The 138718-nt window shown below is 37.3% G+C and overlaps 15 protein-coding genes, 1 long non-coding RNA gene, 3 other non-coding genes and 4 pseudogenes across 39 annotated transcripts; 13 read left to right on the top strand and 10 right to left on the bottom strand.

Moving 5' to 3' along the window:
* The first annotated feature begins 5703 nt into the window (after window positions 1-5703).
* LOC137741790 (uncharacterized) lies at window positions 5704-8901 on the top strand. Its single transcript, XM_088680616.1, has 3 exons — window positions 5704-5920; window positions 6403-6799; window positions 7534-8901. The coding sequence occupies exons 1-3, from the start codon at window positions 5704-5706 to the stop codon at window positions 8723-8725; spliced, it is 1806 nt and encodes a 601-aa protein (XP_088536742.1). The 3' UTR covers window positions 8726-8901.
* Window positions 8902-9923: 1022 nt separating this feature from the next.
* Window positions 9924-10020, top strand: LOC137743961 (small nucleolar RNA R41). The gene has a single exon (XR_011069566.1). It is a non-coding gene; the product is annotated as a small nucleolar RNA R41 (small nucleolar RNA).
* Window positions 10021-10105: 85 nt separating this feature from the next.
* Window positions 10106-10180, top strand: LOC137743963 (small nucleolar RNA Z155). Its single transcript, XR_011069568.2, has one exon. It is a non-coding gene; the product is annotated as a small nucleolar RNA Z155 (small nucleolar RNA).
* A 1368-nt stretch (window positions 10181-11548) lies between these two features.
* LOC137742756 (homeobox protein LUMINIDEPENDENS) lies at window positions 11549-18594 on the bottom strand. 8 transcript variants are annotated; one of them, XM_068482697.2, is made up of 13 exons: window positions 18224-18594; window positions 18074-18101; window positions 17746-17891; window positions 17154-17503; window positions 16976-17069; window positions 16791-16884; window positions 16298-16430; window positions 16164-16215; window positions 16034-16077; window positions 15865-15953; window positions 15173-15613; window positions 13303-13877; window positions 11549-12644 (listed from the first exon to the last, which is right to left on the bottom strand). In XM_068482697.2, the coding sequence occupies exons 1-13, from the start codon at window positions 18386-18388 to the stop codon at window positions 11892-11894; spliced, it is 2964 nt and encodes a 987-aa protein (XP_068338798.2). In that variant the 5' UTR covers window positions 18389-18594; the 3' UTR covers window positions 11549-11891. The 8 variants fall into 8 exon arrangements, with proteins under 8 accessions (XP_068338798.2, XP_068338799.2, XP_088535895.1 ...); XM_068482698.2 differs by having other exon boundaries at window positions 17746-17876; window positions 18224-18566; XM_088679769.1 differs by having other exon boundaries at window positions 17998-18101; window positions 18224-18555.
* A 2465-nt stretch (window positions 18595-21059) lies between these two features.
* Window positions 21060-28490, top strand: LOC137742142 (cullin-1). 4 transcript variants are annotated; one of them, XM_088679683.1, is made up of 21 exons: window positions 21120-21311; window positions 21817-21945; window positions 22140-22304; window positions 22406-22505; window positions 22638-22823; window positions 22951-22998; window positions 23086-23289; window positions 23368-23445; window positions 24239-24328; window positions 24416-24496; window positions 24583-24642; window positions 25419-25448; window positions 25530-25616; window positions 25698-25847; window positions 25972-26027; window positions 26345-26465; window positions 26980-27141; window positions 27257-27400; window positions 27511-27729; window positions 27815-27982; window positions 28141-28490. In XM_088679683.1, the coding sequence occupies exons 3-21, from the start codon at window positions 22174-22176 to the stop codon at window positions 28240-28242; spliced, it is 2217 nt and encodes a 738-aa protein (XP_088535809.1). In that variant the 5' UTR covers window positions 21120-21311; window positions 21817-21945; window positions 22140-22173; the 3' UTR covers window positions 28243-28490. The 4 variants fall into 4 exon arrangements, with proteins under 4 accessions (XP_088535808.1, XP_088535809.1, XP_088535807.1 ...); XM_088679681.1 differs by lacking the exon at window positions 21817-21945 and having other exon boundaries at window positions 21156-21258; window positions 21299-21311; window positions 23086-23293; window positions 23372-23445; XM_088679682.1 differs by lacking the exon at window positions 21817-21945 and having other exon boundaries at window positions 21060-21311.
* Window positions 28491-29586: 1096 nt separating this feature from the next.
* LOC137742143 (cysteine-tryptophan domain-containing zinc finger protein 3) lies at window positions 29587-39015 on the bottom strand. Of its 7 annotated transcripts, none has more exons than XM_088679679.1 (15): window positions 38453-39015; window positions 37464-37536; window positions 37227-37357; window positions 36705-37103; window positions 35378-36612; window positions 34731-35188; window positions 32869-34640; window positions 32637-32788; window positions 31913-32073; window positions 31633-31793; window positions 31212-31411; window positions 30649-31046; window positions 30382-30541; window positions 30169-30290; window positions 29587-29796 (listed from the first exon to the last, which is right to left on the bottom strand). In XM_088679679.1, the coding sequence occupies exons 1-11, from the start codon at window positions 38612-38614 to the stop codon at window positions 31217-31219; spliced, it is 4899 nt and encodes a 1632-aa protein (XP_088535805.1). In that variant the 5' UTR covers window positions 38615-39015; the 3' UTR covers window positions 29587-29796; window positions 30169-30290; window positions 30382-30541; window positions 30649-31046; window positions 31212-31216. The 7 variants fall into 7 exon arrangements, with proteins under 7 accessions (XP_088535805.1, XP_088535806.1, XP_088535802.1 ...); XM_088679680.1 differs by having other exon boundaries at window positions 32869-34628; XM_088679676.1 differs by having other exon boundaries at window positions 30649-31411; window positions 31892-32073.
* Window positions 39016-47526: 8511 nt separating this feature from the next.
* PEX6 (peroxin 6) lies at window positions 47527-54875 on the bottom strand. 3 transcript variants are annotated; one of them, XM_068481600.2, is made up of 16 exons: window positions 54433-54875; window positions 53417-54049; window positions 53056-53299; window positions 52684-52825; window positions 52218-52401; window positions 51837-52019; window positions 51326-51610; window positions 51080-51151; window positions 50882-50968; window positions 50670-50792; window positions 50421-50531; window positions 49090-49128; window positions 48894-49015; window positions 48641-48785; window positions 48192-48272; window positions 47527-48065 (listed from the first exon to the last, which is right to left on the bottom strand). In XM_068481600.2, the coding sequence occupies exons 1-16, from the start codon at window positions 54697-54699 to the stop codon at window positions 47976-47978; spliced, it is 2808 nt and encodes a 935-aa protein (XP_068337701.2). In that variant the 5' UTR covers window positions 54700-54875; the 3' UTR covers window positions 47527-47975. The 3 variants fall into 3 exon arrangements, with proteins under 3 accessions (XP_068337701.2, XP_088535074.1, XP_088535075.1); XM_088678949.1 differs by lacking the exons at window positions 47527-48065; window positions 48192-48272; window positions 48641-48785; window positions 48894-49015; window positions 49090-49128 and adding exons at window positions 49897-49979; window positions 50015-50079; XM_088678948.1 differs by lacking the exons at window positions 47527-48065; window positions 48192-48272; window positions 48641-48785; window positions 48894-49015; window positions 49090-49128 and adding an exon at window positions 49534-50079.
* Window positions 54876-55989: 1114 nt separating this feature from the next.
* LOC137747823 (uncharacterized) lies at window positions 55990-57223 on the bottom strand. Its single transcript, XM_068487965.2, has one exon. It carries the CDS (start codon window positions 57176-57178, stop codon window positions 56045-56047), a length of 1134 nt encoding a protein of 377 aa, XP_068344066.2. The 5' UTR covers window positions 57179-57223; the 3' UTR covers window positions 55990-56044.
* A 3028-nt stretch (window positions 57224-60251) lies between these two features.
* LOC148693288 (uncharacterized) lies at window positions 60252-60824 on the bottom strand. The gene is made up of 3 exons (XR_015953711.1): window positions 60555-60824; window positions 60390-60462; window positions 60252-60276 (listed from the first exon to the last, which is right to left on the bottom strand). It is a non-coding gene; the product is annotated as an uncharacterized LOC148693288 (long non-coding RNA).
* Window positions 60825-62365: 1541 nt separating this feature from the next.
* On the bottom strand, window positions 62366-66705 carry LOC137743277 (peptide chain release factor APG3, chloroplastic). Its single transcript, XM_068483147.2, has 15 exons — window positions 66460-66705; window positions 66221-66277; window positions 65660-65740; window positions 65524-65581; window positions 65326-65429; window positions 65141-65192; window positions 64905-64954; window positions 64548-64613; window positions 64308-64472; window positions 64133-64205; window positions 63762-63894; window positions 63493-63550; window positions 63270-63317; window positions 62988-63071; window positions 62366-62852 (listed from the first exon to the last, which is right to left on the bottom strand). The coding sequence occupies exons 1-15, from the start codon at window positions 66607-66609 to the stop codon at window positions 62781-62783; spliced, it is 1251 nt and encodes a 416-aa protein (XP_068339248.2). The 5' UTR covers window positions 66610-66705; the 3' UTR covers window positions 62366-62780.
* Window positions 66706-71727: 5022 nt separating this feature from the next.
* On the top strand, window positions 71728-75102 carry LOC137742604 (Zinc finger C-x8-C-x5-C-x3-H type family protein). Its single transcript, XM_068482513.2, has 7 exons — window positions 71728-72190; window positions 72344-72486; window positions 72942-73004; window positions 73166-73285; window positions 73410-73700; window positions 73776-74093; window positions 74443-75102. The coding sequence occupies exons 1-7, from the start codon at window positions 72109-72111 to the stop codon at window positions 74842-74844; spliced, it is 1419 nt and encodes a 472-aa protein (XP_068338614.2). The 5' UTR covers window positions 71728-72108; the 3' UTR covers window positions 74845-75102.
* A 2601-nt stretch (window positions 75103-77703) lies between these two features.
* LOC137742109 (BTB/POZ domain-containing protein At1g03010) lies at window positions 77704-81384 on the top strand. Of its 2 annotated transcripts, none has more exons than XM_068481860.2 (4): window positions 77704-77997; window positions 79111-79177; window positions 79350-80549; window positions 80706-81384. In XM_068481860.2, the coding sequence occupies exons 1-4, from the start codon at window positions 77906-77908 to the stop codon at window positions 81246-81248; spliced, it is 1902 nt and encodes a 633-aa protein (XP_068337961.2). In that variant the 5' UTR covers window positions 77704-77905; the 3' UTR covers window positions 81249-81384. The 2 variants fall into 2 exon arrangements, with proteins under 2 accessions (XP_068337961.2, XP_068337962.2); XM_068481861.2 differs by lacking the exon at window positions 77704-77997 and adding an exon at window positions 78612-79021.
* Window positions 81385-81869: 485 nt separating this feature from the next.
* On the top strand, window positions 81870-81942 carry TRNAR-ACG (transfer RNA arginine (anticodon ACG)). The gene has a single exon. It is a non-coding gene; the product is annotated as a tRNA-Arg (tRNA).
* Window positions 81943-82019: 77 nt separating this feature from the next.
* LOC137743887 (uncharacterized) lies at window positions 82020-83926 on the top strand. Its single transcript, XM_068483818.2, has 2 exons — window positions 82020-82181; window positions 83369-83926. The coding sequence occupies exons 1-2, from the start codon at window positions 82144-82146 to the stop codon at window positions 83559-83561; spliced, it is 231 nt and encodes a 76-aa protein (XP_068339919.2). The 5' UTR covers window positions 82020-82143; the 3' UTR covers window positions 83562-83926.
* A 479-nt stretch (window positions 83927-84405) lies between these two features.
* On the bottom strand, window positions 84406-85058 carry LOC137743906 (monothiol glutaredoxin-S6 pseudogene; annotated as a pseudogene).
* Window positions 85059-90188: 5130 nt separating this feature from the next.
* On the bottom strand, window positions 90189-90917 carry LOC137741362 (monothiol glutaredoxin-S6 pseudogene; annotated as a pseudogene).
* A 5199-nt stretch (window positions 90918-96116) lies between these two features.
* On the bottom strand, window positions 96117-96637 carry LOC137741402 (monothiol glutaredoxin-S6 pseudogene; annotated as a pseudogene).
* Window positions 96638-101249: 4612 nt separating this feature from the next.
* On the bottom strand, window positions 101250-103240 carry LOC137742670 (OVARIAN TUMOR DOMAIN-containing deubiquitinating enzyme 5). Of its 2 annotated transcripts, none has more exons than XM_068482595.2 (3): window positions 103104-103240; window positions 102612-102713; window positions 101250-102259 (listed from the first exon to the last, which is right to left on the bottom strand). In XM_068482595.2, exons 2-3 carry the CDS (start codon window positions 102701-102703, stop codon window positions 101392-101394), a joined length of 960 nt encoding a protein of 319 aa, XP_068338696.2. In that variant the 5' UTR covers window positions 102704-102713; window positions 103104-103240; the 3' UTR covers window positions 101250-101391. The 2 variants fall into 2 exon arrangements, with proteins under 2 accessions (XP_068338696.2, XP_068338697.2); XM_068482596.2 differs by having other exon boundaries at window positions 102612-102723; window positions 103104-103238.
* Window positions 103241-114586: 11346 nt separating this feature from the next.
* On the top strand, window positions 114587-115372 carry LOC137743896 (glutaredoxin-C11). Its single transcript, XM_068483827.2, has one exon. The coding sequence runs from the start codon at window positions 114838-114840 to the stop codon at window positions 115144-115146; it is 309 nt and encodes a 102-aa protein (XP_068339928.2). The 5' UTR covers window positions 114587-114837; the 3' UTR covers window positions 115147-115372.
* Window positions 115373-118463: 3091 nt separating this feature from the next.
* On the top strand, window positions 118464-119109 carry LOC137741319 (glutaredoxin-C11 pseudogene; annotated as a pseudogene).
* A 2761-nt stretch (window positions 119110-121870) lies between these two features.
* Window positions 121871-122762, top strand: LOC137743381 (monothiol glutaredoxin-S9-like). The gene has a single exon (XM_068483266.2). It carries the CDS (start codon window positions 122210-122212, stop codon window positions 122513-122515), a length of 306 nt encoding a protein of 101 aa, XP_068339367.2. The 5' UTR covers window positions 121871-122209; the 3' UTR covers window positions 122516-122762.
* A 2830-nt stretch (window positions 122763-125592) lies between these two features.
* On the top strand, window positions 125593-127854 carry LOC137743380 (membrane-anchored ubiquitin-fold protein 3). The gene is made up of 5 exons (XM_088679127.1): window positions 125593-125689; window positions 126002-126148; window positions 126677-126903; window positions 127303-127476; window positions 127680-127854. Exons 2-5 carry the CDS (start codon window positions 126042-126044, stop codon window positions 127733-127735), a joined length of 564 nt encoding a protein of 187 aa, XP_088535253.1. The 5' UTR covers window positions 125593-125689; window positions 126002-126041; the 3' UTR covers window positions 127736-127854.
* Window positions 127855-132081: 4227 nt separating this feature from the next.
* Window positions 132082-135155, top strand: LOC137743330 (zinc finger protein CONSTANS-LIKE 13). Its single transcript, XM_068483202.2, has 4 exons — window positions 132082-133137; window positions 133408-133611; window positions 133686-133948; window positions 134690-135155. Exons 1-4 carry the CDS (start codon window positions 132523-132525, stop codon window positions 134778-134780), a joined length of 1173 nt encoding a protein of 390 aa, XP_068339303.2. The 5' UTR covers window positions 132082-132522; the 3' UTR covers window positions 134781-135155.
* Window positions 135156-138718: the final 3563 nt, after the last annotated feature.

Genomic DNA, 138718 nt, shown 5'->3' with positions numbered 1-138718 from the left:
CTTATGTCAATTAGCAACTCATGAGTCACTAATCTTATATTTTTATGAAATTCAATTAGCACCCTAATGCTGCTTTGGTCGTCGAAAATTCGGTTTTTATCATAAGATAATCGAGGAAAACATGGAAGAATGGGTGGTGATATTGGGATCCCGTTGTCATTACGTTGTTGTGTTGATGTTAGCTTCCTCTGTTGCATCGACCTTCCTCGATGATTACTAAGCAATCTCTTTGTTACCATTTGGAATGATTAGTGATTTGTGATAAAAGAAATGGAATCTGGACTCTTAAGAGTTTTGAAATTATTGACCACGTATTTAGACGCTAATTTGAACCATGTTTGATATTCTAGCTTCTGTCTTCTTGTTGTTTTCCATGTTATAGCCTACATGCTTGTTTTTTTTCCCATTAAGCTTCTGAAAAGCTTAAGGATAAACTGCATGCCCACATTTATTTAATTTATGTGCATATATATGAACTCGTTTGGAAGTACTTTAAAATGGCTGAAAACATTTTAGGTGAAAATATTTTTAGAACCAATTCTTGGTAAAAACGCAAGTGATGCTTCTTTCATGAAGCACTTCAAGTGCTTTTGGCCCCAAAACATTTTCACTAAAAGCGTTGTCATTTTTAAAAGCACTTCCAAACAAACCTTATATTATAATTTGGGTCATAAATTAAGATTTTATTTTAATTTATTCCTTTTCAACAGACAACTTATATATAGTGAAGATATAGATTAATTAGATCGATTCTCATGTAAGTTATGGGTAATTGGGATATTTACATAAACCAAGCTATAGTAAAATCAATTGTTCGCATGCACGAATCGTTCAGAATCACTGATTTGATGTGGTAACGAGTAATCAACTAACACTAGAAGTTCTCTATCATGCACTATAAAACTTTCAGATATATATATATATATATATATATATATTAATCAATAATATTTGCTAACCAACAATAATCACATCAAGATTGCTGATATTAATAAATTATTGGTAGGAAATTAAAATTTTACTTGTATTTTTACAAATGATTGGTTTTAAAAATATTTTCTCTAAAAATTCTTTCGATCATTTTAAAGTACTTCTGAACAAGCTCGAAAATTAAAAGTCAGACGTCACCTCTACGCACATGTAGGTCATATTTAATTAGCTTTGATGTAGATTAATTTGGCTGGACATAATAGAATGGAATGAATATAATTGTGCCTAGTGCTCTTCTTCATGACTAATTATCTTAAGCTCTTAGCTAATGTCGTTGCTCATTCACTTTGAACTTGACCTTGAAAACAAAGCAGCAACATCTATTATATATATCATGAATTAATTTGTCAATAAATCCTTTAAATACAACAAATATGGACTTGTTTGGTTCTCTTCGATCGTTTGGAAGTAATAAGGACAAATCGGGTTCGGCAGCTCTCAACTAGTTAATGTGACTAAGCTTAAATTATTTGTGAAATTTTTGTTTAAACTACTTTAGGGTTTATAATTACTTACGTAGGTTTGAATTAAACTAATTCATTTCAACAGGATGCATGGTAAAATACAAGGGCATCTAGTCAGGAAGGTTTGTTATGGAAGAACGATAGATAGAGATATAAAAGTTGAATTATATAGCTTGGAAAAGTATGCATTTTTACTTTGAACTTAAGAAAAACTTAAGAAATGAAACGATGCTTTCAGTAGCCATATTTCTTCCTATCTAAACTATACTACATATGTGGACCCTAAAGCTACAGAGAATGGCCATTAGGTAATTAAGTAAGTTTGATTAGGACATTGCCTAGATCATTAATGAAAATAAAATATATATCAATTCCTAAGTTAAATTCAGTGAATGATAATCATATCTTTTTAATATACTTAAAATAAGCAATTAATATGATTACTCAAAGCTACATATTAGGAAGAGAGGAAGTAGGATTCTCTCCCCTCTTTTTTTCTCTCCCCTTCCCTCTCCTCCAATCACGGTTAAACCACGTCAACATCTTATATTAATTTTTTATAAAAAGAGAAAGACAAAATAGAGAATGTGAGAGGAGGGGATGGAAGGGGATTGAAAAAGGAGGGGAGAGAATCCTAGTCCGGAAGAGGTGAAAGAGGAGGGGATGGAAGGGGATGAGAAGAGGAGGGGAAAGAATCATAGTCCGGAAGAGAGATGATGGTTTGAATCCGAAATGTACTTTGGAGAAATTTTTTTGTACATGAAACACTATTACGTGGTATTATTGTTCCACTCAAATTATGACACATGTATTTATTTTATTAATATACCCTAGAAGTGAAACATCAACCTTCCCCATGCATAACATAACACAAAATAATACACCACGAACAAGTGTTCCTGGTACCTGTAACCCTTTTATGCGTCAAGTTTAAGTAAGCTTCTACACTTCTGTTCACCAACCAAAATCCAATTATTATTTCTCTCTTAAAATAATGATTTGTTTATAAATTTAGGCCCTATGTTGAATTTTTTTTTCTTGACTTTAAGCGACTTTAATTTGTTTATAAATTTGTTCTAGAAGTGAGCATACCTCGATAACTATACAAGAAAGTGATGAGAATGTGTTTGTGTATATATAAATAAATAAATATATATAGTTAGGGAAATATTTTCTTTAATGGTTTTTTTTCTTTAACAAATGATTATTTACACTAATTCATCTAAATTATAAAAAAGGGAATTCGAACTTAAGTGCAAATGTGAAAGCACTCTGCTCTAACTAAGAGTTCGTTTGGATGTGTTTTTAAAATGACTGAAAGCACTTTTGGTGAAAATGTTTTTAGAACCAATCTTTATTAAAGATGCAAGTTGACACACCCCGATCAAGATCAGGGCGTGCTGGCCGTCACACGGAGGTGACGTAACCATGTGCACGTGCGGAAGCTAATAAAATATTAATATAAAAAGTACGAATAATTAAAAACTAGCATACAAAGTACTAAGATCAAGTGCTAGCGTAAGTGAGACGCTAAGTTCAGAGCGATAAGTCTACAGCAGTCCAAAAGAAAATAATGCGACCACAGTACACCCGACGGTGACCCTACAATGGTGAGTGTCTGTCAGAAATGCCGGAAAAGCCCTCTGGGAAACCACCGAATCTGCTAGACCACTAGAACCTGGAGGGGCGCAAAACAAAAGCGTGAGTGGGCAAAAACAAAGCTTTTCGAAAACCATTTAGTAAAATACATTCTAACCCCTCGCCGTAAAACCTATATACTTCCCAGAAAATAAATATATGTATAGTATATATGCCAAACATGCTCAATAATATGCCATGTCGAAACCTCATAATGATATGCAAGTGCTCAGGTATAATCATATCAATATCATGTAATCTGGCAGCCGGAGTCACCTAACGTGACCTGTACGGCTGCATCTAGAGCTCAAATCTCAAACTCAATAACTGAACCTGCCCACGAGTCGGAACCACCTAAAGTGGTCTGTACGACAGGCCTGGGTGTAACATATATATACGCTCTAGTGCTACGATCACGTGAAGGCTGGGCGAATAATCGCGGGTCACCTACGAGTCGGAACCACCTAAAGTGGTATGTACGACAAGACTGTGCACCTAACTTGGATCCAAGCTGAGCGTGTGGTGCGGGAGGTGAACATCACGTGAAGGACTGTGCCCTACTCTGGGCGGGAGCACTAACACCGGGGGTGCAGGTTATGAGATCTCTAAGTATCTCAAACCACTACTGAAACATAAACGCGAATAACACTTACCTGTGCGTCCACAGCACCCAATATGCATATGTATATATATGCAACTAATAATGTACTCACAATGCACAACCAACGATAATGTAATGCATGGCATATAACTAATAAACATTTAAATCAATTCTGGGAAAATATAGTATATAGGTATATACGGAAAACCAAAAGCCCACTCACTGGTATGTGGAAGGGTCGTAGCCCCCCTGCCTCGAGTGACCATGCTCATCCTCGGGATACGTATCACCTATATGCGAAATAACTATAGAAACTTAATTTTAAAGCACATAGCCAACTTCTCGTAATAACTTCTCATACATTGCTCAAATTGGACAAATGAATATACCAACTTGACCTACTCAACCTTAGGAACATCCCCATATTTTTAGAAAAATTTTCCACCGCCGTACGCGCCCCCACGCGCCGGCCACGTGCAGGCACGTGCCTGGCATGCTGACGGCGTCAACTGACGCCGTTAGGAATATTCCATCAGTTTTGACAGATTCCGTTAACGGCGTCAGGAATATTCCGTCAGACTTGACGGAATATTCCGTCTCCTTCTCCGGCGAACCTCCGGCGCCGTCGCCGGCGCCGGAAAATCGCGAAACCTGCAAACCGTGTTTTTTCTCTTGTTTTTCAACCATTTTTCACGATTCTTGCACCAAAATGAAGCCCTAGACTAGTAGAACACGTCCACACAATTTTTAAGGGCTAAAAACTACTAGATCATACCTGTCACCAAGCTTCAAATCCGGCCAACTTCAAAAACTACGATTCCGACGTCAAAACTCTTCCAACGAAGCACTCCGAGGCTCCTTGGGACCTCACCAAGTCACCTAAGACCTTCAAAATCCCAAAAACGTGCTAAATTATTTTTGCATGAATAGTACTCAAATCGGACCTTGTGAAATCGACGTGAAAACGTCGGAGTTCTTACCTGAAAATGGTACGATCGTGCTCCTCTCAACCTCACGAGCTCGAATATGGGTTTAGTTCCCTCGATCTGCAAAGATTTGATGGGTTCTTGGTGTGTCCGTACGTATGTGTTTGAAAGGGAAAGGAAAGGGAGCACGGGAGAGAGACAGGGAAAGGAACAGAGAGAAGTGGAGTCTGTGGGAGTGTGTGTATGGTTCCAAACATGCCAACAAGGCTCACAACGACGATTAAACGTAAAAGAAACGGACTAGGGGTAAAAGTGTCATTTCACACGCACGTTTTATATAATTTCGGGACGGGATGTCACACAAGTAATTCCTGAAAAAACACTTAAAATGCTTTTTGGAATAAACACATAACTGGTGCTTCTTGCATAAAGCACTTTAAGTGCTTTTGCAACTCAAAAACATTTTCTCTAAAAACGCTTTTAGTTATTTTAAAAGTACAACCAAACGAGCCCTAATTTAGCTAAACCGAGCATAACTAATTGGAGTTTTTCTTTTCATTGAATAAGAGGGGATAAAAGAAAGATATTAATTCACGATAATAAATTAACTTTTTTGTTTTTGGGACAAAAAATAATAAATTAACTATCTAATTAATTCATTGGTCACATGTGAACTATAAAAAGAAAAACAAAAGGAATACAAGGTATATATAGCTAGCAAGGTTAGGGTTGTATTTACCCAACAAGTCAAGGGTATTTGGTAATTAAATTAAGTATTTCAATAATGTTTCTTGTGAGCACTATATATAATTATGTAAGGCCAAAGAAGACCAGGTTCCAAGATTAAGTCTAATTGCACAAAAGTTGCTTCTCCTCCTCTGACCAGTGTCACCAGAAAAGAAGGAGCTGAGTTCCCTGCTTTTGTCTTCCTCTACCAAAAGCAAACTCCTGGATTTCTGTTCACCAAAAACAAGTCTCTAGTACTCTAGTCCTTCTGGCAACATAGAAAATCTGAGCTGAGTGTAGAAAAAGGACAGGCTAATTATAACTGTATAATTATCTCAACCTTTATTGTCTGTCAAAAATGTCAAATATTACAGGTGATGTTGAAGAAGGAAGCTTCTCCTCAGGGAATAATACTGGAGAATTAGAAGTTCGTCAAGACCAAAAGCAGCAAGAAAACCACTTGCATCGCTCCAGCTCTGGCGGTGCTTCCGGTGCCCAAAGCAACAGTAATGGCTCTGTCACTCATCAGCAGCCGCCACCACTTAAGAAGAAAAGAAATCTTCCAGGAACTCCAGGCAAATAATCTTTAATTAATATCAAGTAGTTTCTTGATTTGATTGGCATGTTTCACTATATATATATGTATATAACATACAACACAAGGCGCGGGGATTTGATTCATTTCAGAAGAACAAAACAAAAGGGCTTCTTTCCGGATCATGTCAGCTTATGTTGAGATTGATTCACTCGAGAATATTTACCAATATTTGGCGTCATGCCTGAGTCTTGTAATATTTCATTTCAACGATGTATATTGCTTTTTCTTCAAAAAAAAAAAAAAAAAAAAAAAAAAAGAAGTTCTAATTTGGGTTATCTTGCGAAAGAATCTAAACCTTATGAAGAATTGTTGACAATAATATATAACTGTTTGCTTGATTTCAATTTTTTGTTGGCCACAAGTGTATATGCTGACATAATTAACCAGTGTTGCTAATTATACTTATATTTATGCTACTTAGTTAATTATGTTCTAAAAGTTTTGTATTTGTGTGATCAGATCCTAGCGCAGAAGTTATTGCACTATCACCAACAACCCTAATGGCAACGAACCGATTTGTGTGTGAGATCTGCAACAAAGGGTTTCAAAGGGATCAAAACCTTCAGCTGCATCGTCGAGGCCATAACCTTCCATGGAAGCTCCGGCAAAGAACCACCACTGAGGTTAGGAAAAGGGTCTACATATGTCCCGAGCCGACGTGTGTTCACCACAACCCAGCTCGGGCGCTAGGAGATCTCACCGGCATTAAGAAGCACTTCAGCCGGAAACATGGGGAGAAAAAATGGAAATGTGACAAGTGCTCCAAGAAATATGCAGTGCAGTCGGATTGGAAGGCGCATCAGAAGACCTGCGGCACTAGGGAATACAAATGTGACTGTGGAACCATCTTTTCCAGGTTCGTTAATTAACTTATGATCATGAATAGTTTAATTTTGTTAATTGAATATTGCATCATACATATTATCGATCAAGATTGGGATCACCAAAAACTACTTCATGTATAGATGGTTGTTTAATCTATTAAGAATTAGCTCCCATATGTGTATTTTTATACTAACTTACCAAGCAATAATCTTCACTAAATTAATCTATATTACAAGTAGAATTCAGACTTGCGCGCAGAGTATGAAGTACACAACTCTAACCAATTAACTACATTATTATTATTCCACGAGCTAGTTATAATTTCTACAACATTTTTCTTACAAGCATTAATTGTCACAAAATTATATGTAAAATGACTTTTAAATTTTTAATGTACCATAACTGTTGTGCTTGAGCCCTCCAAATGCAAAAATATACATTTAGGAAAGAAATGGCCGACCAATTGAAATAATAGTTACATTTGTCGATCTCTTTTTGGAACCTTTCTATTTTATGTCACAAAATGATCTCGCCCTTCCAACATTGTTTAGAAGCAATAACATTAACACACTTGTTGACACGATTTTTAATATAAATGAAGTACACGCAATAATAGAATCTATTTATATTAACTTATGCCTATTTTGTATGTCCAAATAATTTATTGCAATTTAAATAAGATAACTACATGCACATTCTTCCACAGAATTTTATGTAATCAACAATATCAATACAAATTTTGTACTTTTGCATGTAAACGTGCAGGAGGGATAGCTTCATCACCCACAGAGCTTTTTGTGACGCATTGGCAGAAGAAAACAATAAAGTAAACCAAATGCCTATGCCACTTGATCAGCTCATACCATCAATGGCCATGAACACCAGCACCTCCACCATTGGAGGAGGAGTCGTCTCCGAATTCCTCAATTACGATATTAACCCCAACAAAAACAAGCTTCCTGAAGATCTGGTCCCAATGCCATTCAAATCCATGAACATGAACATGAACATTCCAGGTGGTGGTGGAGGACCAGGCATGTTCTCAAGCACCACCGGTTCGCTCTTTGGCGGGCCAAGAAGCGTGTCTTCCACCTCGGCCTCCAGCCTTCAGCTAAGTTCCAACAACAACAACAGCTCATCAGGGTTCAATTACCTTCACAACCAAGAAATCAAAAACGGAGGCAGCAGCCTAAGTAGTATTACTGGGGCTGCTCAAATGTCAGCCACCGCCTTGCTTCAAAAAGCCGCCCAAATGGGAGCCTCGGCAAGCAACTCTACGATCAACTCGCCGATGATGCAGAAGAGCTTTGTTAGCAGCATGGCAGGTCCTGATCACGGACACCTCTCTAGCCCGAATTCCCTTCTAAACAATAATATTCGACCCCCACCATCGTATGATCATCAGCCTCACCACTTCCAACAACAACCTCAAGCGTCTGATCCTCTATCATATAATTCACACAACATGATAGGAGGATTCACTAACCAGCTCATGCAAAAGGGCCCACAAGAAATGTCACAGCTTTTTGATCATCACTCCAACAACTCAGCCGCTAGCTCGGCAATGACAGACATGGGACTCTTCAGCCAAGTCTTTATGGGGATCGATGACAATCCCCACCAGCACCATCAGAGCCACCAGGCATTGTTGAAGAATTTCGAACAAGACCATCAGGACATAAATAGCCCTAACAACAATTCTAGTAGTAGTATTTCTATGCATCGAATGAACAGCGCGCTGGGGCCTTCAACGACGCTCGATCTCCTGGGTATCGGAGGGTCGAGGCCACCACCAAACTTGCATGAGCAGCAGCACCATCACCACAACCAGCAACAAAGGTTGGACTTGGAGGCAATGAGTCAGCACAGATTGCCGGCAATGATGAACACTTTTCAGCAGCAGCAACAACGCTTGCATGGAGATTCGGCTATGGAAAAACAGATTTGGGATGTTTGAGAAAAGATACTCATGTTCCTTGTAATATCTACATGTACGATGTATCCATTACTTGCAGAAGAAGGAGAAGAAGAGGCAGCGAGAAGAAGCAAACTAGGGTTTGTTTTGTTCGCTGACACGTTTGAGATTTGGGCCATTTTGGGCCCTGATTTCAGGTCCACCTTCTTTATGTATAGTCAAATTTGGGACTTTTTTCTTTCTGCCCAAGTCACTTTTTATATACTGACCCAATGAGATGATAGAAGCTCTGGGTATATTTGCCGAAGGATAATGCCATTCACACTTATTTTTACTTTTTACACATCTTTTTCACTTTCGACTGTCAAAACAGATGAGTTGAACAAGATATATGGCTAAATTAACAAAGGTGTACGGAAAATAAAAATGGGTGTGAAAATAGTACTATCCTTGCTCAATTCAGAAAATCCCATGGGTATTTTTCCTTTCATGAATCAATAAAAAACTTGAATGTGACTTTGCTTGCCCTTTGGAATGAACGTTCAATGTTTACATCAATGCCTTCAACCAAGAAAAGGGAGGAAATATTTCAAAGGTAGTTAAAAATCATCACGCATTATATCAGTGTTATAATATGAATGAACGTTATTTTTTAGGAAAACTAATGAAAATGGTTTGAAAACTTTGAGTTTTAATTAAAATGACAAAAATGTGTTGTAAGTGAATCACATGAGTGACTTTTTAGAGTAAAAATATCACTTTCGTTAAAAGTGAACAGTACCAAAAGTGTTTCGTTAAAACTTCATTTTTAAAGTATAATATGAATGATTCAAGATTAGAAACAAATTGCGTTGTCCAACTGGAATATGAGTGAATTGGTTTGTCAATCATAAATCATTGTGTAGGCCTCTTAACTACAATTGGACTTGGAAACAAATGAATAGTAGCCCATTTCTACTTTTAGATCGGTAACGTACATTGCTCAATGGGCCTTATTGGGCTGAAAGTATTGGGGGTAATTTCATAATTCAGTAGAGAAAGCTGCTCGGCCCATAAGACGGCTAGACACTTGAACCCTAATCGGAATCGCGCTTCTATATATTCAGAGCTCAGAGCCTCCCTCGTCACAGCAATCTCTGTCTCGCCGTCTCTCTCTCATCGCTCTCTCTTTCTCTCTCTAGAATTAGGGTTTGCTCGCTCTTTCTCTCTCTAGAATTAGGGTTTTGCTTTGTGCGATTTGTTTGAGGCAGTGATGATGAAAATCTACCTATTTTCTGAGGGATTAAATTCCCAAGTGTGATTACAAAAATTACCAATGGATCCTTCTGAGCCTCCCAACTCTCTTCTTCATCATTAATTTTTTCTTCTTCTTTTTTTTTTTCATTTTTATTTTGTTTTTATTTTCTCTGTTTAATTAAGAACCGTTGATGTGATGATATGTTTCTCGGAATTTCCACCGTGTCGACTAAAGTACAGACTACAATTATCTGATCAACGGTTCTCACTTTTCTGTCCATTTTTTATTTGGTTTATAATTCTTTTTCCTAATTTTCAACCTTAACCCAGAAAAAAAAAATTTCAAAAAAACCCAAATTTCTTTGGCCTAATTGTTTAATTGTCTTGAATTTATGACAAAATTCAGTTCTTGTGATTGGAAAAGGATCCTCGCTGGATCCTTTTTGTGGGGATTCGGAGAACAAGCAATCACGGTTATTCATTATATATTGTGCGTTTAGAAATTATTTTAAATTTAAAATTTAAAATTGAATATAAATAGTTTCTGATGAAAATTCACCGCACACAATATACATTAAATGATCGTAATTGCTTGATCCTTTGGATTCTCACAAAAAAGATCCGGCGAAGATCATTTTCCCTTGTAGTTTTATGTAATCAATTTTAGCCATCCAATTTTTAGTGGGAATCCAACTTGTTTGTGACAGAAATTTAAACCGTGGACAAATTTAAGGATGATATAATCAATTTTAGCCAAATAACAAATATTAATGGAGCATCAAAATAATTACAATTTTCAATGTGCCACTGTAATGAATTCGTTTGCCTTGAACGGTTGAATTTTTTCCGAACAAATTGAATGGTTGAATTTGTATGGCTAGATTTTGATAGTCTGTAATTCAAAGACCGGGGCATTTCATATATTGGTTGAAAAATATTAAAAGTAAACCATCACAAAACAAATTGTAAAAATAAATAAAATTAGCACTTGTTAAATCACTAATATAATTTAACAACACATTTGTGATGTACATACACAAATTTTAATGTCACCATGAAGTTAAATGGATTGGTAACGATATATTTGTGAGATACGTATACACAAGCAGAAGAAATTTTTATTTTTTAAAGTGTTTGGAACATAGAATGGTATTTTTTTTTTTTACGTGTTCTTCTAATTGTATAATAACATGTGTTATACGATCCGTGTTCTTGAGACACTAAAAAATCTCTCCATAAGCTGAATGCCGTTGTGAATGAGAAGACAAAAGAGTTAAAGAGAAGGAAAAGGATCCTCGACGAATCCTTTTCTTGGGGATCCGACGAATCTCACGATTATAATTGTTCATCGTACATCATGTGGTCAGTATTCATTAGGTACTCTTTATATTTAATTTTAAACTTTAAATTTCAAATGATTTCTAACCGTACGATCTACGATGAACGAATATAATCAACAGATCCTCCGAATCAAAACAAAAAAAAGAATCCGGCAAGAATCCTTTTTCCAAAGTGAAAGACCCTAACCACACTAGAACAATCTATTGAAAAGAAATCAAGATTTACAGTTTATTTTTCTCTGGACAAGAAAGCCAATGCCTTGGGCCCAAAACCACAATTCAATTCAGATGGTCAACAAATCCAATCGTCAAATTAATAAATAAATAGGCCCAAGAATTTTTATGTTTGTTTTTAGAAAGTGAAAATTACAGAGAAAAAGGTTTGCCCAAATTTTAGAATATTTTTTCACCCTAATAAAATTGAAATTAATGATCAGTAGAGTGTTCTTATGAGCTTCTCAAATCTACGGTCAGTCACAATGGCTTTTACAAGCTCTCACTCGTTTCCAAAACTGAGACTCGAGAGCAGGGACTTTCGTGTCACATTATTCATCCATCGCGACGCTTAATCCACGAAAGGGCAAGAGAGAACAAGTCCGTTCTTAGACATATCCACTCTGGATTATAGGAACTCAGTCTCCTCCGCGGTTAGGCCATCTGTTCCCCTGCTGCCTAGTCTGACCGCGGTATCCTGCAGGATTCCTTCCCATTGACCTGTAATCCCGTCCCGGATTTGGTCTAGGTTCTGTTCCGTACATGAACCCGGGATTTCTACTCGGACTATCATCATCCGGACTCCGTGAATGGAAATCTTGGTTGCTGCCAACACGTTCATATCCTTCCCAAGAAGGACCTGACAAGTGAGGCTGCAAATGTCCCCCATGCGATGCGTTATACTGGTTTTGGTTCTCTAAGTAATGGTAATTTGAAGTCAAATCCTGCCTGGCTCTCCACGACTCGGACGGAGGGACCGCTTTTCCCATCGGCGGTTTAGGCGAGTACGTAGGAGTAGAAAAACGACGTTGTTGTTGTTGTTGTTGCAATGGCTGCGGCTGTCTTTGTTGCCTTGCCATAGTCGAAAACAAGGGCTGCTGCATTTCTGCTAGATTATATGAGTTAGACAGAGGTGCTCGTTCGACATTGCTCGTGCTCTCACCCCAAACTGAAGGCACAGCTGTGTTGGATAAGTTGTGAAAGTGCGTGTTCTTCGTCATAGAAGTCATCTCCGAGGCCGGTGTTTGCATAGGATAATAATCCGGTGAGTATGAAGGTACCGCTGGCTGCGGAGTTGATAGCCGTTGGGGCGGAATAATGCGATGAGCAGATGAAACCTGTGGCATCTGTTGGGGAAATGCATTCCTTCCAGCATCTCCTTTCCATCCACTCTGCGAAAACCGCAGAGAAACAATCAGTTTAACTTGCAGATAATTATACTGAACATGTATGATTACATCAAGAAATTAAAGTTTCAATATTTAAATTCACAGAATTTTCTCAAATTTTCCTTTTTCTGTAATATTACACAATATGTGGCCCTAACAAGGTTTATAGCCAGGCCACCATCTATGGCCCATGCAGAGAATTCCCATCCCATCCATCTAAGGTGAACGGGGACGCCCCTGTGATGATATGTCAAGCCAATAATGCATTGCCATGTGGGAAAGTTATAAAACGTTTAGCCTGTCGTTGATTTGCAATACCGCTCACAATGACATCCCGAAGTATAGGTAAATTTATCTCCGTCCACAGGAATATCAACCACCATTCACTATTTGCCACTTGTTTCATCGATGGTGACTCCTAACCAGATTCGAGATAACAAGACCTACAGTTCAATACCACCAATGGAGGTTCAACTTTTACCAAAAACTCATATGGGCCTCCTAAATTATCAATTGTGCTTCTATTTGCTTGGCTTTCAGGATTCTAGAGCGGGAGAGGCTAGAGTGCAGTGCATGGTAAATTTTTTCTACTAGTAGTCTAAAACTGCAACAGTGAATACAATCTCTGGCAAAAGTTGCAAAATGAGCCCGAGTAACGCACCGTTCCAGGGTTGCTCGAAGGTGTCGGAGATGGAAGAGAAACCTCGACCCTCTCCTCCATTTTTCTACCTAAACCATTTACACTACCGGCAACACCAGCCCCACCAGACTTAATCATATCCAGCAGTTTTACTGTATCCTTGCTCGACAAGTTAGCAGCCTGGCCGGAAGTCAAAGCAAACACCAGTTCTGGATTTTTTAGCAGTACTGCAAGCAGTTCTAGATCCGGTTCAGCTGCGCTTGCTTTGTTAATTTGAGATAAGGCCGTTGGCAAGGAAGCGACACTGTTTGCTCCCTGAGAAGGAACGACCATTGTTTCTGGATAATATTCTTCTCTAGGGAAAGTTTGTGTTTCAGTGGAATCGGCAACATCAGGCGGCTGTTCTATTGGTATTTCTGGTGTTAAAGAATCATCGTAGTCCATTTCAATGTCCCATGGTTCCTTCGGGTTAGACGGTGTCTCCTGAACTGTCCGGTAAATAGTTTCCTTCTCACGGCGGTTTCTGTTTCTCTGGACTTCAATTTCTTTGCCATTCTCACCACCACCAACACTCCACGAAGGATCGAGTTTTATTTCTGCAGAAAGGAAAGGAAACGGCATGAAAAAGTATCCAACTGCAGAAAATGTTTATTTCAGCACTTACAGAAGCCATCAACCAATCAAAAACTAAATAAAATAATAATGGGCGAATATAACAGTGTCCAGAATCTCTGTTTTTGCTTCCTCTGAACGATCAACGTCCATGTATCCGTTAATGCCTTCACGGCCAAGTTCATCAGTTATTTAGCCCGGTATCATGGGATATAACGCGCCTTATGCCTATCTCATTCCACACGTGATAGGTAGAAGACGGGTATATCCCCGTGCCAGGTAAGTCCCTCTCGTCCTTCTCAAGATGCATTTCATAGTGAAGCATGCAACCAGAGTTTCAATGCGAGCTCACGGAACTGTCAATTACCGGGTGCTGGCCATATGGGGGTGGTTCGTAATCAGTCATTCATTTGTTTTATCTTTTCAAGCTAATGAATTCAAAATTAATGATATTTCCATTCACTCGGCCTGCTTGGTAGAATTCCCACTTAAGTCACAGCACACATGTCGAGCGGACCTCATTCACATAGGAACCCATAAAATAATCATGACAAAACTAAACTTCATTAAAATTTCTTACAAGAAACAAAATGTCGTCAAATAAATCTTGTAGCACATTATTTTGGTAACGTGTGACAAAACGGCCCTCAGAATTATCAGTCCATAACAATAGAGGAGAAAGTAAGGAAAGGGAAATGAGGTATAATTCATTTCTGTCAACAAAACAAGCATTGACATTAATATACTCAGAAACCTTAACCGAGCGAGCCCACTTTTATCCGGCAAGGAACACCCACATGGGCACCAGTACACCCAGCTACTGTCACATGGAAGAAATGACATCCTCCATTCGTTTTCTCTATGCGGCAGGTATAATCTACCATATAATTGTGATGCCTGGACAGTAACATTCCCTACCAAAATGCAAAACATAAATGGTAACAGGACAAAGTCCAAGTGTCCAAGGGATTTTAAGAGCAACACTCAACTGCTATAAGGTTGAGTTAGAGCACCAATTTAGTAAGCGGGAGGTCTTGAGTTCAACTCTTATCAGTGAACAAAAAAGATATAAAAATAAATAAAGTTGAGCAAGGAAATTATTGGTCAATGAGAAGCTATTAACTCAAAAAATTAACTCTGTCTCTCCATGATATATGTTGGAAATACTGAAGGCACTCTCCCAACAAACTCTAAAAAACGAAGGCCTACTGCTTTCATACTTAACATTCCGAACAGAGAGTCAAAGGAACAAGAAAAGAGCCACTAAAAGCATATGTACCTGGAGGCATCTTCCATGGGATCTGGATTCTCCTGCACTTCTCTAATATGGGCTCCTTCAAATCCATAGACCGCTTTGGGGCAAGAGTAGTTTCGGGCATACTAGGAGTTTCCCTCTCTTTCAAAGGATATGTCGCAGGTATCTTGGGTTCCTCAATGTTATACCGAATTGGAACTTTGGGTACCACAGGCAAAATGCTTGCCTGAGAAGTTTTAAGTTTTTTCACACCTTCAGTCTTCAATTCTTTATTTTCATGGGATAAACCAGATTTCCCATACTTGCTCTGCATAAATTGTGCTCGCATTTTTGCTTTTTGGATATCATCAGCAGACATTGGGCGAGCTTGACTCACAGGTATTGTCCTTGTGGCCTGAACACTTCTCCCAGCAGATTTTTGGCCAGGTTGTTCCACCAACTGAACTTTTCTGCGCTCTCGAAATTCTGCCACTAGCTAAGGAAATAGGCTCCTTCACTCTCATATGTTTAAAAAATAAAGTTTTACACACTCTAATCATAAAACACTTTTTTAGGCCATCCACATAGAAACATAACAACGTAGAAATAAAACCTTTCATCGAAAAAAAGCCTACTTTTCTTAACTAATGATATAATTTTGTTCAAATAAGTAAATGTTACTCAAAAGTTCAATATACCACTTGGGAGAAAATTGTAAAAACCTATATTAAGGATACGAGATGAAGATACACCGAGGATGTTCTTCTTATTTGACTCATCTGATGATGCTGTCAATAACTTCAAGGGTTCTGAAGCATTTACTTTACTGAAAAAAAATGCATTCAAGATTAACACCACAAACACTATCTTACGAAAATGTATGTCAAAAGAAAGAAACATTCTTACCTGAAATTCTCTGCACTTTCAAATGGTATTCCAAGTAAGTCTTCCTGTAAAACATAAAATAAAATCTGTAAAAACCACGCACCTTAAATCAACTTGAACGAATTTTTAATTAAATCTACGAAGCACTTACAGAAATATCCATATTTGACTTCCACGATTCATCACCCATAACTTCATCGATACTGCAAGAAAATTATAGATTAGTAAAAACCGATTACCCAATTTTTCAGCGCATTGGCAGTGAGAATTGAGAAATGTACTTGCCTCTGCTTCAGAATTACTAACTCTTGTCCTGAATCACTAGATGTTTTAATGCCATTTGGTTTCTCCAAAGCTTGGTTTTTTGCTAATAACTTGCTCCACCTTGATAGCAAAACCCTTGCCCTATTTGATATGTCTGATCTTCAAATCAGATAAATGAGATTAAAAAATTTCATGGTTTATAAAAAATGACAGATACAACATATATAGATCACTTATTATACAAAAGAATTTTCCCCTAGAAATAAAACTAAGATGAATGAGAAGAAAAATGCTATTGTGTATGGTAAAGTATGGCTGAAGAACATATAGAGTTGCTTACTTACTACTAACCATAGTTTAGAGATATCAAAGCAATACGCATATTGAGAACCTTGTTTTGTTGAGTCAAGAACAAGTTTAACCACACAGAGATGAGCACGAAAGAACTTGAGAGAGACGGGGCAAGGTAGAGAGGTGATAAAGCACCAAAGAACTATCTGTAACAAATACACACCTGCTGTCCTGTAAAACCGCAGTCGATTAACACTTTGCAGTACGGCTGACATATGCAAAGGAAGTGCTTTATGTAGAGGCAAATGACAAAGAACCTGTGCAGCAGGTAATGTTAGAATTTTAAACAAGAATCATTAAATGCGGAAGATAGACTATTGACAAGATGGATTCCAATTCAATAAGTACCTTTAAGATAACAAGTAAAACATTTGTTTGTTCTTCGACAGCAGCTTGACTCAACCATGTTACTAAAATCATTACACCACCTTTAGTTAAAAACCTGCACGTATACAAGTGGACGTTTGGAACATGAAAAGAGACAAATTGTGTTGTACTATGAAACCTATAAAGTGATTTGTATTACCAACATAATACTGAAGAATTTTGTATCCGCAATATCCACTCCATCAGTTTCACTTGCCCAGAAAATGTTTCTTCCTTCCGCATCAGGTTGAAAATATCTTCAACAAAGCATTTATCTAAGTCGTCTAATCCAGAAGGAGCATCATCCTGTGTTGAGCATGATGGTGCGTCTTCAACATTCGAGGGACCAACAGAGTTCAAGGGAACTGGATCACTTGGTGTCAAAGAATCAGGGCCTGTTGAGACCCCATCCTGCAAATCTTTATGTTCACCGGATTTCAAGGCCTTTTCCCTTGACAACTGTACTAGTTTTCTAACTCTCGACCGTTGACTGTTAAAGAAATCACGAACCTGTCAATTAATGGAACATATGTAAGACACAATTAAAAAAATCACCATAAAAGGACCACACTGGGGAGAAAACGTGGATCAACCCAAAAATAGCCAGTTGTAAAGTGTAAGGCGGTATATCATTATCAGTTTAAACCACAATGGCGCGCATGGTAGGGATCATATGATGGCATAAACTAAATGCATTACAATAACATCTAAGGGAACAAGTAATTAAGAAGGAAAGCTGAATGAAAGGTAACCTGTGTGACTGTAATGCCGAATAGAGCATTGAGCTCCCGAGATTCCTTCTTACTAATTGCATCTTTAATCGAAAAAACAGATTGCATATACTTTATAGCCTTCGGATTTAGCAAATCCCTAGGTCTTTTTCCTGCAATTGGACCATCTAGTTAATATATAACAGATGATGGCCACAATGAACAAACACAAGAAAAGTATAAATATTTGTGAACAGTAAACTATAGCATCCAGATGGGTATATAGCATCTCACATAATGAAGCTGAATATGCAAATTAAACAAGATTAATCCCACAATTAGCAATAACAATCCCACTTCCAACATTTACCAATCTTAATTGAAAGAGCACCAGCCGCCTGCATATCACAAAACGAAAGACAAAATCATTAGAATTAGGGATAGTAATTTTCTTTAAATTTTCCTCCAATTTCGGAAACCAAACACGCAGAACGCAAATTCGAATACGAAGAAAACGCACCATCTCTTGGGAGAGAGGATTGACGCCGGTGAGTTTGCATTGGGTGCCGACGATTCTCTGGAGCTGATCGATCTGGCTGTGGAAAAGCTCCCTCTGCGAGTCCAAGAACTTCCCGAACGACTCCTGGGAGGTCCCAATCTCCATCTCTGCCGAGGGATCCTCCATTGCCGACCTCCAAGCTCGAGTTTCTGAAGCTAAATGCAGCCCATGAAGAATTCGAATTCAGCTATTAATCACTGGGAAGTTTGGGATAGAATTAGGGTTAGGCTTCGACAAGAGAAGAGGGGGGAGAGAGAGAGAGAGAGAGAGAGAGAGAGAGAGAGAAACAGGGTAGAAGCAGAGCAGGAAAGTAAACCCAAAACAATTGGCGCGTGTATCTTTCGGATCCGGTTCGTGGGTTTGGGCTTACTCTCCCGATTCGGTTTGCTTCTCGGCTCATTGTTATGTTTGTTTAATTGTTAGACTTGTAAGAGGAATTGAAATGTCTCTGTGAGTTTTTCGAATCTCGAAAAAGGTAGATAACCGTAACTTATCATCAGCTGTCCTTTTTTTTTTTTTTAAATGTAAAATGTTACATGTGCTAATTCGGGACACGACACGATTATACAATAAATTTGTCATCATTGTGACTTTTTAACACATTTGATTGCTTGGATTAAGATTTATTGTGGATTTCTGTGTCTGAAGTCCGCTTATTAAGAAATTCGGACAACTCACTTTCAATCTTATGCCCAATCAATCCCACTCACCCACTTCTAACAACCCAAAAGCTTGAACAATCTGAGTCGTTTTCTTTATCTTGAATGGTTTGTAAGCTCTGGACACAGAGATCCAAGTAGATCTGATTCCTAAATCTTATGTAAGCGAAAATCATCTTATCCATATCCGACCCATAAAATATGAAGTTGAATTTGACATGTTTGTGTGGTCCATACTGCTTTGCAACTTGGATTTGTATTATATTTGGTTTTCTCACATAAAATTAGGGTGGATCCAAGGATCAAACACATGAAAAAGAATCATATTATTAAATGGGTTAATCGTTATAATTTTCAAGTGTATGTTCATGATGAGAAACAATGACAAGTTTAGTAATAGTGTCTAAGTTAAGGTTTGTCATCAACGCGTGTGTCATATCCAGATTGATCCAAACCTGACACGTTTAGATAATAGATTCATCCATATATCATATATTTTACGTGGAGAGGTTTCTATTACACCCAATGCACAATTATAATGGTGTCATTGATTCAATGATTGCTTATCACGAGTTCGAAAACTAAACCAATTGATTGATTGATGCTTACCATGTGTTGTGTTTAGTTGTACAAGAGTATCTCTCATTCTCGTGCGGTCTAATTCCTTAGGTGATGATCAGTCAGTCAGCTCGAAAGTGAGTGCGTAGGCAGACGAATTTGGATCCTCTCCTCAGCCTAAGGAAATGATCCTCCTAACTAAGCAGTGTGGGCTGTTAGATTTTTATCCAACAACTATAATTAATATAACTTTAAAGGGATCCTCCTGCTCCTGTTTGTAGCCGTTGGATTTTTATCCAACGGCTTATACTGCTTAATCAGGAGGATCCTCTCCTTGGGCTTAGGAGAGGATCCAAATCCTAGGTGGACCAACCAATGGTGACCATGTGTTAGGGTGATCCCCATGGCGGGCTGCTATTGTAATTCATGGGCTGTATGTCCTGGAGCTTTTGGGCTTATATTGGTCCATGGGGCTTATTCAATGACCTATATTTTTCGGGCTTAACGTATTGTTGGGTTACGAGAGTCCTATGGTACAAGACAATTCTTTTTATTTTTTAATTTTGTAAAACTACCTAGTTTTTATTTATTTTTTTAATGAAAGAAGATTAATTAGTTTTTTCAATATTTTTTATTGACAAAGAAAATCCTATTAATGTGTAGTTTAAATTTAGAAGTAAATATATTTCTTTGAGTTGAAAATAACTTAATTTTATTCATAGCACGACTCTCTAATTTTAACAATAAAATAAATATAAATATCAATTTAACGTAATGAAATATCAAAAAATTATTTTCCCACAATCATTTTGGACATCTGGCACGTTTCAAAATGCTTTTACAATGATTTAAAGCGTTTTTGATTAAGATAATATGAGGACCAATTCTTAATAAAAACACAAATGAATATTGAAAAAGCATTTCAAGTGATTTTCTTCACAAGTATCCGTTAATGTTTTTTTTTTTTTTAACAAAGATATTAGATGGGAGGAGATGAACTTAGCCTTACAATGGGCTAGTAATAATACAGTTCAAATTCAACTTTAACGAGAATCGAACTTAAGACCTCTCACTTACAAGTGACAAACATCAATTTCACTCATTAGTCACTTAGTACTATTGTCTAGCAGTATTCTTCTTCATCTGTATGTCAGAGATTTTAGGTTCGATTATTCCGAAAAATAAATTTGAACCACATTAACATTATTGTTTGTAAAAAAAACATTTCATCCATTAACACTATCGTTTGTAAATTAAAAAAAAAGGCCCATAAATAATTAGACTATCTCCAAATGAGATGTTAAATGTGGAATTCCATGTAATCAAATTTGAATGTAGGAATGAGCTACATGAGTTTTCATATGAGAAAAGATGATGTCAATTTTTTTTAATTATTTTATTATGTGGATCCTATTAATGCACCAATTGATTTCTTTCTAAAATGGATTATACAAATAACATTTATAACAAAGAAACATATCGGTTAGAAAAAGAAAAAAAATATGACATTGCGACATCAGCCATTAAATTAACATTTGACATTTATCTCTTAACAATTTTATAATAATAAAATTCCTACTATTTTCCGCAGAGTAATGCTGACTAATATTTTGTTAAATATTTTCGTCCTGGCATTTTTCTATATAAAAAAGGAGAAAAACCTGACCTCCAATTGGTCTCTCTCTCTCTTTCGTCCTCCCACTAATTTTCCTCTCCGCGATTTCCAGGGATTGGAATTTGGGGATTTTCCCTAACTCTATCGATTTTCCACACGATCGACCCCTCTCTCTCTGCAATTAGGGTTTCCTCTTCCTTTCGAATTCTTCGCGAAGGTAGAGTCTCTCTTCCTCTGCAACTCCTTCTTCCCATTGTTTATAAATATTCTAAGCCCGTACGCAGCGGCAGCCCTCTTGTTCGTCTGCTTCGATTCTAGGGTTTCCTTGTTCTTCGCTGTGTAATATTGCTTTCGTGCTTTTATTTTTTTAATTTTTTAATTTTAATTTTTTTGTTTTTATTTTTTGTTATGGATGATTGTGGGTTTTGTTTCTTTTTTGTTTGGGCTTTTGTTTATTCAGCGATCTGTGTGTTAGGTTTGTTAGGTTTTTTTGTTAGCAATGTTTACGTGTTCTGTGCAGAATATATGATTTTCAATTTTTGTTTATCTATGATCTATCTAGGGTTTTCCTCATTTTATTGGCTTTTATTTTGGAGTATTTTCCATGTCATCATTTGTTCATCATCTATTTAGTGTTGTTTGTTCTGGATTAATCTAGGTTTTTATCCATGATTTTAATGGCATTGCTATTACTTCTTTGATTACCATGGTTTGCTCCGAAGAAAGTTGGGTTCCACCAAGTAGCCCAACTACTTATAAGCACATGCAAGGTCCCTCCTCTCAACACACCCCCTCACGTGTGACGGAATTTTCAAGCCTAACACGTGGGATGATGTGGAGCACATGTGGCTGTATATTTTCTGTTGGTGTTATGGAATATATGATTGTTATATATTTGCCACTCATTTGGTATGACTATTGGTTGCTAATCTATAATCGTTTCCAAATTATTACACGACTATACTTGCACACAACAGTATGTGTGCTCGAATTTACAAGTAGGCAATATGGTTAACATTTTGTTGGTTTTTTTCTATGTTGATAGAGTTATAGTGGGAGGGTAGCAAATCTTTTGTTAAATGGAGCGCAAAGTTATTGAGTTGGATCAAGGATGGGACTATATGCAGAAGGGGATCACGAAGCTGAAGAGGATCCTAGAGGGTTTACAGGAGCCTCAGTTCAACTCAGAAGAATATATGATGCTTTACACGTATCCTTGGTTATTTTATATGTACTTTTTAAATACTGTGTTTCTTTTATTTTCTCCTTATTGGTGCATTCTCCGAGGTGAACCTCTCCTTAACTTTACAGAACCATCTATAACATGTGTACTCAAAAGCCCCCCAATGATTACTCTCAACAGCTATATGACAAATACCGGGAAGCATTTGAGGAATACATTACTTCAACAGTGAGGATCAAGGAACATTCTGAAATATTTGCTTATGGTTTCTTTGTTTTGATCATTTACTTAAGTGACATTCTTTCATCATTTTCTGAAGTTGCATAGAATCATAGTTGTATTTGGCTGTTTATGTATTAGGTGCTGCCCGCACTTAGAGAGAAGCATGACGAGTTTATGCTGCGGGAGCTTGTAAAAAGATGGGCAAATCATAAACTTATGGTTAGGTGGCTATCACGCTTTTTTTACTATCTTGATCGCTACTTCATTGCAAGAAGGTCACTTCCTGCACTAAATGAAGTTGGACTAACCTGCTTTCGTGATTTGGTTAGTTATTGGACTCTTTTATATCTTCTACGTACTTTATGCAAAAATACCTACTCTCTTTTATATGCTTTGTTGTTTGTCGAAAGGGGCTTTAGTGATCTCAAATGTATTGAATATACAACCTCAGGTTTATCGGGAGGTCAATGCGAATGCCAGAATTGCTGTTATTGATCTTGTAAGTTTATTGCTTCGTGATTAAGTCTATGTTTTATGCACAAATATCCTGGCCATGATGAATGTTGTACCAATACTTTTTCTCCAGATTGATAAAGAACGTGAGGGAGAGCAGATTGATAGAGCACTGTTGAAGAATGTGGTAGATATATTTGTTGAAATTGGAATGGGTCAAATGGGGTCTTATGAACAGGACTTCGAAGCACAGTTGCTAGTAGATAGTGGTGAATACTATTCTCGTAAAGCAGCTAATTGGATTTTGACAGATACTTGTCCGGAGTACATGTCGAAGGCAAGTTTTCATGTGCTTAAGAGTGTGTGTGGCTTTTCAGTGTAGTTTTTGTCTAACACCTCTTGTGGAATTATACAGGCAGAGGAATGCTTGAAAAGGGAGAAAGAGAGAGTTAACAACTACCTTCATTCAAGCAGCGAACAGAAGCTTGTGGAGGTTAGTTAATGTGTAACATTATATTTTGAGAATTCAGATAGTAAAATATGTGTATATATATCAGTAGTTGTATATATATCAGTAGTTGTGTGGTAGCTGTAATTTGAGAAACTGTTTGGATATAATATATGTATTTACGTATGCACATAAATGTATGAAGGGAGTCCGTAGTATGTGCTAGTGGGATCGTTGGTGCTTGTGTATAATAATATATTTTGAGAATCCAGATGGTAGATAGTACATGTATATTTATTAGTGGCTGTATGGTATCTGCAATTTGATAAAGTTTTTCCACCAAATACATATAGACTGTTATGTACATAAATATGTCTGTAGTTTGTTCATAATTATTGTACTAGTGAGGTTGTTGGTGCCCGTGTATATTATAGTAGGATCCTGCGTGAATATTAGCAATAAATTAATTGTTCACAGAGGAATCTTATAAAAACCGTGGGCCAATTGTTGATATTTGAAGCATTCAGAGGTGTGTTAGCACTAATGTTTCAGGAATCTATGGGATGTACCATTCTAGAAAATCCATCAATATCGTGCAACATGGAATGTGGTACGGAACGTACTGATCCATTAGGCATGCATAACAGGTTTAAAAACACCTGTTACATTGAACATGGTGTAATTTGCCTAATGTGTGACCCTGCTTCTATAACTGAAAAGGCAGTGTAAACAGTTCTGGTTTGATATTGTTGTATTATTTTTAATCTCATTTATGTTGTATCATGATATTATTTACTTTCAAGTTCATCTGAATTATACTTGCATTCTTGACCTGTAGAAAGTGCAACATGAGTTGTTGATCGTTTATTCAACTCAACTGCTTGAGAAGGAGGGTTCTGGATGTCGTGCTATGCTGAGATTGGACAAGGTATCTTATTGCCATGCAGTTTATGATCCTGTTTGTAATCAGTCTTCTATTGTATTTCTAAGACTATGCCTGCTTGTTTGTGTCTAGGTGGATGATCTTTCTAGGATATTTAGACTTTACAACAAAATACCTAAAGGCTTGGATCCTGTTAGTCTTGTATTTAAACAGGTTTGTTTGTTTTTTGTTCATGTTCTTCCGACCTCTTTCAGATGCTCCTTTATTACAACAGTACTAAAATATGTAATGGTTTGCAGCATATTACTGCTGAAGGTACGGCCTTGGTTCAACAGGCTGAAGATGCTGCAAGTAGCCAGGTTCAGTATCTTGTTCTGTTTATGCTGAAAGTGACATATTAACAAGTGTCTTGGTGTAATTGCTGCCATATATTTATCCTATATGAACTCAAGTATAGGGGTAATTGCTGCATATGTTTTATATTCTGTTATGGATCTATTTAAATTTATTCTGCTGACCATTCTATGTATGTATGCATGCTGGAGTGTAGTTGCTAATCACTAAAATTCCTGGGTGTTGCCTCTCTATTTGATGTATCTCGTGGATGTCTTTGAAGTCATTGGTCCCATGTTCTGGCTACTTCAAAAAGTTAGATGCAAGCGTGATGTATGAATATTAACTCGGTGTTTGCATAGTGTGTATATGTATTATATATATGAAACATGCTTTTGTACTATCATGTTTTTTCATTATATAATTATAACTTACAATCAGTGTAAGTGATGCCCGAGTTGAGGTTATTGCACGGTTGCTTGATGCACATTTAATTACTCTACTTGGAGTTTTGACTCAAATGCTTATTAAGTTCAAAAGGATCATGGCATTATATGTGCTAATCTAATGAGAAAGAAGAGAAAAAAGTGATAAGAGGAATGAGGTTATAGTAAGCTGTCCTTCCTTGAACGCTTGTTGACTAAGTTGTGCCAAGGCCCAAGGGTTCTTGATCAGTAGTATTATTTGATTTTGTATTGTGTGTGCCTGGTGAATCCTATTAAGCATTCAGGAGTGAACTAAATATGTGTTCATCTTGCTTTTTATATTATGGTGTTAATTTGTATCAAAATTGCTTCTGCAGGCTCGAGGTGGAGGTGGCACACAGGAACAGGTAACTACGTTAATCCTTATTATTTGATAATTTTGGCAGTGATTGGAGGTCCGTAGTTGACGTATCTTTTGTGGTTTTCAGGTCCTTATCAAAAACATAATTGAGCTGCATGACAAGTATATGAAATATGTTGATGATAGCTTTCAGAACCACACACTCTTTCACAAGGTTAGTGTTACACAATTCTTGTCATTTACATTTGTCTTGTTACTTTCTCTAAGAGGCCCTTTTCTGTTGGGTCTTTAATAGGCATTGAAAGAGGCTTTTGAGGTATTTTGCAATAAATCCGTTTCTGGGAGTTCAAGTGCGGAATTACTTGCGGGATTCTGTGATAATATCCTCAAGAAGGGTGGGAGTGATAGGTTGAGCGATGAGGCCATAGAAGAAACGCTTGAGAAGGTATTATTTTATTGAGTGTTTTTCTTATTATGAATTTTCATTTATTGTTGGTTATGTGTTTGGTAATTCTTGTTGAACTTGATCTTTTGGATTAATTTTAAGATTGTCATCTAACTGTTTTCAGGTTGTTAAGCTGCTTGCTTATATCAGTGACAAAGACCTTTATGCAGAATTCTACAGGTAAATCCATGTTTTCTATCAATATGTAGCGTATGTGGTTTCGTGTCACTTACCAGTTAAGTTCTTGTCAGAAAGTTGCTGGTTAGTGTTTTAACAATGCACTTACCAGTAACTATGTGAAATTCCAACGGTTAATAGTACAAAGTCTTGGGGTCAAATAAGTGATACGAATCCTATTAACCATTGGGTTTTCATCCAATGGCTTATGACATGGTAAATGATCATTAACAGCTAACAGTGTCTTTGTACTCCAACATATATATGTGCGTGTGTGTGTGCAGCTCAGTAGACAATAAGTAATTGTTTTCTATGCACAGGAAAAAACTAGCCCGTCGGTTACTTTTTGATCGGAGTGCCAATGAGGACCACGAAAGAAGTATTCTGACGAAGCTCAAGCAGCAATGTGGTGGACAGTTTACGTCAAAAATGGAGGGAATGGTGAGTCAACCTGTTTTTCCCTGAGCGTCTTTCTGACTGTTACTTCGCTGTTAATAGAGATATTTTCCTTCTTTTTTTTTTCCGTCAAACGATGGTCAATTATCAAGTTCGTATAGAAATGTTTACATCTCGAGCAAGAGAGTTAAAAACCCAATCGGGAACAACAACCCCATCTTTGACTACCACCCTTTCCAGTGTCTACAAAGTAAGCTACTGGGTCACACCATTACAATCATGTGAAGCGAAAAAAAAAAAAAGATATACTCCAACTATCTAGCCATCTGATGCACATCCTGCAAAGTACTTTCAATATCTTCATCCCTTTGCGGGTATTTGTCTTTGTGGTCACCAAGTATTTTTAATACTAGGATTGGGTCAATTAAGAGAAATTTTAGCAAGTGGTATTGACTTAAGGTGGAGAGGAAAATTATTGTTATTGACCTAAGATGAAGTAGGAAATTGTTTCATGAACTTATTTATTGACCTAGATTGAATTTCTTAAATTATCTTTCAGGTCACTGATTTGACAATAGCTCGGGACCACCAGAAAGGGTTTGAGGAGTATCTTCACCATAACCCTGCCGTGAATCCTGGGATGGACTTGACAGTCACTGTGCTTACGACTGGTTACTGGCCGAGTTATAAATCGTTTGATCTTAACCTTCCTGAAGAGATGGTAATATTAAGTTTGTGGAAGATTTCCACTGCAAATATGGATTGTGCTTGGAAATACACGTTCCCAAATATGGTATACCTGATGAATAGATATTTGGCGTATATATCTATTTCAGGTGAAATGTGTTGAAGTTTTCAAGGGATTCTATGAAACAAAAACGAAACACCGGAAACTTACATGGATTTACTCATTGGGCACGTGCAATGTTACTGGCAAGTTTGACACCAGACCCATTGAATTGATCGTGTCAACCTATCAGGTTATTCCACAATATTTTGCTTGATTTATTTTGGCCATTGGCAGAATGTCACTTTTTCAAGAGTATTCGAGTACGGGGACTATAAGTTGTGTTGCTTGTATTTTTCACAGGCTGCTCTCTTGCTCCTCTTCAACAGCGCTGATAAATTGAGCTATTCAGAAATATTGACTCAGTTGAACCTTACTCATGACGACTTGGTTAGATTGCTTCATTCGCTCTCATGTGCCAAGTACAAGATTCTCATCAAGGAGCCAAATTCAAAGACCATCTCAACGAACGACAGCTTTGAATTCAACTACAAGTTCACGGATAAAATGAGAAGAATCAAGGTCTGAGATCCCTGTACTTGTTTCCACTTCATTCTTTTTCTGAGAGCTGAAGATTCATTAACTATGGCTGTTTTGTTATCCTTAGATTCCTCTCCCACCCGTAGATGAAAGGAAGAAAGTGATTGAAGATGTTGACAAAGACCGGAGATATGCTATCGATGCTGCAATTGTTAGGATTATGAAGAGTCGGAAAGTTTTGGGTCATCAACAATTAGTCTTGGAGTGCGTTGAGCAGCTAGGAAAAATGTTCAAGGTACTACATTATGTTTGTCATTGGATGCACTTTTCAGTTTACGTTGGTGTTCGCATATAGACATTTTGCCTCCCGTATCTGTATCTATATATTCTGTGCTCTTTTGTTCCCATTTAATCCGTTCCGGCAACGGTTATGGGCGGACTTGAAATGTGCAGCCCGACATCAAAGCAATTAAGAAGCGAATTGAAGACCTCATCACTCGCGACTACCTGGAGAGGGACAAGGAAAACCCCAACATGTTCAGGTATCTTGCCTGATTCGATTGCTTGGGTGTAGGAGGGACTGGTTGAACACCCTCATCAGAAAGCTCGAGCCATAGTTTCTTCTTCTTCTTCGTCTTCGGATTTGAGACCCGAGAGATCTGCTGTATATTGTGTGCAGCTCTTTTAGAAATGCTAGGATTTTTCAGACGACTTTTTGTGCAATTGATCCATTATCTAAGTTTTTCTAACTTAGGGGGGGGAATATTATTATTGGCAATAATATTAAGATTTTTGTACTGCTATTTAGTGTTTTCGTGGTTGCTTAACGACCTTTAGAAGGCCTTTAGAAGGCTAAGAGCTCGTTTGATAGTGTTTTTAAAATGCTGGAAGTGCTTTTGATGAAATTTTTTTTAGAAACGATCCTTAATAAAATTGCAAGTAAATTCTAGAAAAGCACATAAGGTGTTTTCTGGAAAAAATATATAACTGATGTTTCTTGCAAAAAATACTTTGTGTTTTTGGAATTCAAAAATATTTTCTTTAAAAGGGTTTTTAATCAATTTAAAAGCACAAGCCCAAAACCAGTGTTAACCTTTTCTCTTTCGGTTTATGCTTCTTCACTATAAAAGTTTCCTTTTTAACACAAGTGGGTTTGGAGAGGTTCGATTGATGTATGGGAAAGGGAATATAGATATGTTTCGTGAGTTCCGTTCTCTTTGTTACCTAACGACTAAGGATACATGGTCGCTCAGATTGATTTGATGTCATATTAAGAGTTGGGTTTAAAACATTAAAAACTCATTCGTTCATTCTTTGTTTGATATCAAATTCAACAGTTGAGTTTGAAACATTAAAAGCATTCGTTGGTCGCCAAGTGACCATGTAATTTAGGGGTGAGTTGTTGGTCTCAAAACCATTAACTATAACTCACTACATTCCGCATGATATTCGCCTTCCCATGGCCCGAGCCCCGACTAATATTTTCTTTACCGTGCACACAAAATGTCTTGCAAAAACTCAACAATTTCCATTTTCACTAAATTACGAGTTTTTATTTTTTCTAAACAAACGATATTATTATCTACATTAAGAGAGGATTAGCAATAATATGATTCAAATTCACATTTTGTGGAAATCGAACCTGAGACTTCTCGCTTGTAGTGAAGAAAAATATCACCAGACCGTAGTACTCGGTAGCCAAGAATTACTGAGTTATAGTCACAATTTTTCACCATAAAATTCATGGAAGAAATTCTAGATATGTTGCGGCCTATAAAAACCTACAAAATGTATTTTTCCGTCTTAGAGCATAAAATACTGAACAGAAAAGAGAGCACTCAAAATCTCCCGTTGACATTTCCGGCTTTTTTCCATGAATAATTTATAAAACCCGGATAATAACCATCGCTAACTGAACTGATTTTAAACATTATTGTGTAAACCTAAACAAATGTTATTTCTCTCACTAAACAATCGTTTAATCACTAACTGTTGGGAAACTATACTATCCACATCACATCAGGCAAAATTCAAAACGAGAATATCACACCGAATTCATACGTCTACTCGCTAGAGCTGCAGAAATCGCAACTATCCCCGCTGCTCAACCTGCAAGCAGAGACCCAGTTTGGTTAGCAAAACATTATACGCTCCTCAAATTCAATCTACAAGACTTGCACTAACAATAGCGATCAGTCACACGTCTCTGGATTTGTTGCATTCTTACTTAAAACCCTAGAACATCTCTCGTACATGCCACATAAACGGGAAAGTGATTTTCTACTTCCCGACACTCCTCTCTCTTTCTCTAGCCCTTGGATTGAATTAAATCAAAGGAGAATCAAGAGTAAAGACGAAAGGGAAGGGTACAGAAGAAGAGTAATTCGGCTCAATCCTGCCCTCCTCTCATGTATGCAAATATATCTTTAATTATCTGAAGTCGACAAAAAAGATTACGTTGCTAAATCATTAGAACCTTACCTGTTAGATCTGAAGGACCGAGTTAATAATATCCAACCGATCCCCTTCTCTTTACAGACGGAAACACGTGCAGATTCTTCAATAATCCCGATTCAATGAATAGTATATATACATTGTCGCCACTGGCAAGATAAAGTGAAAATAGACAGAGTTAGAGATGAATGCACTTAGAATGAAGCATCAAACTTCCACCAACAGTTACGGCTAACAAACCTTTGAGGAAAGAAACTCAGGCAAGCGCAGCAGGTTCGAGCTAACATGCATAACAGTGATAATAATTCGCTGATAATGTTTTTTTCTTTTCCTTTTTCATCTGATTTCGTCTCTATTAACGCAAAGAAGATATCCTAACTACAACAAAAGTGAAGACAACCTGCACATGTAACACGTATCAAAATCAAATTCAGACAAAAAAGTGCAAATGGTAACTGAAAGGTTTGACAGGGAAATACAGATTATCTATTAGAAAAAACAGCATACCTACGATTTCCATCTTTTCCACCCTTTTCTACAGTGTCGGTGTGGTCCCAACTGTTGAATCAAGATCAGATAGTATGCGCACACACTGGCAGCTGCCAGTCTTCTCCACAAAGTTCAATATAACGAATTATCAAGATAAGTTAACAGTCTCAACAATAAAGAATCTCCAAAGCTGTAAGTTCTGGTTTTGGGACTCAAAACAAACCCCCTATTGATTTTAGAACTCGGTTCTCCCGTCCTTATATACAACTATTATATCACCCCTCACATTCTTGATGAAGTAAATCCACTTTCAGAAGCTGCTCCAGAATCTTTTCATCAGAGCCGTACTTAACGATGACTTGTCAGTGCTAGAAAGCAGATTCGAGACCACATAAAATAAAATGACTAGGCGTTCGCTGTATTTGAAACATGAAGAGAAACAATCAGTCGCTCAACAGATGTTCCGAGCAGTTCAGCAGAAGTATCAAGACCAGACTCGTTTTCCGCCTTCCTTAAGGCATGAGACCAAGGATTCACCAATAGACCTTTTGCTAGGGTTGAATCATCCCACAACTACTTGCCTTTTTTAACGGCTGATAGCATCCATCGCGAGCCGTACCAAACGTAGTAATCCCTCCACGTCTTGGAAGTGAAAGTCAAGAGCCCTTTTAATGGCAGATATACCCTCTGCACGCTTAGCATCTCCCGTGTTTGTATTAGCAGCTGCAAATGCAAGCATAGATTTCCTCGACGCTTCCATTGCAAAATTTACATCCTGAGCCTGCAAGAAATCATATTTACAAAATGTTCATCATCGTCCACACTTCTCTACTGTGAAAAGAGAATACCCATTCCTAAATAAATTGACAGTCAATTCTTGTTCATGCCCTTCTCTGACCACGTTATACGTACTAAAGATTTAGAAAAATAATTCTGATGAAAATGTGCAACAGTACAAGGGAAACAAATTAAAGTTTCAGAATAGGATCTACATAAACTTACAAAATTGAGCATCCGGAGAAAATTGGGACGGTTTCGGGCAGCAATAACATGATTTCCAGCAACTTGGGGAGAGCTAACGCCCTTGGGTAAGGCAACCTTGTCTAACGTTGAGGGGTTGTTTAGGTTATCAACATCAGAGGCAGAGGAAGAAGGAGATTCACCTGATAGAAAAGCAACAAGACGGATATCAAATTAGCAGCAACTCAGAACAAGGCTACCAAGAGCCTTGCAGCTCCTCTAGCACCAAATAACAGCTCACTTAGGACGCTGGTCAATTTACCAGGAGGACCCAATTGTAAAGCTGTTTGCAACTCAAGACGATCTCTGCTTGCACTGGCATGCGAGGAGTATATCACCCTCATATAAGCCACTTCCATGCATTTGTAGGCCAAAGCCGCAGCAGCCATATCCTTGGCTTTCTCGTATTCATGTGCACAAAACCTATAAGATAATTTTTAATTAACAAGGAAAAGCATAAAAGGCATGAAAGCTCCAGAACCCATTAGAATATAAAAGCCTGCAAAGAACACACTTAAAAAATAGGAATGGCTCCTATACGTGCCACTACAGTACATGCCAATAACTATTCTAATGACCAAAGACGACACAATCAATACCTAGCACGGCCCAAAAGCACATCCCACATGCAAAAGACAGATGACAGCTTCAACAGTATAAGAAGATCACTCCCTACATCCTAAGAGCTAATGCTATGCGTACCCCCAAAAGTACACTTTCTCTGTCACCCCTCCCAACCAATCCAAAAGGGCTTTCGATGCAAGTCCAAATACATGATGGTAAAAACCACAAAAATATAGTTGAAAGTACCACCTAAAATTGCGGACAACCATATTATGGATCCCAATGCACATGCAGGGTTCCACAAAGGGTAGAGGAGGACTCACAGCAAGGTTGCACAAGTCAACAGATATGATCACTAAGACCCAAAACCAGTGCATGTGCCACGAGAAAATAAGTATTAACACGGCTCAAATTTGACTTACTCGCATAGTTTCGCGGTGCTACTATACACTTGCATGCACTGAGTCATGTCAATATGCTTGGCACTATCAATGTTCTCCAACAAAGATGCAGCATGAAGAAATTTGACAGCCGCTTGGAAATAAAGCCCTGTACTTTCGGAAGACCCGGCGTTCTGCAAGGATTAGTATTACACGTGATTATCACAGAAAGGAGAAAAGCAACATCTAATCATAAAAATACGATGGTTAAAACCTTGACGCGATCAGCAAGATGTTTTAGATCTTTAGCCTCTTTCAGAGCATTAGTACCAGCCTGGCTGCCGGAATCCCTTCTAACTGGACTAGGGGCATCAATATCCCTGGCCCTGTGCCCATTCTGTGCAAGATGCCTTGAACTGATATACTGAGCTCCATTCTGATTATCAACCCTTCTGGTTTGTATTTGCTTCAGAGCATCATTACCTTCAGAGGCATCAACTTGTGAGCTATCTGCACCATTACCTTTTTGAGAACCCACAGCTGGTCGGGGACAACGACCCGTAATCTCATTTTGAAATCCACCAGAGGGTGGCAAGGGTAGTGACCTCCCCCTAACTGAGCCTGCATCCACTCGTTCAGTTTTTTCAGAAGGAATCTTTGATGACTTTTCACCATCACAATCTTGCAGTGAATTCTGCTTGGGAGTAGAAATTGCATCTTTTTTGCAAATGGTTTCTGGCTTAACATCTGGGCCATCATGCCCCCCAAAATTCGACTGACCTTCCCCTTTACTGCTCTCAATGGAAGATTTTCCAGTAACATCTTTCTTGCTGACATATTTGTTCTCAGTTTCACCAGATTTAGACCCAAATTTCTCCTGCAACTTGTTTTTACCATCCCCGGGTTTTATTCCATGGGAGGGTGAATGATCTTTCTGTTCACTGAGAACATTAGAATTCTTGGCCTCACCAATGTCCAAATCAGATTCAAAGCTCCTGTTCTTGTCCTTTGACAGTGAAGAAGAGTATCCCTTCCCTGACTTTCTTGGGTGCGATCCATTAGAGTGATAATGCTTTCCATTCTCTCTGTCCTGGAAATCAAGCACAGAAGACTCACGGGCCCCATGATAAGCCGCAGTGGAGACTTTGTCCTTCCTTGCTGTTGCAGATCGATCACTCCCACCATCATCTTCGCCATCTGAGCACCTTCTTGGGCTACCTATGGCAAAATGACCAGCATTTTGTGATTCATCCTTTCCCATGAGGTCCCTGCGTACTGATGTAAGCTTATCAGGATTCAATATTCTCATAGGTGAAGATGAGACAGATTCTACAGGTGAACCTTTAACTTCCTGAAAGCTGGATTTGGTTTTCTGGGAGCCAGAGATTTTGGAGGAGCTTGAAGTTGCAGCCATAGGAACCTGTACAGATCCCAAATCTTTTTTCAAGGAATCCACATCATTCCTACTCCGGTGAGTTAAGCTGCTAACGATATCTTTTCTATGTTGTTGGTTCTTTGCATGGCTGCTTTTTTTGTCTGTTCTACCACTTCCTTTGCTTGCACTAGACTCTTTCCCATCGGATTTAGAAGACCTTGCCTTCTTTTCTTTCCTGCGGTAGTTCTCACTAAACTCCTCCTTCACGGCGACTGAATGATCCTCAACATAATGCCCTGTAGCTGGAATGGAACCCATATGAATTTGAGAATCGGAGGATTCCTTCAGTTTTCTCTTTTTTGATCTACCTTTAGAATCAATGTTTCCCACATCTAAGGATCGACTATTTAAGAAAGCTTCATCTTTTGCTTTTGTAATAGAAGCGGCATGTGACCTGTTCTTAATTTGATCTTTCCCTGCAGCAGCAGTCAGAAAACCACCACTTGAGCTAGGACCTACCTCCCCAACTGCCCCACTGTAGTCTGATGCCCATCCTTCATCATTGATATGTTTAACTTCAGTCTTGATTTTCTTGGAAGCTCTAGAAGAATCTGGATCAGAGTCTCTTCTATTCTTTATCTTTAAATTCTTGAAGTCACCTGTTTGACATGCTGTATTAGTACGTAAATAGCATTCACATTAATTAAGGAAGTCTTAAAAGCACCCAAAAAAAAAAAAAAAAATGCTGTTTCATACAGTACCTCCCCCAGTAGAGCGCTCTAAATCTCTATGCTTCTCCCTGTACTTGTGTTTTCGTTTCTCCACTGCCATGTCACTGGACTTGCTTAGCTGCTGCAAATCAGGTTCACTTGGCAGTGGAGACTGATTCACATCATTCAAGCTTCTACTCTTCACCGATGCCTGCATGGTTTTCTTCATAGAGTTTGGAAACTGAATGGAACCATCTTTATTAGTTGCATTTGGCAATTCTTTTGCTCCAATTTTTTTCTTTCCACCACTAGGCATGGCAGGCAAACCAAAATTTTCAAGGTTTTGGTCAGGGTTTCGAGGCTTAGGCAATGCCACTCCCTCCATTAAACCAGGATTTCTGGGCAGATTATTTTGATTCTCAGGGGCAGGAACTTGGTACTGTGCAATTAGAGCTTTCGTCTTTTCTGTTGTTTCCTCCTCGTTTACATTACACCGATTCATCCCAGGCCTACATTTGAATCAAGAGATGAGCTTCAGAGATATCGAAAGCGAGAGAGATTGGAATGAACAGTCACAAATTATAAAATGGCATACATCAGTATACCACTACAGGTTTTGTAGATGCAGCGATATACTATGTACTGTAATGAACATAGTGATAGATAGGCTAGAAAATGCCTATGATAAAGGAACTTACAGCCAATTAAGCATGCTACATAGCCACTTCTCAGGTAGGCTCTCCGGGTTTGTACCATATGGAAGAAGCCGCCATTTCTGACACTTGTCACAACACACCCAATTATCTTTTATCAGTGCAGGAGCCCCCGTAGCAGGAGGCACAGCAGACACAGGCCCATTTCCAGAGCGTGGGGCTATATTTGAAGCCATCATAGGATATGAGTCTGCAATTGATGGTTTATCAAATTTATTGCCACTTTGTCTCTCCCTTGATGCACTGTTAACTGCAGATGTGCTTTTTGCAACAGCATCAGATTCCTTAAGCTTATCTTCAAACAGCAGTTCAGATAAATTCATTTGGTTCTTTTCGTCTATATCCCCAAACAAATCTCTATATGTATCCCTGCTTTGATCAATATTAGAACTATTTGCAAGAGTGCCCTTCATTTTGGGCGCTGAAGAAGAACCAACCCTTGAGCTTTCTTTTGGAAACTCAGCAACTGGGTTCCTGTGACTTTCCTTCTGTTTGTTTTTCTCCCCAGGTACTGGATACTCCTTCCCAGAAAATAGTCTTCTATCATCTACCTCATGTGATGTAGCCTTCTGATTGACTTTCTGCTTTGAATGGTCCATGACTTCAGTATTTAGAGCTTTCCTCCCTTTGGAAACATTTAAGTCACCTTTTACCGATTCATAAGTCTTCTCTACTCTGCAATGGCCCTCTTTCTTTGGATGAACCAAAACATCCACACTCACATTCACTTTTCTATCTTCCTGAACCTTTCCAGCCAAATTGGCTTTTCGCTTTTCAACCCAGCCATCCTCTTGGGTGGAAATTGGCTCCATTGGTTCATCTTCTGCTTGACCAGGGAAGACCTTATCCCTCACTAAAGTTTTCTTATCCATTTCTTTGCTCTTTATCACATCATTGACAGTAGAAAATGAACTAGATAGAAGTGGGAGCTTCAAGGTTTTAGAAACAAGCTCCTCACAAGCAAACATGTCAATGTCATGTTCCTTCTTTGACAGAAGCCCAGTTCCATCCTTATTTTTCCCACTCTTTGATTCTGCTGACAAATCATTTCTTTCAACCGATTTTGTTTTCCTCGATCCTGACACTTTCCCACCTCCCTCCATGGTATGATTTCCATTCACTCTACCCTCTTTTAGGAGCTTTTCCTTTTCAATTAAGTAAATGAGGTCATCGTGAAGAGGTGACATCATATCCTCATGCATGGGAAAGGAAGTCATAATCTGCTCCAGAGCACCGCCAAAAGAAATGTTTTAGATTAAGCACACTATTTCAGAAACAGAAAACATCTGAATATTACAGGGAGATGATTCACCTGAAGAATACTGGTGGGAGATTCAAATGGGGCATCTTGAGGCTCATGAGATATCCCTTCACTCTCGGAAGGGCTATCATCTACTGAGGAAGACGATGTGGCATCAAGACCAAGCCCACTGTAGATAGCATTTTTTCGTGTTGACAAGTTATCCGATCCCACTTTAAGTCGCACCTTCAGTGTTTTCTGGTCTGATGAATTAATATCTTTCTTGTTTGCAGATTCATGCCGAGGAGCGTACTGGTCAGCTTGAATTAATGACACACTTCCTTCTTGTTTGACTGGATCATTTGCTGAGGGTGCCTTTGGTGCAACAAGCGAAGTGGAACCTGTAGAAGCAGGTCCAACTCCCACTGACTGAGGTGTATTATAACAAACTGCGTTGTTACGTTGACCAGCCTGTGTAGAAAAATAATGAAGGATGCTCAAGTACACTGATAATTGTCAAATAAACCACTACAAGACAAAGGTTTGTCTACAGAACTAGATATAAGTAGGAAATGATATGCTGAGAGTTGATACCTCAAGTTTCAAATTGTTGGGAGATTTGAGTAAGCTGCAGTTCTGAACTTTTTGCGGAGTCTTTGGATGAGACGACACTGGAGACCTCTGATAGGAAGGTAAAAATGAGCCATACCCACCCCACTTTGCCCCTGTTGCAATGTATTGATTGCCAACTCGTTACTTAAAGAGAAGGAACTTAAAATTAATGAATCTCTCAAGCATAAGAGATAATGTAATCCTCTTAAATTGACTTACCCAAATTCTCCGCAGAAACTCCACCTTCAAATTCTTTCTGGAAGTGTCCCAAAACATCCTGAATTTTATCATCCTAATACCAGAGAGAGCAGTATCTGTCATTAAAATGCAAAGCTCGTCTAAAGAGACGCAAAGTAATAAGAGCTAGAAACAAGACGGTTATACTTCAATAACGCTTTTCATAAGATTAGGCATCTTTATGATTTAAGATTTGAAATTGTCGAGCTACCAAATATTAACTACCTAAAGCAATCACACTTCATGACCCTACAACAACACTTAAACAAGTATCAGAATCTCAAAACCCCAGTTTCAAATTCCAAAAGGTCACCCATCGCATTTGAAGCTAACGTAGATAAATTCTACAAAACTTGATTCTAACATTCAGATTTTACAATCCCATATAACTCATAAATACACAGTACATCAATATGGATTCCAAAACTGAATCGTTTTCATGGCACATTATATGGCACGTTAAACAGTTATAATAACCAGTAAGTTCAGCGCAAAAACCAATTACTCGCATGATCCAACCCCTCAAAACAGCATTTTCATGCCAGACCATAAGTCAAAGAGGGATACATCCTTACATTACAAAGTGGACGAATACGATATGTTAACACTGCAAGTACATTACAACAACCATGAGCTAAGTAACAAAGTCCTAAACTTCAGCTCCACTCCCTGAAAGCAAATATCAAGTCTTCAAGCATCTTAAGCTCAAGTAAGAGATTTCTACTCAAATTTAATTCAATAAAAAGTTCTCGTTCCATTACGTGCCCTTAAATTCTTAACATAATCAAAGTAAAATTCAATTTCAATCAAACTCCATTAGCTCGGATCTACACACCATACAAGTCAACCCAAAAAAAATTCGAGCAATTCAAAACCGATATTCATGTAAGGATCAAACTTTTAAGCAGCATAAACAGATGTATATCCAAATCTACATGTATAAATACATATATGTGTTTCTATATGCTTACGATGTAAGAGAGAGCAACATCGACATCGATGTTGGAATCGTATTCATTGATGTGGGAAGAGCAAGCTTCGCCTTCTTCAAGCTCAGTATCCTCCATCTCTATCCTACCTGCAAACCCTAATTCTATCCCCTTCCTTGCATCCCTAGTCCCCACAGAAATCATCCACAAATCTCTCTCTCTCAAATTCTTCAACTACTAATCAAACCACGACCCATTCAACAAAATCCAAAATCCCTATCAATCAAATTCCCACCCGATCACACAAACACCCTCAAAAATCAATAACCCCAAATCCCAAAATTCAAATCTTCCAAAATTTCCCGAATTAAAAAACGAATTTATAAAATTAAACAAACCCAATTGGGTTTCTAAAAGCTCCGATTTCGCCAACAGCGTCAATCTTATGCTTTTCCGAGACGCTTTCTGCGTGTAAATTCTTTTGAGCTGAAAATTTAATTCAGCAGGGCTCTCTCTCTCTCTCCTCTTTCTCTCTCTCTCTCTCTCTCTCTCTGGTTTTTGGTGTTTACAGCAGCCGGTTTCTTAATTTCTGATTATTTTTATTTTCTTTCGCTCGAAGCAAAAATTAATTAATTAATCATATTTTTCTGGCAATAATATTAATTTTTGTAATTTATGTGTCCACGTAGAATTAGGAAAGAACCAGGATCTAACCAGCATACACCGTTTACATATTTCCTTTTATTTCGTTTTGGCCCCTATATTTCCTCTTTTTTATGTAATGGCCCTGTTGTGAAAGACTGAGAATTTATAGTTTGAGACGCAAGAATACGCGCGTGGTTGCACGCTTCTCCCTTTTTCGGCCCTGAGAAAAAAAATGTAGTTTCCATAGGTGAAGTGTTCTAATTGTGAAGTACAGGTGATTTTTGTAGTAGTGTGATAGCAAGAATATTCTACAATAGATTACAAGTTTGTTAATTAGTTAAAACGTACGAGCAAAATGTCGTTATGAAATCTATTTCATATAAGTCAACGATAGTTGGTTGAGTTAGTAAGGATCGTTTTTTATTATAAATTAAAATCTAGGTTCGAGTACCGTTGTTGGCAATTCCTCTTGGTTGGCGACCTGCAAAAACTAAAAAATGGGCTAGGACTCTTACGTAAGTCCTCAAAGAGACTTGTGGTATGTCCTGTAATAGAATAGTCTCCCTTATCTCTAAACTTTTGATTACCAAAAATATGTGTTTTCATATAATATATGTTTATATGGATTATTTTTCATGCTGGATTTTATATCGAGTTTCTATAATTACTTGAACGTAGGTTGTAATGAAATTAAAAACTAACGTTGGAATAAATAATCAATAAAAGCATTACTGAGTTACTTTAAAAATATATTTACAATTTCTTAAATGGTACCTTGTATAGATTGTTATACTTGGAATAATATGTAGATAGCGTTTCGAGAAGAGTAATTTCGTTTTTGAATTAGAGGAAAACATACTATAAATGTGGATTATTTTATTAGTCAAATCTTGCATGAAGTACCTGATATTTTGTGTTGTCAGACTGTAAACAAGGATCATTTATTTAACATAATCTCGTATGGACTCTCGAAATGCTAAGTTTCTAGACTCTCAATTTGAATCATAAGATCAAGATAATCATATTTTAACAATCTGACGTGTCATGTTGCCAAACTATAAATTTGAATTATTGGTTCAACAATCTTGTTTGAACTATTTGGCACATCATGGTGCCAGACTGTAAATTTAGTCATTTATCAGTTAAAATCTAGTAATTGGGACTAGATGTGAACATTTGGCATGCAATGTTGAATAGTAGAATATTACTCTGAACTAGTTGGCATGTTAAGTTGAGAAATTGTAACCTGAGCAATTGATTTGTTAGGATCTTGTTTTGAACTATCTGGTATGTTAGATTGTAACATCGTGACTTGCTATTAATTGTCTCATTTAAAAAAAAAAATTTATTTTGTATGCAGCAACTTTGTCTTTTTTTTTTGGTCAAATCGGATAGTTTATTAATCAATTCAGATAACAATATTTACATCCTCAACAAAAATATCGAATAAAAATTTAGGAAACAATAATCTCGATCTACGGTAACCTTCATTACGGTTTAACATACAAAGCCACCGAACAAGCCGCCCTATTGCAAGCTCGAGGCACAAAAGCAAACTCGATAGAATCCAAGCGCGTGGGGGAGAAAAAACACTCTACCATTTATCCACTTGTCAGCTGGCGAATCAAGCATGTTCTTTTATACCTATCCCCCCAAACAGGACTTTTCCGTACTGCAAAAAACGACTTAAATAGGTGGAAAAAAAAAAGTAAAAAAAAAAAAGAAAAATTAGAGCAGAGCAACACTGGAAAATCAAAAACGAAAAATATAAATTCGAAATTAATTAAAAAAAGGAATTATTTAGTATTTACCACAGTGTTTCACAGAAGAAAATAATTAAAATAATAATAATAATATTGAAAGAGAAAGAAGCACGCACCAAGTGGGTTTGGTGGATACTGGAGACAGCAAACCTCAACTGGTTGACCGGTCTATGCTTACGGAAAGGGATGCTCTTCGGTTCTTTTCCATAAAATACACCCAATCAATTTAATTCGGATCTTTAAAATTTGATATAATAGCTAAAATTATTATAATTTTTAAAAGATTCCCTGTTTATAGTCGTTTGATCAAATTTCAAATATCTAAATTGATTGATTGGGTGAATTTGATGAAAGGGATCCGGAAATGACTCATTTCCCATGCTTACATATATTTTAAGACAAAAATGTCCCTATCTTTATGTGGTTGTCATGTCTGGAGTTTATTTATTTATTTATTTTTAATTTCAATTTAGTTATCGGAAGCAATAATTCACTGTAACTCATGTGTGACAAATTGTTAGTTATTTCAATGTTGTTTTTTGAGCTTTGTATAATAACCGTTGGTTGAAATCAATACAAGATTATTGAATTCTCAAGGACAAATTGGAAAATTTGAGTTTTGTGATACAATATATACTAAAATTTGTTCATCAGATAATATGTTAGTCGGTCATTCATTTTAATATGAACTTAATTTAAAATTTATTTATTTGCCGGTGAACATAGAAGAAGTGTTTGTGAACACGAAAAATTCCTGAAACAAGAAACAAGAATACGTGTACAAAAATAATATTTTTGTGTTTAATGATTTTGGGGTTACGATCTCTCTCAAATTTGGTCATCTGATTCTATCTTCGTAGGGTGTAGGTTTGTGGATGAGTTGTTGATCCAAATGGCCGTCGGGGCTTGATCTAAGGATGAACAGTTGATGAACGGATCTTCAAGGGGCGTTGGGCTTGATCTTGAAGAATGGGTGTATGGGTTTGTTGAGGTTGTTGATCCAAAGGGCCGTTGGGGCTTGATCTTAGGATAAACAGTTGATGAACGGATCTTCAAGGGGCGTTGGGCTTGATCTTGAAAAATGGGTGTATGGATTTCTTCAAGGACTTTTGGGCTTGATCTTGAAGGTTGATGGATGAGCAGATCTTCAAGGGCTTTTGGGCTTAGTCTTGAAGAACGATTGGATGTGTGGATTTGTTGAGGTTGTTGATCCAAAGGGCCGTTGGGGCTTGATCTTAGGATGAACGGATGATGAATGATAAACACTTTCTTCAAGGGGCCGTCGGGGCTTGATCTTGAGTTGGTGGGAGTTCTTCAAGGGCCGTTGGGGCTTGATCTTGAAGGAGGATTTGACGAAGAACGAAGAGTGTTTTCTTGATCCTTCGGGATTTTCTTGAGAGCTTTAGAACTTTAAGGCTTCAAGGTTTTGGTCCCCTGATTCTATCTTCGTAGGGTGTAGGTTTGTGGACGAGTTGTTGATCCAAACGGCCGTCGGGGCTTGATCTAAGGATGAACAGTTGATGAATGAATCTTCAAGGGGCGTTGGGCTTGATCTTGAAGAATGGGTGTATGGGTTTGTTAAGGTTGTTGATCCAAAGGGCCGTTGGGGCTTGATCTTAGGATGAACGGATGATGAATGATGAACACTTTCTTCAAGGGGCCGTCGGGGCTTGATCTTGAGTTGGTGGGAGTTCTTCAAGGGCCGTTGGGGCTTGATCTTGAAGGAGGATTTGACGAAGAACGAAGAGTGCTTTCTTGATCCTTCGGGATTTTCTTGAGAGCTTTAGAACTTTAAGGCTTCCAGGTTTTGGTCCCCCCTCTGGGGCGTATTCTCTTCCATTTTGGGAGTAGAGAAATGTATTTGTGAATTGGTTTTTCCTTCCTCTTGATGGAGAAGCCTATTTATAGGCTTTGAGAGTGAATCACCACCATTCATTTTTTTGGTGAAGTGAGTGGAGGTTGTAGGTGAAGTGAGTGGAGGTTGTAGGTGAAGTAAGTAGAGGTTGTAGGTGAAGTAAGTGTGTGAGGTTGGTGAAGTAAATAAATGTTGTAATTTTAATACATTGGTTAACATTTATTTTACTGAAATTTCGATGTCTACAGTGTTCAAACACGTACTTTGAAATAGTTAAAATATATTTTCAAATCATTGCCTTCCTTTTTACATTCATTGTAACTGCAAAATGTTAAAATAGCTAACATATGTTTACTTACTTGAAATGATAGTCTGAATTATTCCTAACTCGTGCTCATCAACTTACGAGTATTTTTTTTATTGTTTTACTCTTTTGTTTTAATTTTACTTATTTTAAATTTTATTATTTTTATTAAAATATATTTTAAAAAACAATTAACTTACTAAGTACCCTACATGTTTTTTTTAACAAACAATAGTATACACTAAGGGGTAGGAAAGTGAGTCAATGAGCTTGCCATAATAATGTGATTCAAATTTACTTTTGGCGAGAATTGAATTGAACGTAAGGTCTATCCGTCAAAGGGGAATTTGAACTACATTATTACTAACCTACTATGAAGTTGAGCCTGTCTACCTACCTATCATTTGTCAAAAAAAATCTCCATTAAAGAAGGGCAATTTAAATATTATGAAAACTTTACTCTTTTTGCCGTCTATATAAACAGATAAAACTATGCCACAATTATGAAGGGACCCACATAATGGGTTGTGAGCATTTACATAGATTATCCACAAAATACCATCTTATGCTCTTGCTGTCAATTTCAGTTGTTTTATTTTCCAATTCCGTTCTTGTGCACAATGCTTGCTTTTAAAGTGAAGTTTTATTTTTTAATGCCATTATTTTAATTCCCTTTAAAAAGTCATTATTTTATTATATATATTTTTCAAAAAGAGACCAGCTGCTAATGGCAGGTGAGACTAACCATCGTGTGATTTACACGGTAATATAAAATAATGTGTAATTTTACTTTTGTAAAGCTTTATATTAATGACTCGAAACACTGTAGTAAATAATCTCGTTTCGTAAAAATCTCTCTCAATCGACAAACATTATTTTGTTATTGTTATTGGAAGAACATTATTTTGTTATTGTTATTGGAAGAATATCTAAAACCAAAGTAGGAAACCCCATCGTGAAGAATTATTCCTAACTCGTGCTTATCAACTTAGGAGTATTTTTTTATTATTTAACTTTTTTGTTTTAATTTAATTTATTTTAAATTTTATTTTTTTTATTAAAATATATTTTAAAAAATAATTAACTTACTAAGTACCCTACATGTTTTTTTTTTTCTTTTTTTTTTTCCTTTTTTTTTTAACAAACAATAGTATACATTAAGGGGGTGGGGGAGTGGTAAGCTTTACAATGGGCTTGACTATAATAATGTGGTTCAAATTCACATTTGTCGAGAATTGAACATAACACCTCTCGCTAAAGGCGAATTTGAACCACATTATTGCTAGCCTACTGTAAAACTAAGCTCATTTCCTTCCCCTCGATGTAGGTAATATATTTTGTTCAAAAAAATCTTCATTAGCGACTGACAATTTAAATATTGTAAAAACTTCACTCTTTTTGTCATCTATATAGAAAATGGATCATCTCCGGATCCCTTCCACCTGAGCACAAAATCCGGGCTCTTGAAATTTGATCCAACGACTAAAAACAAAAGGCTCTATTAAAAATTATAATAACTTTAGTCGTTGAATCAAATTTAAAAGACCTAAATTTTATACTAAGTGGGCTCAGATGGAAGGGATTTGGAGAAGAGCCATTTCCGTCTATACAGACAGACATAACCACGCCACAAATATGAAGGGACCCACATAATGGGTTGGGAGCATTTACATAGATTATCCACAAAATACCATCCGATGCTCTTGCTGTCAATTTCGTTATCACATATGCAGTTTTTCCTTTTCCAATTCCGTTCTTGTGCACAATGCTTGCTTTTAAAGTGAGGTTTTATTTTTTAATGCCATTATTTTAATTCCCTTTAAAAAGTCATTATTTTATTAAATATATTTTTCAAGAAAAGATCAGCTGCTCATTATCGTATGATTCGCATAGTAATATAAAATAATGTGTATTTTTTTTTTTTTTGTAAGATTTCATATTAGTGACTCGGAACACTGCAGTAAGTAATCTCGTTTTGTAATCTCTCTCAATCGACAAACATTATTTTGTTAAACCAAACTAGGAAACGCCACTGTGAAGAATGAAAGTCACGAAATACACGAGGCATGTGACATGAGAGGCCCATCCTAAAGCAGCATGTGTTTTGTTTTTCTTTTCCAAAGTACATTTGCATTTTTTTTTTTTTTAATAAACGATATTTTTTATATTAAGGGAGTAAGTAAATAAGTTAAACTTCACAATGGGCTAGTAATAATGTAGTTCAAATTTGCATTTTGTGAGAATTGAACCTAAAACTCGTCATTTATAAGTGAAGAGAAATACCACTAAACTGTAATACTAAATGACAAATACATTTGCACTTGAGAATTGAGACAAAAATATGCGGGTGCTTTTTGTCCCATAAGTTAACAATGTACGTAACCAAAGTTCTTTGATCTTTTTGTGCACGATCAGCGGTACTATGTCTACTTAATTAGAGAACACCTTATGTTTGACTTACACGAGTGCATGTATAACACATTTTTACGATGAGTTTGATATCAAATGATGTCCCATTACAACTTCATGCGGGCGAGTAAATGGGGTTGATTTGTTTGCATAAAACTTTTCATGTGCTCTTAGAGTCTGTAAGATATAAATTACTTTTCTTTTTTATGATTTTATTGGGTTCGTTATGGAGATGTATTTATGATTAAAAAAAAAGAAGAATTGTTATTAGCATTCCAAAAATCTTATTCTACACTCTAAATTTTTTATATTAAAAAAAATACACTTGTGAGGAACGTAGAATGAAATTTTTGGAATGCTCGTAATACTTCCTCAAAAAATAATCTATGTAGTTGTATTGAATTGTGATTTGCAAATACTAATAAATGACTCATTGCATATAAAAAGTCGAATAATATTCGTGACGTAAATCATGGAGACTAATGATAATGATTTTTATTTTTTATTTTTTTGGAAACTGACTAATGATAATGATTAGCAATAAATATCAGAAAATCAAAATGAAATCAGTAAGTAGTAAAGGCAGATGTTTTTGTATATAAATGGACGGTCAGAAGGCATCAAGTAATTAGTAAGCTTATAAATAGCAATAATTATTGCAACTTAGTGCTACAGTATAATGATATTCATCTTTATTTGTAAGTAAGATAATTTAAGTTCGAATTTTGCTAAAGACAAATTTAAACTCTATTTTTGCTAACTCATTGTGAGGTTTAACCCACCTCCTCCCTTAGCTAGATAATATCGTTTGTTAAAAAAAAAAAATAGTAACAATTATTTTTTATTTTTTTAAACAAACGATATTATTTATACTAAGGGAAGAAGGTAGAATTAATCTCACAATGGGTTAGCAATAATGTGGTTCAAGTTGCCTTTTGGAGAGAATCGAACCTAAAACCTCACATTTACAAATGAAGAGAAATACCACTAGACCGTGATACTAAGTAACAACAATTATTTTTTATTAAAAGTACAAGGCAATAATTGGGTCCTACAAATGGGAAGCATGTCTTTCAATGTATATTAGGACAAGGTTTTTGGAATATACTCCTCGCTAATTATGAAAGAATGTGCTTGGATTTGTGCTCTTTAATTTGACCATCCAAAGATTCCAAACGCCAAATTGAAGCATAAATAGCATTCTTTTAGTATTTCCAATTGACAAAAAACAAAAAACAGAAGCATTTTAGTATCAGAAATGGAATTTAAACGATGTTTGTACACGCCACTTAATACTACGGTTTCTTAATATTTCTCTTCATTTGTAAGTAAGAGGTCTTAATTCGATTCTCACTAAAGACGAATTTGAACCACATTATTGTCTAGCACAATGTGAGGCTTAGCCCCACCAACCCCCCACTTATTTTATTTTTTTTTATTTTTTATTTCTCCTCTCTTTAATGCAGATAATATCGTTTATTAAAAGACAAAAAAAAAAAAATTAATGTTTGTACACATCTTCGAAAAGTTATGATATGGTATAGTCACATGATATAATAGCAACTAATCATGTGTTATAATACAAATGTAAGGCTGGATGACCTATGGCCTTAAGAATAAAATTGGATTGGCAGGGATTGGTTAGGCTGGATAGGATTGGGTTGGTAGGGATTGGTCAGACATGACTTGAAACCGGTCATCTCATATTTTGACATAACAAACAACGAACTGAACTCAAATATATTTTAATTGGTCACAACCTATTCCAACTAGACCATCAAACATGCCCTTATGGTTTAGAGTGTAGCATTAACAAATAATTCATGTGCTACAATATTGTGTGAAACATGTACATGCCCATTATCGGACATCCGTTCTCAATCGGCATGCCTTTTCCTCTGTTCCAATTTATTTATAGGTCCAAGTCGACCTCATTTTATGTGTACCTTATGACGCTTTATGATACTTGAATTCCTTTCTCTTAGTTTAGAATAGACTATCAATTTGTTTTCTTTTCTTTGATACAACAATATTGTGGAGTGGAGACTTGAGGTAAGCCACATAATGAACCAACTATAATTAAGTAATCAAACTCGTCATCTACGAGAATTAGACCTAAAATATCAGAGAGAAAAAAAATAGAAAAAGCATGATCCAATGAAGAATGTAGTTCTAAAGTCGACAATTTGATCCTATTGTACATTAAAGTTCAGGCGATAAATCAACAAATACCTCCTTTTCAAATTAATGGTACATGCACGGAAATATTAAAGGCAGCTCCAAACCAACAAGTCTACCGCCTTTACGAGGGTTGGGAGGGGAACTTCTATCGTACATAGCTTTACCCTTGCTTTGAAAAAAGGTTGTTTCCATGACTTGAACCCCTGACCTTTCGGTCACAAAGAAGCAACATTTCCATTATGCCAAGGCTCACCCTACATGCAAGGAAATACTATCTTTCCTTATTCTTCTGTTTTCTATATTTCTTTTTCTACCCTCGAAGTACAAACTGATATCATATACACTTGATTATATAATAAGTGATTCAAAGACTAGATTCCCCACAGATCATTTTAATGTGATGGGAATTCACTTGGGAGCTCCTTCGAACTGATCACGCAGCAACTCGTACTTTCTAAGCTCGGCCATGGAGAGCGACGGAGAAAGCTCGCCTAAGACCTATAAGACGGGAGGACAACGCAGTCAGGCGATAATCCAGAAACTGGCTATGGAGATGCACTTTGTATAGTACTACACATAACTATTCACATTTCCTTCAATCATAGTGAAGAGCAATTGTCATACCTTGATAAAATCATCATATTCGACAATAACAGAGTCCGATTGTTCATCTGTGCGGGACGAATCTGAATCCGAACTCAAAGCCTACACGAAACCAAACGTCAGCACCAGAAAGGGAGCATGAAATACCATCAGTCAATACAGGACCATTCCTTTATCTAGTTAGGTTTATTGTGATAAAAATTTACACATGTATTGAGTGTCGATAGAAAATGTCCAGGATGATTTTGACAATACAAGGTCCTACATCGAGCACTTGAAGGTTTTCAATCCCAGTATATGAAATCCTGGGTGTCTCAAAACTCGTTTGTTAACTGGTTTATGGGTGGATATTCCAACTTTAAAGGAAATAAAACATAAATGCACTTCCGCTCTTAATTACCTTACCATTTAACACCCCATATATCAGATAGAATTAACATGTAGCGAGGATATTAGTTTATCTGACTCACCTTGCGCTTTGCTGCATTAAACCAAGCGTCTGCACACAATGCGTACATGTCTGCACCAGTGAAGTTCGGGGGACATCTGTTTGCTATGGAGTAAAGTGGTACGTCTTGATGTAACTTAAACTTTCGGGTAAGTGCTTTGAGGACCCTAGAAGAGAAGCCATTAAGAAATGTGAAGAAAAGATTCATTGACATGCATTATTTGATTAGTCTCTTAAACATGAAGGCATGAAACCGAAAATGTGAGAATACTAACCGCTCTCTGTAAGATGCTTCAGAGTTTACTCCAACGTAAAGCAGTTTATCAAATCGTCCAGGCCGTAGAAGTGCTGGGTCAATCAAATCTGGTCTGTTGCTTGCTCCAATTATAAACAAGTCCTAAGACAAACCAAATAAAGCGTGAGGTATAGTTTCTTTCTTATTCTAAGAAAGGAAGATACCAGGACAATAACCTGTGTTGAATCGTTTAGGCCGTCGATCTCTGCAAGCATCTAGCGAAACAGAAAACTTATCACATTTAGAAAACATCAATGGAATCATAAAAAAGGGAATTTTCATGAAAAGGGCTTGGACTAAGTTTATTTTAATAAAAAACCATGCTATAACTTTATTTAATTAAAAAGACTTAAATTTTAATGAAAAACCCTTAAATTTTAATAAAAAGGGCAAAAGAACTTAAATTTTAATGAAAAAGACATAATTTTAATAAAAAGGACAAAAAATCTGACGAGCGGACTCACGGTACACTGTTTATGAAACTTACTACACTGTTTATGAAAACTTACGACACTATTTATGAAACTTACGACACTGTTTATGAAAACTTACTAAAATGAAACTCTGAAGGGTCCTCTCTTTCTGCACATAAATCCTTCTCCCCCACATTCTTCTCCTTCTTTGAACCAGACTGCTCAACACCAACTTTGCCTGTCAAACTTGTAGCTCCACCATTGGCATTACGTCCCACAACTAACTGTCTCCCTTCACCATTGCCTATTTGCAGAGACCCATCAACTCCCGAGTTTAGCGAATTCGCGTTACCATCTACACTACTATCGTTTTGGTTAATTGAATTACCAGAAACTTCAAAATTTCATTACTTCCATCTAATCCAACCTTTGCCCATCTTCCCATCTCCCCCACACTATGACTAGCTTCTTCACTCCTCCCCTGTCTCCACCCTTTGATATCATCAAAATTCACATCCACTCCACTACTTCCCACAAACCTAAAGCTCTCACTCTCATCCACAGGATCAAAGTAATCCCAGGAAGAATCTTCATCCGGCAGAGGAGGCGGCAGCGGCAGTGGAATATCCTCATCCACGTAACTACTGCTAACCGGACTGAACCTTACAGTCACAGCAGCAGCACCTCCTGACCTCATATAACTCAACCTTGCTACATGAGGCGAAGCGGGCCTCTCATTGCACAGAGGCGAGTCTAAAGCGTCGACCAAAGGTGATGGCGACAGCGAGGGGTAGGAAAATAAAAACAAAATCTATTAAACAAAAAGATGGGAGAAAAAAATGAAGTGTTTCAAGTTTTGGGGGGTACGCGTCCCCAGCGCAAGTTGGAAGTGTTAAGTTTTTTTTATTTTTTTTTTTATTTTTTTTTATTTTTTATTTTATTTTTTTTAATTAGTCTTTTGTCCTTGTTATTAAATAAAGTTAGTGGGTGGTTTTTTTTTATTAAAATGTAAAGATTTGAAGCCCTTTTCATTAGTTTTCCTTAAAAAAAATTATGCGGAAGTCATGAGGAAAAAAAAAAAAAGGAGACTTCACCTGAGAAACCACTCTGTCCATAACACCCCCAGAATCCCCCGAGGCACCACGGGCTGGAGCAAGAGAATCAAGTTCATCAAAAAATATAACACATGGGCGTGCTGACCTGGCCTGCAAAGTATGTACAATATCACTTAATCACGAGTTCAAACTTGAAATGGATGTTTTGAAATTTATATATAAAACCAATATCATAAGCTTCTTTCATTGAAGGGATACGGATCAACTGATCATAGTGGAATTCTTTACCTTCTGGAAGATGTCTCTAACATTCTTTTCTGACTCTCCTATGTACATATTGATAAGTTCAGGTCCTTTTACGCTAAGAAAGTTCAGGGAACACTCAGTTGCAACGGCTTTTGCCAGTAGAGTCTGTGGATTAATAAGAAAATCAAAGGTGGCAAAAAACAAATCACTCCAGGCGAGGAAGAGGGCAAATTGATAAGTCCAGAGCAACTTACTTTCCCAGTTCCGGGTGGACCATATAGAAGAACACCAGACCGCTTTCGTAAACCAGATGAAAACAAGTCCTTGTGCAGAAGAGGTAGCTACAAATACAGCAACAAGTAACTGAGTACAGTGAAAAAGACTTCCAATTTCCAGTTACAGGAATCTTGCTAACGAACATACAAAGGCTTAGATATACAAAGAGTGCCTACCTGAACAGTATCCAGAATTGACTTCTTGACATCCTCAAGACCGCCAACATCATCCCATTTCACATTAGGGACCTATGGGAAAAATGACTTTTACAATTCCTTGTATATACTCAAAAATGTTCTATGAGATTACTACTACACTGCTTGCTGATTCTAGCAGTAAATCTTTATTACCTCCCACATCAAAGATAAAACTCTTAGAAACAATAAAATATTACACTGAAGTTAGTCTTGTCTCTAAATTACCTTTGGTGTACCCAGGGCTGTTGCATTCCTTTTCTTTGAACGCTCCAATGCCTTTGTCAAGTTTTCTTTCCTCAGAACCTGAGGTGCGACTGCAGAGGACTTACTATCAGATTCCACATCAGGTCTGAGAGATCCATCTGATTCCTCCGACTTAACAGTGTCAATCAGAACATTGCCTCTGGAAATCAAGTTAGCACCAGCATCAGCAATCAAAGCATGGATATCTCTAGGCATGAAACCAGATGTCTGTGCAACTATATCCTTTATAAACTCCTCAGAACCAGTCTGCAAATAACAACAATCTGATCCATCAAAGTCACCAATTTGATCCAAAAAAACTACAATGAATACCATGTGGAGTATCAACCAAAACAAGATCAAATCATGGTTAAAGAATATATATATATATAATTGTTCAGCTTTTAAGAATAGCCTATGCATCATAGTTATACTTCTATTAAAAAAAACCGCACACAAAAGGTACATAGAAACAACACATTTGCTCACATACGTTAGAAAAAAGTTCAGAAGCCGTTTGCAGCGACTGTGACACCATTTTCACCCTTTGTTCTTCGGTCAAAGGACCCATACTTATTTCATGGCTAAAGCAGCGTCTAATAATTGGTGGTAGACCTTCAGTACTGTCAGGAGCTGCAATTAACAGCACCCGATGCCTTCCTATCTTCCCAGCATCCTGCACATGCCCCACTAAGATTAAAAATAATAAACAAAAAAGTTATAGATCAATGGACGGACATCCATGCAAAATAAATAGGTACAGATTATTAGAAATTCATATTACAACTATTTATCATTCGAGAGAATCAAAATGACTAAGTTTCTATAAGTATCCTAAACCAAGATATGTGGATCTAAAGCATTTGCATCTTACAGTATCACCATTGTGTTTTCCTTCAAAATCCATGTCTCCTTCATCAGAAATTGGCTCAGTGAATTCCCTGATAAGTGAAGCCACTTCAGAAGTGATTCCAACTTGATCACTTGGTGAACCTTCATTAGAGCCCAAATTCCGGAAAACGTCAAAATGGCGGAGAAGAAGTATTGCTGGCGAGTATCTGATAGCATAATTGGCATAAGAAAAAAAAAGCAACAATATAACAATGCTAAATTGTCAAATATAACAGAGAAAACAACGATAGAAAAGCATGGACTGGCTTCTCACAAAAGTTTGAATAAATGATGCAAAGATAATTATTGATACAGCAATTAACAATATCACTGAAAGACACGTAACAAAAATGAATACGATTGTGCCTGCCTTGCCAAGTATATGTGACAGTATTAGAGCAACGTAACTGACAAATTTTACGAGATCTAAACACTTTGTGCTGCCTCACCTTTGAGCTGTATTCAAGGTTTGAGCTAGTGAAACAGACATCCTTTTATCAGATGATGCCATTAGATTGTGACAGCTATATTCAACTACATGCAGGCCCAATCGACGAGCAATGTATCTAACAACTGTTCTCTTACCACATCCTGCAGCGAGCATTGAATCAGTATTCAATAACACTACACACTTGGGCACATGAAAAATACATCTTAACCAGCACAGACAGGTTTTTGGTCAACATCTTTGTTACTAACTGGTAATAGGTTCAAAGATGATTGCATACGGTTGCAGATGAGTGATCTTGTTAGAGACCATTCCAATTTAAACATCAAAGCCACCATGAACAGCAAACTACAAAAGAAAAAATCAAACTCACCTGCCAATCCATACAGGAGAACTGAAACTCTGAATTTTGAAGATAGTGCTGATGGGCAGAGAGGCGGTGCTAGTATGGAAGCCAATATTTTTACGGTGTCCCCTTGCAAAGGTGCAAAACCTTGTTTTCCAGCAATCAATAAGTCTGGGGGTACAGCAGAAGAGACACTCCCTCCAAGCACAAGGGCTGTTTGAGAGCGATTAATTCGGAGAATGGATTCGTCTGAAGGTTCCATGGCCACAACCTAAGGATATTAATTTACGATGTGATCAGACTTGGTACTATATGTTGAGTATAAAAGCAACCAAAGAACAATATTAAGATTCTTTTTTTGCTAGGAAGAACAATACAGGGAAATTACCTTGAAATAGATGTTATCGCTTCCATCTTGTGAACTTTGGTTGCAAGGAATGCACATCATTGACTTGCATGTCCAATTTATACAAATACTGAAAATATCACCTCTTGCTAGAAACCTATCAACTCCAAAGTAGTTATGTAGTGCCAAATCTATCATTTCTTGACGATCTTCATATTCAACGGACGAATTTCCTTTAAGAGAGTCAAGTGTACCACATTCCGGTACCTTCACGAAAGAAGCTCTCAAATGAGAAGCATATCTCGGCAACTGAGGCTGAGGCTCCAACTGCAATCCAACTACAGAATCCTCAAGGCCTTTCCTGCTCACCTCATCATCAACTTTCTCTCCAAAATAAGATGCCAAAGTCTCTTCCCCTCTATGAACGAGTGATTTGAAGCACAATGTGTGCAAGTCAAGGTTATATGCTAATAGAGGTGATATATAGGCAACTTCCCGCTTCAACGAAATTCGATCATTTCCAGGGAAAGTACAACAAGGCAAAATAAGCATTGCGTGAGAAAATTCAGACAAGGATTGTTCAATCTCCGCAGCGCAATCATGGCTGTTCGGAGGATCAAGAACAATGGCCTGAGCGGTTCTTTGTATGTTTGTCTCCACATTCTTCACAATCACCTTGTATATTCGAAATCCAGCCGAACCAGAAAACAACATAGAATACTGGTATCAATTACTAGCTGAACAGAAAATTCTAGTGTAATCTTAAACCCAAAAAATCTAACTAATGAATTTCAATTCTTTCCAAAATCAAAATTCGATCATTTTAGTTTTATCTGCGAATTTAATTGGATTCAATATTGTTTAAAATCACAATTATGTATTCATGATCAACAAAATTCTACCATAATTCATTCTGGTAATCGAAAATTCGATAACTTGAGTCTTTAGCTGGGAAATTCAGCTCAGATTCAAGTGTAAATTCTTGTACTTTGATCAATTTTCCCGGCAACCAAACAGAAAGCAGGAAAAATTATATGAATCAACATTGGAACAAGTACCAGCGAGCCGGAGGTGATGGAGAGCCGTTTGAGGGCAGAAGTGGACAGCCCGACCAAAGCAGAGTCGTCGAGAGAAGCCAATTTGGGGCTGTTTGAAAGGACCGTTCTGTCCTTAGACAGCCGAAGAATCCCCGGCGGCAACTGCAAGCTCGTAGACTCGTCGCCATCGCCGCCGCCGTCGACTGGGCGGTCTTCACTCAGTACGGAATTGACGAGACTTTTGGTGGAAGTAAGCACCAGTGGCTTCCTCCTCCTCCTCTCCACCATTGAAATGGAAACCTATAGATACACATATAGATACATTCCAGCTGCAGATAGTACATATAATTATAGATACTGAAATAGCACGAATCGATGAAGCTCTGCGGCTGCGTGTGGTGACGTGGCTCTCGGTTCGATATGTTTTTAAAATAGGTGAAATGTTTTTCAGTTCTAAAACTACTTCAAGTGTTTTTTACGAGAAACATTTAAATGTTTTTCAATGATTTACTAACATTTTTACTAAGAATTGTTTTTAAAAATATTTTCAACAAAAACGATTTCAATCATTTTAAAAACATATTCAAACAAAATGTAGTAGTCCAACCGTTTAGACATGAGTTGTTTGGGCTGGAACCTGAATGGGCTTTGTTGCTAATTGGGCCTGCACCAAAGACTACTATTAAACCTTTTGGACCATCCGATGCAAATTTTGGAAGCTTGATTTCATTTTACGTGTTAATTTGAATGAGAGCCGTTAGATTCTAATAAGTTAAATGCTCCAACGTTCTTATTTAGATGTGCAACCTAAACGGGCACTAGAGAAAGCCTCTTAAGCAAATTGGTTGGAGCAGATGTCGATTTGCTTTGCAAAGAATGTGACCATGACCAAATGGCACGATAAACGTATACGAAAGTTATGGCTACCATGCTCTCGATGCGGCACAATAAGATGCGAAAGTTATGGCTCACTGTGCCGTTGATGACCGCAGCAGACTCTTTCCGCCTTAATAAAAGATGAGTCTATGAGAACCTCACTTGCCTCATCAGAGCAAACGAATGAGAAACTTGCTCATTTGTATTGTATGATTCACCAAGCTTTATTAAGCATTTGACACACAATTTATGAAAGTCAAATCTTGAGACTCCTACAAACAAATGGAAACAAATATCACTACACCACAATTCAAGTGGCGATACTCAATTTATTTATCAAATAAACGAATTGATTTAGTGGGTTAAATTTAACTAAATAACATAATTTCAAATTTTTTGTAACAACACGAAACACAAATTTGGCTTCCACAAGAGAGACAACACAAAACACATATCCGTTGTGCATGTAAAAAGAGAGACAACTGGATCACTGGTGGTATGCTACGATTATCCACCCACCCCTGACCACAAGTTTGGCTTCCACACCAGCAATGAGTTTTGAACCGGAGACCTCGGGTTTTTTGTTTTAAAGAAGCCTCGTAATCCACCTTTTACCACTGGACCACCAGGTCGTGATTACGAAACACAATGATTAAATTGAAGAAATTTAAAACACAAAGATCAAAATTTAAATTGAAAAAATCACCGAAATTAATCTCCTTTTTCGTCATTCTCATTGAATCATACGATACAAATTTCAATTAATCAATACATCTTGGATATCCACTTTTCCTTGGTACACAAGCAACAACTGAGGAAGTTGCACTTCATGTCTACTCACAAACCTCACCAAGAACTGCTTCTCCCCCGGATAAACCACACTCGACAACCTCAAATTCTCTTTTTCCAACCCCTTTGCCACCAGCAATTTGAAAACCAAACACCGCGGCACGATCCTCCTCTCCAAGCTCAAGCACATCACCGTCGCGCATTTCGCAATGGCGGCCGAGGACCACCCCATCTTGTTCACCAAGAAATCAATCGTCTCCGTTATCTTCTTCTCCGATTTCGTCATGCACAAGGGATTGGACCTGAAAGCAGAGAGGATCTCATCTTCCGACCAACCACATTTCCTGTAAGCCTCTTGGTTTCGTTTCAAGATTGAATTTTTACCTGACGTCACCCGCATTGCCGGCACAAAGTTTGATTTCTCGGGCTCGAATCCGAATTCTTTCACCTCATTCACAATCTCACTGAACAATTCATGCTTTTTCATCAAAATGTTGGGGTATTGCGCAAGCAGCAACGCTATGGAGGATTCCGGCATCCCCAAATCTCGCAGGAGACCGATATTCGGTATCACATTTTTCGACAGATTATCGAGGAAGATCCACGGCTTGTGCTTCAGAATACTAATCACCCTCTCATCAGAAATCAAAAGGGCTTTGAGGAAATTGTAAGACGGGATAATCTGATTTTTCAAACTTATTTTCAAAAGGGAAGGATCGTAACTCACAGTTCTGGCGAGATCGAGCCTCGAAATCCCTTTGGAGGTGAAGAACTCGAGCTTGGGCAAAAGGGTCTTTTCGGCGTCGGCGGCGAGGATCAAAGGGTGGCGTCTCACGAGCTTTGAGATGTCGGCGGCGGAGAACTCGTGCGTTCTCAGGAGCTCCAGAACAGAGTCCGCTCTGTCGGAAGACCGGAGCTTTAGCTTTTGGGAAGCTTCTGCGGCGGATTCCGGCGACAACCCACATGAGTTTATGAGGTATGCGACGGTGGGAGCATCGTGATCGGCGGAGATTGTGTTTGCGATTGATCTGCGGAAGGATAGATTTTGTACGGCAAATCTTGGGACGGCGGCGATTTTGGTGAGAGAGTTGAAGGGTGTCATTGGTTTGGATTTGATTTGGACGGACAGATTCTGTTTTTTGGGGTTTGGTTTCTGTCATATGGGCTGGGTAAAACCGAACCGGCGTGACCCAGACCCGATCAAACCCACCAGATCCGAACCTCAGATTTTGTAACTAAAAATTCAAAAAAATAAAAAAGAAAACGGCAGGATTCAAACCTAGTATCTCTGCATAAAATTTAAATCAACCACACTAGATAATAGCTTTTTAAATTCTTATACGTTTTGCTCTACGTCAAAGATTTTCAAACAATCGGAAGTCTTATGCGATGGCACCACCTAAACTGCTCAAGAGTTGGTCCTAACCCTAGTACTATATATATTACAATATATATGCTGTGAAATTGGTGTGAATATTCACATAAAATAAGCATATGGAGATGAAAGATGAAATAATAGAAGTTTGATTTTTACTATTTTAGTGTGTAAACTTCTAGATGCATTAATTGTTATTGTAGACTTTTGCACGTTAAGAACTAAGAGCATTCAATATAAAATAAAACAAACAGAAAAAGACGACACAATATGACTACTTTCCTCCAGGTTATAGCCTATCTTTTCTAGGCTCATTTTCGACTAACATAAGTGAAAAAAGATTGATCCTCATGCTAGATTTATCTTGTTCCACTTCAACCTCCAACAAAGGTTGATCCTCATACTAGATTTAGGTCGGGCCGACTCACTCTACGTCATCTCAAAATACTGTATTTAACAATTCTTGTTTAGATGTGTGGCTGACACACCCCGACCCAGAAAGTCCACTTGGACCCTGAATCGAGTTGTGCTGGCCGACACCGTTGATTTTCGTCGACTTTCGTGGCCTCAAACCGCCACATACTATGGTTAATCAAGGTGGTTCTTGGGTGGGTTTTTTAGAGGGGAATGAGAGCTTCAAGATGGTGGTGGTGGCGTCGAAAAACTCCACCGGAGTTGGCCGGAATCGACCTTGGAAAATAGGTGGTCGCGAGTGGAAAAACCCACGAGAAAGCTGTTCAGTTTTTTTTTTTTTTTTTTTTTTTTTTTTTTCTCTTTTCTTCTTTCTATTTCTGATTGGGCTTCACCTTGAATAACCAATTTCTGATTGGGGATTTAATTTAATTAACACTAAACCTTGAATAACTAATTTCGAACGTCCGTAACTATACCGTTATAATCCGGACTCGCAAACAGCTTTCGCCTATACGTTCGTACCAACGAGTACTACGAGGATATGCTAAAAGAATAAGTCTCACATCTCTCAAGTCGATGGTCAACGGAAGTCAAAGTCCTTGCCTCTAGGGCAATTTCGTAAATTCACGCTTTTAAAATAAAATAAAAACGTAAAATTTGGAACGGGTTGTCACAATCGGGTGTGATCCTTATATGTATATTCTCATCCCTACCTAGCACGATGCCTTTTGGGAGCTCACTGGTTTCGGGTTCCGTAGGAATTCCGAAGTTAAGCGAGAAGGGGGTTAGAGCAATCCCATGATGGATGACCCACTGGGAAGTTGTTCGTGAGTTCCCAAAAACAAAACCGTAACGGAATGGTAAGCTCAAAGCGGACAATATCGTGCTACGGTAGTGGAGTCGGACCCGGGAAGTGGTCCCACCCGGGCTGGGATGTGACAATTTGGTATCAGAGCCAGGTTTCGATCCTAGGACCTATGGGTTATGTATCAAAGCCAGGTAGGGATGAGAATATACATATAAGGATCACACATCTGGGCGATGTGGGATATCACAAAGCCCTTATTTGGATGTATGACTTAAGGGTCGTTCGATAACAATTTCGTTTTCAATTTTTAGTTTTTGGTTTGTACTTTTTGAAAACAAGATTTGTTTGTTTTCACTTTTCATTATTATCAAACAATATTTCAGTTTTTTTTTTTTTTTAATGAACAAAATTTGAAAAATGAACATTCAAACGTTTATTTATTTTTATTTTATTTTTACAAACGATATTATCTACACTAAGATAATGAGAAAGTGAACTAAGCCTCATAATAGAATAGTAATGATCTGGTTCAAATTCGCCAAAGCGAGAATTGAAATATAAGACCTCTCAATAGGTTATCAACCTAAATATGCACTTTTGATGTGCACTAAGCTAATGTCTAGTTCACATTGGAAAAACCCAAAATCAACAGAACACGTCGGCTACTCGATATACATTATTTTTACACACCATACCTTTTTGACAAAAAACATGGGTGTTACACTCACGGTTTTTTGTCAGTTTTTACAATTTCGTACATGAATCGTTGTTCAAACTATTTATTTTTACCTTCGCCTCACCGTTAAGTTTGAAAATTAAAGTAATACTTTCTGTTAACATTCTTGAGGGTGGGACCTTATTTTAACAATATTTTGAGCCTCACAACTATATTTTTCACCTTCACCTCACCATGAAGTTTGAAGATTATAGTAATACTTTTTGTTATATTCTTGAGGGTGGAACGCCATTTTAACAATGTTTTGGACCTCCCTACTATATTTTTCACTTATGTTTTTAATTTTCGACTTAAATAGTTTACTAAATATACATTTGTTACTCAATAAATCGTAAACTTGCTTCCAAATAAATAAATGAAATAGAAAAGGATACGATCGGTACTTAAATACCGATTGTCCACACTAACTGTCGCTAGCGTGGTAGCAACAGTTCCGAAATATAATCGCTATCTTTATACCGAACCGATCTTTTCAATTTTTTCTTTTTCATTTTTTATTTTTTATTTTTTGCTTATGTTTGTTTTAGTTCTCTTACCGTAACAATAAACTATTCTTCAAAATATATTTTTTCATGCAAAATGACGCCCCCTCTTGCCATGCATTGCAAGGTAAAGAAAACCCTTTTCAAATTTTTTTCCCGAAACTTGATGTAAATTTTTTTCCCAATTCGGAAATGAGGGAACAAACCAATCATTCAGCAATTTCGCAACGTCTTCATCCTCGAAAGAGTCCACCTCCATAACGATAACATGACACCTTATTGACAGTCCCACACAAACTAATTAGTCCTCATTCACTAGAATATTAAAATCAAACTTCCCAAAAATGGAACAAGAAATCTCACCAATGACACGTGCTGTATCCGACTTTTGCATACAAAACCAACGCTGTTGCAACGATCAAATGAATCGCATATCAGCTGACTGCCAAATTCCGACACTCGCAAGGAGAAAACAAAACAGGGGTAGAGTAAAGTTACTTGATAAGAAGATGGGAACGTCCCTCTCTCGAGCTTCGGCGAAAGCTTCTTCTCCCCACGGATACCAATCCACCTGGTAAAACGCAGTCGAGTTTCAATCTTTCAGCTCGCAGAGCAATCCAAACAACAAAGAACAGAGAACCCAGTTCGGAAATTCAAACTTACCGGGTTGTGGGCGTGTTGCAGAAGGTAGGGGCTGTGCTCGGCGGCTAGGCGATTGGAGTGCTTGTGAGACGGGGCGGCTGGGTTGCTCGAAGTGTGCTCGGCCATGGCGAGGGGCTTGGAGGCTGAGATGGGTCGGCGGAGAATCAGTGACGAAAGGGCGGGAAAGAAAGTGGCGGGAGATTGGGGCGGTGGTGATGGAGGACAGGAGAGCTGTTTGGTTGGATGAGAGAGCAAGCGGAGTAAGAGAAGAAGAGTGCAGAAGTTGGTGCCATGCGTAGAGAGGGGGTGAAGAGGCAGAAGCAGCCATGTGGAGCTTGGGCTTGTTTGACGGCTGGAGGTTGACTGTTTGTATTTGTAATCCCACCCCCAATCCTATTTCCCCACCCCTTTATTAAGTTATTTTTAATGACATGTTTACCCCCTATGTCAAATGACGTAAATACTTGAATAATCTAGAATCCTTCTCTCTCCCTCCCTCTTTCAGACCTCTCGCAATCCAGCTTCACTCTCCCGAACTTGCATCCCACGAATCTTCTTATCCATAATTCTAACCAGTTTCTTCTTATTGTTTTTGCAAAACCCAAAAAGACCCAATTTCTTTGAATTTCATTTTGTTGTTAGCTGCTGCTTTGGCATAATTGAAAGAAAAGAAAAAGTGAAAAATTGAAAATTTAGCAGAAAAACGGAGAGCCCATCAACCAACTCCCCACATCCATGAGCTACCCACCCCATCCAATTTGATGGCAGCTATCCTCTACCGGCTTGACCCTTCAACCTAATATTTTCCTTCCTCCATCTCAATCGAACTCACAAATAATAAAACTCAACTTCAACCGTGGATGTCGCTCATCCTCCTCCTCCTAGTCAAAAGGACCACGTCAAGGCCTTCCCCTCCAAATTTCTAGAGAGAAACAATTGTTGCTGGTGGGAAGGAGGTCGTTGTTGAATTGAGTTGGATGAGATTGTTGTTGAATTGAGTCGGATGATGTCAATTGTATCTAAGATATTTCAAGAATAAAAGTGGGTGGAGAAAGAGCATAAGTACTTTTAACTTTTTACAGCGGGTGGGAAAATAAGACAATATGGTGGGTCTAGTAACACTCTTTTAAAAAGACTGAAGCGTTTTTAGTAAAGGAAAGGGCCGAATCCCTTTCCACCTAATCCACCAAGTTCGGGATCCGGACCATTGAAATTTGATCAAACAGTTACAGTTGTTATAACTTTTAAAGGCCCCCTATTTGTAGCTGTTAAATCAAATTTCAACTGTCCGGATCACAGACTTGGTGGATTAGGTGGAAATGGATTCAGAGAGGATCCCTTTCCTTCAGTAGAAGTGTGATTGGGTTTTGATTTGAAGTGCATTTTGCATCAGCACTTTTTCAGGGTTTACTTGTATTAGGATTGGTTTCAAAAGCCTTGTTTGAAAGTGTTTTTAAAATGACTAAAAGTGCATTTGATGAAATTATTTTGGAACCAATCCTTAGTAAAAATGCAATTAAATTCTAAAAAGACACTTTAAAATGCTTCCTGCAAGAAGCACCAATTATATGCTTCTTGCATGAAGTACTTTTAAATGCTTTTTAGAATCCAAAAATATTTTTACTAAAAGCGATTTCAATTATTTTGAAAACACTCACAAACAAACCCGTTTTAAAAGCACTTTCAAACACATTGTTCAATTGCTTTTTGGACTAATACAATTGGACGCGACTATGTGCATGCTTATTTGCAATTGAGTTCGATATAGCAATTTGCCCGCCTATTTGCACCTAAGTTCGATAGGATCGTGTGTCCACTTAGTGACACTTGAGTTCGATAAAGCAGTGTGTCCACTTATTTGCACCCGAATTCGATAGGACAATGTTTCCACCTACTTGTACTTGAGTTCGATAAGGTAGTGTGCATGCCTTTTTGCACCCAAGTTCGATAAAGCAGTTTCCCACGTACTTGCATCCGAGTTCAGAAGGACAATGCACCCACCTATTCGCTACACGATTCTCCTATCTTTACGTAAATAAAATGGAGTACAAAAATTACATAACTCAGCTATTTAACCTGTCAACAACAAATTCAACGAAAAATTCATGTGCCTGTGATTGCGTCTCGACATACAACATACGAAAAGATTGCCCCGTTTTTGAACAATTTTTTCCAGCAAAGGCTTCCTTACTATCTGATCCGACTCTGTAAATCTTCGAACAAGATTGCCGCAAAACAAGCTAGAAATTAGCCAGCGGGCGCTCCTACAGATTCAGCGAGTTCTTCCAGAAGTTCTTGCTGTTCTAAGGAAACACAAGCCTGCAAGAAGGGTAGGAATATCAGTTGCACCGCAATCGTATTGGTGAATCCTTTTTAACAAATACTGTATAACCATAATATTTATTAAGAGAAAGGGAGGACATGTCTTTAAAGAGCTTGACTGTGGAAAAATACCTGAATTGCGTTATCTATATCGCCACCAAGAAAAGAGGTGAGCTCATAGTTTGTCTTTAACCGATGGTCGGTCACTCTATTGTCCTGATATTCAATAAACCAAAGAAGTGAACTTCCCGAAACATAACCAATCTTATGCAAGAAATCTCACAGACAAAATTGTTGAACACAAGTCTCGCATTGGTTACTGGTTTGCATAAGTTATTTTAGCTTTATAGACCTATCGGGACCTCTGCACCTAATAGCTATAGCTTAGTTCAGTAAATCACTCATTAACAATACCTTAAAGTTGTATGTCCGAATCTTTTCTGCACGAGAACCAGTACCAACCTGCATTTTCAGAATACAAACATCACATGGTTTAGTCCTGTGCCTAAAACCATAATCTAGCGCTCCCATTGCATACCCTAATATCAAAGAACAGCATATATGTGATGGCAAAGGTTTACAACAGAGATGTTGCAGTCTTACGTGCCTCGTAACTATACTCTAAGCTAAAAAATACCTGCGATTTCCGCTGATTCCTAATCAACTCCTGCTGCTCTCTCAATTTTATCTTATACCTGTACCAGTGCCATTGATCATCATGGACTAAGGAAAAAGTGTGGAAACAAGAGGTATTATGTGTGAATGGCATTGACTGCATTCCATGCATATGTCAAGCTATGACAAAACTATTATGCAAAATCCCAAATGTTTCATAAAAGGGAACAGTTAATGTGCCTCACAAATAAAGAATACGAGGACATTTAAAACACAGAAACCAGTACTCACAATTTCGCCCGCAGCAACTGAAATGCACGATGCTTGTTCTGAAGTTGAGACCTTTCTTCACTACAAAAGATGCGGATGCCCGTTGGTTTATGGACAAGATCAACAGCTGTCTCCACCTTGTTGACATTTTGCCCTGCATGATAATCATGCATAAGGCTTAACTCACATAGGAAATCCCATTCTGAAGAGTGAGATGCAAAATCAAGTTAATTAAGAAGGGAATTGTTATTAGCACTCCAAAAATCTCATTTGGCACTCCAAACTTTCTATAATTAGAAAGAAAAATACATTTGTGAGGAGTGTAGAAAGAGATTTTTGGAGTGCTAATAACAGTTCCCATTAAGAAAATAATACTCTTTGCATATCGATACCTCCAGCTCCCCCAGACCTTGCTGTTGTCAGTTCAATATCTTTTGGGTCGATAACCACCTCAACTTCATCCGCCTATAGTAAGGCACAAAACAAGCACAATAAGTCAATGAATCAGAAATGTTTGATCATAAAGAGTACATAAAAGATTACAGTGAAAAGTAAAATAAAAGCTACCTCTGGCATGATCGCAACAGTCGCAGTGGAAGTATGCACGCGACCCTGTGTTTCTGTATGAGGAACACGTTGAACCCGATGAACACCAGATTCATATTTTAATTTGCTGTATACACGTTTTCCTTTGATTTCCATCACATAGGCCTTGTATCCTCCTCTTTCAGCCTAAAATAATGCAAGAGCTCTGTCAGTATGTTAACCGAAACAGGATATACCTCTAAAAATGTCAGTGAAACATACCTCTGAGCTTGAGACTGTGCTGAACCTCCAATTATTCCTCTCACAGTACTTCTCATACATACGAACCTTGGTACCAAAAAAAAAAAAAAAAAAAAAAAAAAAAAACAGAAAAGGAAAAGAAAATGTAGAAGCATTAAGATATGCTTGGAAGCAACTTGAAAAGAAGGAATTCATACCACATTCCACAAGAATAATCATTTTTTTCCAATGAGGCCTATCATTGAAAAATAAAACATAAAGAAGAAGAAAGAGTGCACGGCCACATCAATAACAGAGACTTTTGACGTGCCCGTGCAAATAAAAAGTAATGTCAACATATCGTATAGAATTTAAATAACAAGAGAAACATATACCTACAAGATCACCTGCCCAGATTCCAGCTTCATCACCACCAGTACCAGCCCTTACTGCAGAAAAAGAGAATACGTATGTATGAGGAACAGTTGCAGTCAAATCTGGTTCGGATATATGATGTTCCATCTTCTCTTCCTAAAAAGGAGACTCGAGAGAGCATTTTACATTGCTAAACATCCATATGTGGTTCTCAAGCAATCTAACAGAACAATTTATTTAAAGGGAAACTATGAGATTACCTTCAAGCATTATATTTCTTGCATCAAGAGGGTCACTAGGAAGGAGTAGCATCTGTTAATATAAAATGAAACATTATCCCAATTGATATTCCAACTATGGAAAGGAAAACATTAAAAAATTGAAACAACAATATTCGGTCAAAGTAGTTCAGAATGCCAAATCGATCAATCGCATGTAAAAGTACCTTGAGCTTCGCTTCCAGTTCTTTGATTTGATTGGATAAAGATTCAACTTCAAAAGATATCATCTCTGCCATATCCTCATCACTGCCAGCTTCTTTTGCTAAAGCTGATGTATCAATATAAATATCAAAGTGAACGTTAGCAAATAGCTCCAAATTTTTCGAAAGAAATGTTTTATATAGGCATACAGTTACATAAACCTTTAGTCTCTTCTAACTGCTTCTCGCAGTCCTTGAAATCCCTATAGATTGTCACAACCTGTACATTGAAAACAAAGGCAAAACACAGTCAGTTAAAATCTAAAATGAAATAAGCGGCAAAGATAAACTGCAGCACCTCATCAAGCTCTGCCACAGACTGTGCAAGCTTCTGGTATTCGCTGGGATTTGACACGACATCTGGATCAGCCAGCTTGACCTACATTCGTTTCCGCTTCTTCATGAGGATACTCAAATCCAAAGAAAACAACTGCAATAATAAACCATGTAGAACCACAGTACACGAATCTATACAGTGATACGCAGGCGGCTAAGATCTGCATGAAACCAATTAGACCCAATTCATGCCCCTTTTTTCCCCTTTCTCTGTTTTCTTGTAGAATTCGAAACATAAAATTCAAATTCGGTTAAGGCAATTTGCAAGTCATTATCTCTGCAATGGGCCTTCAATTGCAATCACTACCATCAAAATTTTAATCACCAAAATTATACATTCCCAATCTTCCGAAATCATTCAAATTCTCTACCATATAAATCCCTAAACCCTAAACCTAAAACCCTTTGGATAAAAAAAAAAACCTAAAAACCCCAGACCATAAAAAACTACACAGTATCACACACAGAGAGGGAAAAATCAAAACCATCAACCCAAAACATTCAATCAGAGTACGAAACGTACTGATAAATCTTTCCACGTCTTCTCGGCGGAGTCCAGCTTTGTAATCAAATAGGGTTCCTGCAATTCCACGAAAAAAACATCAGAAAATGAGAATCCAATCACATAACACCTGTTTGTTTCTCGGGAAAACTTTTCCCTTCAAAAAATAACAAAACCCCAATTTCGAAATCTGTAAATTTCCAATTTCAATGTTTCTAATTGGGAAGCATTGTCATTGTTCTGGGGGTGGATGTACGAACCGCCATGCAAACGAGTCTGGGAGCTCTGGGAGGAGGTTTACTGACGAACACGGAGCTCGACGACGAGTGGTCGTGGAAACGGCGTCGTGCTGGAAATGCGAGTAATCGAGAAGGAGTGGAGCTCGTAGTGAGGCCACTCATTGCAGCCATGGGAGTTGCAGGTCGGAAGGAAAAACGCGCCTAAACCGATATGTGGCGTTTGGAACGGATAAAGTCCCGCTTACGGGTCCTGTTTGGGAACTTGGATATCGTATCCCACACAAACGGAATTAAAGGTTGTGATTCCAAGTAAAACACTTTTAAGTGGAATGTGACGCAATCAAATTTGAATGTAGGTAGAAAATTTGGATCCTTGTCTGATTTTCTTTGTGATGATTTTAGAAATTCATGAATCGTGTCCGTTCATCGTATATTGTGCGATCATAAATTATTTTAAATATTTTTATTTAAAATTAAACATAAACAATATTTGACAAAAATTAACCGCATGATAAACGATTCACGGATCCCTATGATTCTTACCAAAAAGATCCGGAGAGGATCCTGTTGGGTAGTAGAAGCTTCAACCATTGACATATGTTAATTATTTTTGTGATTATTGTATTGTGTAGGTCATATTAATACACTAATTATAAATCTTAAAAATTTATTTTAATTGATTTATTTTAAATATATATATGAGCTGAAAACAGAGAAAATCTAACGTCACATCAGCCATTAAATTAGTGTTTAACATTTATATTTTAACATATTCATTGCTATCACCATAAAGGTATGAACAAATATGGTAAGATTTACAAAAGTACTTACTAAATTTATACATCAAATGATGGGACAATGCATTACTTAATTAAATAATCAGTTCTTCCTTTATATCCAACAACCAAAATGTAACATGCATGCGAAAATACTATACAGTGGAAAAAAATTTGGTGCCAAGATTTGAACCAAAGCATTTTCGTTTACAAACACAATAAAATATTTTCATTTTTTTTTTGTCAGACAGTAGATTTGTTTGATTACAGAGTTGACGAGATTCATGTCTTGATGTAAGATCAACACTCAATTCAACCAATGTGATAGATGGCCATTTGATAAAACACATTTTCCTTTTCAATGCAACCAAATTATCTTCAGATTTTTTTTATTTTTTTATTTTTTTATTTTTTAAGTTGGTAGCTTCGTCATGACAATCCACTTTTATGGCAACAATAAAGATTCACATAAATATTTTAACCTCTCTATGACCACCATCGTATGATTCACTAACATCAATAATCGAACCCAAAACGTGTCATACATAATATAAGTCTGAAATATGCCCCAACCACAGGGCCACCTAGTTTTATTAAAATCTAGTTGGGTAAATGTAATGTGTACTCATTTCTGCCAACAAAAAAGAAATCAACATGTGCACTGCATGGTGTTACACTCTAGTTCGAGTAAAGTTTTCTCATAATTTAAATTAATTAATTCAATTTAATATAAATTATTTTAGGAAACTTTAACGAAAAACTGTCAATACTGTTCACTTTAACAAAAAAAAAAATCACATTTTTACACTAAAAAGTTAATCATGGTACTATTCACTTTACTCTTTATTTTGTTTTTATCATTAAAACTCACAGTTTTTAAGTCATTTTCATTAGTTTTCCTATTATTTTATCGTTTGTCAGCGTCCCTCATACTTTAAATGTGATCGATTGAGTCTTTTTAAACTACATTTTTAGGAAAGAGGATCCTATTCGTAGGATCCGCACATCATAGTCGTTCATCGTACATTGTGCGGTTAGTTTTCGTCAGGTACTATTTGTGTTTAATTTTAAATAAAAAATTAAATGATTTATGACCGTACGATGCATGATGAATGGTTAAGATGTGAGTATTCCTATGATTCTCATAATTTGGATCCGGATGAGATCCAAATCCCATTTCTAGCACCAATTTTGGTTTTTTTGTTTGCGCCAATTTAATTTTGGAAATAAATCTGAACTCCCGGACCACACGCCGTACAGTGCAAAGTGGCTTCTTTCGTGCAGGGCTCCGAACAGAAAGAAAAAGCCAATCAGAAGCCTCTTTCACTCCAACTATCAAAATGACAGTTTCATCCCTCCATACAATGCGGCATCGAAGCTCACTTTTGTCGCATTCCATGTCTGAATCTCCAAGGGCTGCTTCGTAATTTCCAAACTCCATCGACGGTTCCCAAGCAAATCTCCCTCTTTCCGGTGCACCTTGTATTAGCCGGTACGGAAACACAGTCGAAGTCTCTTATGAAATAGAAAATTTTGGTTTAGCCCGTGAGCGCGTCTTGTATGCTCATTTAATAGTAATAAATATATTATTTGTTAAAAAATATATATATGTTGTCGTTGTTTTGACTATTTACATGAATCTTAGTTGTTGGTCGTATTGATATTTTTAATACAACATGTGAGGATGAAAATTTAGTTATACAATATTGACCATAAGTTATACATATGCTAACCATCAAACCCTTTAAGAGAATAGATTCTCATTTATTTTTTTTTAAATGGTAATAAGTTTTGGGACCCGCTTCATATCGAATTTCAACAATTTGAATTCTCTATTTTACAAGTCTCGAAATATCATCTTTGCAAAATTTCACTAATTCAAAACCATTTGGTCATTTAATTGCCACAATGAAATTTCAATGTTTCTCATAACATAATAATGTTGGTCAATTTCTTTAAACTCAATTAGATACCTCAAATATTTCTGATCTAGCTAATATTTGCAAAGATTATTTATGAGATGCAACTTGACAAATAAACAGTTCAGATCGTTGAAGTTCGATGTGATGTGGACAACACGACTAATTCCCATTTAAAAATAAATAAAGAGGGGTCCCTTTCCTAAAGGCATTGTGCCAGTCATATTCAGATATAAAAATCGTCATTAATGAAAATTTGAACAAACATTAGACATCTTTCTTAAAAGTGGACATAAATACTATTGATCCAATGCTTAAATTAAAAAACTATAGATCATGTGTCAATATACTTATTGATAATGTGAATACAACCAAGAGACTTGAATGTAAATATGACAAAAATGACTTACATTGGCACACCCCGACTGAGACTCAAAACATACAATATACATCAGAGCTTCAACGAAAATAATTTACAATGAAGGACAACAATTCTTGCTCTTGAAATCTTCCTCTAATCGCTACATGGTACTCTGCAAAACAACCCTACATATTGAGAATAACACTACAAACAAAGCAAAAAACTCTAAAAGCTGAAAGCTCATATGTGTGACAATAATGCAACATGTATGATTGAAAGTACAATCATAGTGCTACGTGGTACTCTGGAAAACAACCCTACATATTGAGAATAACACAACAAACAAAGCAAAAACTATAATAAGCTGAAAGCTCATATGCGTGACAATAATACAACATATATGATTGAAAGTACAATCATGGTTTGAAAGCACAAAAGTTGAAAAGACATACTTTCTTCGTTAAGGCACCAATTATCGAACAATTTTCGCCTACACACTCGTGAGGTCAAGCTCTATCTAACCAACTCAAGACATGACCAAAAAAATCTAGTAAAATTTGAAATAAGCAAAATACGCCTAACTTCACTTTTGTCTAAACTAGATAATTTAACAACTAATTTTAGTTAAATCTTCGAAATACTTCAAAAATAAAATAAATCACTAAAATTCAGGACCGAATATCACATACATGCACCACTTGAAAATACCACCTTTGAATTTTAGGCTAATGATTCAATGTCATGTATAATCTTTTTCTTTCAAACAAATATTATTATTAAAGTGAGGTTGATGGCTCAAAGTTATTACAATAATTTTAAAATATGAGAATTTCAAACTCATATCGCATGAGTAAAGGCGTAATACACTAACCAAGAAATACTGAACCATATTTTGTAAATAAAATTGCGATATTAATTTAGAATAGGGTAAAGTACAAAAAACTATCTCAACTATTGGTGTCACGATACTTTCATACCTCATCTTTTTAAATTGACAATGACATACCTCATCTTACGAATTTGTGCCAATATTAGACCTCCGTTAGTTTTTCTGTTAAATGCTGATGTGGCCAGAAACAGGACCCATTTTTATTAAAAAAATAATTAAATATTTAAAAATAATAATTAAATATTTAAAAATAATAATTAAATATTTAAAAATAAAAAACCAGATCCCCTTAACCCAAAAATCTTTCCCACACGTCCCCCCTAACCTTCCTCTCCGATCCCACCGACGACAACCCTACCTCTGTCGTTGACTCTAGCGATGACAACCACGACCCCCAATCGCCCCTAAACCCTAACTCTAGCCACAACCTCCACAACAACATTCCCTTCTCCTCCTTGCCCCCGGCGTCTGCCCCTCTGGCAATTTGCGAGAGAAAAACAAAACAATAACAACAACAACAATCCCAATAGAAAAACTCTCCGTTTTTCCTAGAAAATATCGAGATTTTCCTAGAAAATTAAAGGAGGCGCGAGAAACAAAGAGAGAGTTGTGATATGAGAGTGTCTCTCTTTGGTTTGAGTTTCTGATAAGTGGTGTATATAGGGGGGTCGGATGAGGAGGAGATAGTGGAGGTGAAGTCCATGGAGATGGGTTCTGAGAGGGCGAAGCCTCTGCACAATTTCAACTTGCCGTGGTATTTAAAGTAGGGGGAACCAGAAGCACCTGTGGTGCCAGAAGGAGAGCTCTGACGCCAGCGGGTGTGGCGGGGAAGAGTCTGGGGTTAATCAGCGATCGTCGGCTCAGAGGATTGAGAGCTTGCCGGCGATGATGACTCAGGTGGGAATGGTTTCTGGGTTTTGGGATTTTAGGGATGTAGGTTGCAGGGAGAGAGAAGAGAGATAGGCGAGAGAGAGGAGAGATGAGAGAGGGTTGGGTGGGGGAGAACTCAGAGAAGGGGATCTAGGTTTTTGGGGAGGGGGACACGGGTTGATGGGTATTTTTTGGTTTATTGTTTATTGTTTTAATTTTTTAATATTTAATTTTTTTTTATGATAAAAATGGGTTTCGTTTCTGGCCACATTAGCATTTAATAGAAAAAGTAACATAAAAATTGACGGAGGTCTGACATTGGTACAAATTCGTAAAATGAGGTATAACATTGTCAATTTTAAAAAATGAGGTATGAAAGTATCATGACATTAATAGTTGAGATGATTTTTTGTACATTAAATAAAAAAATATTATCATAATGACGAACTCAACGTAGGTAAGTCCTTTCTCAAAGGAATCCAAAAAATTTCCATAAAAAACCAAATAGGAAGAGAGAGAGAGAGAAAAAAAAGGGAGAGAGAGAGAGAGAGAGAGAGAGAGAGAGAGCGTTTTGGTGCGTGACTGCGTGTGAAGCCAAAAAGGGCAAAATACTAGACCGTACGACGGTCTCTTTTAGAGAGAAAGCAATTAAGCTTCTCCATCACTGTGAAGAAACCGTCGCCGCTCTCTCTCTCCTCCTTCCCTCACACTCTCTTCAACTCGATCGAGCTTCTCCGATCCTTCTAGGCCTCTCTAGAAGGGCGGTGGGATTCCTGTACAGCTCTCCTTTTCCTCCTTCACCTATTCCCCACAGTTGCTGCAGGTGTACAGAAACCCAACACTCGTCGTTTTGTGATGGACTTGTACGGACGAAGCCCCGCCAGAAACGGGTCGAACCAGGAATGGAGCCCCGCCGCCGGTGAGACCGGCCTCGAAGGTACTCCTTTACTTGCTCGGCGTTTCAATTTCGTTTCGTTTGAGCTCGATTTGGGGCTAATTTCGTAAATGGGGTTTCTAGGGTTTTGGGTTTGGTTTGGTAATGTGGGGGGGTGTGATTGGGGTTTTGTTCTGATTTGGGGGTAAATTGTAGAGCAAATGTGGCAATTGGGGTTGACGAGCAGCGAATCGTACCCGGAGCGACCCGCCGTGCCCAATTGTGTTTACTACATGCGAACCGGGTTCTGTGGATATGGTGGTCGGTGCCGGTACAATCATCCTCGTGATCGTGCCGCTGTAAGTCCTTGTTCGTTGTTAAATTTCATTGCAACTAGTTAATGAGCTTTGTCAAGACTGCTTAATTGTGGGTTTTGATATGTAAACTAGTACTTAAGCTTTCAGTGATAGGTGACTGCAACAGGACATATTTCGTAAGTTTGAGTGTTTTGTGGAGGTAGTTTTTGTCCCTTTACCTGAAACTAGATGATTGTTTGTTTCCTGGGAAAGCTGGGGAAAAGAAATGGGAACTTTTTTTGGAATGATATGTTTTTCGTGCTTTTATTCGACCTAGTTAAACGAGTCTATATTCGATGAAAATATTAGGCCTAATATTTGTGTTTTGGGCTCGGTGGAGTGGGCAATGTTGTCTTAGTGACATACAACTGCTTGGATTTTACTGGTTAACTGAAATTGTCTTTGATTGTTAATTTTGTTATCCTTTGTTTATGACTTCGGTTTGATGCTGCACATAGGTCGTGGCAGCTGTAAGAGCTACGGGGGACTACCCAGAGAGAGCGGGGGAACCTATATGTCAGGTATGCAGTAGTTTTCTGCTCCGTTGTAAAATGTGAATTTCCTGCCTGATAATGAGAATCTAGATCTGGAAACTTTACGGCAACTTGGTTCTGTTGTCAATTTATTTATTTGAGCTTTGAACTTCATATGTCATTGTGACATTTGTTTGCCTGATATGCAGTATTATTTAAAGACTGCGACCTGTAAATTTGGCGCATCCTGCAAGTTCCACCATCCAAAACATGGAGCCGGATCCTTAAGCCGAGCTTCTTTAAATATCTATGGATACCCATTACGACCGGTTTGAATTTCCTCTCTGTCTCTGTCTCTCTGTCTCTCTGCCTCTCTCATCCACATAAGGGTGTGTAGACTTTCGAGAAATTTGTGTAGCTAGTGGCTCACAGTTTTTTATTTTTTCATAACAGGGTGAGAATGAATGCTCCTACTATTTGAAAACGGGGCAATGCAAATTTGGCACAACCTGTAAATTCCATCACCCGCAGCCTGCTGGAACAGCAATACCGGCATCTGCACCTCAATTTTATCCGTCGGTGCAGTCTCCTTCTGTTCCTTTGGCAGAACAGTATGGGGGGGCAACCACCAGTTTGAGGGTGGCTAGGCCTCCACTATTACCTGGATCATATGTGCAAGGGGCGTACGGTCCTGTCTTAATTCAACCAGGAGTTGTTCCTATTCAGGGTTGGAGTCCTTATTCGGTACGATAAAAACATGTTTAGGTTGATATATGATTGAAATTCATTGCTAATAAGTTGTTGCTTTACTTGGTGCAGGCACCTCTTAGTCCTGTACTATCACCTGGAGCTCAACACACAGTTGGAGCAACTTCTTTATATGGAGTAACACAGCTATCTTCTCCAACACACGGACTTGCAAGACCTTATACCTCCATACCCTCTTCTATTGGTCCTTCTAGCAGCAACCAGAGTGAACAAGTTTTCCCAGAGAGGCCTGGCGAACTTGAATGCCAGTACTATCTGAAAACTGGGGACTGTAAATATGGAGCATCTTGTAGGTATCATCATCCTCGGGATCGAACTGTACCAAGGATAACTTGTCTCCTTAGCCCGATGGGTCTCCCACTCCGTCCGGTATGCAAAGTTGTTTTATATTCATCTTGATGAATCTTTAATTTTTCTAAATTCCGCTGTTAGAAGTTATTGAGTTCATACTCACCTGGTTATCCAATTTGGTAGACCCAATATTTTTCTTTTACTCCGTTAAACAGTAATCTTTTCCTAAAGGGGATTGTGGGATGCTACTATCACATCTAAAAGTATACCTGGTCGGCCTCCTTTGTACAACCAAATGAAATACAAAAGTAGGTAGCAAAGAAAAGGCTGTCATACCATCCATATAGGTTGTGTAAACATGTTTTTCAGTAATTTGTTAACGATGTCATATTCTATGGAAAAAATTAATGTGCTTTTATTTGGACAGGGAGTGCAACCGTGTACATTCTACCTGCAAAATGGTCAGTGCAAGTTTGGATCTACATGCAAATTCGATCATCCAGTGCAGACCATGAGGTACAACCCCTCAGTTTCATCTCTTGTTGATATGCCTGTTGCTCCGTATCCGGTTGGGTCTCTGCTGGCCACCCTGGCTCCAGCATCCTCATCATCAGATCTTCGGCCCGAATTACTTTCAGCTTCCAAAATGGATACTTACTCAGCTAGAGTGCCCTCTTCCGGGAACGCCTCAAGTAGTTCAGTTGGATTGATTTTTTCTCAGAGCGGTTCTGTTTCACTGTCTGATGTGCAACTGTCCACTCAGACTTCATCCCCTTTAAGCAATAGCAGAAGCACGAGACCAGTTGGCGAGCTTCGTCGATCAAGTTAAACGTAATACCCAAAGTCAGCTTGTTCATTATCTCCAGGATCGCGGTTTCACCAAGGCTCTTTCTGTTTATATAGACGTCGTCGGTAAATGTATAATCGGGTCAATTGTGCAAAGGGTGCCATATTTCGGTCTTTCAACCCAAATCTGTTTATCCCACACTAGTAGGAAAGGCACACACACTGTTGATGCTTGTGTCAATTCGATATTACAGGAATCCAATATAAATTCCAAATAAAGCTGCAGTATCGAAATTTCCCATGTCTTCTTTTCCTCTCTTCCAACTTCAAGTGATTACAATTATAAACTATGCCTGCAATTTTTACTCTATTTCATAATGTTTGATGAGGACCGCTTTTTGACAGCCAAAAGTGCTTCTGACTACGCTTCCAGGTGCTTTTTTTAAGAAACACTTGGATCGTTATTACAAATTTCAGAGCGTTTATAAGAAAAGCGCTTGTAAGTGCGTACGTATGAGTAGACGTGCTTCATGCTACCTAATGGCCCAGCTCATTCAACGATGCATTTTCGGAATTTACTAGGTAGGGGATTGATAAGCCGGAGGAAGGTGAGGATGATGTCAAGTTATCATTCTCCACCCCTTACGCCCCGGGCAACGCGTGCTATAATGTCCCGAACCGTTAATAATCGTCGGTCAGTCATACGACGGTAAACTCATTCTCATGCCCCATGCCAGAAGGGAAGAGAGGATGCTACGTTAAGTTGCAAGCCATTGAATCCCTCCAATGATATATATCTCCGAATGTATGCAAGAATCTCTCCGTTCACTTAGTCACTCGTGATTTGATGTCATGTTTGCGCCTAAAAAAACAAATTAAAACAAGAAATAAACTGGAATTAATAAGTGCACCCAGCGGAACAGGGCACTCCAATTTCTTCTCTTTCCCCTGCCGTCTGTAGCAATGTTGAAGCAGCATATGGATTGGACCAATTGCCAACTGTTCACAAAGAAAGAGAATTTAACTTGACGATCGATTTTCTAGAGAAAGACTTTCACGACACAGATACACTTCTCTTTACCGATTTGTACAGATTATAAGTTTTTATTAACGTAACGTTGTATCATTAACGCGAAACGCCACAGTAACAGTTTACTGTGCCTTTGAATTTTGACTGAGTACGACTAATCTTTAAATGTTGTTCACCACCTACCGATCATCCAGCAAACACAAAAGAAAAAGAATTAATGGGGTTATCATTGCCAACCGATCAACTCAATCCAAGGCCATCATGAGTCCAACAACGTCACATCGAGAGCACTGAGTACCACAAATATATGTACAAGCAAATTTAATACAAGCATGTGTTGCCGAGGTAATTCATTTATATAATCCTCTATATGGTGCAGTTACGCATTATAATCAATTTCCATGTTATAATACAGATAGATGAAATTGTAGTGGACGAGATTATGTGATATGGGTAATACATTTCTTATGGAATACAGTTAAACATCTACAAATTAAAGAAATTATTATTGGCATTCAAAATTTTAATTGTGCAGTCCAAATTTTATATATTTAGAAAAAAAAAAAATGTTTTCATGAGGAGTGCACCGTGCACGATTAGATTTTTATAGTGTCAAATGATGATTTTCTAAATTAATAGTTTTGGACCAAAGGAATCTATTAATTTAGTGGAAAATTAAGTAATTGATAAATTAATAATTCATTATTTTATGAAAGTATTCTTTATTTTTTAAGATATTGTACATTCTATTTAATTTCTCGTTTTGTAAACTAACAATTCTATATATTTGTTTAACTAATTAAAATTCATGAGTCTACTTACTTTTTTTTCAAAAATAGATTGTACATTGTTCAAGATGATGAAGTCGAAGATGCTAGTTTTACTATAGAGTATGGAGCCCATTTTGCGAAAAGAAGCTCTTAAAGTGGCAATGACATTGAATAATATCATGTTGTAGGCTTGTAGTACGAGAAAACCACGTCAGAACTTCTTATCATGTTAAGAAAAATTAGAGATAAGATACAAGATAACATCAATTTCAAGAAAAAATAAATAATAATTGATTCATATTTTATGAAGGCCTCATAGTCAAATCATACATGTATCAGAAAATTATTAATTTATATATTATGTAGGATCTATATGAATTTTTAATAATATATATTATCTAATAATTATAACGAATTATTAATTTAGCACGTTATCTCCAGATTGGTCAAAAAATTATTTAACGAGATTATAAATTTATTGATTTTTAAATTATGGAGGTTCTACTGTATACGATGGAAATGCATGTTTGGTTCTCGAATTTCCCTATAGTTTAAGTGGATGCATTATGGTTCTCATTATATCAGGTAAACCCACTCATCCTTTAAATCTCTACTTTAATTAGCTTTACACATAATTAGGGACTTAATTAAGCAAAAGCTTTAAGCGAGTAGCTATTACAATCCCAAAAGCACTGCAATCCTCTCAGAAATCCTGCAAAATTCCCTCACAAACATTAACCATGTAAAAGCAATTCACCACTCACTCCCTCTGACTACCTTTCACCGAAAAGTGCTTTTGCAGCTGCAATTCCTTTACTTTTTAGATTCAAAACCTCATCACAGGCACTCATTAAAGTAGTTATATTGTATCAAAGTCCCCTCCCCTTTGTTCCTGCATGGTTTCATGTGACTTTCTCTTCTCCAGCAGCATTTTTCTTTTTCTCTCTTCCCTCAAACCATCCCTCAGAAAAATGCTGCAATGTGGAACTGGAAAGTGAGATTTCTGAGATGGGGTTTTTGTTAAACCGCTTATGGTGGGAAATCTGAGATGGGGTTTTAGTTGAAAGTGCTTATGTTGCTGAAAGTTTGAGTCCTTTAAACTTTTTTTGTAGTGGGATTTGGTGGTGCAGGGTTTTGAGTGGGAATTTATGAACATAAGGTGTTTGAAAAATTGAGAAATCTGATATGGGCTTTTAGTGAAAGTGCTTGTACTGTTGAAACTTTGGGAGTCTTGAAATTTTGTAGTGGGACTAGAGCTGCAGGATTTTGAGTTGGAACTCTGATCGTAAGGTGGTCGAGGAAAGATGGGGGTCGTCACCATTGGTGAACTGAAGCCTAGCATTTCCGGGAAGCGGTCTATTCGTCCGAGTTCAAGCATAAGGCATGCCACTGAATGGTAACGTTCCCCCTTATCTTCTGCTTTTTTTTTTTTTGAGCGATATTCTAGTCTAATCTAAAATAGCGGAAATTGAACTTGGGTGCATATTGTGGTAGCCAACTTTGCTACGCCTAGTTCCGTTTTCGTCCATCTCTTATAATCTTATTACTTTTGATAGATTACCTGCATTTAATTTTCTGTTTTTCAATTTTAGCCTTATTTTCTCTAGCTTTGAGCCATATGGTAGTTTCCACTTACCAGTAACTCTACGTTACACGGATACGGATAGCGGGATACAACACGAAAGGACACAAAAATAAAGTTTATTTTTTAGCATCTTTTTTGGGATTTGAGTGTCAAAACAGAGCCTGTGTTTTTCAAACAGTCTACGACTCTGAGAGGTTCTCTGAATTTAAGGAAGACAATTACATTTCATGGTCACACAATAAATCCTGTGAGTTTCTGCTCAGACAGTACGAAATCGAAACGACAATGGCACGAGGTGGACCGGGCTGATTGCTGTCCAGATGCAGCCAAATTTCACTATCAACATTCTTGAAGTGCCAACTGCCACCCCAAATTAATTTTTTGTGGATCAATTATTTGTTGTACGTTTACCATCTGTAGGCCCTGAAGACATGAACAGACCAGTTGTGCAAATTGTCCATTGGTTCTGGCTTTATTCAGCGTCACTGTTACACCGCCACGTAGAATAATGAATCCGCTCAGCTAGGTTGGCTAATCCCGAGGGCCCCATTTGGTCAATCTTTTCCAATTCTGCAGCACAACAAGTTCTGCAGACTTCAATCAGCTTTCTTATCCTTGACCATAATCTAAAATTACTCTTCGTGTGCAAACTCAAATCCACCACTCATTTCGCAATTATTGGGCCGTCCTTCTGTAGCGAGTCACTATGATTACATCGAGGGAGGATCACGCTGTCCATATGTTTGGATTGAACTTGAAACTGTGTGTAGTGTACTTCCATGGAAAATACAGAGGTTCCTTGCAGGGTTTTTGATATGTTGGCACACATGAGAATGTATGCATGTTGTAGTTCTAGATTGTAGCAGATTTTGATTCTTTCCTCGCTTCGATTCCATTTTTCAACAAATTTTGTCTTTGTCACAGGCCAATCTCCGATGTTTCTAGCGATCTTACCGTGGAGATAGGAGCATCAAGCTTTGCACTTCACAAGGTGAGTGAAATTGGTTCAGAACTAGTCTATTGTTTCAATTTGTTGTAGTTACAAAATAATTATTGTGTTTTATTAGCTTGTGATAAGATATTGTCGTGCGACGATTAAATGAAAAATATGTCGAATTATGAAAGCAAAGAGAATTAGTAATGTGATGGTGACTATGTTGCAGTTCCCTCTAGTTTCTCGGAGTGGAAAGATTCGGAAGCTGTTGCTTGAAGCAAAAGATTCAAAAGTTTCGCGCATAATTCTTGCATCTGTTCCGGGTGGACCAGAGGGATTTGAGCTAGCTGCGAAATTCTGTTACGGAGTTAATGTTGAGATTACGCAATCAAATGTTGCCACACTTCGTTGCGTAGCGCACTTTCTGGAAATGACGGAAGAGTATGCTGAGAAAAACATGGAAACCAGAACTGAAGCTTATCTGAAGGAGACGGTTTTCCCAAACATATCAAAGTCGATATCAGTTCTTCATCGCTGCGAAACCCTCTTGCCTGCAGCAGAAGAAACCAACTTGGTAAGCAGGCTTATCAACGCAATTGCAAACAATGTGTGCAAAGAGCAGCTCACCTCTGGCTTATTGAAACTTGACCACAACTTTCCTGCGAAAGCGGCTTTAAATATGCAACCTGAAACGCCTGCAGACTGGTGGGGAAAAGCGCTTACAGTGCTTAGTCTCGACTTCTTCAAACGTGTTATATCCACGGTGAAAACCAAGGGTCTTAAACAGGATATGATCAGCAAAATTTTGATCAACTATGCTCATAATTCTCTACAAGGACTTGTCATTCGAGATAACCAATTGGTAAAAGGAAGCCTTTTGGATTTAGAATTGCAAAACAAACAGAGTGTCATTGTTGAAGCTATTGTCAGTTTGCTTCCAACACAATCAAGGAAGAGTCTAGTTCCAATGGCATTTCTTTCGAGCTTGTTGAAAACTGCGATTGCAGCATCGTCGTCTGTTTCCTGCAGTTCCGATTTAGAGAGACGGATTGGTCTGCAGCTGGATCAGGCAATTCTCGAAGACATCCTGATTCCGGCAAATTCACATGGAAACAACCACAGCACAATCTACGACACAGATGCTGTATTGAGGATCTTTTCGACATTTCTGAACTTGGATGAGGATGATGATGATGAAGATAATCGTTTGAGGGACGAAAGAGAAATGGTTTATGATTTCGACAGCCCTGGATCTCCTATGCAAAGTTCGATCCTGAAAGTATCAAAGTTGCTAGACAATTATCTTGCAGAAGTTGCACTGGACTCGAACTTGATGCCGTCCAGGTTTACAGCTCTAGCAGAACTACTTCCAGACCATGGTCGAATAGTAAGCGATGGACTCTACCGAGCTGTGGATATCTTCCTCAAAGTGAGTAATACATATCCATCCAACGGCTAGAATGGAGAGAGGCGTGCAGGGGAGAAAAACGGAGTGCAGAGATAATTTCCCCTTAAAATTTGTGAATGCATTTTTCTTCTCAAGATGTTGATCAATACCAATCTGGATTTGTGTTTCTTTTTATAGGTCCATCCGAATCTCAAGGACTCTGAACGCTACCGCCTCTGCAAAACCATCGACTGCCAGAAACTATCCCAAGAAGCATGCAGTCACGCGGCACAGAATGAAAGGCTACCGGTACAAATGGCAGTTCAAGTGCTCTACTTTGAGCAAATCAGGCTCAGAAACGCAATGAACGGTGGCCACAACCAGTTCTTCTTCGGGGCAATTAACGGTGCACAATTCCCTCAAAGATCAGGCAGTGGTGCAGGCAGCGGAGCCATTTCACCGAGAGACAACTACGCGTCAGTCCGAAGAGAGAACCGCGAGCTGAAGCTTGAAGTTGCGAGAATGCGAATGAGGCTGACAGACTTGGAAAAAGATCATGTTTCTATGAAACAAGACCTTGTAAAGTCACATCCTGCAACCAAGCTGTTCAAAGCATTCGCCAAAAAGTTGGGGAAGCTCAATGCATTGTTCAAGATCAATAGCATCAACCCTCTAGGGGGGAAGGCGCGTTCGGAGTCCAGATTTCCGTTCCAGAAGCGAAGGCGCCATTCGGTTTCTTGAAAAACTAGGGAGTGTGAATATGTATACAAAGTGTTACAAGTGTGTATAGTATATATAACTGTTGTATTAGCATATGATCATACATTAGTGTGGTGGGTTTTCTAAGTTATAATATAAGTTTGACAGTTTTTTTTCAGTGTATTTGAGATTCTATTTGCTATATATATAACATGAATATCACAGCTCCCTTGAACTTTTGGTGAAACATTTTCTATTCATGTTATAATATGTGAGTTAGTAACATCACGTGATTGTGTAACGATTATTCTTAAAAGTTTTTTTATGTTTAAGACAAACGATAGGATCATGTTCGTTGTAAGCCCCAATATGAATTCTTTGTGCACGTTGTCTCATTCTATTGACATTGTTAAAAATTGTATTGATAGCATGTTGGTATAGTTTGTTTATGATTTCAACGCATTTTTTTTTATCACAATTATGATAATACCATACAAAATGTGTCGGTATTATTACCATATCAAACCGTACCAATATGTTATCATATATCAATACATTTTTAATGACGTCCATGAGATGCGACATCCTACACAAAGAATTCCTGTTGAGTTCTATCTTACATTTATTTAATAAATAATATAATGATTGAAAGCATAACAAGTCGACTCTGTGGCCCAATGGATAAGGCGCTGGTCTACGAAACCAGAGATTCTGGGTTCGATCCCCAGCAGAGTCGTTTTTTTAATTTTGTTAATTAAACTTCCCTCCTTTTTTTTCGCTCATTTGCCGCTTCGCTGGTTTTCAAGGGGAAAGCTCGAAAACGACCACGTTTCGGTATCTTCAGCAGGAAGATCTCTCTGCGTGCAACCGTTGTAGAACAAAGGGAGACGGCGGCGCATCATCGTTGATCAATCGGGAGAGAGAGAGAGAGAGAGAGATGAGCAGGTCGTATTTTCCCTTCTCCAGAATCTTCAGGTACCTCCCCGTAAAACCCTAATCTAAATTTTTAAATTTTTTTCCTTTGTTTCTTCGCTTCAATTTTAGGGTTTTCGAACGATTCCGAAAAAATGGCTGATAGTACGATTCTAAACCTGCTTGGTTTTCTGTAGTTAGATTTTTGTTTTATTAACCCTAATTTTCCCTTAAAGTTCAAGGCTTTGAATTTAAATTTGTCTGTTGGTTTCGGTTTCTGCATATCCCAGATTTGTTAGATTAATCTAGGGCATATGGGAATTTTCATTGGCCGTAGTTGTTTGGTAAAATTAATTTACTTTCGGCTGTAAAATTCTCAGCAAGAGTTTCAAGCTGGGATGGTTATATGAACGGTAAAAGATACAAATTTGCAGCTTTCCGGTATTTGCATTGGTGTCATGTTTTGCAGAGTGGGGTGAACTGATTAATCTGAGATTAACCCGCTGTCCCGACCCTGATCGTGCCGTGTTCCCAAGTTGAAATTGCTTGCTGGCCGGTGGAGAAGGATCCGTTTTCCCTGTTTAATCTCCCTTTGTAATGACAGAGGGAATTTGATTCGCCTGTTGGGGTCATGAATTAAACGAAAACTGTGTCCTTCGCTGTCTCTCTGATGCCCTGTGTATCGAATTCTTGATATAAACTAGTTCTGATGGCCCTAAAAGTTATGTATCCGAGAGAAGGGAGTGATGTTGCTGCATTGGTGTCATGTTTTGTAGAGTGGGTGAACTGATTAATCTAAGATTGACCCGCTGTCCTGACACTGATCGTGCCATGTTCCCAAGTTGAAATTGCTTGCTGCTGTGGTGAAGGAACTGCTTTCCCTGTTTAATCTCCCTTTGTAAGGACAGGGGAATGCGAAGGGTTTTGTTAAAACCTCAGGATTGTTTTAATTGTGGGGTTTTTCATCTGTTGGGGTCATGAATTAAACGAAAACTGTGTCCTTCGCCGTGTGTAATAGTAGGGGTTGAATTTGTGTCTTCTCTGACACCCTGTGTATCGAATTCTTGCTATAAACTAGTTCCGATGGCCTTAAAAGTTATGTATCTGAGAGAAGGGAGTGATGTTTCTGCTGAATGTCAGTTGTGCGCTTGACGTCTTTCATTCTATATTTTGCAAGTTTTTTCTAACGATGTTATCTTATTTTTCATTTGCATTTAATTGGGATTATTTCCTGTTTATTGTTGCTTAAGGCAGCTGGAGCGAGAGATGGAAACTGTGGTGAAAGTACTGCAGCCTGGACCTTTAGGGATCATAGAACACAAGTTCTCTGCTGAAGAGATACGCAAGGCAAATGCTACAGTTCAGAGGGCAGTGGAAAACTGGCGACGGAATGCGATCCTAGAGCAGACAAATCCTTTCTTGAAAGATTACATTCGGAAGTGAAGGATCTGCTCAAGCCATTTTTCATGGGTAATCGAACAACCAAACTTTTTTGAATAGAAAACTTCTCTCTTCCTCAGCAGAGCTTTTCACCAAAGTTGAAGAAAGGCTCTCTTAGTTTCTTCACCCTTTCGCTGTTTGCGAGAAGTTAGAACCTGTTTGCAGTGCATTTATCTCTTTCCTAGTTTTGTTTGTTATGTGTTTTGATTAAGAAGGAAATGCTTTATTTGGTTTAGTTTAAATAATTACTCGGTAGCGAAATATCCATATATCCCATCTTCCGCAGATGTTAAATTGTGGACACACTGTGTAATGTTGACATTGATAAGGTAATAAAAGTCTGCATATGTATGTGCCGGTTGTAGTTATGATCTCTGAGCACTGAATTTATTTGTTCCTCACCAAATGCTCATGATCCGTGTAACTCTCATCATATTTGTTCCTCACCGAATGCTTATGATCCGTGTAACTCTTATCGCACTTATTCCTATCCTTTGCATGGTAATTTACGGAAATGGATTTTTAACCATATATTGTGAACAAGAAGGATAGTTTGAGATGTGCTACAGCTTGTGCGGGAATGTCAACTTTAGTGAATATATTTTTCAGAACCAGAATAAAGCAAAGCAAAATGCAAGACCTATTCGTGGCATCCTAACCACGAATTAGAGAACCTAAGGTCTATTTTCGATGGATTTCCTTTGAGCATGAGGTAAGTTCAGCATTTATAAGTTTTCATATTTTTATGACTCGTAATTCTTCATCGAGGATATATGCTGAGCAGTTGTAGAACTATTGCAGTTAAAGTATTTGACTACTCTCTGTTTTATTAAACATGCATATAATATAGTTAAGGGAGAATACAGGAACTGAAAACATACAAGCTCATCCTCTTCAACAAGTGGAACTAACTTCGGCCTTGCCCAGAAAAAGAAGAAATCAAGGGTAGTACTAGTACAAGATAAATGAGGTGAAAAAAGCTTGTATACATCAACACCGACTACCATTCGTGATACCAACCGAAAGGAGAAATGCAAGGAGGGAATCGAAAAACTGTTATTTGAGTTTTGTTAAGTAGTGTAGATTTGGATTTTAGAGTATAACTTATGTTATAGATACATGAGGATGTTTCAGGTTCTGATCCAAACCCAAATAGCATTGGACCTTATGAGCATTGGGGCAAGCTGGTTTCTGACTTGGAGGCTCATGACCTGATCAGCTCCGCCGATGAACTGTTTCCCTATGAAAACAGCCGGCACACTTGGTTGGCACTTGAGCTGCTGAACTAGAGCACTTTCAATAGCCTGCCCATTTGGCATTTCATCTAGCTCATACACTGTTGGGTTTGCCCCGTAGCTCGATATGAGTGACTTGATGGTGTGGCTCATGCAACAAGAGCTCTTGCTGAAGATCACCACCGGCTTTTCGGCCACCATGCTTGTTATCATGTCCATTGCGAGTCAGAGACTGGAAACAGACGATTAAAAGAGTATAAAATGGGGGTTGTGAAGATTGTGAAGTCAATTAGTCGAGCTTGCTAGCTTCTTGCTGTGAGGAACTTAGAACACTCGATCGATTGGTCTATTTATAGTGCATTGCATGCTTTCCAGATGGAGCAGATAGAATAATTAGTTGATAAAGACCCCTTTCGGCTCTCTTCAAGTTAGTGTTGTCCTTTGGAAATGTCCTTGTGTGGTAACAACTTGCAATCTAGCTAATCATCAATAATGATAATTTGAAAGTGTTTTTAAAATAGCTAAAAATATTTTCAGACAATCAAAATCAATTTTGGCCGCATTTTGCAAAGGAAATTGGAAAGTGTTAAGAACAAACTCGGACTTAGGGTACGATGGTTGCATTTGTATTCATTTGGAAAGAAGAGTGAGTGGTACTTTTGTCTCAAAGACACTGAGATTTTGTTGTGTTGGAAAATAGTAATCTATTTAGTGTTTGGATTTGAGCTTAGTCCATTAGAATTATGTTTTCGTTTCCTTTCTTATTAGGGATTAGGATTAGTATATTATAAATAGAAAGCTTTGTTATTCAAAAGTGATCAAGTCATTTACAATGTAGTCTATTGAGTTATGTAGCTGTCTCAGCATGCTTGTTCTTGAATAAAATAATCTTCGTAGTTTATTTTTGTTTTCTTTAGCGTACTTTGATGTTCAACTTGTTGTAACAATTTGTTGTAGCCACATCTACCAACTTGTTATAAAAGAATTTTGGAATAGTTTCCAGAAGAAGCATGAAATACTTCAAATGTTTTTGTAGAAAACAGTTAAAATTTTCTTTAGGAGCAATCTGGAAGGGTTTAATGTGCTTCTTTGTCATACAAGCGTTTTATATGAACTCTTTGTCAAGTGCTTTTAGGAAGTGCTTTCAAATGTTTTTTTGTAGAAAACACTTTGATTTGTAATTAATATTTCAAGCAGATTTATTATCAAAAACACTTCTAACAAAAACACTTACAAGAAGAAGCGATTTTTGAAGAAGAAATCCGAAAGGGCACCAAAGTGATTGAATAAAGCTAGGGTTTCATTGGAGGATGTCACTGTAGACCCATAGGGCATTGGCATATTAACATTCAGCAGCGGGTGGAAATAGTGGAATTTATGGTAATAAAGCTTTTGGACATATATCAAAATAGATAATGCTATGCACATATATTTTCATTTACGAATAACATATTTTGACTTAATGAAATAAACGTTCGAAATTGTTCAATTTACTAATTTTCGTTTGAAAATCGCTCCCACAAAAAACATCCAAATTAAATATTATTTAATATCTAAACGTATCAAACAAATAGACGATTCCAACCGTATTAATCAAATGGACTGTTTAATTTATCTTACTTGGTACCTACATTATCTATTTGGTCAATATATTTAAATAAATAATCCGATTGAAATAATTTTTTATAAAAATAATCTTCACATGAAGAATAAAAAATCATACCATTACAATTAAAATAGGTTATTCCCACGAAAAAAATGCAAGTATTATCCTATCGAAATAAAGAACAACATCTTTCTCCTCTATCTATTTTGGAGCATCTGCCCTACATTCTTCACTATCTAATTAATCCACGTGATTACCGTGCAAGTAAGAGAAGATACCTCAAGGACCCACACCCCACTTCATCGACAAGTAGTAAACTAACATGTGTTATTTTATTTTATTTTATTTTATTTTATTTTTTATATTCAATATAAGAGATGCTAATCATAGTGTAATGTGAGAACATTGGAATCTCATAGTTCATTTTGAAAATCAACGGATATATAGCTCATTTCGCTATTTAAAACCACAAATTCCGACAATCAAGTGGCCAAGCGTTAGCGTAGCTATTGCTAAAAACGATGATAAAAAGGAAAAAAAATGTGCCTAAAAATAAAAAAGTGTGACAATACTATTATACTTTTTCTATTATTGCCACGCTTTTAGCAATAATTATTCAGCAACAATCATGCTTACTCCGTAGCTATTGTTCCTTTTTTTTTTTTTTTCCTGTTGTAATGAGCATTGACGCCAAACAAGGATCTTTAATCCCTATAATCAAATTCGAGTCATGATCTAGTCGATAAAGAATCATAACTTAAGGGTATAATACATACAAGCTACCCGCTAAGAATTTTGTAGGTACCTTTTGTAGAATAGTCCAATCAAAAGAAACTGAATCAAGATTTGAATAAAGAACTTCCACGTACGGTTGGTTCTTATTGCAAATGCACTCACTAATTAGTAATATTGGCCAGTCGCACTCGTAGGTATAGCTTTTCCGGATGAATTAATTAAAGTTCAAAGTGAATTATGATCGACAGTCAATATATAATTTGATTTTGTCTGGTCTTTATTCTAATATAAGGGTTTCAAGAGCATCATGTGTATGCAACTGATGCTAGGGTTTCAAGCCACGTATAGAGTGTTTGGAGCTAACTGAAGCATGTGCATGCAATTGATACTAGGGTTTTAAGCCATTTGACATAGATTATTTGGAGCTAACGGAAGATTTGGCGTTAAACCGAGTAAAATCTTGAGAGACTCATGAATCCACTTCAATTGGAATTACTCCAAAATTCCCCCGTTTCATCATTTTTTGCCCAAAGTAGATTCACACGTCCTGCAATTGAAATATAAAAGCAAAGTATCAAAATTCATTTAAAATAACAAATAAATTATAACTAAAATTAGGGTAAAAATATAGAATAATATCGACTCATCACTAAGCGCAGTGACACTCTAAAATTCATACAAACGGCTCTACTTAATAAGATAAGACTTTATTATATATTGTTGTAGATTTGTATGCACTCTGCAGTACGATTGATAATATATGAACCTCATACCTGAGCTTATTAATTTACAGTGACTATAACTAATCAAATCATATATATTCTTATTTTAAATCTCACTAGCATATGGGCACACATAAAGTGTGTGAGAATTTTTTTTATTTTTGTTTTTGAAATAGAAGGAGAGAGGAAGAGAGTGATAGAGAATGTGGGAGTGGGAAGTTTTTTTTGTTTTTGTTTTTTTGTTTTTTTGTTGTTTTTTGTTTTTGTTTTTTTGTTTTTGTAAAAAAAAAAAAAGTAAAATTTGATTGTGTGAAATTACATTTCTGCTTATTTATTATGTTTTAATTAGAGAGTTAAACTGGTAATTTCAATGCATTTTGGTTGATAATAAGTGTTTTATTAATTAGTAGAGATAATATTATTTTGATTTCATCCTTGGATGTGATTGTTTTTCATGAAAACAAATCTAATCCCAACTTTTGTATATACTTGCATGTTTATGTTGCATGCACATCGATCTACATATCTAACCACTTAATTATATTACGATAGTTGGTGTACCAGACTTTGTTTTCAATACAATAAAAAATTTCTCAAACACTATTAATATTGATTAGTAGTGGGAAACTATCGGACCAATTCAGAAATTTGACAGAGGAAAACTATATAAGCACCTTTCTTCATTTTAAATTTATGATACATGGTTTTTTATTTCTATAGTCTGCATGCACAAGAATAACTATTGTGGTAGGACGTCAATTTTAAATGATACATTTTCTGGATAATTGGGGGATTGTATTTTAGTGGATAACATATGTATAACAAGAACATGTAAAAGATTGCAATGCAAGGACGGTTCGTAGCATCACAAAAGATTAATATCGAGTTTACAGCCTATCAACATTATACATCTATTTTGTCTAAGGATGGTGTTATCTACATATTTGTTTTTACGCACATTCTTTATTTTCCAACCAACATATAAAATGAATTATAAAAGATCAATGGACAAAAATTTACACAAATGTATGTGAAAGATAAAAAGAAGTGTGTGAATAACATTATCCAAATTAAATATTCTAACGGAGAGAAAATCTACGTTATTTGCAGCACAGCTAAAACCCTAGACAAAATGAAGTTTAGCGACGTCAGAAAATTCCCAATATGGCATCTTTGTACGGTGTAAGGCTCTAATAAGTTGTTCTTTTCTTCTTTTCCTTGTCATCACGTGGTTCCCTAATCCCTATTCCATGTTTTCTTGTCATTTTCGCAGGATGTGAGCATCCCTGGAACCTGCAACGCGTGTTTATTTTTCGTTTTGCATTTCGTTTATTGTGTTTATTGTTGATTAGGCAGCTGGAGCGAGATATGGAAACTGTGGTGAAAGTACTGCAGCCTGGACCTTTAGGAATCATAGAACACAAGTTCTCTGCTGAAGAGACACGCAAGGCAAATGCTACGGTTCAGAGGGCAGTGGAAAGCTGGTGACGGAATGCAATCCTAGAGCAGACAAATCCGTTCTTAAATGACTATATTCAGAAGTGAAGGATCTGCTCAAGCCATTTTTCATGGGTAATCGATATCGAACAATCAAACTTTTTTGAATACATAAACTTCCCTCTTCGTCAGCAGAGCTTTTCACCGAAATTGAAGGAAGGCTCTCTTAGTTTCTTCACCCTCTTGCTCTTGGTGAGAACCTGTCACCAATGTGCAGTGCAAGTATTTCTTTCCTAGTTTCGTTTGTTATGTTTTTTGATGAAGAAGGAAATGCGTTATTTGTTTTAGTTTAAATAATTACTCGGTAGTAACTTAGTGAAGTATCCATACATCCCATCTTTCAAAGATGTTAAATTATGGGCACACTGTGTAATGTTGACATGGATAAGGTAATAAAAGTTTGCATATGTATATGCCGGTTGTAGTTATGATCCCTGAGAACTGAATTTGTTTGTTCCCCACCGAATGCTCATGATCTGTCTAAATCTTATCGTATTTATTCCTATCATTTGCATGTTATTTTACAGAAATGAATTTTTATCCATAACTGTGACCAAGAAGGAAGTTTTGAGATGTGCTACAGCTTATGGGGGAATGACGTTTAGTGAATATATTTTTCAGAACCAGAATAAAGTAAAGCAAAATGCAAGATCGATTCGTGGCATCCTAACCATGACTTATAGAACTTAAGGTCCTATTTTCGATGGATTTCCTTTGAGCATGAGGTAAGTTCAGCATTATAAGTTTTCATATTTTTGTGACTCGCGTACATCTTAGTCGAGGATATATGCTGAGCAGTTGTAGAACTATTGCGGTTAAGCATATGTGCACTCTCTGCTTTTGTTAAACATGCATATAGTAAAGGGAGATTACAGGAACTAAAAACATACAAGCTCATCCTCTTCAACAAGAGGAACTAACTTCAGCCTTTCCCAGACAAAGAAGAAGTCAAGGGTAGTGCTAGTACAAGATAAAGAAGGTGAAAAAAGCTTAGCTCGATAGAGTATACATTGATCTCATACTGACTCCCGTTCATGATACCAACCGAAAGGATAAATGCTACGAGGGAATAGAAAAACTGTTATTTGAGCTTTGTTAAGTAGTGTAGGTCTGGATTTTAGAGTATAACTTATGTTATAGATATATGAGGATGTCATTCAGGTTGTAGTCCAAACCCAAATAGCATTGGACCTTATGAGCATTGGGACAAGCTGGTTTCTGACTTGGAGGCTCATGACCCGATCTGCTCCACCTACGAACTGTTGTCCTATGAAAATGGCCGGCACACTTGGTTGGCACTTGAGCTGCTGAACTAGTGCACTTTCAATAGCCTGCCCATTTGGCATTTCATCTAGCTCGTACACTGTTGGGTTTGCCCCATAGCTCGATATGAGTGACTTGATGGTGTGGCTCATGCAACAAGAGCTCTTGCTGAAGATCACCACCGGCTTTTCGGCCACAATGCTTGTTATCGTGTCCATTGCGAGTCAGAGACTGGGAACAAACGATTAAAAGGGTATGGAAATGTGAGGAGTGTGAAGATTGTGCAGTGAGTTAGTCGAGCTTGCTAGCTTCCAGTGAGCAACTTAGAACACTCGATTCGTCTATTTATAGTGCATTGCATGCTTTACAGATGGAGCAGATAGAATCATTAGTTGATAAAGACCCCCTTCGGCTCTCTTCAAGCTACTGTTGTCCTTTGGAAATGTCCTTGTGTGATAACAAATTTTTTTAGCTTTTAGAAAACCTCTGCTGTACGAAGGAAATACGTAGGACAATTTGAAAGTGTTTCAAATGGCTAAAAACATTTTCAGATAGCCAAAAACAATTTTGGCCGCATTTTGCCAAGAAAATTAAAAGTGGTAAAGAACAAACTTAGACGTGGGACACGATCGTTGCATTTGCTCATTTGGAAAGAAGAGTGGTTGGTATTTTTGTCACAAAGACACTAAGACTCTATTGGAACAATCTGTTGTAGCCACGTTTGCCAAAACTTGTCATAAAAGTACTCTTGGAAGTGTTTCTAGAAGAAGAATGTAGCACTTCAGGTGTTATTGTAGAAAACGGTTAAATTTTCTTTAGTAGCAATCTGGAAATGTTTAATATGCTTCTTTGTCATATAAGCATTTTCTATAGACTCTTAGTCAAGTGTTTAATAAGAAAGCACTTCTAAGTATTTTTCTAGGAAGTACTTAGATTTCTAATAGATATTTCAAACAGATTTTTTATGAAAACACTTCTAATAGGAACTTATGAGCAGAACTGCGGAAGCGATTTTTGAAGAAGAAATCCCAAAGGGCTCTAATACTATTGAATAAAGCTAGGGTTTTCATTGGAGGATGTCATTGAGACCCAAAGGGCATTAGCATGTTCACATTCACCAGCAGGTGGAAAAAGTGGAATTTATGGTAATAAAACTTTTGGACATATATCAAAATGGATAATACTTGCACCCTCCATGTAGGGCTGCACATATCTCTTTATTTACGAATAATATATTTTGATCGAATAAAATTAAGGATTGGAACTGTTCATTTTATTAATCTTCATTTGAAGATCATTTTTACAAAAAATCATTTGAATTGGAGATCGATTAATCATCCAAACATGTTAAAACAATTGAACGGTTCATTATAAATACGTTACTTAATACCTACATTGTTGGTACATTTGAATGATTGAATGATCTATGATTGAAATAATTTTTGTTGAGGTGATCTTCAAAAGAAGATTAAAAAATTGAATGGCTCTAATTATAAATTAATTACAGCTAGCATACAATATTCGTAAGTGGGAATGAGCTTATCCCCCAATAAAGAAAATGCAAATATTATCCTATCTAAATAAAGAACACGATCTTTCAGCTCTATCTATTTTGGAGCATCTGCCCTATATTCTACTGAGGTGGAGAAAGAAGATGGGTTTATCCGAAGGGGCAAAAGATTCCCATCCATTTCAGTTGAAGCAAACCGAAAGCGATTGTTAAAGAGATTTTGTGAGGGACAAGATATGCTCTTTATTTTTTATCGTTGACAAAATATTATTGATATAAGGTTAATCTTTCTTCTTTTAATTAATCCACGTGATTACCGTACAAGTAGGGGAAGATACCTCAAGGACCCACACCCCACTTTATCGAAAAGTAGTAAACTAACATGTGTTTTTTTTAATTTATTTATTTATTTATTTTTTATCAATTTAAGAGATGCTAAACATAGGATGAAGATCTTTTCCGATTTTTTTTGTGAGGATTCTCACATTGTGATCATATATCGTGTGATTAGTTTTCGTTAAGTACTATTTATGCTTAATTTTAAATAATAAAATTCAAAATAATTTTTGATTGCACGATATACGATAAATGACTATAATGTGAGGATCCTTAGGATTCCCACAATTTAGGTCCGGATGGGATTCAAATCCCTAAACATGAGCTATTTAGGGTGCAATTTGCTCGTTTCCTTAAGTTGTGGTAATATTCATCACTCTATTTATCATCGGCAGATAAGTTTAAATTTTAAGATGTGTGTCTATCTACTTCACAAATCTCAAAATTTAAACTCATCTAACAGTGCTATATAGAGTGATGAACATCACCATTAAATATGAGCAAAAATATTCCTGCGATTTAGGCATCCAATATTATGACTAAAAGCTTGCTATTTTCTTGAGAACCTATATGCTTTCAAACATATTTTACAACGGACCCATGCACTTTTTACATAGCTAAACACTATAATTTGGCTAGTCACATTTGGATATAGAAATCATCATCAACTTAAATTTTTATTGTATTCATGTGGTTGAATATGTAACAACTTTCAACTAATAAAAAGTTGAACTACTTTCCATATTGCCAATTAGTTTTATGGTGGTACTTTAACTTCTTCAATTTGTATATTCAATCTCTAATTGATTGTATGATAATTTATTAAATTGATGACATGGTGAGCTTGCGACCCTTATATATAGGTGACATGCAAGCTACATTTACACCACTTTGACAAAAAAAAAAAAAACAAAAAAAAAAAAAACAAAAAAAGGAAGAAAAAAATCATCAATTTAGTGGATGCTTATACGTTCAAAAAGACAAAATATGTAAATTGATACCACATCATAGCGCAATGTGAGATCATTGTAACCTCATAGCTTATTTCGAAAATCACCTCATAGCTCATTTTGCAATATATGCCCACAAAATTTGACAATCAAATGACCAAGCGTGAGCGTAACTATTGCTAAAGGTGATAAAAAGTAAAAATGAAAAACGGGTGCCTAAAAGTAAAAAGTGTGACAATGCTATGGTACTCTTTTACTGAAGTCCTAATAACAGCCAATCTTACTCCGTAGCTATTTTTTTAGTTTATTTTTTATTTTGGGTAGTGAGCATTGATGTCAGACAAGGATCTTTAACCCCCTATAATCAAATTCGAGTCATTACCTAGTCGACAAAGAATGATAACTTAAGGAGATAATACAACCTTTAAGAGTTTTGTACGCACCTTTTGTAGAATAATCCAATCAAAAGAAACTAAATCAAGATTTGAATAAAGAACTTCGACGTATCTTATTGCAAATGCCACTTATTAATTAGTATACATCGTCTCGTTCGAAGGTATATAGCTTTCCGGATGAATTAATTAAAGTTCAATTGAATTATGATCAACATAATTGATTTTGTCTGATCTTTATTCTGATATGGGGGTTTCAAGAGCATAATGCATGCATCTGATATTGGGGTTTCAAGTCATTTGCTATAGAGTATTTGGAGTTAACGGATGACTTAGCGTAAAACCGAGCGAAATAGCGTTATAGGATTCAAGCACCCGACCTCATTTAGTGGAATAAGACATTATTATTGTAGATTTATCTGCACTTTGCAGTTACGATTGATAATATATGAACCTGATCATATAAATTCTTACTTTAAATCTCATAATATTCTTTTGATTTTTCAAAAAACTTTCGCATTTTAAGATGTTGAAGAGTTTGCCTCACATCGTAAATCTAGTGAAGCTAAATTTCTCTTATGGTAATGCTAAATTGTTAAACTAAATTTTGTAAGCCAAATGATGTAGTTGATGATTGAATTATTATTTAAGTGTTGATTAACGTTCTTATATTCAATTGGTGACACATCATTGTTTAGAGTTTGGTTTTAAAATTAGGCTACCTAGCTAGCATTATCCTTTCTCTTATATTGAAGCATTTCATTACTAATTACATTGATGTCAGCTTTTGTACACCTATTGAATTGCATATGTAATTAAATTAAAGACAGTACTAATGCTGATTTATAATTTTATGGTGGACAACTATTGGACCTATTCAGAAATTTGCGACAGGAAAATAACTATATAAGCTCCTAGCTCCATTTTTAATTCATGATACGTGGTTTTTTTTACTTCAATAGTCTGCATGCACAAGAATAACTATATTGTGGTAGGACAACAAGTTTGAATTTTTCTTTCTTTTTTTCTTTCTGGATAATTGGGGACTGTATATATCTAACAAGAATATATGTATAGATTGCATGGACGGTTCGTGGCATCACAAAATATTATGATCGAGTTTACAGCCTATATATCAAAATTATACATCTATATTGTTTAGGTTCAAAATTAAATATTCCACCAGAGAGAAAATCAACGTTATTTGCAGCACAGCCAAAACCCTAGACAAAATTAAATTTAGCGACGTCAGAAAATTCCCGATATGGCATCTTTTTACGTGTAAAGCTCTAATAAGTTGTTCTTTTCTTCTTTTCCTTGTCATCACGTGGTTCCCTATTCCCTATTCCATGTTTTCTTGTCATTTTCACGGGATGTGAGCATCGCTGGGACCTCTCATGCAACACGTTTTTATTCATAGTATGATCATCATTGGATCATCAACCCCGCGTAAGAGACTTGTATGGAGTGGGTACACTGATATCGTGGCGTTTTGAGCAATAATACAATGTTATGTAATGAAAAATTTATATATACATATACAGCATCACATTATTGATTTGAAACACTATAATAATTGTGTACTTGGTTGGTCATTCCATACAATCCTTCTCCATCTCTTCTACATAATAAAAATGTTATCATGGCGGCATTTCATAAGAGAGAGTCATTATAGGGGAATTTCAAATAAAATACACATGGCATACGGTTTAAATTTCTCACTTGATAATACGTGAGTGACAATATCTAAAATACTACCAAAATATAGCTAATATACAAATTTTATCACATTGTACAAGTAGCTTAAATCTTCCGAGCTCAAACCTCACAGAATCTAATTCTCAAACGTATACGTACGTTCCATGCTAGTAAGTTGGACCAGAAAACTCTCTCACTGCCATATATGTGCAGATTTGTCTTGGGACCAAAGAACCGGTGGCTCGCTACTGGTAAAGGTACAAACGTAAGAAGAGTTGTAATCCGAATCATCGTTAACAAGAGTATCGAGATTTTTCACCTTAATTAGCTAGAGTTTATAATTCATAAGAAGGTGTCAGTGATCTATATATAGTTCATAAAACAAAATCTAAAGGATTCTCGATTAATGTATTTCTCGAACTTAAGGTTGAGATAAAAAGTGGGTGGGTTGCTTAATGTCATATTGCAGTGGATTGCCGATAGACAGAGTGTTCCTCGTCAAACTCACTACATTTCGTATTCAAATACAATACATATTAAAATTTCGACAAAAATGAAGAAATTAAGAAGACAGAGAGCTAGAAGTATATGAAATCCAGTATTCATAAAAAACGTGACAGAAGTACTGATCTCATTTAGTACTCATATACCTAGATCAAAGTACAAAAAGATCGAACCGGCACCTTCATAGAGCCGGTGGTTTAGGGTTAAGGGTTCAGTAGATATCTCTTAATACTCTAATTAAGTCCATATATACTACTGGTCGTTCCAAATCCAAATAGCTTTAGCTCTCATGAGCAGAGGGACTAGCCGATTCTGTACATGGAGACCCATGACCGTATTATTACCGCCCACGAACTGCTGCCCTATGAACACAGCAGGTACACTTGGTCGACAACCGAGCTGCAGCAGTGCCCTTTCGATCTGCTGCCCGTTAGGCATTTGATCCAACTCGTAAATTGTAGGGTTTGCTCCGAACCCACGTAGGAATGACTTTGTAGAGTGACTCATGCAACAAGAACTCTTGCTGAAGATCACCAATGGCTTCTCATCCACCAATCTCGCCACCGTGTCCATCACTGGATATTACTGGATGTGTGTATGTGTGTTAAAATTGTACTTGGAAGTTTTTTCTTGGTGAGGAACTTGAGGTGCATTATAGGTCTATTTATACTGTTTAATTATTCAGTGTGGTAGGATTTGCGATATTTTAGTTTTATTCACAGAATAAAAGCTTAAAGTTAGCTAGCTAGGGTTAGTAGGATACTGTAATCTGATTCCCAAATTACCCTTTATGCATGCATGTTACTTGATGGTAACCCTAGCTGGGTCACTGGTTTTGTGTAGGACATGATTGAATCTTAAGAATGTGAAATTCACATCGAAAAGTTAAGTAACATTATATATGTTTATAAAGAGTTGAATTACTCCTTGTAGACCGATTTGTTCATGCATGTGTCAGACCAGCATTCTGAAAAAGTAGAGGTGAAACTTGTTATTTCGAATTAGCGATGAAGGATATGGAATAAACAAGTTGCATAACATATATATTGCATGCAAATTGTGACAGCAGCATAAAATCTCTGAGTTACCCTTATCGTACAAAAAAAATGATATATATAGACAGACATTAATTAACTTCTTTTGCGTATACCTATCACAAACTAAATTAATAATTAAGTGAGCAGACCTAAGCTTAGCCAATTGACTAAAACAGTCTGCTCTTTCTTTTCTATTCAAGTTCGAATCTTCCTTTATAATTTTGATGAATTTAGTGTAGAATATTTGGTGTATCAAAAATTAATAATTAAGTGAAATGAAAAGGGAAATTTTATTCAGACCCATTTATTCTCTTTTTATACCCAACTTATACTTTTTAATTTTGAAATTCCGAATCTGGCCAACAATTTTCTTTCTACACCCATAATGAAAAAGAACAAAAATATAAATATAAAATTCCAACACTAGAAATCCCGGGCCATGCCATCACTCCAAACCCTAATCACCCCCACTTTCTACCGCTCCCCAACCTCCCACCACCATCTTCTTATCACCCACAATGAAACCCCCAAAGATCTCAGCCATCAATGTCCCTTTCCCAACCTTTCACCGGCCACACAATAGCTCTCGCTTCCATGCAGTCCTTCTAACATGTCCGAATTATGCCGAAATTGTTGACGTGTCGAATCTAATTGTGTTGGACCATATGTTAATAATACCATTAATTTTTCCAAAAAAAGAAAAAAAAAATATATTGACATGTTTCTTTTGGGTTTTTTAATAGGGGGTTGTTGGGAATAATGTTCTAATTTCCAAATTGTTGTGGGTGGTAAGGGAGGTGGCAGTGGGGAGTTGAGGAGGTTAGAAACTGGGCGGTTGAGGTTCGAAGAGATAGGGTGGCTGGAGTTGCCTATTGCTAAATTATTATTATTTTCTTTTTGTTCTTGTTGGTGTAGAAAGAAAATTATTGGGCACATTTGGAATTTCAGAATAAAAAATAATAAGTTGGGTGTAGACAGAAGATAAATGGGTCTCAATAAATTTTCCCAATGAAAATCATAAGATTAGGTTTTTTAAGAATATCTAGTTAAGTGGAGAAAGAAGTTCGGTTTATCTAATGAGTAAGATAACAAGACAAGATTCGCGTCCTATTCGACCGATGAAGAGAACCGAAAAGCTTATATTTAAAGTCAAGTAAAGAAAAATTTTGGATACGTAAGATTCTGATTAAAGGTCATCAACTCGTTAATTAATCTTGCCCCTTTGGCCCTTCGCAGCATGAAAATCCAAGAAAGAATGGAAGGGGAAAAAAGAAGAAATTCCAAATCAATAAATATCTCTTATTTCATTTCATATCCAACTTTGCTAGCCTATCAAACATTTAAATGGTTTATTTCTATCAGAAATTGGCTGAATAAATACAAATTTCAATTGCTAAAATTATTAATTTTGAGATTTTGTCGAGATGTCATCAATATTTAATTGATAATGTCGTTAGTTTGATGGATACATCGTCATTATTTGATTTTGATTTTTTTTTTTTTTTTTTTTTTTGTCAAATGATAGATTTGTTAGCTAGATTAGGAAACTGACGGGGTTCGAACTCACACGATGGTGCACAAGCAGCACTCTTCTCCACCACTGTAATAGAGGGTCACTTACCGTTATTTGATTTTGATCAATTCAACAATTAAAATACTAAAATCTTCTTTACAACAAAACGTGTGATAAATAATTGGCCGGTTTGATCAGCATGCATGAGGTTCCTAAAGAGATTGCATTCACAAAAGCTATCTCGATGAATGTGGATTATTTCTGCAAGCAGTTGCACCAATTTGGTACGGTTGACAAAACCCAAGAAAGGATTTGGGGTATATATTATTTCCCCACATCACGAACATGATTTCAGCTGATACGTACCATCATCGGGTGTGGAAATGTAAGTGGACATAAAATATTCCTTTGGCCCTTCTGAAAGACATGATATACATATACAACTGAACCCTCGCTTGTAGAGATGGAGTCAGAATTTTTTCTCGGGTTGGCTACAACTCAAAGCTATACATAGCTTGTTAAAGGAGCCTCCTATTATGCTAGAAATATGTGGAATTTAACAAATGCGGGCGTGGATGGTTCTTTAGCATCCCCAAAGGGTTAGATAAATATTAAAGAGTGCTTCTTGTTTGTAGTATTCTACCTTTGCAACTCGATCTACTTTCTTATATATATATATATATATTTTTTTTTTGTCAAAGAGCAAAGATTATTAGATACGAATTAAAATGTTTACATTAGAAGCCAGAGAATTAAACAATCATTTTGGTTCAAAGCAATCCCACATATGATAATCCCCACACGCATGACATAAGACGCCACCTGATGAGCAGCCCCATTACAAGCACGGGGAGTGAAAGGAAACTCAACCGAACTTAATTGCTGCTTTAGCTGCTAAATGTCCCAAAGAAAACCTTCAATGACGGCATCTGGTTGTAATACTCCATTTAACATGTCCACCATAATATTTGAATATGTTTCCCAAAGCCTTTCTCCATACAAGCCAACAAAGCCACCCTCATCGCTTCCGCCTCCGCCATCAAACTAAACTCGCATAGGATATTTCCCATCCCTCCAGCTCCTTTGATCTACTTTCTTATAAAGATGATATTCATTTACTGATCCAAAAAAGGGATGATCTTCAATATAAGGCTTCTCGCATCAATGTTTGGACTTTTGAGGAGTTAGGTGGGTGTGTGGTTTAACTTTGCATATGCTATACGTGTAGATTGGAAAAATTATTTTTTTTCTTTCTGCTGACTTCCGTTTGTTTTGTTTATTGATTTTTTTTTTTTTTTTTTTTCAATCTAAAGGTTGAAAATGAAGAGAATGTGCATGGAGGGGAAGAGAGAGAGAGAGAGTAAAAATTATTTTCTATTAAAATTTTCTTTTGGTTAAAAGTAATTTTTTTTTTTTCTTTTCCTTTTGACTTACAACAGGAGGAAGGGGATTTAAGGTTGATACGACCACGAACTAGATGGTACTTGTACATACAAGAAAATTTATTGGTTTAAAGAAATAAGGGGTTGTTTGGACTTGCTTTTTAAGAGCTAAAGTGTTTTAGGACTATAAAAAAACACATCTAACTACTTTTGATAGAAAAACTTTAAAAGCGTATGGGTTTTAGAATTGTTATATCTTGAGAAGCACTTGTTATGTATTTCTTCAAGATGCATTTTTTGGAGCTTTCTAGAAAGCACTTAGATTTTCTATGAAAACTTCTACACACACTGAAAGCTCTCTATAGTAAAAATAGGAGGTTATTACTTAATAGAGGTGTACTTACAAAAATTACTTCTTGACTTAGTTATCCTTCAAAAAAGCTAAAGGGTACATGGTTACAAAGTATTACATTAATAGTGGAATATGTCAATTCCCAAGATGCAAACATTAGGACAGAAGAAACATTTATGCCAACAAAGTTATGAAAATTGATAGCTAAGGAATCCTGAAACATCCTTAGAATAAGTTGTAGTCGCAAAAGAAGGGACGTGTTCCAACCAATGAAATCCAACATGATTAACCCCATAATTAGCTAAGGAATCAACAACCTAATTGCCATCTCGAAAAATATGAGGAAAACGAGAACACATTATAGCTAAGAGAGCTAGAGAATCTGATCAATGAACCCTAAGACGCCATGGCACCAATGAACTTGAAGAAGAAAGTAAGGACAATAACTATGGTGTATGCTCACCATACACTTAATTATCTATCACGCGTTCTTTCATCTAATTCTAGTTAACTTTCATATTAAATATTACTTTTTAAATGTTGGAAAAACTTAACCAAGATTTAGTGAAATGACACGTAGCAGATGATTAGATGTATGGTGAGCATACATCATAATTTATGACGATGAGTAGAAATGCTCCCTCATATTAAGGGAGGTCTTTGTTGACAATTTGCTAATTATTATTTGTGGAGGCAAGTTTATTAAAACGAGACCTAAATTTTTTACTTTATTACAGTGTGAAGTTTATTTTTATACTATCCCTTTACACACCTACACGTGTACCAATTGGGCATTTTTTAATGTTAAATTACATACTTTTGTTTTAAAGTTAAAATAAAATCATTTTCCCATTTTTTAATTAAAAATAGAATTTTTAAGGCAGTAATTGAACAAGATTAGGCCACAAAATTTGATCCCTAAAATTTAGTAAGCTTAAAAGAAAGAAAAACCATCCCCAGAAAAAGAAAAACCAATCTCAATATAACCAGTCTATGTTGTATCAATGGTTAATTCAGGGCGCAAAACGTGCTTGTTCACACCACAAATTACAAACCAGACGAGCAAACCAAGTGTGTGTATCCACGGTTGCAGCTATTTGATCATATTGGAACTACAGAATTATAGTGCTCACCAAGCCCAAATGCATGCTTATGGTATGACAACATAATCCGCGAATCGGAAGAACCAGTCGCGCTATCGGATTTGTACTCCTTGCCCATCTCCACATCAGGGAAGGATCCTGAGTATATCTTGATAGGCTTTTTGAGGCAGTGAGTTAAGGCACCAAGCTCTAGCTGTCCTCCCCATGCTGCTGTTGACTCCACTTCTTTACAGTAGTTCTCAAACCTCGCTGCAAGTGAATCATCAGAGTCTCCATCTGCCGGATTCTCCGATAAGAAAAATGGGAGAAAATCAGATACATGCTTCCTCATATAAGCAGCCACCATTTCTCGAAGCTGTTGGTACGTGTAAGGTGATGAACCTCCAGAAAGGTGGGCCAGCTGATCCTGGATAGCTCGGTAGAGGCAATGTCCATCGGGCTTTATTTCTTTAATGGTCAAGCCAAAGGGTTCGAGCTTTTTCTCTAGTTTCTCATCCTCAATCACTCGATCACTTACTAGGTTGCTCTGCTCTTCTTGAATTCTTTGCTCCCTAGCTGCATCTTGCTGAGCCCTCTTTTCTCGCCTCTTTGAACTCTTGCTGGGCTTTGCATGTTCAGGTTGACTGGTGACAGAAACACCAGCTATGGCCTTGACTAAAGTGTCGAGTTCGCTCTTCTCATTTCCGTTACTAGCGCTATAGCCTAAGGAAGCAAGTTCTGCGGCCTGCTTCTCTTTGAGATTAGCAGAAAGCTGAGTAATCTCTTCCTCCACCTGCTTTTTCTTAGTTTTTTGTTCAGCCTTGCTCCCTTTGGCAGCTGCCTTTTTCATTCCAGTTTCCTTGTCCTGAAGTTTTGATATCTCTTTCCTGTATAAACAAACATGTCGTGAACGGGGGAATGACATGGATAATTCGTAGGAAAGTTAACAAACTGGCCTTAATGAGCCTACAACAAATCCTCATTCTTACTCTCAACCACTTTTGGGAGAAGCCCTATGCATTTCATGATCGAATAGAATATCATCAACAAAGTTTCATCAATTCAAATATCTTGAAGATACGTTTTCATATTACACGACCCACAAAAGCATGTTCGATTACCTTACAGATTTAGATAACTCACCTTACTTGCATCACCAATGCGAACACCAGCCAAACACAAAATCATATGAAATCCAAAAGATAAAAACCGATAACGCAAACTTAATGAGAAAATCACCTGTGCCTAGAAAGCATTTCATCGCGAGTTTCCAGCGTATTCTCAGAAGCTTTGTCTGACATTGTATCAGATACTTCTTGTGCATCCTCCATTGAAACAACCCTGAAATCAACTTCGACAAATAATAACATCATCCATCACGAAAATCGTCAAGTTAGAATCTTTACTAAATCCTAGCCTGACCCAACATCTAAAATCAAAGCAGAAACTAAGAATATTTCAATCCTACACCAAATCTAATCACAAAAAATAACCCCAATTATACAAGGAACTACACCAAATCAATCACAAAAAATAATAATCCCAATTGGGATAATTCAACTTAAGAATTGAAATTTAAGAATCTTTGAAAAAAAAAACCCAACATTCAGACTCTGTTTTTTGGTTCTGAGAATTTGAATCAACAGTTTGGAAGCTTGAATATTATGCTAGGACTATGAACTTCAAATTCCAAATTTAATTTAGCTGATGGGTAGAACGAAATCAACTTACCCAAGAGTCTTCCTTTGCCGTCGACGGCGATCGCAAGCTAAGTCCTCTGAAGCTTGCCACGGCAAAAGCCCTAACCCCTTGTGTCCAAATCCTATTACACTCTACTCTCCGCAAAAGCCCCAATTGAAAAGAGCCAAGGATAATTGTTTCACTTTCTTTAAATATTATTATTGTTTTTTTTTTTTTTTTTTTTTTTTTGGTTAAAGAAATATTATTATGATAGAGAATTGTTATTAGTACTCCAAAAATCTCATTTGACACTCAAAACTTTCTATAATTAGAAAGAAAAATATATTTATGAGGAGTGTAGAATGAGATGTTTGAAGTGTTAATAACAGTTTCCTTATGATAAAATAAGGAGACCGTTTTCCTCACCTCTTTTAACTCAAATTAATCGTTACTCTTATTCATAATTGTGTCACGTGTTTGAATACCAATCATAATTTTTTTTTTTGAACAAACGATATTATCTAAATTAAGGAGAAGATGTGGGTTTAGCCTTACAATAAGTTAGCAATAATTTGGTTCAAATTCGCCTTTGACGAGATCGAACCTAAAACCTCTAACTTACAAATGAAAAAGAATACTACTAGACTATAGTACTAAGTGGCCAATACCAACCATAGTTAGTGTGAAGCCAAAAATAATCAAGAAAAACATGGTGACGACACGTGGATTTTTGGGTTAAAAAGACAAAATTACCCTCGAGACATATCAGAACTCTCATGTGTAAGCAGCAGACAATCACAATTCAATCAAGGTCAAAAGTGATCAAAATATGTATTTATTCAAAACCTATTTCATCCATCCTCATCAAATCCTCCCCACAAGGCAACCCTCAATTATTCATTCAAATTAGGCTTAATTAAATTAATTGATTAATTTCCTAATTAATTAATTAATTTCCTAATTGATTGCAAGATATTATTTTGAAATAATATCTTACAATTAGAGCAAAAAACCACCATAAGTGGCCAGACCTTTTCTCTCCAAAGAGGGCTGGCCACACCACCATATAAACACCCTCATTTCTCCAAAAACCTAAGTTTAATTCTCTTCTAAAATTCTCCAAATTTCTCTAAACACATTCTCTCTCAAATTCTAACTTTGGCATCAGAGGTTCTTCAGCCAAAGCCCCTATTCATCGTGGACACGTGAGGCTCTTGGCCTTGACCTTAGGTGTTAATTGTTTTGCAGGTGCATTTTCGTCCAAGAAGAAGAAGACGGAAATTTGTATCCACAAATTGGTGCTTCCATTGAGAGTTTGATTCACACGCTCAAAGAAGACTCTTGCATTCAAGGTTTCTCATTTTTTGTTCATTCGTAGATTTTTTGTACGATCTTATTCCTAGAAAATTTTCATATAAAAAATTATTTGAATAAACGTAAAAGAAAAGTACAATGACAAGAAATTTGGAAACCATGATGCGAGAATTATATGCACACAAATTAAACCCTCCTTTTGACAATTGTAGTATAGATATAAGTAGGGATCGTTCTGGACCGGGGATTAGGAGGGATTGTTAATCACTTGGATTTGACTCAAAAACGTAAAAACACAATATAAAACACTATACTAGACTCAAAGAATGCAAAACTAAACTTTAAAACATTAAGACAAACCAAAAGACTCAAAACTGCCTAAAAACACTAACTAGGCAGTTTCTGACCTTAAACCCAATTTTGGACGAATTTAAGATTATGGCTTGATTCAAAATACTTTAAAACATAAACTAAACAGATTCTACGCACTAAAGAACAAGAAAGTAAAGGGGGGGGGGAATTGAGTTTTTGACGAGATTAAATTAAATGGACAGATTATAATTAAGGGCAAAATGTAAATATGAATGCGATGAAATTATGGATGGAATGCTAGCTAGGAGGTTCTTCTCCACACATGTTACACTTGCATACAAGATTTATTTTCAGTTGGTCTTTCGATAAATTATGAAACTCAACACTCCGGGTTAATTAGGTCCGCTTAAATTAACCGTCAAGTTCTCCTTAAGTTAATGAATTGGATGGGTTTGCGCAACGCAATTCACAACATTCTCCAAAAGTCCTTTACGTGAACAGCACAATAAAGATACAATCAAAGATCATTAAGCATCATGAAAATTATAAGTGTTGACGAGGCCTTCGTTACTATGAACAGCATGAAACTAGTGCCAAGAATTCATTTAACGCGATTGTTTATAAGCAACCTCCACTACTTGTGAATATAAGTTCATAACTATTAGGTGAAACTCACTTATATTCTAGCGTCATATTCATGCATGAAAATTAAGCGTGCACTCTCAATAAACATACATAAATAAGTTATCAATCAAACGGTTAAACAAATTGAATCCACAACTTATGAAATTCCAACCAAAGGTAATCAATTCATATTGCAAGCATAAACATGGTTTCGAATCATCCCCTAGCTAAAGGGGGTTTAGTTCCTCATACTTACAAGACAAGGAGAATTGAAATTAAACATTGAAATCAAAGAAACACCTAAACATTCCAACAACTCAAACTTGAATTGTATGAACGTTTAGGCCCTCTTCTCTTCCTCTTTGTTGTGGCACAAGGTCTAAGGATAGGTTGTGTGATGGTGTGAAGTGTTTTGGAGGGATGGGGAGTGGTTGGAGTGGCTGCAATGGAGGAGAAGAAATGCAGAAAATGGAAGGGGATGCACGGCAAAGAATGGTGTTTGTGTTGTGTGTTGTGTTGTGGTGAATGAAATGAATTGTATGAATGCATTGCACGGTTTTATAGGGAAAGAATGGATGGGAGAACATGTGAATGGCAGCTAGGAATGATTAAAGAAGGGAATGCATGTGGAATGACAACTAGGTTGGTTGGTGGAAAGCTGAAAATGCAAATGGGAATGCTGGAAATGCAAGGGATGCACGGCATGGGTGGTTTGGTGTGCATGTGGCTGATTTGTTTGTTGGAAAAGCATGTGGATACAAGCTAGGGTGAATGATTAAGAATGCATGTGGATTAAAGAGGGAATATGGAAGTGAATGTGCAGAAAATGATAGGATGAATGTATGTGGCTGTAAGGTTAAAGTGGGATGGAGTGTGCACGGCAATGAATGTGTTTGTGTGCATGTGGCTGAAATTGGTGGGTTATGCATGGGTTAAGCCCTTTGTTTTATGTCCTAAGGTGCATACAAGGCCTTCAATTTCATCCAACATTTTGGCTCCAAGCATAAGCTATCCATCCTTAGCCCAATAGTGCTCCAAAAGGCCCAAAATGCACTTCTTTGCTCCTTTAGCCCTTAGAACCTGAAAACACACAAAAGAAGCATAAAGGACTAAAATAACTAAAGAAACATAACGTAAATGTACGAGAACAAGCCATTTAAGTCGCATGAATATGCTCCTATCAAACCACAATGAAGGAAACTTCCTACATTCAAATATCCGGATCAAGTGATGGAGATTGTGATGTATCCCCACAATAACGATCCACAAGGCTCAACGCAGTGGCAAAATGAGCAATTTTGCCACCACGGAACACCACCACCATAGTAGCCACGAGAACCACCGTGGTAGTGGGGAGTAGGCCAGCTCCATGGCAACAGACTATCGCCTTATGCACTGCCACAATAGCAGCCCAAACCCAGGACTAAGCCCAGGCCCAGGCGTTGGTAGCAGCTGCACAAGTAGCCTAGCAGGTGACATAATCTGCAACCCACGCTGCAGGGCAGCCAAGCCAAGCCCAGCGCGAGTAGGCCCAAACCACTGCCCAAGACGCATTGTAGGCCTGAGCTGCGCTAACCATTCCCTCGGCCCAGATCCAATACGTTTCTAGCGCTGCACTATGCCCACGCACCCCGTATGTGGCACGACCTACTTTTGCGACCCAACCCGCTTCCGTGGCTCACTTAGCGATCCCGAACGGTCTAAGACCGGTTCAACCATCTCGGATTCATATTTCTGGATCGACGATTGAATCGAGGGCATTTTCACCTCATTTCTCCGCAGATTTGACATTTCCCAACTTAAATCACGCGCTCGGAGTCCATTACACTTCCACTACTCAAGAAGACGTATACTGTCCAAGTTCTTCTAACCTAAATGACAAACCACACTTGTCTCGACAAGTCATAGAGTTGACAAGTGCCCTCGCATAGCAAATGACCTTAGTGAATCAGCTTTTGCAACACATCGAGATGCAACGTGCCTTAGACGAGGTGTCCCGAAGCATGACAAGGGCAAATCATGAACCTCTTTAGTAGCCCTTAAACCAGCCACGATCTGAGCGTTCTAGCAGTTTACGCTCCTGCTTGGGTTCTAGGGATAACGTATACTCTCGTCTTAGCTCACGAAAATGCGTTCACTCACAATCAAGCTTACGGACAAGCATACGTTCACAGTTGAGGCCATATTCCGATTATCAAGATGGACAACCTTCCAAGCGAAGTGTTCATTCACAACTAGGCTCGCAATAAACATTCTCCACTTCATATCGATGTAGACAACACAACGGATGAAGTGAAGCAGTCACTCAATCTAGCTCAAGTTCAACCAGCAGTCTACAAACAACCTGCTTGTCACATCCCTGCCCGGGCCCCTACCACATCACGGGACTCCATCGTATCACGATATTGTCTGTTTTGGGCCCCAACCACACGAGAACTTCCTAGTGGGCCACCTATGCTAGGATTGCTTTCGCACGTACTCGCTTAACTTCGGAGTTCCGATGAACTCCAAAACCAGTGAGCTCCCAAAAGGCCTCGTGCTAGGTTGAGATGGAAATATATATATATATATATATATATATATATATATATATATATATATATATATATATATAAGGCTTACAGGATCTTTACCCCTGGGTGATGTGGGATGTTACAATCCACCCCGTTTAAGGGCCTGACGTCCTCGTCGGTACACTCGACCAGGGATTGGCTATGATACCAAATTGTCACATCCTAGCTCGGGCCCCCACCATATCCCTGGCTCGACTCCACTGTAGCACGATATTGTCTGCTTTGGGCCCCAACCACGCCCTCACGGTTTTATTTCTGGGAACTCACACCAGAACTTCCCAATGGGTTACCCATCCTGGAATTGCTCTCGCGCGAACTCGCTTAACTTCGGAGTTTATACTCCGAAGCCAATAAGCTCCCAAAAGGCCTCATACTAGGTAGATATGGGAATATACATATAAGGCTTACGAGATCCTCACCCCTGGGTGATGTGGGATGTTACACTGCTCGATTGCTAGGGACGTACCACGTGCACCGCAGCCATGGCATAGACAAGTCAAGCATAGGGAAGAACGGCCTAGACCAATAGGTCACGACCTGGGGCAGCTGAAAGTTTCATTGCCCCAGCAGAGGAAAATTCAAGAAGAAGCTATAGACAATGTGCTTCGATGAGACATGACCAACATAAACAGGTCACCATTCATGGATGAGATTGAGTTAACAGATCCATCTCGGGGGTTCACTATGCCTCACTTCACTCCGACATCTCCTGCACTACCGCAGTACCGTGATTCTCTACAGGAACAACAACGCACTTATATGCAAAAATTTTGCCACAACTCTACAAGGCGAGGCACAAGACTAGTTTCACACACTGTCATCGCAATCGATCCGGAGTTTCAACGAACTTTCCTTAGTTTTTACTAAGGAATATTCATTTAACCGCTCAATAAAAAAGACATCTGATCATCTCTTCAGCATCATAAAAGGCCATTGGGAAACAATTTGCAACTATGTCAAGATGTTCAAAGCGGAGAAGGCCAGGATTGTTGGCTGCAATAAAGACATAGCAACGACAGCATTTAGAAATGGGTTTCCTACTGAACACCCTTTATTCGGAAAATTGATTATGGGAAGAGAACTGACCCTAGTAGCTTCGTATACTTTGGTGGATAAGCACGCACTATGGGATGAGGCCAAGTAATCTAACAAAAACGAGTTAGAAAAAAAGGCGTATGGAACATTCCCCAACCAAAGAAGACTCAGTGCTCGAAACATTCACCAAGTTCACAGTTCCAATTGGCCAAATTCTCCGTAAGCTCAAGAACAAATCTTGGTTCAAATTGCCACCACCCATGAATGGTGATCTTACTAGGCTGGATCAGACAAAGGATTGTGCATTCCATCAAGGACCATGCCATACAACCAATAGTTGTCAGAAGTGAAAGCAGTACCTTGAGAAGCTGACAAATAAGGGCCGGTGCGACGAGTATCTTGACAGGTCAATGACACGGCCTACACAAGCAGGGGAAATCTCCATCACCCCATGAACCCTATTAGGGCTTTTCCAACTAAGTTCGAAGTCTCATCAAACAGCTTGACGAACAAGACCTTATAAGCCAAAGATTATCCAGTTTGTTATGCAGTTGATCCATTTATTTATTCTCAATGACGATTCAAGAAGTTATTCATAAGCCAGGCTCAACTGCTGTTTACAATGACTGCTCAAAGCTCTATCTAGGTCTGCTCTCCAGTGCGAGATGATAACTAATTGCTCTCAAGTGCGAAAGGGTAAACCAATTCCTTAACATCCATATGGGTATGTTCTCCAATGCGAGAAGATACACTAATTGTTCTCTAGTGCGAGAGGGTAAACCAGTTCCCCGACATCCATATGGGTCTGCTCTCCAGTGCGAGAGGATAAACTAATTGCTCTTCAGTGCGAGAGGGTAAACCAATTCCCTGACACCCATATGAGTCTGTTTTCCAGTTCGAGAGGTTAAACTAATTGCTCTCCAGTGCAAGAGGGTAAACCAATTCCCCGACACTCATATGGGTAAGCTCTTCAGTGCGATAAGGTAAACTAATTATTCTCCAGTGCGATAAGGTAAACTAATTATTCTCCAGTGCGAGAGGGTAAACTAATTCCCCGACAACCATCTAGGTAAGCTCTTCAGTGCGAGAATGCCACATAGCTCAAAAGATCGATTGCTTGAAGACCAACTAAGTAGCAAACGGTCAGGGGGCAGTTGCCACTTTGCACTCAACAATTCGCTCATTCGACACTTTATCTTTAGCAGCTCCGATCTTGGCAGCTCCATCTACAGCAGCTGAGAAATCAAACTCAAGCAGTTTCCTCATTTTTGGCAAGTAGCCCATGGCAGCCCAAACCGTGGCCCATGCCACGCCACTTCCTTGGCCCATGTCGAGCCAATCCTTAGCTTTAGTCAAGCCGAGCAGCACAAGCAATGACCCCTGCCACACCTCCTCCTTGGCCCATGCTGAGCTGACTCCTGGCCTCTGCCGGTCGACATGCCGTACCACCCTAACGGCTGCCCTGTGGCAGCACCACCCAAGGAGAAGATAAGAAGAATTAAGTTTTTCTTATATTGGTGCGGCGCGAATAAGACAAAGAAATCAACGGAAAACGGTTATTTGAACGGGCAAGCAAAGAAGAGTGCTAGGGGAGGGGGAACAAATATCCTCTAGTTTTCTCTCTTTCTTGTAGCGATAAATAATTGCCCTCCAAAGTTTATTTAATCCCCTACTTAAGGTAGGCTTAAATAGGCTTTGGAGGTGATTTATTTCCCTTTCCTAGAAGAATCTAATTCCAAGTAAAAATGAGAATCTGCATCAAAGTTGGAGATCTCTACACCTGCTGCCCTTTCCTGTGAGTAGCCTAGCAGGTGTGGGGGCATTTGTGGAGCAAAAAATAATCAAGAAAAATATGGTGGCGACATGTGGATTTTTGGGTTAAAAAGACAAAATTACTCTCAAGGCAAACCGGAACTCCCACGCTCAAGCAGCTGACAATCACGATTCAATCAAGGTCAAAAGTGATCAAAATAGGTATTTATTCAAAACATATTTCATCCATCCTCATCAAATCCTCCCCACAAAGGTAACCCTCGATTATTCATTCAAATTAGAATTAATTACCTAAATTAATTGATTAATTTTCTAATTAATTTTCTAATTGATTGCAAGATATTATTTTGATATAATATCTTGCAATTAGAGCCAAAACCACCTTAAGTGGTCGGACCCCTTCTCTCCAAAGAGGGCCGGCCACACCCCTATATAAACACCCTCATTTCTCCTAAAACCCAAGTCCAATTCTCTTCTAAAATTCTCCAAAATTCTCCAAACACTTTCTCTCTCAAATTCTAACTTTAGCATCAGAGGTTCTTCTGCCAAAGCCCCCTCCCCCCCCCCCCCCCCCGGCAAATTCATCGTGGGTGCTTGAGGCTCTTGGCCTAGACCTTAGATGTTAATTGTTTTGCAGGTGCATTTTCGTCCAAGAAGAAGAGGGAAATTTGCATCCACAGTTAGTATATACTCTTTATACACGCGACACAATTGTGAAAGGGGTGGGATTAACGGTTACCTTGAATTAGGAGGAGTGAGCAAAAATAAACAATAAAGTAAATGGGCTCTTTTGAAACATATAATTGAATTAAAATGAATAACCTACTAAATTATGAAAAAAATGAGCCCAACATTCGTTTATTATTCAGAACAAAAATTTTGGTTAGGTTGTTTCATTAGAGCATCTTACACATATATATACGGTAAGAATGTGACGTTTGGTGGTATTAGAATATAAAACGTACCATGTTTTACAAATAACGTGGTTCTAATATTCAAAGAATTTGTATTTGAAAATATAGGGTTTTTCTGGCAATATTTGAATGAGATCCGAATTAAGAAATATGTATTCTAATTGGAGTGCAAAGAGCATTGCTGCGTCATCATCCAATCATAAATCTAAATGCCTTTGTCAGTGGTGTCATCATGCATGTTGATTGACGAGGATAGTGCTAAATTTGCAAATGTCATGCATCGTGATCATGAATGTAGCTTTATTTATCTTTATTCTTGTATTGGGTGGGATGAGTATATGTTTATGGAGGAGATACGTGTCAGATTCTCGGATAATTCATATCAGGATTCTTTGCATTTGAAGATCATGCAGAACACTCCCGAAGATGCATCCATTCCCTAACGTAATGTTACAGTCCTCAAATGAAAGCGCTTTCTCTCTTGGAGTTTTTGGGATGAGATTGCAGTGGTAGGGCAGTTGACTTACTAACACATAACGGCAGAGTCAGGATTTTAGCTTAGAAGGAGTCCAAAAGTTTCAATTCGAAACTCACTTGATTTTATAAAAATTACTTTGTCGTGTGATGAGCAACCGACCACCATCGTTTGGGTCTGGTATGATGTCCTCCTCATCATTATCCTCTTCCTTAAACTTGAACCTCAAGCTCTCTAACTTTCTTCCCCTCTCCTACCACTGATCCCTAGACCAGAGTCCTCCTTAACCACAAGCAGCAGATTGCCTGAACTCCATAAAAGCCACCAATCTCAAATCAAACTCGATGAAAGAAATTAAAGTAAAAACGTCGAATTAGGCCCTGAGCCTATAAAGAACCTTAAAAATTATAAGCATAATACTAAATTTTTTTGTGTGAAAAAAAAATCAGAATGAGCCTGGGACCATCCTAGTCCCTTCATGACGTTGCCTCTACATAACAGAGGAATAATGATCCGTCAAAACAAAATCGAGGTTCCTAGTTTGATTTCCCGCTTCTCACTATTACTTGTATTAAAAAAAAAACACACACACAAAATGACATTATCATATATCACCACAATAGGTATAAGTACCAAATGACATGCATACGCATGCATTATTGATCATAGATATAAAGGAATAAATTGATCATTATCATATATCGCCACAATAGGTATAAGTATCAAACATAAATCATAATTTTGGAGGCCGGTCATGTAAGTTAGTTTCTCATTCGACAACTGTCAAAAGTCCCTATCCCTAAATATTCATTGAATTTCATGGAAGGACCTTATCGAACAATTCATTTGGATAAACCCTTATCTTTCTCCACATCAGCCACGTACATGAACACTACCATATTCATAAAAGAAACAAACACACAAAATGCAATGCAATCCGAACAGAAAGCAGTTTGATGCACGCATGTAGTACTCGAGGAATAATGTTACACTTACCATTTATTTGTACCATCATTTGAACTATTTTTTAATAGAGATAGGACCCGTCAAAGCATATGAGTCTCCTCTCTATTAGATAAATGCTACAAATGATGCTACAACTATGTGATAAAAGTAGCATTTTTGAGTACTCGAGTGATATTGGGAAAGGAGAGTCACAACACATTCCTTGGTTAATTGTTGATTTAACAAATTTAGATCAATCAGTTAAATTATAAGTCTCTTATTATATCTATATGTATTGTATTGTTTTAGGGAGCCAACATGGTTGGTTTAGTTGGTAAGGGCGTGCTTGTGGTTAACACTCATTCCAAGTTTTTGTTTATGCTTGATCTATAAACTAATTCCTACATAAATTCATACCAGTGACACTTAGCAATTAGATATCACTTTCGGCTTAAGATTGTAGGTATGTCCTGACGCTGGTAGTGATTTGTAATCTATCTCCCTGTAAACTTTTCTTTATTAAAAAAGAGAATTGTTTTAGAAATTCTTTAGAGATGGACCCTATTCTACGCGAAGAAAATCAAGAATTGGGTTCATAAGTCAATAAGGAATTAAAATGGTGGATCTCATTTTCATTTACAATGATAAATATATAGGGTTATCTTTATGCATGACATTGTGACTTTCGTTGAAGAATTTAGTAGCATATACAAATTACAATGTCAAGGTGTCCGGAAAAATATATTAAATATGAAAAAGAGGAATGATAGCAGCTTTTGCATTTAGATCTTTTTACTGCTTCACATTTCACATGTCATTTTTCTACGGAACACGTCTTTAACTCCTTTGAAATTGAAATTATCTTTTCTATGTTTCATCACTAATTTCTAGCCAAAAATATTAAAATAGTGTGCTATCCATATATTTTTTTGTACTTCTCATACATCACTTGTTAATTTTTGTTATTTGATATTTTTTAATTCAATCGATCCGACGGTCACGAATTAAAAATGTGTGTATGAAGTAAAAAATGGTGTGTAGATAGCACACCCCAACATTAAAAGGTTAGTGCAAAAGTTGTTAGCACTCCACTGTATAAATTATCTAGCTATATAGGGCCCCAAATTCCTAGCTAAACACTGACTTTAGAAAATTGTTGCAAAATTTAAAGAAAGAACTGGGTTCCCTGTGAACATTTTGTGTTTAATTATTCTTTTTTTTTTCTTCCAAAATAATGTGTTTAATTGATAAAGTTCATTCTTGTTGTCTCCTTCTTCCCCGAAGAGTTAATTTACTATATTTATTTGCTATTATTTTTTTAGTATATCCTGATGCGGTAGTGATGCTATATATCAACGAGGACCGAAAGTGTTGGTGGGTTAATAGATACACACACTTGCCTATGATTCTTATCTTAAGTTTTTAAGACCCATTCATCGTACGAACATTCCAGGAGATCTGAACTATGATTACTGTGTGATTATATATGCTGCAATCTGCATGCACTTTTTTTTTTATGTTTATTTTTTAATAGCATGTTGCAGGTGTCAGTTGAAGAATATAAGAATCCCATGTTTGAGAGTTGACAAATTAAATATGCCTTATATTGTGGATGGTTTTGGGATAAAATTTCCATATTTGCTTAAAGCTACTTTCCCTTTCTTATCCATATCCTTTATAAATAGCCAGGCAGATGAAACCCAAAGTCCACCATCGCCAAACCTCACGAATCTTACTTAGTTTTCTGCTTTAGAGTTTTCATCATTTCCAGTAGTTCAGCTGCGTTACTTGTTCTCTAAGAATCCAATTATTATTCGGTAATGGAGAGTGTGAGACAGTTGGCTTCAGAGAAGGCCGCTGTGATCTTCACAAAGAGCTCCTGCTGCATATGCCACAGCGTGAAGACACTTTTCTACGAGCTCGGAGCAAGCCCGGCGATTCATGAGCTCGACCGGTACACCAATGGGAGGGACATGGAGCGGGCATTGAGGAACCTCGGCTGCAATCCTGCTCTCCCTGCTGTGTTCATAGGTGGGAAATATGTCGGCTCGTCGAAAGAAATCATATCCTACCATGTCGATGGATCTCTAAAACAAATGCTCAAAGATGCAAAAGCCATCTGGTTCTAGCTAGCTAGCAGCTTATATTATTACACATGAAGCTTAAGCTATGATCTGTTAATTAGCTCTAGTAGTATACACAGAAAAGAATCCCAATACCATTGCTTAAAGAAAATGAGTATTGAGGTTTAATTTTCCTTTTTTCTTTTACTTCATATGTAACTTTCCTGGCTACATTTTAAATATATGAAATGAAGTCAGATAATACGAAAAGTATCCTGGAGAGTTCAGAAAATTTCGCCATCTATAAACTTCTATTTTACTGTTTTTATTATTATTTTTTTTTTTTTGTTACGGAGGAGAAAATGGAACCCTGATTATTGATCATTGTTATCATCATGTATATGTTGACTGATAAGGACAACAATGTTGAATTGCTAATGTCGAGATCAAAATTTTTGCACTTATTTTGTGTGTGGTCTTTTTGTGATTTCTATTATTAATATAATAAAAAAGTTAAAAAAAATTAAATTTATTAATACATGTCAATTAATGATAGGTCACAGAATCATCACATACAAAATAAGTGTAGAAAATTTAAAATTGCTAATGTCATGAATCATCGAGATCATGAATTAATGGCTTTATTCTTGTATTGGGTGGGATGTGATGACATGTGCCTTATTCCTGCATATAGAATATCACAAGGGAAAAGCACAGAAACAGAGACGAAGAAAATGGAAGAGCCTTCGAGCACCTTCCCCACCAAAAACGACGCACATGGGGAGAGCAAGTGCGAAAAACCCCAGAACGCGTGTGGCATGGGCAAAATTGCCAATTCATGTAGCATCTTGAAGAAGCCAAAAAACTGTGGTTAGATTAGGCGCATAACCGGCAGGGCACCGTTAATAAACAGTGCTTTTCCAACGGCTTTTAGTATGTATAGAATGTTGAACAATCACGAAGATGCATTTCTTCCCAACGTTCAGCCATGTTGGAATAAAATTCTTTTTTTCTTTGGGAATTTTGGGATGAGGTAGCTTATTCCTTTTAATTCTTTTTAATCACTTTTTATAAATCAAATGATGATTACATTGAATTTATTATAAAATATTCTTCTTTTAAGTATTCCTTAGCTCTAATTTATAAAATTTCCTTTTATGTATTTCTTTTGAAATGCAGAGATATTCGAATTTAAATGTGATTAGTAATACCCGATGTTGTAGCCAACTTGACTAAACTTAAATATTTGCTAATGTGCTCATCCAATAACACATCACATATGAACAATTAATAGTTTTTCAAAATAAAATCTCAAGTTTCTGATACTGACGGACGTGATAAAAGACATGCATGCATGCATGATTGAATTATAGATGTCACATCCCGATTCAGGCTCGACTCTACCATAGCACGATATTGTCCGTTTTGGGTCCCGACCATGCCCTCACGGTTTTGTTTTTGGGAACTCAACTGGCTTAACTTTGAAGTTTCGATGGAATTCAAAGCCAGTGAGTTCCCAAAAAGCCTCGTGCTATATGGAGGTGGGCATGTACATATAAAGCATAGAGGATCCTCTCCCCTGGGCGATGTGGGATCTAACAATCCACCCTCTTCAGGGGCCCGACGTCCTCGTCGACACACTTCCGGCCAGGGATTGCCTCTAATACCAAATTGTCACATCCCAACCCGTGCTCCACCACATCCTGGGCTCGACTCCGCCGTAGCACGATATTGTCCGTTTTGGGCCCCAAACACGCCATCACGGTTTTGTTTCTGGGAACTCACACGAGAACTTCCCAGTGGATCACCCATCTTAGGATTGCCCTCATGGTTTTGTTTTTGGGAATTCACACGAGAACTTCCTAGTGGGTCACCCATCTTAGGATTGCTCTCGTCCGAACTCGCTTAACTTCAAAGTTCTGATGAAATCCGAAGCCAATAAGTTCCCAAAAGGTCTCGTGCTATATGAAAGTGGGTATATACATATAAAGCATAAATCATCCACTTTTTTGAATAATGCGGGATCTAACAATAGATATGAGCGAATAAATTAAAACACTATCACACATCAGTTAGTACTTAGTTTAAAGTACTAGTAAAACCCAAAAATATATAGATCATAACTTTTGAAGGTCGGTCCCGTAGGTTCGTTATTATTAAGTCAACTATGTTGTTAAAAGTCCCAATCCCTATATATTCCCTGCATTTTCATGGAGGGACCATATGAACAAAGTGGAATTTAATTGGATAAACTCTATCTTTCTCCGCATCAGCCACGTGCATCACTCTAGCTAGCAGCCAGCTACCATATTCACAAAGAGCAAATCACAGAACATGCAATGCAATGCAATCCTAACAACTAGCAAATTGATGCATACAGTGAAACAACATCGGAACAGGGGAGTCGAACATAAAAATTCAGACGCAGGTTAATCATTTGAGTTATAGTTTTCAATCCCTTGCTAATGTACAATGTCAAGGCGCCCCTCCAATCAAAGATTTTTCGGTATTCCCAGAACACAAGACAATACACCATATGTAATTGTATAATTGGAGGAACAATTGAAAAAAGAATTTTCCACCACTTGTATAATAATAACATATGGCGTACGCTCTCTGTTTTCCTAGTACACTGAAAAATCTTTTGCTCCAATCCATATTATATAATATCTAGCTAGCTAGGGCAACCAAGTCCTAGCCAGATCTGACTTTAACAAATTGACCAAACATATTGCAAAAAATGAGTGGACGTAATGTATTGATTACGACTTTAACAAATTGACCAAACATATTGCAAAAAATGAGTGAACGTAATGTATTGATTACTAATGTTAACATTTATTAGTATATCTTGATGCTATCAACCAGGACCTAAAGTGTGTTTGTGGGTTGATTAATAACTTAATATACACGTGTGTATTTGATTCTTATTCAAAGTTTCAAATCCTGTTCATCGTACGACATCTCAAGAGATCTGAATTATGATTTATTGTGTGATAAAAATATGCTGCATGCAATTTGTTTATAGCATATAGTAGGCGCAGTTGAAGAATACAAGAATTTCAAGTCAAAATAGACAACTTTAATATATATTTTTTGACATCTAGTCTTTTGTGAAAAACACATATATCTGCTTAGCTTTGCATGTAGTAAATGCAAGTTAGATGATAATATCGGTATAAAAAGTGATCCGATGACCAGTCTAAAATCTTAACGGAGTCACCATCATATGCAAATCATCACAAAGGGGGCATTTTTCTTATCCAATCCAAATATTTTAAAGCTGCTTTCTCTTTCTTATCCATTTTTCTGGTTCTTAAATTGTTTCTCCTTTTATCTAAATTAAACAAATTCTCCCCCACATCCTTTATAAATAGCCAGGCACATGAACCTCAAAGTCCACCATCCGCAAGCTCCACAAATCATAAATATCTTTCTGCTTTACGGTTTTCATCATTTCCAGTAACTCAGCTGCATTACTTGTTCTCTAAGAAACCAATTATTGTTTTTAGTGATGGAGAGTGTGAGAGAGTTGGCTTCACAGAAGGCTGCTGTGATCTTCACAAAGAGCTCCTGCTGCATATGCCACAGCGTGAAGACGCTTTTCTACGAGCTCGGAGCAAGCCCGGCGATTCACGAGCTCGACCGATACGCCAATGGGAGGGACATGGAGTGGGCACTGAGAAACCTCGGCTGCAACCCTGCTCTTCCTGCTGTGTTCATAGGCGGGAAATATGTCGGCTCCTCGAAAGACATCATATCCTACCATGTCGATGGATCTCTAAAACAAATGCTCAAAGATGCACAAGCCATCTGGTTCTAGCTAGCTAGGGTTTTAGCTACCTAGTAGCTATATATTATGCTTAAGCTTGCTATGCTAATGTTCTGTAGTTTTAGTAGTCAACACAGAAAAGAATCGCAATACCATCACCATGCTTAAAGAAAATGAGTATTGAGGTGTAGTTTACCTTCTTCTACTTTGTATGTAATTTAACTTCCCGGCAACATTCTATATATATATATATATATATATATATATATATATATATATATGAAATGAAGTCAGTTCATATGAAAAGTATCCTGAAGAATTTTGAAAATTTTCTCTAACTAAGCATCTTCTACTAATTATTGACCATTAGAAGTTTGGGTGATGCTATCCTCACACCCCTTTTTATCTTCTACACATCTTTGTTAATTAATTTATGTCTTTTGATACTCTTCAATTCATTTGATCTGATGATCATAAATTGAGAAGGGAGTTAAGGTAAAAAATATTGTGTGCATAGCACCACCCTAAAAGTATACTCTTCAATTCATTTGATCTGATGATCATAAATTGAGAAGGGAGTTAAGGTAAAAAATATTGTGTGCATAGCACCACCCTAAAAGTAATTGAATACTGCATTATTTTACCTATCTGCCAAATCAGCAATAATAGGTCGAACTTCGACAATTGACTTATATAAAATTTGAAAGAGAACTGTTTTTTTTTTTTTTTTTTTCATTACAAAATATATAGTCATTATGCACTCCCGCCAATTGTTTTTATAATGGAACCGTAATTTTCTTCAACCTTAATTTTGTTCATTAAAAGAATTGCAATATGACTATTTCTATTGTGGAGTGTGAATAGCAGCTTTAATTGGTAAGTCCTTCTATGTATTCTAAATTTTGTTGTTGACTTAGGCGGCAAGTGATATGCACCCGACATCAGTGCATAAAAGTCAAGAAACTATAAACTGCAGAGCATTTTTCATATATTTGTGAGTGTTCAAAGAAGATTGTTCCATGCAAAACTATATAGTATATCACTTTTTATCATCATCAAGATTTCTGAATATTTGATCAATAATATTGTTAATTTCCCAATATTAAAAACTTATCCACTAGCTTAGGGCCTATCCTTTTTCCACTATATACACACACACAGATATATATGTATATATTATAAAATGTGCTATAGTTTTCATTATTATTTTAATTAATTGTATGCGAGTCATGACTAATATGGAATCAACATAAGATAAGAATTTCAAGCCTTTGCATTTATAGGAAACACTATATATTCTAGGCTGTGGGCGCTCAGGCCGGTTAATATCTACAACGCAAAAGATGAAATGGGTGGTTCTCAGCGTTCTGGCGCAGCCACAGACTAGAATATCAACATCACTTGGCTTTAACAACTGCCAACTGGCTTTCGGCACACCAGGTGCATGACGCTTTTACGCAGGATGCATCCATACAACCGATGATATGTTCCTTTGTATCTATATCTCGGTTACACAGTAGAATCTCTCGAGCCACTAAAGCATCAGAGAAGACAATGATAATTAGATGCCCTGAACTTTTTGTGCCTCGTATTCCTCCAAATCCAATTGAACAAAAAGTTCTACACTATGGCCTTCAGAGAATAAGCAATTTATTACTCAATGATATATATAATCTGCTCTCTCATTATACTCTAACGGTTTCCTCCAAGAAGAGGAATTAATCCTCTTCATCTCTACTGAAGGGGAAGTTGTGCGATGTTTCTATAAGGTGTGGTTATCATAATGCCTATCCACATACATGTGGAGCATGGCAAGTTTGGAAAAAAAAACAATATCAGAATGTGTATGAACAATGTCTCAGCTCGCACGTGCCCGCCACACCTCTACGTGTGTTGGATTTTTGGAACGTCAGGCTCGCCCCACTTTAACGACAACAAGTGCATGACGCTTATACACAAGATGTATCCATACAACCGAGGATATATCCTTTTGTATCTACATACATCTCTCATCTCGGTTACACAGCAGAATCTTTCGAGCCGCTAAAGGATCAGAGAAGACAACGACAATTAGATGCCCTGAACTTTTTGTGCCTCGTATTCCTCCAAACCCAATTGAACAAAAAGTTCTCCACTATGGCCTTCAGAATAAGCAATTTATTTACTCAATGATATATATAATCTGATCTCTCATTTTATTGTAACGGTTTCCTCCAAGAAGAGGAATTAATCCTCTTCATCTCTACTGAAGGGGAAGTTGTGCGATGTTTCTATAACGTGTGGTCATCATAATGCCTATCCATATACATATGGAGCATGGCAAGTTTGGAAAAAAACAATATCAGAATGCGTATGAGCAATGTCTCAGCTCGCATGTGCCCGCCGGACCCCTACGTGCCCTTACGTGCGAAAAGGAATCGTGCAAGTTGGTGGGTGCATGCAACTGAAGAGAATCACACAGCACCGAAGGCCATCTATCTCATCCCCATCTTTCTGCACAAGGATTCAAGGGAAGGTGGTTGCAGAGAATCTGGTATAAATTGACCAGCTGCATTATAGAAAATTTCTCTACTTTTGTTGTGTCTAGAGACAGTAGTGAGTATTCATTTGGTCTTTGTTCGCGTTAGGGATCCTCTCCGGATCCCTTTCCATCTAATCCACTTAGTTCAGAATCCGGACTGTTCAAATTTGATCCAACAGCTACAAACAGGAGGTCCCTTTAAAAGTGATAATAACGGTAACCGTTGAACAGCCTGGATCCGGACTAGGTGAATTAGGTGGAAGGGAATCTGGAGAGGATCCCTTTCCTTGCGTCAAATCTTCACTACCGGGAAAGAAATGGTGCATAGGCCATCCACGTCACATACTAATTTCACCACTCAATTATATCTAGTAAACTAATTAATTCACTTCACTCATGTGCAAAAGACATATACACTGCTCTCGCAAAAACATCTGCAACTTGTTCAGTCTAATAGTTATAGAACATGCTAGTCTTTATCATAAAAAAGTAGCATTTTTCTATTAGGGCATCTAAGTAAAGACCATGTTCCTTTGGATGTTCTTGTTGTTCAAAGGAAGCATGCAGTCCACACCTACTGCTGTCCCTATAAATAGTCCAGCATGAGAGCTCAAATATTCAAACAACCTTAAGCCTTCAAACAATTCTCTCTCTAGCTAGCCTATCTAATTCTCTTCTAATTTCAAAACCCAATCCAACCATTGGATCGAGTTCAGTCCGAATTCGATCTGAAGGTTTTGATCAAGTCTTAATTAAACAAGCAGTCTTAGGTAAAACTTTGCCATATTTCGATAACTTACTTTTCCATTCAAGGCAAAGGTTCGAGTTTTCCTAAGATGGACAAAGTAATGAGGTTGGCATCCGAGAAGGGTGTGGTGATTTTTAGCAAGAGCTCATGTTGCCTGTGTTATGCAGTCAAGATTCTATTCCAAGAGATTGGGGTGAGTCCTGTGGTTCATGAGATTGACCAAGATCCCGAAGGCCGGGAAATGGAGAAGGCTCTTACAAGGCTGGGGTGTACTGCGCCTGTGCCCGCAGTGTTCATAGGTGGAAACCTCATTGGATCGACCAACGAAGTCATGTCCCTCCACCTAAAAGGCCAGCTGATCCCACAGCTGAAACCTTACCAGCAGCAGACTTAACAGCAGCAGACTTAATTTGTCTTAATTAATTAACTACTCAAATATCGTGTTGAAAAATAAATAAATAAACTGGTTCAAATTAGTACTGTAGTGAGCTTCGTATTCAAAAAGTTTATGTAGTGCTTTCTTGTTTTTTTCCGCAAAATACTTATGTAGTGTTTCACGTGTCTTATATTCTGTAAGATTTGATCAGCTATAGCTTGTAATCTAGCCATCTGTTTCCTATTTTTAATGAAGTAGTTTTATACGTCTTGGTGCACCATTATTTAAACACCATCGTGTACAGTGAAAGCGCTCCCATGCACCCAAATTTGAATCCTTTTCTCCATTAGAGCAATTTAGAATATATACGGTGGTGTTAGAAGAAAAATTATATCTAGTCTAAATATTGCAGTGATGCAGACTGCAGAAATAAAATACAAAGAAAGAATGAAAAGCTCTCTTTCTACAACTTGAAACCAAAATTTAAGTGACTGACCTCTAACTAATTAGTTTATTGAACATGATTAAGAAATATTCTTTCTTCTTCTGCCATTTTTGCCTCCAGTCAACCTACATATAGAATATCCTGTGAACAAAGTATACTACCTTGAAAATTCTCTGATAATATCTACAGTACATTAATTAACTCGCTTTCATACCGTATGGTAGTGACTTTTAATTACCTTTTCAAATTTATTTCAAGTAAAATGTGATTCTTTTTTCTGAACTTGTGATAAACAAACTGAATACACACTTTGTTTAACATTATAAGATCAGATCGATGCATGCAACAGAAAAATTGAAGCAATGCAGATAAATTGAACTTGCTGAACATCGCCTAAAATTCAGAGCTTGTAGTGGGAGACAAATTAATAAAATCTGACTTTTGCAATCCAATCTTGCCTTCCCTCATATGGGAAGGGTATAAAGAAAAGAAGAAGAGGTCTATTTTTCTAAGCATAGATTCTTCAACTTTATGACAGATAAAGAAAGTTATTGCATTCTTTACTTTTACCCACTTCGGTTCCTTTTATTTTATTCTCTTCTTGCTCCTTTCCCTCCAACGATAGACTTGCGTTTGGCAGTCAGTGTCATCAACCTATATCATTCTTGTAATGGAAATAACAGTTTCCACATATTATTAGTGCGGGAGCAAGATAGCATTCGCATCTCTGAGATATACATACATACATATATACATATATATATATATATTCCTTTTCGGAGTCACTGTCTCAGACATATCCTTCTCATAGAGAAAATATTTATGACAATTAGTAATGCAACTTATACATACAACTAGTACTATTCTGACATTCGAATTCCAGTAACTTGGAAGGTGTAGGGAAAATTTACGAAGAATATGATGGTAATTATCATATAGCCAAACGATGAATAAGATATTTGGGAGCATCTAGCCCAAAACTAATTGATGGGTGGAGAGCTCTAAGATATTGCGTGACAATGAGGACATGTGAGCATCGGGCTCAACACGTGAATAGTATGCTCTAGTATACCACATTAGAATGTGAGCATCTAACTCAATTGAAAGTGAATGGAGCTGGAGATCAGATGTACTATAAACTATTATGCAAGGTTTTGATTTCCCGACATAATACTAGGGGTTTAGTATTAGGGTTATTAGGATTCACATGCACTATGGCGTATCTGCGATGGGGATGAGGTTTAATGCATATATATGTTAAATACAAAGACATCTACTTTGTGGAGTGAATGGTCCCCCCTCTCTATGTCATTTTGCAGGTTATACTCCCAGTTGCAATGGTCCTAGCCCTAGACATCTCTAACAATTTCAACTCCTAGGATCAATATGCATATATGTAGAGAAATTGAACGAAATTATACCGGAATAAAGTACTCCGTGAAGATTCCCCAATGGAGTGAGACATGCACATGACTGTAAAATCATTTGAGTGACTGCCGAGTGGTGGCTGCCCCAGAAAATCACTCTGGACCAAAGATTCATTGTTGCCTTTTGATGATCAATCACCGTCAATCTTAATCTGGAAAATTCAAAAGAAAACGGTATTATTGTTTTTAATTGGAAGCAAGTAGAAATTAGGGCAGACATGAATTTGCCGCACCTGGACTTTGGTGATGCAACGGTATCTAGGGTTTGCAGCCATGGCCTGCAGAATCCAATTCAAAACGCATTTATGGTCGGTTGTTTTAGGGTTTCGAATCAGTTGAATACCCCTAAGCTGTCACCGCTAAAATATGTTCTTTTAGTACATTAGGGTTTATAAGCGTAAACTAGGAAAGTACCGGACTAGAGCAACTTGTAAAAGCAACTTACATGAAACGGGTTTGCACTTGACCTAATTAAAGAATACAATGTTATGTGTTAAAAACATTACACATGTCATTATTTTATTGGAAAGGAAACAGTGGTGGTGAATCATTGCATATAAGTCTTTCTCATGACTTGCACACATGGTCAAGCCAATAGTCAGATTCTAATATCATATCAAAGTAGGGCTATCAAGCTCAACGATCACGTATATATGCTCTCTCACGTAAAAATTAATGCCATGCATGAGAGAATGTGTTGAGAGGATTCGATATTGGAGAGAGATCTTGCTACTTAAAAAATATCTTAGATGTCTCCATCCATCGATCTCCAATTAATTTTGTTTGAAGAAACACTTTGGACCAGATGCCTCAAGGATTGTCAAAAAGAATAGGCCTCTATTGTTAAAACAATTTTAATGTGGCGATGACTAATTTATGTGTTATAATGCTATAGACGACAACTGTCTCAACACTAAAATTAACATAATAACGATTTTAATAATGAATTTTCTTAAAAAATGAGAACAACGAGTGGCAAGCCACATAAATACTTGGTAAAATCATATCGGTGTGGTCCATATGAGCTACCCTGAGCACTACCCCACACGAGCGTTGCCCGGTTAAGGTAATCTGAAGTAACTAATAGTAACGAACTCGTGTCTTAGACCATTTCTCAAACCAAAGGACCTCCTCCTAACCAATCACGACACGACACGTCACTATCCTTAAGACCAAACGAGGGGTATATTAGTCATTCGGGGCTGTCCTATCTGCAGATCACAGCTAGAAATCGTTTACAGTTTCATTCTTTTCGTTCCAGAATTGATTCTCTTACCTCCTGTTTGGTTGCCGAGAAAATGAACGATTACGACGGAAAATGTGAGATTTCTCGGATCTTTAATTTGCTGTTGTTACAACAAGCTTGACCCTACGAATGTGAAAACTTTATTCTCATGCTTGATAATTTCGACAATCACTGTAATGGAGATTTCTGCTTGGAATTTTATTTATTTTATTCGCAATTAATTAAACAGATTTGCATGCTAGGATTTATTTGGTACAAGATCAAGGCACGGATCGCACATTTTCTTTTAACTTTTTTTATAGTCAGATTGCATTTCGGAACTTGCGTTGCGAATTTTATGAATATTTATGAGATGAATAGATTCGGCATTATATCATCGTGTGCAGAGATATTGATTCGATCGAGCAATTGAAGCACTTGGGTCATATGAGGTTCTTACTTGGTTGGATTGGTCCCCAAGCCCTTGATTCGGATGTACAGATTTTTCCAGTTCTTTCAAAGAATCGATCGTCATTTGCTGAATTCACAGAGGTAAGAATCGCGTTTTCTCCACAAAATTTTGGTTTTCGTTTAAACTACTATGCATTGTTGAGTCTGGAATTGAAACATAGACAATTTGGATCGTTGAAACACAATGTTGAGTGAGTGGAGGTCATAAATAGTCCCAATTAAGGAATTGGGGAATCTGACTTTTCGTTTACACTATGCATTCTTTGAGTCTTGAGTCAAAAAGATAAACTGTTTCATAAAAAGATAAACGGTTTAGATCGTTGAAATATAATTACAGTCCTTGGAAAAGCAATTGGGGGAGTTTGAAGTCTTGAGTTAAAAAGATGAACTGTTTGGAACGTTGAAATACAATGTTGAATGTACGTCATAAATATTCCTCGGAAAAGGAATTTTGGGAGTCTGAATTTTCGTTTACACTAGGCATTCTCGAGTCCTATTTGTTAAAGATTATGAGCATTTTTATTTCTTTTATAGTATTGAATAATCTTTTTCGAAAAAGGGATTTGAAAAATCACAATATTTGATGTTTCTTTTGCTCTATTTTCTTCAGGTGGGTTGGGGGAGGCTGAATTTTACGAGTGGAGGAAGTTGTCGGTTTGGGGTTTCGAGTTTGGGGAAGAACAAAGGAGAAGGGGAGCATATGCTATGGGGCAAAGAGGGGAGCATATAGCACTCAAGTTCCGGATTTACGATGGGACAGATATAGGAATCAATACTTATGCACCATCTATGACAGTATCATCTCTTAAGAAAAGGCTACTTGCTGAGTGGCCTCAAGGTAAGAAATTTGCCACACACCCTCTCTCTCTAATTTGATTATTCTTTGCTCGATGAAATTGGAATTTGATGAATTTGATTGGCTGAACATTGGAATTTGATGAATGATTGGCTGAAATTGGATTTTGATGAACTTGATTTGCTAAAGATTGGATTTTGATGAACATTATTTGCTAAAGATTGGATTTTGACAACTTGATTTGCTAAAGGTTGGATTTTGATGAACTTGGTTTGCTAAGGGTTGGATTTTGATGAACTTTATTTGCTAAATGTTGGATTTTGATGATGAACTTGATTTGCTAAAAATTGGATTTTGGTGAACTGATCATGCGATGAATAGATGCGTTCATACAAAATTTAGCTGCACTTACCGTATGTATACATGTTCCGATCACCACAGCAAAAACAGTGACACCGAAGTCAGTAGACGAAGTAAAAATCATACACGGTGGCAAAGTTTTAGAGAATAGCAAGACACTTGCTGATTCCAGAATAACCGCCGGTAACCAGACCGGTGAGGCTGTGATCATGCATGCAGTAGTACAGCCTCTTGTACCCAAAAACAAAAAGACAGGTTAATTTGCTTAAACCCTCCTTTGAATTAAGTTGTTTCATCTCAAATGCAGATTTACGTTGCATTTTTGTTCGTAAAAATGTTGAAGTTCGTATGATCTTCAGATCTTGTATTGTTAGGAAATATTTGGATCTCTGAAATTTCCTGCGTGTTCATGGAGGATGATCAGTGCCTAATTTCTATATGGGATGAGTTTTGTGCAGGAAAAAAACAGAAAGATATGCAAAAGATGAATTCATGCTCCTGCACCCTCCTTTAATCTGGGAAGCAGGCTCTCTGCGGCTTCGATTGCAGCGGATGGATCGCGTTCGGTTTTCTCAAATTTTTGTAATTTTTTCCTTCATATTTGATGCAAGTGCAGTGTGAAAATTTCATTCACATCTGTAGTCATGCAGTTAAAGTTGCCTTTGTTACCTGAAGTTATTGCTCGGCTTGTGTCAAACGCGTGTTACCATTTCACGTGTTATCGTGTGGCAATTTTATCGTGTGGCATTTTGTTATGTGCTTTGACTTAGAATAGTAACATTAGATGACATTGTTTCAAGCACGCCTAAAAGTTACTTATATGAGATTTACCATAATAACCTGTTTACTTGTTTTCAAGAGTATTGAAATTATTCTAATTCTTTGAATTCTCTCAATTTACTTGCATACTAATAGTTAAAATTTGTCGCCTTCTAGCTTTTCGTGTGTTCACTAATACATATGAATTTCACATAATAATTTGTATTCAATTAAAAACCAAAAATGCAATAAAAAAGAGGTTACCATACCCACTCCGTTACCTCATGTTTCCAACTTTTCTTTTGGTACCAGTGGTACTATACTCTAAACTAATTTAAAGTGCGGAAATGAAATTCCAACTGGGATCCATTGGAAGCGTAGCTATAGCCAATATGGGCATTTTATACCAGTTAAAAATAGTATTGGGCGTGCATGAATTAGGAATGGGTCCAATTCCCAACCGTTTCGATGTCTTCTTCAGATTTATTGACAAGTCAGTAGATAAAAAATAATGCGTGGCTACTGAAAGAAGAACAGTTAATCCTGCTGAAAACCCAATTGAAAATAGACATGTCTATTTGTTTGGAGTGATATTGGTTCGAGTTTTGAATTCTTTAATTATTTGGTCACGTGTTCATTTGTGATTAGTCATTTTTGTCTCACATATATTTGTTCATGCTCTCAGTGCTTTGTATAATCATAGTGTTGATTATTGTTGGTTTTGATTGAAAACATGATTTGGGTTTCGCAATTCATGTTGTTGGTTGTATGCTCCGTTTGCAACACCGAACAACAGATTTGATTTTCACTGTTTGCATCGTGTATTTGAATGGTTTTGAACCTATCAAGTGAGGTTTGTTTTGCTTGCACTGTAATCTGTTTCCAGGTTGCTCAGCTTTGTTCTAACTGCGTTGTTATTATTGCGACATTTGCAAGTTCTTCGATGACGATGTAAGATAATTAGCTTCATTGCAACGAGTGTGGAATTTGTAGTTTAGCCGACTGATCATTATCTGCCTTTTGTTGATTTCTGTTTTTCGTATCATGTCCTTATTTCAAGCCGAACCTGCTGTCGTTGAATTTCGATTATCAAAATTGGTGGTCCGTCTTTCTGTTAAAGGCTTCATGCAGGCAACCAATCATTTTAATGTCCTGCTTAGTTACAAGTCCACGCTATATATGAGGCTCGGCGTTCTTTCAGTTAACTTAGCCATAGTATACAGACCTTGTGCATCTACAGGCCTTGTAATTGGTTTTCATTGATAAGGGTCTTCAATCATTGCATGCTATTACACATCATTTTTCGGCTAGAAGAAATGGATTTTACGTGCACTGTTTCATCTCCATAGCTCTACTATTACTCTATCGTTCCTAGTTCGAAACATACAGAAATTGTCAACTTGCAATCGCTTTTATATTTTTCATGTGAATTTTTATACCTGAGTGTAAGCGTATATCTACACTAAACCAGTTTTGTGAACAAATTGAATGCAAAAAGTTTTCACTGCTATTGCTATTTTATTTTTTGCAACGATTGCAACACAACTAGCCATGCCACCTTCCACATTTTTTGGCACAAGTGCATCAACTGCAGTTCATACAACACCAGAGTAATCGATAACCTACAAATCATCAACGACGTTCTGTTAATTAGAAAAGTTAGCGAATATCCAAAGGCTATGTTGTTCAGATTAGACTCTTTTGGCTATGCTTTCGTCGGTTTTGACTAGAACAGTCCTCTTGTTCCTGTGACGCTTGTACGCCAAGCGCATGAAAGAATCCACAGCTGCTGTAATTGACTAGGTTTCATCGGTTCATCCAAATCATAACGAATCATTGATTTTTTGTCGAGGGGATAGGAGAACTTTGAATCGCCTGAGCTGAGATAATTTTTCGTGAAATGTCTTCACTGTAATTGCATGTGAGCAGTTTGTCATGCCTGCCTCGTGAAATCTCTTTGCCTTTTGCTGTGTAAACTTTAACCTGTATGAGAGAAGATAGAAGTTTGTCACATTTGGTTCGTGAATTTCGACCGCCATTCCTTACCCGAGATTATAAGACACTGTAATGGTAATTTCTCACATCGAACAACTCAATTTATCACATTTATCTTACCCGACTGTATGAATGAATTGAAAACACCACATAACAGTGTGACAGTTAGACTGAAAATTTCACCCTCACGCGCCGGTGGCTTGAGGACTTGGGCGACAAGGTACTGAGAATTACCCCCCACCCCATAAGCTAATGAATTGGACCGACATTGGTAGCGAGACGAGGAGTGAATATTGATGATCGACGTTGTGGATTGCGTGTGTGAGTCTTCAACTTTATGATATGTCGACCATTTGTGGACAAAAATGTTCTTGATGAATTGATGAAGAGGACCCCGATTGAAGAGACGTGATATCAACAACACATCATAATATCAAGAAATTATGTATATATAGAGCATAATGTTTTTTATTCAAAAATTGAGATCATATCTTTTGATTCATGATATCATTCATTACATCACCTACCGGTTGTTTTGTATTCAAATTTATATAGAGTTTTGCAAAGTTTTTTTTATTGAATAATGTTAGAAAGACTAAATTTGTAAATTAAATTTTGAAAACTAAAGGACATGGAAATTGATGATTGATTTATTACTTAAGCGTTGATAAACGTGTTCATTCATATTAGTAACACATTATTTAGTTTGCAAATTTAGCCTCCAAATTTAGTTCTCTAGCATTACTTTTTTTTTTAATGTGGTAGAATTTTGTAGATTTTGTAGATTTCTATTGACTTTTAGAAACTCTATAAAATCACGAACTTTTTAATGATAGACTTTACAGATTTTTGAGAGTTTGTGCTAAACTTTTGTTGAGTTCAAAAGAATTTTATAACCTTTTTTATGATAGAATTCTATTGACTATTTAACCTCTTCGTTTTTTTTTTTTTTTTTTTTTTTTTTAATTGAGAAATCAGATAGGACACTTATGCAACTTTTCAAGTGATGATGAAAATTGCTTGACATGTGAAACAATTCTTAACTCATTAACATTATAATATATATTTTTAATACATATGTTCACTTTTGCCCTTATAGTTTGTTCTATAGCATTTTTGTTTTTGTAGCTTCATTTTGTTAACACCATCATTCCGTCAAATAAACCAAAATTTCTTTCAATATGAGTGTTCAAATGGAGAAATGTGCAAATATTGAAAGAAAAATGAACTTTAGTTGACAAATTGAACTGAAAACGAAACTACAAGAATTGATATACAATAAAACAAACTACAAAAATGAAAGTGAAAAATTAAAAAATTAAGATATAGCAGTTAAGGCACGCAGAGTACCGAATATTTAAAATCACCCAAATTTTTTGGATCTACATGGACTAGAACTCAAATGAGAGATATATGTACTCCAACAAGATCCTCTTCGGATTCTTTTGATGAGGATCTTGGAGATCTGTGAATCGTCTTCATTCATCGTACATTGTACGATCAGTTTTTGTCAAGTACTGTTTGTGTTTAATTTTAAATAAAAATATTTAAAATAATTTCTGACCACACGATATACTATGAACAGACAAAATTGATGAATCCTCAGAATTCTTACAAAGAGGATCCAGGTTCATATGTACTCATTATTTTATGATTTTAGTTCAATTTTTTATTAGTTCTTTTTAGAACTTTTTCAAAACTATGACTGTCGACAGACCAATACTCATTCAGCTCGAAGGTCCCAAAACTTGAAACTCTTAATTCTTATGCTTTTTTATTTATTTATTATTCCCTTTTATTCACAGTCCACATAAATAGGAGAGACGTCACCCTCAAAAGTTGGATTTGAATCCCATCAAAATCCAAATAGTAAGGAAATTAAGAATTCTCACATCTTAGTCATTCATCGTATATTGTGATATTAGAAATTATTTGAATTTAATTATTTAAAATTAAACATAAATAATACGAAAATTGATCGCACGATATACGATAAATAGTTAGAATGTGAGGATCCTTATAATTCTTATAAAGAATATTCGAAGAGAATGCTCATCCCCAAAAGTTTACCTTTTACCTGCATCCTCTGCTATCAAGTATCAAATTGTTCTATATTTTTTTAAGTGAATCGTAAACACGACTCAATGCATAAGTGTGGAAATGCTATCGGCTGGAAACTTGAAGAAAAAGAATTTAAAAGAATTGTATTATGATACTTCATGTCCTCTGGCACACTAAAAAAATATCTCCAACTGGCAACTTTCAAATCCAACTTTTATTCTGAGAAAAAACCAGTCATATAATTACTGCAACTGCTAAGTGCTAAGCAAAGTTGAAATTTCACTTTCCTATTGGTTAATCTCTCGGAAAAGCAGCCACAAATCAACAACCCTATTTAATATTCCTTCTTCACCAAGTAACGACAACTTCTCAAAATTTCGAGAAAAAGAGAAGAAGAAAATTCAGATAAAAGGGAAGAACACAAAAAACAGAGATTTATACAGAAATCTGAAAACCGAGAAGCCAGAATAATTTACAGAGGGAGAAATGAATGGAGGGACGAGAAATGAAGAATCTGAAGCGACCCATAAGCGCGTCTGTGATTACTGTGGGACTTCAATGGCGCTGCTGTACTGCAGAGCCGACTCAGCCAAGCTCTGCTTCTCCTGCGACCGCGAGGTCCACTCGGCCAATCAGCTTTTCACAAAGCACACTCGCTCGCTGCTCTGCGACGCATGTGATAAATCCCCTGCCTCCATTTTTTGCACGACGGAGGGCTCTGTTCTGTGCCAGAACTGTGACTGGGAAAGCCATAATCTTACGTCGTCGTCGGCTGCGACGGCGGTGCACGATAGGAGGCCGCTGGAGGGCTTCTCTGGGTGTCCTTGTTTGAGTGAGCTGCTTGCTGTTGTTGGGTTTGAGAATATGGATAAAAAGGCTCTGCTTTTGAGTGATGAGGGTGGTGGTGGCGGCGGCGGCGGCGGCGGAGATAGTGGGTTCTGGGGATGTGGGGTTGGTGGGGTTGATGGGTTTTCGGATTTGGAAGAAGGGTTTTCGGACTTTCCAGTTTGGGATACTCCCTCTGTTGTTAGTCTTGATGATTTGATTGTTAACAATCCGGCTTACAAATTTCAGGCCATGGGAGTTCCTCCTCTGCCTAAGGTCTGTATTTTAACCTCCTTATCCTTTGTTTTTCTTTCAATAAGACGATATTCTAAACTACTCTATTTTATAAAAAAAAAAGAAAAAAGGGGATTCAACTCGGCACACTACTTAAGCTAACTGGCCTAATTGACGTCTGTGCATTTTTAACAATTTTTATTAATTCTTCTATACCTTTAGAACTAGGATTTCATGTTGGTGTATGACTATTGAAACCATATATCCGTTACTGCAATTTTGACATGGTTCAGGATATTGTTGTTGAACCAGAATCGCAATGCTGCTTGCGGTCAGCACAAGGAAGAGATACTTCATCAGCTTCGTGTGCTTGTCAAGTCGGAACCCAACTTGTTTGGTGAAGATGTGGATGTTAAGGGATTCCAATCCCTCGCGTCCGAACAAAATCCGCAACCAGGACGTTTCTTCACAGGTTTTGAACATGATGCAGAGCCAACTGCGTTTCCTGCTTTTGAGGTGTGAGCCTATTATATTCTGTTGTGCTTTTAGTTTGCAGTTGAAAAATAGTTAATTATATACCCTCCATGCAGGCCCGTGAATCGCAGTATAATGATTGCGGCAAGGCAGAAAATCAAGATTCGTGCCCGAAAACCATGCTAAGGAGCTACCTTCAGGACTGCTGTGTAGTTCCTGACAAACATTCATACGACGATGGCAGTGGAAGTCGTTCTAATGAGGGTCCTGGAGGGGAAATGAACTCTGGAGCCTCTTCAGCTTTTCCAAAAGTTGTTCCACATTGTCAAAACAGAGAGACCGCTCTCTCGCGGTACAAGGAGAAGAAGAAAACAAGGAGGTACATCATCCCCTTTTCCCGCAAGTATCTCTTCTTGGTTAGAAATTGCCTTTAGACGATTGCGAAAATTGGTTTTAGCCAACGAGATTCGTCAAGTTTTGGGATATGTTTGATTGCAGTAAAGAAAGATTTAGATTTTACATCTTTTTTGTGCTCACTTCATGTTTACAACTAAACGTTTGGAACTAATAGGTACTAACACGACAGTCTAGTGGTATTTCTCCCTTCAGAGTAGAATATCGTCGAAACTCAAGTGTTTATCCGGTTAGATTCTAGAGTTGGTTAAAGCATTTTGTAAAGTTTTGTGCTCACTTCATATTGACAACTAGAAGTTCCAACAGCCACAAACACTACGGTCCCCCACTCCAGTAGAATATTGTTGTATCAGAAAGAAAAAGAAATTAGAACCAACACGATATTTGGGTAACTCACAAATATTGTGTTGTAATTGGCATTCCAAAATTTATATTTGGTAATGGAGGCCTTTTCTTTTTGTATTTGAAGACTTGTTGAACCTTTTGTGGGGGATCATCCGACGTTTTGATTGATCGATGGAAAAGTTCAGAATTGGGGGAAGTTATGAGGTTCTTTCATCAATGGTTGGCTCTGTACATTATTTCCATCTAGTGGTTGTTGTGGTGTAACTATAACCTTAACTCAATTATTTATGCACCTCCATTTCTGACCACCATCTTTGAACCTTGGTAATTGACATTTATGTTGCTTGGAAACAAAAACCAGGTATGAGAAGCACATCAGATACGAATCGCGGAAGGTTCGAGCAGAAAGTAGGACGAGAATTAAAGGACGTTTCGCGAAGATGGACAGCTGATAGAATGGCAAGAAAATGTGACATTTAGACTAAGACTTCTCTTTCCTCATATTCACGCATTGCCTTCGTCTTCAAACAGCTTTGACATTCAAATCAGATGAGGAATATATAAAACGAGTTTGTACTGATATTGGTTCGGATTAGAAGTTAGAACATTTTGCAAGAGTCGGCAAAACAACTGCTATGCAGTCCCTGAGAAAATTAAGATGCTATTATAGTGATTAAGGATTGTTTATTATTAATCTTGTGTTTAGGTTTTGATGTTGTAGTTTGGATCCTTTGTTTGCTAGTTTCTGAAAAATATAACATCTTGTACTTACTTGTATTAGGCTCCTTTTGCAGTGATCGAATGGGATATTAGAAATGTACAAAGCATCTCATGTTCAAGTTATGTAACTTCAAAGACGTAGGTTATGCTAGTAGGTCAGGACAGTGTGCCTAATCTTGCGCATTTGCTTTGAAATTTATGGATATGTTGGTTTTGGAAAAGTAGAAGAATAAATACCAAAGTGACATAAAATCCAAAGTTGAAGCGTCACCATTGACCAAACACAACTTGCAAACCTAAGTAAAGATAAGTGAGGTCGATAAGACGCAGTGGTGGGTGTCTGGTGCTGGAATGTCCCACGTTAGCTAGATAAGGAGATCCATGTGATGTTGTGCTAAGATGAATTCTGTGGTTCTAGTCGGGAAGTTGCCTTTGCCTACATCAATAAGGAACGTGTCCATCATCACACCATGAATCTGAAATTCGGTCTTCAGGCGAAAAAGTTTTGGATTCACGGTACTATTGCTGATATGTCGTCTTTTGGAAGAACCAATTGTACAAAGTAACGCGCGAGCTTTGATTTGATAAACGAGTAGTTCGATGGTTTGAGCATGGGTGAGGTTGCCGGGGTAGAAGGGCGGGTCAGCAGAGTCACGGTGGATCAGCCTCACGGTAAAGCCTTTGGTTTTATTCCCAAGTACAAGAGTAGAGTAGTCGTACTCAAAAAACAAGATTGCATATAAAATGTAGAGACTTATTGGTTTGGCCATGCCACTTATTATATGATCAGTCGGCTTCTATTTATGGGGTTGTTTGTTTGATTAATTCATCTAGCAAAATCATAAGGATTGATGTGAAAATGGAGTGCCGCATGCCGACCACCCTCCTCTTTTTTTTATTCGAACTTGAGACCGATAACGTAAGATAAACTTACACAGGTGAAGTTATACATCTAGCAAAATGCCTAAAGAAAATCTTTAAAGGTTAAAAGTCAATTTAATTAATTATCTAGCAAAATGTTTTTCCCCTTCTTCTCTCCCTTTCTTTAACGTCCAAATCCACAAGCATTTAGCTGTATTAAAACAGAATCAAAGGGTCAATTTTCTTTTTCAAAGAAAGTATAGCTTGAAATGAAGAAATATCTCATACTATCTTAGTTATTGAATAAAACTTTTAAGACATTGTAGGAAAAGTTCTAATTCAAGAGACATCTTCTACGTCTTTTGATATACTCTGGTCTACTGGTATTTTGTTCCCTTGTAATTGAGAGATCTTATGTTTGACAGTATATTGCTTGATTGTTGTTTTGGTAATAATTAAATGCATATTATTCTAAAAACGATTAACTAGATGGTGTCATGCATGAGACACTCAACTCACTTAGATATATGACAAAATTCTGTGCCAAAATGCAGCTTCCCGTTTGTGCTGTCGTATATGATACGCTGATTTCTTTGTTGGAAGGCTCCTATGAGACAACTTTGGACTGGGCTCCGGTGCATTGCCAGGCAAAAGTATTTGGTTCTGGCGTCCCCGTCTAGTATAAACACATTGCGAGCCGGAACTTGAAGACCCTGTTGATTATTGGCTCAAACAATAAACAATTGATAAATATCTGGTTTCTGCTACTTTTGCAGTGGCATGGGTTGGCATGGGTTGGCATACAGCATGTGGGAGAGTAACAAAAGCAGATGTTCTTTTGTGGTGGCATGCGTTGCCATCTACTGCATGTGGTAGACAAACAAAAGCAGATGCTCAATGCGTTGGCATCTGAAGACCTTTGGCCTTTGGTTCTCTTGAGAAGTCATCTTATTCGGTTCTATAAGAAGAAGCTGGAGCAGCCCAGATAGATACACAGAAGAGAAACAGCAAGAAACCATTCGGTAGAGAGAAAGAAAAAAATCCTCTCAAATTGTTTTGCTTTGTATTCGATATTTTCTCTTCCTATTGTAAGTGTGTGAGCTTGGGTTATTCGGGTCTTTGGGAAATTGATTGAAACACCATTGTATGTTCTCATTGATTATAGTAGAATACTCCGTCATCTCCAAACTGGATGTAGGCATTGCCGAACCAGTATAAATCTTGGTGTTCTTGTTGGTATTGTTTCATTTATCTGTTATCAGTTTCTAGGGTTTATTATTTTTCACTCACACTTGTTAAAGCTTCCGCACAACAAGTGGTATCAGAGCCCAGTTTTTCGACTAGGGCTTTGTTTTTTTCGTGGGAGTGAAGAAAAAAAAAAAGGGAAAATTTCTTGGCGCTGCATTCCCGTGAATAGTGCCGAAGAAGATGGCTGGAGATGAAGGTGAACCTGTGAAGAAGAAGGAGTCGGCACCTACATCCAACAGACACCAAATTGCTACTACAAGGTTAGAGGTTGATAAATTCAATGGCTCTAATAATTTTGGTATGTGGCAATATGAAGTTATGGATGTCTTGTATCAACAAGAGTTGGATATGGTTCTGGAAGAGAAACCAGAAGATATTGAGGACAAGCAGTGGACGCGAATTAATCTTCATGCTTGTGCTGCTATTCGATCATTTCTTGACAAGGAGTTGAAATACCCGTATATGAAGGAAACTTCTGCCAAGGAGTTATGGACAAAATTGGAGGAAAAGTATATGACCAAGAGCGCAGAAAATCGGCTCTTCCTGAAGAAACGACTCTTCCGTTTTCAGTATAGTCCAGGTATTTCTATGCATGAACACCTCAATGATTATAATAAAATACTTGCTGATTTAGCAAACCTTGATGTGAAAATTCCTGACGAGGACAAGGCATTATGTTTGTTAAATTCATTGCCTGATGATTATGATCATTTGACAACTACTTTGTTGTATGGAAAAACCGAGGTGAAACTTGATGAGGTGTCTGCGGCATTGGTGAATCATGAGTGTCGAAAGAAGGAACTAAAAACTCACAATTCACAAACCGAGGCACTTGTTGCAAGGGGTCGAACAGTGGAAAGAAAATATGTGAAACGGGGAAAATCTCGTTCAAAGTCACGAGGGAAGTTTCCTGCTAAAGATGAATGTGCCTTTTGCCGCCAAAAGGGTCATTGGAAGAGAGATTGCCCCAAATTGAAGAACAAAGAGAAGGAGAAAGCGGGTCCTGAAGCAAATATTGTAAACCAAGGAGATAATGATCTCGAGTTTGCTTTGGCTAGTTCATCTCCTAATGGTCACTCCAAGGAGTGGATTTTGGATTCAGGTTGCACCTATCATATATGTCCCATTCGAGAATGGTTTTCTAGCTTCGAGGAGCTGGATGGTGGAGTTGTTTTGATAGGTAATGATAATGCCTGCAAAACACAAGGGATAGGCAAAATCTGTTTGAAGATGCATGATGGAACAGTCAGAGAATTAAGTGATGTTCGATATATACCGGATATGAAGAAAAACCTTATCTCTCTGGAAGCTTTGGAATCCAAGGGTCTTAAGATCACCATGAAGAGTGGAGTTCTTAAAGTTGTGTACGGGGCACTGGTGGTGATGAAAGGTATAAGACGAAATAACTTGTATTTCTTGCAGGGAAGTACAATTATTGGTGGAGCAGCCATAACCGAAGCTATTGACGATAGCACAGACACCACAAGGTTATGGCATATGCGTCTAGGGCATGCTGGTGAAAAAGCGTTGCAAGGATTGGTGAAGCAAGGCTTGTTGAAAG

Source organism: Pyrus communis, chromosome 11 (genome assembly GCF_041283825.1).
Source record: "Pyrus communis isolate YQ-2024b chromosome 11, ASM4128382v1, whole genome shotgun sequence".
Lineage (NCBI taxonomy): Eukaryota > Viridiplantae > Streptophyta > Magnoliopsida > Rosales > Rosaceae > Pyrus > Pyrus communis.
The sequence above is the reverse complement of the archived record's forward strand: the minus strand, read 5'-3'. Positions and strand labels throughout refer to the sequence as shown.

What these genes read in the sequence shown, in the direction of transcription:
- LOC137743381 (XM_068483266.2), top strand. Translation starts at nt 122,210, where the DNA reads ATGGACAAAGTAATGAGGTTGGCATCCGAGAAGGGTGTGGTGATTTTT.
- PEX6 (XM_068481600.2), bottom strand. Translation starts at nt 54,699, where the DNA reads ATGGTGGAGAGGAGGAGGAGGAAGCCACTGGTGCTTACTTCCACCAAA. An exon ending in GTCCACCCGGAACTGGGAAA is followed by an intron (nt 50,793 to 50,881) that starts GTAAGTTGCTCT and finishes ATTAATCCACAG; the next exon opens with ACTCTACTGGCAAAAGCCGT. An exon ending in GAAGCATCTTACAGAGAGCG is followed by an intron (nt 48,786 to 48,893) that starts GTTAGTATTCTC and finishes CTTCTCTTCTAG; the next exon opens with GGTCCTCAAAGCACTTACCC.
- LOC137747823 (XM_068487965.2), bottom strand. Translation starts at nt 57,178, where the DNA reads ATGACACCCTTCAACTCTCTCACCAAAATCGCCGCCGTCCCAAGATTT.
- LOC137742604 (XM_068482513.2), top strand. Translation starts at nt 72,109, where the DNA reads ATGGACTTGTACGGACGAAGCCCCGCCAGAAACGGGTCGAACCAGGAA. An exon ending in AGGGTTGGAGTCCTTATTCG is followed by an intron (nt 73,701 to 73,775) that starts GTACGATAAAAA and finishes TACTTGGTGCAG; the next exon opens with GCACCTCTTAGTCCTGTACT. An exon ending in TGGGTCTCCCACTCCGTCCG is followed by an intron (nt 74,094 to 74,442) that starts GTATGCAAAGTT and finishes TTATTTGGACAG; the next exon opens with GGAGTGCAACCGTGTACATT.
- LOC137743896 (XM_068483827.2), top strand. Translation starts at nt 114,838, where the DNA reads ATGGAGAGTGTGAGACAGTTGGCTTCAGAGAAGGCCGCTGTGATCTTC.
- LOC137742109 (XM_068481860.2), top strand. Translation starts at nt 77,906, where the DNA reads ATGGGGGTCGTCACCATTGGTGAACTGAAGCCTAGCATTTCCGGGAAG. An exon ending in ATAAGGCATGCCACTGAATG is followed by an intron (nt 77,998 to 79,110) that starts GTAACGTTCCCC and finishes TCTTTGTCACAG; the next exon opens with GCCAATCTCCGATGTTTCTA. An exon ending in CTGTGGATATCTTCCTCAAA is followed by an intron (nt 80,550 to 80,705) that starts GTGAGTAATACA and finishes TTCTTTTTATAG; the next exon opens with GTCCATCCGAATCTCAAGGA.
- LOC137743277 (XM_068483147.2), bottom strand. Translation starts at nt 66,609, where the DNA reads ATGGCTGCAATGAGTGGCCTCACTACGAGCTCCACTCCTTCTCGATTA. An exon ending in CCAGACTCGTTTGCATGGCG is followed by an intron (nt 66,278 to 66,459) that starts GTTCGTACATCC and finishes GTGGAATTGCAG; the next exon opens with GAACCCTATTTGATTACAAA. An exon ending in GCAGTTAGAAGAGACTAAAG is followed by an intron (nt 65,430 to 65,523) that starts GTTTATGTAACT and finishes TTGATACATCAG; the next exon opens with CTTTAGCAAAAGAAGCTGGC.
- LOC137742670 (XM_068482595.2), bottom strand. Translation starts at nt 102,703, where the DNA reads ATGGAGGATGCACAAGAAGTATCTGATACAATGTCAGACAAAGCTTCT. An exon ending in GAAATGCTTTCTAGGCACAG is followed by an intron (nt 102,260 to 102,611) that starts GTGATTTTCTCA and finishes TTGTTTATACAG; the next exon opens with GAAAGAGATATCAAAACTTC.
- LOC137742143 (XM_088679676.1), bottom strand. Translation starts at nt 38,614, where the DNA reads ATGATTTCTGTGGGGACTAGGGATGCAAGGAAGGGGATAGAATTAGGG. An exon ending in AGAGCGCTCTACTGGGGGAG is followed by an intron (nt 34,641 to 34,730) that starts GTACTGTATGAA and finishes GTACTAATACAG; the next exon opens with CATGTCAAACAGGTGACTTC. An exon ending in TTCTCCGGATGCTCAATTTT is followed by an intron (nt 31,412 to 31,632) that starts GTAAGTTTATGT and finishes GATTTCTTGCAG; the next exon opens with GCTCAGGATGTAAATTTTGC.
- LOC137743380 (XM_088679127.1), top strand. Translation starts at nt 126,042, where the DNA reads ATGAGGTTCTTACTTGGTTGGATTGGTCCCCAAGCCCTTGATTCGGAT. An exon ending in TTTGCTGAATTCACAGAGGT is followed by an intron (nt 126,149 to 126,676) that starts AAGAATCGCGTT and finishes ATTTTCTTCAGG; the next exon opens with TGGGTTGGGGGAGGCTGAAT. An exon ending in ACTTGCTGAGTGGCCTCAAG is followed by an intron (nt 126,904 to 127,302) that starts GTAAGAAATTTG and finishes CGATCACCACAG; the next exon opens with CAAAAACAGTGACACCGAAG.
- LOC137743330 (XM_068483202.2), top strand. Translation starts at nt 132,523, where the DNA reads ATGAATGGAGGGACGAGAAATGAAGAATCTGAAGCGACCCATAAGCGC. An exon ending in CTGCGTTTCCTGCTTTTGAG is followed by an intron (nt 133,612 to 133,685) that starts GTGTGAGCCTAT and finishes CCCTCCATGCAG; the next exon opens with GCCCGTGAATCGCAGTATAA. An exon ending in GAGAAGAAGAAAACAAGGAG is followed by an intron (nt 133,949 to 134,689) that starts GTACATCATCCC and finishes AACAAAAACCAG; the next exon opens with GTATGAGAAGCACATCAGAT.
- LOC137742756 (XM_068482697.2), bottom strand. Translation starts at nt 18,388, where the DNA reads ATGGAGGATCCCTCGGCAGAGATGGAGATTGGGACCTCCCAGGAGTCG. An exon ending in ATCCTCTCTCCCAAGAGATG is followed by an intron (nt 18,102 to 18,223) that starts GTGCGTTTTCTT and finishes TGTGATATGCAG; the next exon opens with GCGGCTGGTGCTCTTTCAAT. An exon ending in AGTCAAATATGGATATTTCT is followed by an intron (nt 16,078 to 16,163) that starts GTAAGTGCTTCG and finishes TATGTTTTACAG; the next exon opens with GAAGACTTACTTGGAATACC.
- LOC137741790 (XM_088680616.1), top strand. Translation starts at nt 5,704, where the DNA reads ATGTCAAATATTACAGGTGATGTTGAAGAAGGAAGCTTCTCCTCAGGG. An exon ending in AAATCTTCCAGGAACTCCAG is followed by an intron (nt 5,921 to 6,402) that starts GCAAATAATCTT and finishes TTGTGTGATCAG; the next exon opens with ATCCTAGCGCAGAAGTTATT. An exon ending in TGTGGAACCATCTTTTCCAG is followed by an intron (nt 6,800 to 7,533) that starts GTTCGTTAATTA and finishes GTAAACGTGCAG; the next exon opens with GAGGGATAGCTTCATCACCC.
- LOC137742142 (XM_088679682.1), top strand. Translation starts at nt 22,174, where the DNA reads ATGGAGCGCAAAGTTATTGAGTTGGATCAAGGATGGGACTATATGCAG. An exon ending in AAGATGCTGCAAGTAGCCAG is followed by an intron (nt 24,643 to 25,418) that starts GTTCAGTATCTT and finishes TTGCTTCTGCAG; the next exon opens with GCTCGAGGTGGAGGTGGCAC. An exon ending in CGTCAAAAATGGAGGGAATG is followed by an intron (nt 26,466 to 26,979) that starts GTGAGTCAACCT and finishes ATTATCTTTCAG; the next exon opens with GTCACTGATTTGACAATAGC.
- LOC137743887 (XM_068483818.2), top strand. Translation starts at nt 82,144, where the DNA reads ATGAGCAGGTCGTATTTTCCCTTCTCCAGAATCTTCAG. An exon ending in CCCTTCTCCAGAATCTTCAG is followed by an intron (nt 82,182 to 83,368) that starts GTACCTCCCCGT and finishes TTGTTGCTTAAG; the next exon opens with GCAGCTGGAGCGAGAGATGG.